At 37.0% G+C, this 115,690-nt stretch overlaps 4 protein-coding genes across 5 annotated transcripts; 2 read left to right on the top strand and 2 right to left on the bottom strand.

The window, feature by feature from the left end:
• Positions 1 to 11,092: 11,092 nt before the first annotated feature.
• MS3_00004808 (uncharacterized protein) lies at positions 11,093 to 20,623 on the bottom strand. Its single transcript, XM_051212775.1, has 6 exons — positions 20,124 to 20,623; positions 19,997 to 20,090; positions 19,730 to 19,915; positions 19,519 to 19,698; positions 19,173 to 19,486; positions 11,093 to 18,439 (listed from the first exon to the last, which is right to left on the bottom strand). Exons 1-4 carry the CDS (start codon positions 20,366 to 20,368, stop codon positions 19,645 to 19,647), a joined length of 579 nt encoding a protein of 192 aa, XP_051068688.1. The 5' UTR covers positions 20,369 to 20,623; the 3' UTR covers positions 11,093 to 18,439; positions 19,173 to 19,486; positions 19,519 to 19,644.
• Positions 20,624 to 46,687: 26,064 nt separating this feature from the next.
• Positions 46,688 to 72,027, top strand: SBNO1_1 (Protein strawberry notch 1). 2 transcript variants are annotated; one of them, XM_051212773.1, is made up of 10 exons: positions 46,688 to 46,807; positions 49,251 to 50,007; positions 51,776 to 51,848; positions 57,187 to 57,396; positions 60,062 to 60,237; positions 60,995 to 61,162; positions 62,670 to 63,083; positions 64,875 to 65,057; positions 67,342 to 67,439; positions 67,855 to 72,027. In XM_051212773.1, exons 1-10 carry the CDS (start codon positions 46,800 to 46,802, stop codon positions 71,048 to 71,050), a joined length of 5,283 nt encoding a protein of 1,760 aa, XP_051068686.1. In that variant the 5' UTR covers positions 46,688 to 46,799; the 3' UTR covers positions 71,051 to 72,027. The 2 variants fall into 2 exon arrangements, with proteins under 2 accessions (XP_051068686.1, XP_051068687.1); XM_051212774.1 differs by lacking the exons at positions 57,187 to 57,396; positions 60,062 to 60,237; positions 60,995 to 61,162; ... (2 more) ...; positions 67,342 to 67,439; positions 67,855 to 72,027 and having other exon boundaries at positions 46,688 to 49,206; positions 51,776 to 55,032.
• A 7,395-nt stretch (positions 72,028 to 79,422) lies between these two features.
• Positions 79,423 to 80,432, top strand: LRWD1_3 (Leucine-rich repeats and WD repeat domain-containing protein 1; the record flags this gene model as incomplete). The annotated part of the gene is made up of 2 exons (XM_012943129.3): positions 79,423 to 79,777; positions 80,341 to 80,432. The coding sequence occupies 2 exons, from the start codon at positions 79,423 to 79,425 to the stop codon at positions 80,430 to 80,432; spliced, it is 447 nt and encodes a 148-aa protein (XP_012798583.3).
• Positions 80,433 to 93,793: 13,361 nt separating this feature from the next.
• On the bottom strand, positions 93,794 to 107,969 carry MS3_00004805 (uncharacterized protein; the record flags this gene model as incomplete). The annotated part of the gene is made up of 4 exons (XM_012943128.1): positions 93,794 to 95,043; positions 95,128 to 95,646; positions 100,941 to 101,049; positions 107,811 to 107,969. 4 exons carry the CDS (start codon positions 107,967 to 107,969, stop codon positions 93,794 to 93,796), a joined length of 2,037 nt encoding a protein of 678 aa, XP_012798582.1.
• Positions 107,970 to 115,690: the final 7,721 nt, after the last annotated feature.

Below are 115,690 nucleotides of genomic sequence, written 5' to 3'. Positions count from 1 at the left end.
CATTTTTAATAAATTACCATTATTATTAATATTATTATTTCTTTTAATCATTGATAGAATATCGTAATTATTATTATTTATTATTTCAGTAGTATATTGTTTATTTAATTCATTCAAATTTATTTCTTTTAAATGTTTACATAATTTAACTGGATTCATTTCATCAATTTCTATTTCATTCAATGATAAATCAGTAGAATTCTGATGATACGATTGATTAGCTGATGATGATGATGATGATGATGATGATGATGATGATGATGATAATTTATTATTATTTGACTTTTGTCTATAAGAAATAAACGAGAGAAAAAGACGGAAGAAATCATAGAAGAAAAAGAAAATACAAAGTAGAAATTTTGAAATAAGTCATGGTTGAGATCATGAGTCAATTGAAGCTAGACCATCATGATTAACTTGCAAGCATTAAACAGCCATTTCGTCCTGGCAGAGGACTCTTCAGCAGTGTATATTCACGATTTCACCCCGCGAGATTCCAACCCGTGACCCATAGGTCTCACGCGCAAGTATTTAACATCTACACCACTAAGCCGGCAGCAACCGGTGTTATTATCTAACTTCAAGTAATCCACAAAATTGAGCAACACATCCACTATTGTCTTCAATGAGTTACTTTCTCATAACAGACTCGGTTGAAGTCCATTGGTTACAGCTTCTCTCTGGAACTGCAGGTAATACCTCTCGAGTCATGCAAGCGGGATCGTGGATACGCACTGCTGAGGAATTCCACAATAGGACGAAACGGCCGTCCAGTGCTTTCAGGTTATCCATAGTGTTCTAGCTTCAATTGATTCATGATCTCAACTATTTAAATTACCATAATATCCACAAAAATAACACTTGTGACATATATATATATATACATATATATATATATATATATATATATCTATATATATATATTTAAAGGTTTATCAGTAGTATATGAGATTCAAATAGTTGTTTAGAACCATTTAGTAAACTATATTCTCAAGTATGTTTGTAACGTGAAGTAAAAAGAATAGGCAACATTGATTTAATAAGTCATATATCAATTGTTAGTTCTTGAGTCAAACAAAATGCATACTCGAAATTTTAATGTTTAATGTTCTGTGGGTTGATTACTAAATGGTGTGGTCATAACATGCCTTGGTACGGACGAGAGTGGGGAGAGTCGGCGCTCTCTCTCTCGAAATGCTTTCGCATGGACACGCGTATACAGCCACTGTCCTACTCACTGACGTCTCGAGACATTACTATTCTTTACGAAATTGAGAGGATGAAAAGAGAATATCCGACGCATTATCCAGGTTGACAGATATGAAAGAGTTGGGAGTTGAAAAATCCTGATTGTAAACCAATGGTTCACATGGGCTTCATGATCCTGATAGAACAAAAGGCGTATGAACCTATTGTTGGTCACCGGCTACCATGGAACTGCATGTACTAAAGTCGCTCTATTGTCTTGTGGAGTAGATATTCAGGTTAAAGGCTCCGGACATGCTCCCCCTCAAACAGAACCACCTGCTTTGGTTCGGACATCCGGGCAGCACCACAGCTCTCACATAAACCAATGACAACTACTACTGACCACACTGTTGTTGTGTGGCACATATATTTGGTGCCCCCTTGTACCAATGTTTAGGTGTTCAAATAATAACAAAAATAGTATTTTGAAATGAAAGATAAATAAGTAGGATTTAGAAGATCAGCGTCATATATACTGACTTTAAAAAAGAAACTTTTTTCTTCCTGCAAAATGATCATAGAAAAACGAAACCAAAATAGAAGGACTAGACACACATGACATTGATCACCACCCAGTGATCAGTCAATTGTGAATACATCTCAGTACTACAGAAGGTCAGTCGCGGAACGGATAACCCAGTGGTAACGTCTCTGGACGTGAAGCTGAGTGACACGCAATCGAACCCGTCAGCGTGCACCAGTTCCCTCAACATTACAGGTACCCGATTCCAGGGTTTCCTGTTGACTACTTCTAACCACCATCTTATCTCAACGTGGTGCTCACAATGTTGAGTCACTTGGACTAGTGGCCACATCGCAACTCTTTCGATAGCATTCGATCTGCACTAAGAAGGACTTGACAAACATGACATTGATCACCACCTAGTGATCAATCAATTGTCATTACTGTATGGTTCTCGGATTTCGCTTACATGTGCTGTAAGTTTGTGTTTGAATACATTCAATTGCCCTCACTTGTGTTCTTGTTCACTGAAAAAACAATACAACCCCATCTGACGTATTTCGAAATCGAGTTGCTATTTACGTCTTGTTAGAGTTCCAGTTCAACTGGAACTGTTACTAGTTCGTATCATTTCGAAACATTAACTGGCATCGCTTTAAACACGTGTTGTAATAATCTTGATAAGTTACCTGTCGGTGCTTCACTGTAGAAAGTGGAAGATTACTCAGGATTTGTAAATGGAAAAACTAAATTCTGGAACAATCATTTTACAAATGAATCTATTTCTGATTGCCGTTATTATAAACTGTATTACTTCTACTTTGATAATATTAATAAATCTTTCTTACATTATTCAGTAAGACATGTGAAATAATAATAGTGATGGTATTTTGGAAAATGAGTTATTGCGCCGAAATACATGGGAATATAGTATACGGTCTAATGATCTTTGCATGCCTCAAAACTTTTAGGAAGCCATACATTTACCGATACGTTCAATGTTGTTGCACAAGCATCGTTACTTTACTTTACTTACTTACTTACGCATGTTACACCTCGTGGAGGAGCATAGACTGCCCACCAGCATTCACCATCCAACTCAAACAGCGTTAGTTATACTTTAATGATAAGTGTTGAAGATATTGAATCATGATTGAGGAAGTTTGATCCATAAACCTAAATCAACTAGACTTCAATATTTAATTTTACAGAGGCATTTGCAAAAAAAACATATTCACTCTTACCTTGTTATCATTAGCGGATCACGATTAAGATCTAATGCATATTGAATTCCGGATGAATTACAATTCTGCAGAGAATTTTCTCGTTCATTGCGACTCGTAAAACATCGTGCAGATGGTGTAAGCCAAGCTAAAATCTATAAAAATCAAAAGAAAATTTATGATACAATACACAAATTCAGTTATTAGAGTACAAACCAAATCTGTTTTCAAGGGCTAATCATAGTTTATGATTATTCTAATAAAGTTTAGATAAATATGATTCAAATAATTAGCATCAGTGGTGCTAATGAAATACTACTGAGCTACTCTATTTCACTGAGAATATAATAGATCTGGACAATATCAATTCATATTTCTTCACAGAAATACTTTTTTTTAACTGACTGTTTTACCAGTTACACAATCTAGTTGAAATCTATATCTAAAGGAGGTAATGACTTAGATTTATAAATAGTAGAATATTTGCTTACTCATCTCAATACAGTTACTACCGAGTTTACTTCTTTGCTAGCAATAAAAGCCTAAGATGATCTGAGTCACATCTACATATGTGTATGTGAAGCATTTTCTTCTTTATGGCCGGAGTATAACAGCGACTCCCCTGAAGCTAGTCTTTGTTGTCCCACCTGCGTTTAATGTGTTTTACTGATTCAAAGCAACTCCAAGTTGTATTTTATCATTTCTCCAACAATTTGGATGACTCTTCCGACCTCCTACATTGTACATGTACTCCATGTACCTAAATTAATGGTTGCTCTGGTTGTTAGAAGAGGTAGAAGCCTCTTGACTTCCGAAGGAACTTGACTTTCACCATGAGGCGTCATAACACTTCTAAATGAAGACCTCATAACTCCCAGGGTAGAGTTTAAACTGTTTGAATTCTTTTCTCTGGTTTGCGTTTTTTAGCGAGTTATTCTTCTACGGGTCGCTAACTCCATACCCAACCCTCCTCCTTTATTCAGTCTTGTGACCCGCAGTAGCCCCAGAGGGGCTCCAGGCGGAGTTCACATCTACATATAATGACACATAAACTGAAGGAGACAGACGTTGATTAAAAACCTCACAGAAATATGTTATTGTCAAACTATCAAGATAATGTACATTTATATGAAAACTAGCTACCTGAATAATGAAATGAACTATTTTAGCAAGATGATGCTTACACTTAACTTAATACAGAATATTGATGGCTAGTGTGGTTTGTTTAAACAACAAATTCATATAGTTTAGATGTTTCATTTTAGAAGTCTCTATCATATTCAATAGATGATTCGTTAACAACAATAAGCAATATCTATATTAAGCAGATGAATATATCAAATGATCAGTCAGTGAATATAAACATAGTTTAGAAGAAAGCTAGAGGTATTCAAAAGAAAATTCATAAAGTTACTGACTAACGAACTAATGAACTGTGTATGCTTCCCGATTTTAGTCTTCAAGATAATCGTAACCTATGGTTGGAGATTTCCAGTAAGATGTTTCATTGTTAACTCCAATCATGCAGCTGAATTTATTCATTATCACTCTGCTAATCATAACTTTTTTTATCATTTTATTCTTTACTTTCTTCGATCTCCTTCATTCCTTTAAGCAATATTCATTATGTTTGACGTTCTATTGCAAGGGAAAAAGTAAGCCCCACTATTCTGTTCTGAATGTCATTTATCTTTTGCTGAAATGTAATATATATATATATATATATATATATATATATATATATATATACTTACACCTGTTACCCTCGTCGAGGAGCATAGGCTGCCCACCAGCATTCTCCATCCAACTCTGTCGTGGACAGTCCTTTCCAGTTGCTATTCATCCTTTTCAAGTCTGCTTCCAATTCCCAAAGTAATGTGTTCGTTGGCCTTTTCCTTTTCCGTTTGCCTTTAAGATTCTAAGTTAGGGCTTATGGTTTCTATAGTGTAGGTCCTATTCTTTTCCAACGTCTTTTCCTAATTTCTTTTTCAGATGGAAGCTGGTTTGTCCTCTCCCACAGTAAGTTGTTGATGATGGTAACCAACTAACAGATATTGAGTATCTTGTGTGTTAATAAATATTTGTATTTTTTCGATTATGGTTGTAGTAGTTCTCCAAGTTTCAGATCCATACAGCAGAACTTACTTGACGTTCATATTGAAGTTCGTACAATTTCTTTCTTTATGATCAAATGATCTTTTAAACTTTTCTTCAACATATTAAAAAAGCTTATTTTTCCTATTGTCTTATTTTGTCTGGTTTCCGCGTTTTTAACTGAATACCTGATTAAATCTTCGATTTAGTTCATTTTTTGACTCATTTTAATTCAAACAATTCTTTACTACATACTCATTCTATTTACTGCTTACTGATTTAACTTTGTGTTTATCATCTATTTTTAACAAGGTATTGTTAATAACTCTTGTTAATTGAATGTAAACATGAAAAGGTTGAATAGCAACTGGAAAGGATTGTTCAAGATAGAGTTGGATGGAGAATGCTGATGAGTGGCCTATGCTCCTCCACGAAGGGAACAAGCGTATATAAGTAATAGATTGACCATTATTGCATGTTGCGTGTAATGATTAGGTGCTTATAAGTTATTCACTTGTTACAAATATGGTGCTCAGTGTATCGAAATTTTGAGTTATTACATGGCAAAGTACTTTAAACCAACTTTAATTTACGTTTTATTCCATTCAATTGTATGCAGGAGTAACTAATCATACGATTTTTAGGGACCATTTGGTCAGCCGGAGAACTTTAAAAATGAGGAACTACTAGAAATTTGTATTACTGTAGTTCTGAGACATAATAATCTGATATAAAACCTCTAGATCTTTTAATTAGGATGGGACTAGTAAACCAATGAAGTGGAAGTTGTTCGAACCTATAAGTTGCCAATTTGAGATACAATCAGATCTCTTTCCGATCTGATCAGTTAATAACTGAGTAATTTTTCTATGGGTTAACTACAGATGTCAGCATTTCCTACTATAACTTGAACATTATTGACCATGTCAGAGTTTATGGCTAGATTTAATCAGAATCGGCAACTTTAAGCGGTGTTCATCATGACTGCTTAATAATCCCACTTTCATTTAACTTTACCACAGACTTTATTTTAAAGACAAGACATTCTTTATTTCGCTTCTCCATATCTGGTCTTTTATCATGAGATTCACATATTAGCCTAGAGTTCGAAAACGATATAGTTGTACTTGGTGAAGACAGTAGAAAAATGGAGTCACCTGGTTTTCTTGATCAACAATCCCAGCATATTTGGAGCATATTTCCATTCTCCTAAACGTAAGATATTTCGTCAGGGCTGATCTCGTTCTATGTGTAGTTTGATCATAGTGACTGAAGTATTTGAGCGCGTTGACCACACGTCTTGAAAATATCATTAGCCTTGGTGGTTTGGTATCTGAAGAAATTTAATTTGACTTTTCACAACTTGCATTTCTTGTAACCTAAGCAAAATGCCCGTCTACCAACCAAGGAACGGGTATACTGTACAACAGTTTATAATTGCGAAGAGCAGTCTTATAAGTAGAGAAAATCGGTATAAAACTAGTATCTGACTGCTGAGTAAGCAATATTGATGTTAGACACAGAATAATAGGTGAAGGTGAAGTAGTGGAATATCAACCATTGAAGTGATTGGAACATATGTTTTAAATAGGCTTGACGACTGCTTACTTAAGTATACGAGTAGGTTGAATGAAAGCTAGACATGACATTAGTGTATGAAGTCGTTTGCTGTTGAACTGAGCCGTGTTGTTAGATACTCATTATCTGGTTGCAGTCTGAGCAATTGTCGTGACGACTGGCTGAGAACAGTGAGTGATATGGCTCAGAATCAGTCATAGTGTTGCATAAGTATTTAATTTTGTCCTTCCCTAAGTTGAAAATTACTGTACACTGTTTCTTTATCAAACTCATTCATTCTTCTCAAATGTATTTTGCATCCCTTATGTTGTTTGCTATCATTAATATCTAAGCATTCATCTTGTGAATTTCATCTCTCTTTGCTAATTTTATGGAGAAACTTGAACCAATAAGCACATAACAGAATCTAAATTGACTACAACTGGCTGATCATGACATCAGACAAAATAGTCAATCAGTGTACACTGAATTTGACTGCTTCTCCAATAGATATTAATCCTTGATGTAAAATATTTTCCGTATAATGATCGGTCCTGAAGAATTCAGTGAAACTGGCATTTCATGATACATTTATGAAACCTAAATACAAGTATTAAATTGCACTGAGAAACTAACTGAAAGGACGTACGCGTTGTATTCAATCTGTTTATAAACCATATTTTATGTAAACAATATCATTCTTGGAACTGTGTCTTATATTCCCCCAACAAATTATAGGTTCTTCAAAATGATCACTAGAACACTAGAGGTTTTAATGCTACTAGTAGGAATGAACAGACTAGATTATAACGAAGTTTATTTATTTATTTGAACACATAAACATAGGTACAAGGAGGCACCAAATATATATGCACCACACTTCGCCATCCGATCTGCGTGAGGGCTGGAACACTGATCGGGCACCCAAACAGAAGCAAGTGGTTTTCCTAGGGAGACACACTCGGAGCCTTTCATCTAGAGATCTAATCTACAAGGTAGCAAAGCAACACTGAAAGATGTGCTTACTAGTGACTAGCTTCGTGAGGGAATTCTCGGAGTTCTAGTGAGAAGCCGTGACCAATGGAGCTAGTCCGTGTCGGATAGAGACAGGCATCTACCTCAGTACAATGGAAGATGGTCGCTCAATTTCGTGGATTGGTTGATGTTAGACACCAACACCATTGGATGCCGACTCAGTGATCTGGTGGTTAAGCGTTCGCGCGCGAGACTGAAGGCCCTGGGTTCGAATGCCACAAGCGGGATCGTGGATGCGCACTACTGAGGAGTCACACAATAAAACGAAACGGCCGTCCAGTACTTCCAGGTTTTCAACGGTGGTCTAACATCAATCGGTTCATGATCTCAATCAAAAACTTAATAATCTCCACAACCCCTATACTGATAATTAACAATTGAGGAGGAAAGCATAGTTTAGATAACAGTAAACGTTAAAAATAAAAAAATAAAAATAAAGTGTTGAGATAAGAAACAACAATAAATACCTCATCACGAGAATTTGATACCATAGTTATATAATTTGGACCATTGAACCATTTACAAATATTTGGACATCGGAATACATTTTTTGTATTATGAATATTCTTTGGTATAATGGCATTATTCGACCATAAAGTAAATACAGTTCGTGGTGACATTCGAACATCAGCTGGAAATGTATATTCATTAATTTTCTCTTGAATATGTTTTTGACAAACTTTATGTAACCCAATATCAATTTCCTTTAGGTATAAATAAATAAACTAATTAACAAGTAAATAGGGATTTGGTTACGAATCAGAATATCAGAAGGGGTTTTAAGGAGATTTTAGTAATTTTAATGGCTAAGATCATGAGTCTATTAAAGCTAAACTACCATGGAAAACCTGGAGGCACTGGACGGCCGTTTCGTCCTAGTATGGGACTCCTAAACAGCGCTCGTGTGAGAGACTGATAGGCCCTGGGTTCGAATCTCGCGAGGCGGGATCGTGGATGCGCACTTCTGAGGAGCTCTATACCAGGACAAGACGGCCGTCCAGTGCTTCCAGGTTTTCTATAGTGGTCTAGCTTTAATTGACTCATGATTTCAACTATTGTATTCAGATTATATTGAAGTATTTAATTATGATAAACTTGTAGAATACATCGACTTGTGAACCTTTACCGACAAACCATTAGACAAATGATCAAGTATAATCAGATTGACTATAGTAAAAACGGAATACAAAATCAATAATGTGTTACTAATCAATGAACATACATTGTTCGATTATAGTTGATAAACAAATATTTAAAATAATCAATTAGCTAGTCATCTCATTAATGTACAACCTGATGTAAGTACTTATATGTTAAAGTTTACACTTCGTCATAGACAATGTTTTACAGATAACCCACTTATTGTCTGACTATTTAGGGGTTAATTCCCTAGCATAAGACTCATGTGTTGTCTTAGAATAGCTCAATTTTGGTGAAGACTCTGACAATTTGCGTAGTCTTCTAAACGACACAGGTATTTTTGGCGTGTAATTCTTTTCCTCCGAATGCAAAATATTGCTTCAGAAATTGTCTTCATCAACACTTGAGTTAATGATAAGGAATGAAACTAGATTGCGTCAACGGCTCCACTTATCTTGAGTCTCATTAGTCTTGATAGGCTGAGGTCTTACAAAGTTTCAACACAGATTCCGAAAGTTCAATTGATCTTTGCTGGTTTGGATTATTTGTAGCGTCGGTGAGATATCTGTCTAATAATCAAGGAATGAGTTTATTGTGCAGTAGTTTGTTCTGTGTGAAACATGACCATTGAAAATCGACGATATTCACAAGTTATTAGTATTTGATCATAGGTGTATTCGAAGCACGGCTCGTGTAGTTTTAGACTACGGAGTGAGTAATGTTGAAGTTCGAAACTGACACAATGTAAATATTGTAGGTCCATTGACAAGCTAGTGAATCTCTATCATCTGAGTTGGTTGCAACATGTACTATGTATTGCCCACCATCTCTTACTTCAAATGGTGATGTTGTTCAGTATATGATTAAGTTGAAACAAAGCAGAAATAGCTAAACAAGGACGTGAAAGCGGTCCATTGACCACTGAACTTATCGTTTTTTTAAAAAAAATAAATGTAGACTACATACTACCAATTGACCACACATAACTACAGAGAGGAAGGGAATTATCAAAACTAGAATCAAAGAATAAGAATTGATTTCAACCGGAGTGAAAATCTAAACATGAGGAAAACGGTCAGAATGAAATCAATGGACTTAAAAATTACAAGAACAACAATCGTGTACAAATTAACATTTAAAGGAGGCTAGAAAATGAATGAAACTATGTCACCGCAACAAATTTCCCACCATGTCACACGACATATCCGATCACTGATAATAAGTATCACTTCAGCCCCAATCAAAAGGACTGCACATACCAACACAGCTTAAACCAAGTGCTTATACCTTGATGGAATAAAATGTCTTGTTTCGAACTTTCCATGTATATATTACTACAACCTGCTACTATGTTGCACTTCGAAGTAGACAACTTCATATTATATGCAAATTAGGTCAATTTTAGAAAACCAAACGAAGGAAAAGTTATCTGTTTCCTGAAAGGAGATAAATGATCACAGTTGAGTTCACTGTTAATTTAGTATAGAGCAGACCAAACTAAGTAATCGTTTTTGTAAACAACGTACGATCAAAAAGATTTGGAGTTAAAGTTCAAATAAATATCAATTGACGAAGATGGATCATTTACATAACGACACATGAAATTGTTCTTTTGTGAAGTCAAAATACAAGATACAACAAGCGCTTAACCATCAGATGACTGACATTCCTAACTTACGTCAATCTGTAATTCATGCAACCATTATTTAATAATGTCAGTGATCAATTGCTCCCAGTGGTTACAGATTTCCACTAAACCTCCAGGAATCACTCCTCGAAATTAGTCACTAACAATTATATTGTAGTGACCTACTTTTATCAAAAGAACGCGATTAGTGTAATGGAAACAATTATTATAACCAATTGTACCAGGGATTGTTTTACTGTACTTGTTTGTTTAACTGTACCAAAATACATACATTCTTCCGTTGATTGTGACCTTGCATGAATTCGGTCACGCTCAGTAACCACACTTATAAACTGGCACGATCTCGGTATTCTTTCGATACCGCGGGAACGCTAACAAATACATCTCGACTAAAGCCATCAAATGCCTTCTGATATTTGGCCTACAAGGGATCTTATCGGTTAACTGGCACGTAGTCTTCCTGTAGTGGTTATCATAGTCAAACGCGACTCGATGCCACACTACAATATCATCATTATTTTCAATATTAAATGCTTTGTAGAGATTATTGAATTTTAAAGTTAACATCATGGATTGACTCGAACTAGACAATCACTTAAAACAAAGGAGAACTATGGAGTATTTCTAAAAAAAGGATTTGATACTGATACGCCTGTTACTGCTCGTAGAGGAGCATAGGCCACTCACCAGCACTCTCCATCCAACCTTGTGTGTTGTTCATCATTTTCATATCTGATTCTACTTCCCGACGTAATGTGTTTTTTGAACTTTCTCTTTTCCGCTTCCCTTCGGAATTCCAAGTTAGGGCTAGCCTCGTGGCGCAGTTTGATGATTTGCGTAGTGTATGTTCTATCCACTTCCATCGTTTTTTCCTAATTTCCTCTTCAGCTGGAAACGGATTTGTTCTCCCTCAGAGAAGGCTGTTGCTGATGGTGTCTGGTCAATGAATGTTGAGTATCTTGCGTAGACAATTACTTATAAATACTTGTACCTCCTTGATGATGGTTGTGGTAGTTCTCCAAGTTTCAGCTCCGTACAGTAGAACTGTCTTGACGTTCGCATTGAAGATTTTGACTTTGATATTGGTTGACAGTTGTTTTGAATTCCATATGTTCTTCAATTGTAGGAATGCTATCTTTGCTTCCCCAATCATCGCCTTTACGTCTGCATTCGATCCTCCTTGTTCATCAATGATGCTTCCTAGGTATGTGAAGGTTACCACATCTTCCGGAGTTTCGCCATTAAGTGTGATTAGGTTAGTGTTCACCGTGTTGCATTTGAGGATCTTGGTTTTTCCTTTGTGAATATTGAGGCTTACTGATGCAGAGGCAAAGTATACTAAACAACTGTTATTACATAATCTTTATTGGCTTGACCTCAATTTGTAATTTCGTTCAACCACGTACTCGATGTGTATACCAATATAAAGTAACCGAACTACTGAAGTTGTGTTTTTAATGGTAATAATCTTCTTGAGTGTTATACGAATGTGTGAATGATTGGCTAATATGTACTAGGTATATACGATCAATAAGGTTAGCGAATGTAGTAACTCAACTAAGTGACTCATCAACAGCGAAAGACTATAGCAATCCTCAGGGATGGAGACCAGGAATTTCATGTCGCGCAGTAAGTGATGTCTTTGAAACACTGATTTTTAATTCTACTGCACACATTTTGAACTTCAGATAATTCATGAGAATGACAAATAAACAACCTAATATGATTAGAAATAACAGTCTTTTTCTTCATATGGTTGAACTCTTCTGGTTATGATTTCCCAAAATAATTTTAGGAACTCATCTTGAAGTTATATTACCAGTGAGAAAATCATCACGAATTAAAGTAATCTCGATAATACTGTTCAATATAGACATATTCTTTATAAGTGATGGCTTATGTAAAAGCCCTCCAAAACTAGGGTCAAAAAGTTCTCCAGTACCTTCTGGTTTTTAATATTTCTTTGTAGTGAGACCTAGCTCTATGTTTTGATCAGATAGTATTGAGAAGAATGAATACACCAAAATCAGTGCATCTTTTAAATTTTCAAACTAAAATCATACCATTTAGTTCTAATCCTTTGTTGTGACTCATTAACTTAGCCAATACATCATATTGTTCTGTGTGATAGCGGCTGAGAGCTGGTACTTATTACCGGAAACTGTGAATTGCAAAATGTTATTTAAAACATGAAGACGATGGGTAAGGACTTATTATGCATCAAAAATAAACCAAAATAATGTCTGAATACACTAAATTTTGAGTGATTTATTTACATAGATTAATAGTCAGTTTTTAGATAACGTAATAATTATCAGAATGAAGATTTCTAGAGATTGAATTCATGAGTCAATTCAAGCTCGAGTTCCGTGTGTGGGATTGTGGATGCAAATTGTTGAGGAGTACCCTACTAGAACAAAATGGACATCCGGTGTTTACAGGTTTTCAATGGTCTAGTTTAGATCGACTCCTTCACATACCTAGGAAGCATCATTGATGAACAAGGAGGATCGAATGCAGACGTAAAGGCGATGATTGGGGAAGCAAAGATAGCATTCCTACAATTGAAGAACATATGGAATTCAAAACAACTGTCAACCAATATCAAAGTCAAAATCTTCAATGCGAACGTCAAGACAGTTCTACTGTACGGAGCTGAAACTTGGAGAACTACCACAACCATCATCAAGGAGGTACAAGTATTTATAAGTAATTGTCTACGCAAGATACTCAACATTCATTGACCAGACACCATCAGCAACAGCCTTCTCTGAGGGAGAACAAATCCGTTTCCAGCTGAAGAGGAAATTAGGAAAAAACGATGGAAGTGGATAGAACATACACTACGCAAATCATCAAACTGCGCCACGAGGCTAGCCCTAACTTGGAATTCCGAAGGGAAGCGGAAAAGAGAAAGTTCAAAAAACACATTACGTCGGGAAGTAGAATCAGATATGAAAATGATGAACAACACACAAGGTTGGATGGAGAGTGCTGGTGAGTGGCCTATGCTCCTCTACGAGCAGTAACAGGCGTACGTAAGTAAGCTTAGAGCGACTCACTGACATTAATCAAGGAGTAAATCACCATATAAACCAAATTTACAGTATCAGTACATTAAACGATTATGACCAATAGATATAATTAAGTTACTAAATTACGAAATAAATCCCCCTCCCCAAAGTCTGATTAACTGTCATGAATACTTAAAAAAAATTGATCTTTTATATAACTTATATTCCAATAAATTAAGTTCTTTCTCATTATATCATATTTGTTGAATAAATTTACCTTGTTTGTACTTGAATTCCATAGAAGTAAATACTCACCATTGGGATCAATTTCACAAATTTGTAAGTATCCAATAGCACTTCATGTAAAAAAAAAGAAATTAATTAGTTTATTTCATGGTTGATTTCTCGAGTCAATTAAAGCTAGACCAACATGAAAAACCTGGAATCACTAGACGACCGTTTCATCCTATTGTGGGACTCCTCAGCAGTGCGCATCCACGATGTTGCCCCGTTGGATATGAACCCAGGGTCTGTCGGTCTCGCACACGAACGCTTAACCTCTAGATCACTAAGCCGGCATCCAATCGTGTTAATGTTCAACTTCAACCAATCCACGAAATTGAGCCACTGTCTACCATTGTGTTCAGTGAGTTACTATCTCACAACAGACCCACTTGAACTCCAGTGGTCACTGCTTCTCACTATAACTCCAGGAAATACCTCTTGAAGCCAGTCATTAGTGAGCATATGTTGAATAATATCAGAAAGGGTTTTGTGAGGTTTTCCATGGTGGTGTAGCTTCAATTGACTCATGAATTCCACTCTAAAATTACCAAAATCTCTACAAAATCCCTTCTGATAAAGGTTTTTTCTTTTTTTGATATTTAATTAATATGAAGAACTTATCAATCGTTTTTTTACATTTCAAAGATGTTGGATAATAATTCTATGTCGTAATACAAACTATCTTTAACTTCAGACTTTAAAAGATATTTTGACTTTAAGAAATCTCTGCACGGATTCAGAAAACTCGTTTGGGCTTTTGCCAAATTATTTCACCTATGGCGAGATATCCATTTATCTATTAAGCGACGAGTATATTCTGCAGCAGTTTGTTTTGTTCTAATTTACGGCTGCGAAATGTGGCCATTAGAAGTAAAAGATACTCATGAGATACCGGTATTTGGTCACAGATGTCTTACAAATATTGCTACCTGATTCGGTCTGGGTACCCGGGCAGTATCCTGGCCCTCAAATAAATCAAACAATTTATGTGGCGCATATCTATTTGGTGCTGCGTTGTACCAATGTTTATGTGTTTTAAACAAACAAACAGAAATATTGCTCGTATCTACTTGGATCACCGAGTAAGTAATAGTGTGCTTAGACACAGGGTATTAGGGATTGATGGTAAATCAGTCGATCAGGTTGTAAATTTTCACCGACTATGATGGTTGGGCCACGTGTTACGTATGCCTCAACACCGATTACTACAACGTGCAATGTTAACCGGTGTTCGGGATGGTTGGAAGAAAGTTAGGCGCGGTCAAATCAAAACGTGGCATCAGTGCTTGAAGTCACTAACTTCTGGTCCCAGCCATTTTGGTAGATGCAGACTACTCGTTTGGAGACTGTGTGACATGGCTCAGAATCGATCACAATGCCGTAGGTGTATACACTCCCTGTCTTCTTTCAAACCGTGATATTAAAATCGCTTCATATCTTTCTACGAACTAATTCTTTCTTCCTGTATTATATTCTTATAAACAATCTTTCTTTTATATATTACTGTCGTTGAAGTAAAAACTATGAATTTGGTGTTCATCTTGTTGTGTTAATGAGGTATTTATTATTATTTATTTAAACACACAAACATTCGTACAAGGAGGCACCAAATAGATATGCGTCACATAAATCATTCGACATGTGTGAGGGCCGAGGTACTGCCAGAGTGCCCAGAGCGAAGCAGGTGGTTTTCTTAGGAGGCTACACACGGAGCTATTGAACAAAAGGTCTAATCCACATGGTGGTGGATCAACGTGAGAAGATACAGTCGCATAGTAGTCAGTGGTCAACAATCGATTTATAAGCCTTTTTCCCTCAGGATTCTGGGGCCCATGTGCACCATTGCTTTGAAATCAGGGTTTTCCAGCTCCCTCAGATGGTTTTTTTATATCCACCAACCCGGATAAAGCACTGGACATTTACTTTTCACCCTCACAATTTTGTTAACAACAACGCTACCGCCAGAAGGCTAAAACCATATACACATAACCATGTGAGATCATTTGGAGAGGTAAAGTTGAATTTCTCTACCTTCGACCGTACCAGAACATTCAGGGGGCTATGTTATTAGTTTCAATCTTAAAAAAACTTTAAATTTGGTAGAAAGATCAATATGACACTCGAAAATATGATAATGGTTAACAAATATAAAATAACTGGATTAATATTCTTTTATTCACGTGATTAGTGAACTGAAATAGCTTCATTCACAATTGCTACCATGTCAATTACAAGAGGGAAGATTTAATATACTTTGTTAGCAATAAAAAAAATTTGTCCTCATTTAACAAAAATAATTCAATCAATATTGATTACTATTCGATAAGAAACGAATATTATTTTTTGTTAAAGAACACAAAAGTGCTGATTACCCTTACTGTTTGTTTGTCTGTTTTTGAGAAAATTGTAATAACAAAAAAAGAGGACAAAGTGAAATAGGAATACAGATATATGAAGTCACTACAGGAAAAACATCGAACTTAAGCTGTTATACTGTAAACATAATAATTAGAATGATAACAGTTCTCATACAGAGGTCTTATGTATGTATCAATTTGAATTTAATAATATCTTCATTAATTTAACCAAGAATCAAGAAGTTGAAATAAATTTTCTATGAAGAACTTTAACATAATAACAAAATTCAGGTCATGAATTGGTTGAAGTAAGACGTTAACACTATTGGATATCAATTCAGGGGTTTAGAAGTGAAGCGTTTGCATGTGCATGATCGTGAATGAGTACTGATGAGGAGTCCTATACTAGGACGAAATGGACGTCCAGTGCTTAAAGGTTTTCAATGGTCTAGTTTAGATTGATTCATGAATTCAACTGTTAAAAATGTAGTTTCATGTAAAAGTTCATGTGTTACGTTAACTGATTGTTTGTTTTGTTTCACATAATGTTTCAAGTTTAGTTATCATATTAAATTTGTCTACCTTCATTGACAAAGTTATTCTTATCCCTATAGGAAATTTATTTTATTTCACAGTTTTGAACAGGTGTAATTGTGATAACAAGAAAAAGAAGCAGTAGCCAGTGGGGTTCAAACGGGTCTGTTGTAAGACAGTAACTCACTAAACACAATTGTGGACAGTGGCTCAATTCTGTGGACTACTTAAAGTTAAACATTAACACAGTTGGATGCCAGTTTGCTCAGTGGTTTAGAGGTGAAGCGTTCTCGCGTGAGACCGATAGGCCCCAAGTTCGAATCTCGCGGGGCGTGATCGTAGATCCGCACTATTGGGAAGTCGCACAATAGGATGAAACGGCCATCCAGTGCTTCCAGCTTTTCCATGGTGGTCTAGCTTCAACCGACTCATAATCTCAACTACTGAAAAATCAAAAACTTAGCTTATAATTATTCTTCATTACATCTATGATAGCTAACTAGTGTAATTAAGAAGTGTAACACAAAATACCTTGAAAATGACATTAAAGATTTTTGAACGTTCTTAATAGTCAGTATCAAATTTTTTCAATGGTCTGAATATTTAAATATATGAATTGTCTTGCAAGTTATGCTAAAACACTGTGATCTTTGACTTTTAACAATAGAGTACATTCAAAGCGGTATCGGATTTAATCTCGACTTAAAATTTACTGGCAACATTTCGAAATCATTATCGTCATTAAGCAGTTGATTTTCTCGTCCTTTTTTTAGTTACTCCTTTTCATTTGAACTTTTGCCTAACGTTGATTAATTTCCATACAAAATGACTTAAAACGTATATGAATCACTAGATTATTTGGAATTTATAGAGTAAATATATCACGTTTTTCAAATCAACTACGTTTTATCTTTATTTAATCGAAACTTTAAAAAAGACTAATTGCTTAAAACTAGCTCTTACGCTGAAAACTATATTTCAAATTCTGAAAAGATAAAACTGTAAAACAAATTGTTTAGATTCAAAATTATATTGATTACGAATAATGACAACGTTCAGTTGCGAATCATGCGGTAATGATAGTTAGAGTTTGAAAAACAAGTCGTCCATCAATCATCCAAACAGTAATTCATCTTCCCATTGATGTTCAGAACTGCAATGGATCAGTCTCTTATTGGTATATATGCACCTTGTGCATATGATTCGACATTGCCTTAAATCGCAAGCGTTATAAGCAAATACAGATGTTCACTAGCAGTGGAATCTAGGACGCGCGTTTCGTCCTATTTTGGACTCGTCAGCTGAATGCATTTACACGTCAGAGTTGGTGTTCACCGTTCGCTGTAAACACTACCGCGTTTTCTACTTAGCTAATGAGTCCAGAAAGCCACTGGCTTGTGCAGTGGGGTAAAGTTTAATTCATTTTTACATTGGTTGTTTGAATCGTCCCATTGATGTTTAGGACTGGAACTGAAACACGCTTCCTGGATTCCACTGCTAGCCATCACTCATCTTTGTATCCAAATATTAATCGTTTGTGAATGAGTATCTAAAATAAAAACTCTTACTTGGATCCTGATAAGCACATCGATGAATTTGGACTACCAGGTACTGAGGCATTGATTTTTGTATCCATGATTGCATTTTTGGAAGAACTTAGACCAAACTTCTTCGTGTCAAAGTTTACTTGATCACAGTTTTGTAACTCAACATCAATATTCTGAGGAGTGTCGCGGAGGTCACCATTTGATGCCATCACAAAAGAATGTATACCTTTTGATGGAACGGCACAATCCGTATGTGAGATAGCTCTCGGTTCATATGTTCTGTCAAATTCGATTCTGAAAAACAAAAGCTTTTAAATTTGTTTGAATTAACTGAGGTTAATAATAAATAGCAAAATCTCTAACGTAATTTTTTCAAACTCAAGTTTCTTGTATTAGAGTGCTTTCAAAGACTGAGAATACTAATGACATATTTCATCAATAAAACCAAATGATTTGGCTAAATTTGAGTTTGAAGAAAAGACCCTAAGAAGATAAACAATTCCACTCGAGACACATATGTTCCCGGCTGTCCACATAAAGTGATTGAAGATCGAACGCAGGAGAAAGATGCGCAAACAATGAGAGCACCCTTTTTTGCTGCATGTAGTATAATGTTGGTATTTTACTCCAGTTATAGTAGGGCCGACTGAGTTTCTATCCAGAGAAAACAAATGAATATACCACAAAACTTAAGGATTATCTCTAACTGCCTTTTATGACATTAATATAAAAAACATGTTTCATAACTATGATCTACTTGTTGAGAGTCAGTTAGATACAGTAATTACTTATTGGGTCTACAGCTCCATAAAACACGAAAGTTCAAATATATTACTAGTGTTTAAGATCTTGAATTAACAAATCTACCAAATCATAAAAAAGGTTTACTTATTAATAATACATCAAGTAATTTCTTTAAAACGAAACACAACACTAAACGTTTCCTTTATTTACTTGGGTAAAATAACTTGCGTATTGAGAGGTGTCAGAATATGGAAGAAGACCACGTTTAACACAAATATCTCACTTTTTGTCATTTTCCAAACGCTGAAAATTCTCCTCATCATCCAGTTCCCCAATAACTTGATTAATTTGTTCGTTATATGTCCGTGTGTGGAGACTCTCTTCGTCTAAATTCAACATGCTTTTAAATTTTGATAATTCCTTCATAACTTCATTCTCTTTACTTCGCATTAAATCAAAGTCAACGGCACTAGAAGTTATAGAAGCCTCCAGTCTCTGAATCTTATCCTCATAGGTACTTCTTAAGCGATTATGCTCCTTCCCCAAACTTTCCAAAGCATTCTTCAAAAGTTCAGTTTGATGTTCAGTGCTGTAAACCTAAGAAATTAAAGGTATTTTGAACAACAAACTTTAGAATTCAATTCAGCAATTTGCCGCTGCAAGTTAAGAATTGTTTGATCATTCTTCAGACATTTAGTCTTCAAAAATCGATTTTCTCTTCTCTCCGAAACCAACTGACTTTGCAAAGTAGCTATCTACAAAGGCAACAGGCAAGTTATTTTAAAAGTTATGTAAAAGTAAGAGTTAATCTAGGGTATAAAAATATCAACTAGAGCCTACTGGTTTCTTGTAGATGTCTGCAGCTTGCTGACGGTACTGAATAAGTTCCTCCTGGGCTTTGGCACGCAGTTGAGAGATGGCAGTAGAAATGGAAGCTTCCTTTCTGCGAGATTCTTCAACTTGGAAATCTTTTGCGGCGAACTGAGAGATATACCATTGTATTCTGTTTTGACTGCGACTAAGACGCTACAAAACAATAATATTTTGTTTTAGAAAAAAATACAAAACTGGAAAATTGGAGAATACAACAAACGGGAGATAACTCACCTCCTTCGCAAACAGTTTTTGAGAATTTAATGCCATCAATGCACTTTGAAGCTGATTAGCAGTCTCAGTGTATAGATCTTCAGACATTGAAAGTCTTTAATTCTACATAAATATTAAAGAATAGTACTTTTGCTTTAAAAAATTTATCTCCTCAGTAAGTTTCAATTTCACGTTCTCTTTCTCTTCCCCATGTGTCTCCAACTCTTGTACATGCATTTTCAGCGCTGTAATCTGATTAGTTTTTTCGGCAACGTCAGTTTTAAGATGACTTATCTCCAGAAGAAGTTTAGCATTTTTAGACGATTCCACTGAAATCCTGCAAAATACATACCAATCGTAAAAAACTGAACCTATCCAGAAAATGAGCGTCATTTTCTTTCCTTACTAGAATTTCATTCTCCAAGTCTCTTTTTTCGTCCAGTACAATATTTAGAGTAGTACTCAAGTGATTTATCTGGCATTCATAGGTCATTCGGAGTTGCTTAAGATCATTCTCTAGGCTGGATATCGCCTTTTTAAGGGAACTAACATCTTCCTCATTTTTTAGAAGCTTCACACGCTGGACATGAGTTGCGAATTGCTCACCTAACTCCCGAAGTTCATTTAACACACTTTCCATGATATTTGTATTACCACCGAGTAATTTTAATCGACTGTGTGATTTGGTTAAACAATTCGTATTCAATGTACCTACAATGCGCAAGCGTAAACCAATCAGCTATTTCTATCTTAACTCTTGGTGTTAAGACATGGTTCCAGTCATTTGGTGTCATTAATCGTAAACTGTCTGATCCAGAGTTCAGATTCGGATTTGTATATTATGGGCAGAAAGCCTATGGCCAATGTTATTCCTTTCCTAGTATGCTTCTGTGAGTATCCAGTCTTCTCTTCAATGAGTCATTTGAAGGTGCAAGTATTGATGACTCGGTGTGAAAACACGTATGACAAGGGTATTTTTTCGTTCCTGGCTTTTCTGCTCGCCTACTATGTCCTCTGAGATATCCCGATCTGATGGGAAGAAAAAGAGAGAATATGTTCGGTCCAAAATCATTTCTTTGTATTCTATACATCAAAGTTAGATCTCCCCTTAGTCTTCTATATTACGGAGTAAAGAGGTCTAGCTTTTCAAGCCGCTCTTTTTATGGTAAACTGCGGAGTCCTAGGATAGCGCTGGTAGCTGCTTTCTATACATTTTCCAGGATATCCGAGTCACCTTTTAAACAGGGGCTCGCAGCCTGAACGCGGTCCTCAATTTTAGTTCTCACTAAAGTTGTGTAAATTGTAGTGAACATGGTGGTGCCTAACTTAGTGAATGTCCGTTTTCAAGCCCAGAGGGTTCTAAACCCCTTAGCTGCGACCTCCCGGCAATGGGCTGTCATCTTAAAGTCATGAGTCGCTGTCACCCCAAGATCCTTATGAGACCGGACCACGGGTACAGGCACTTCCGCTGCGTTGTACCTATTAACGTTTGTATCTCCAAAGTGCATGTACACACACTTTGCTGTGTTGATAGTCATAAGCCACCCTTTAGACCAGTTAATCACAATATTTATGTGTGCCTGAAGTGTACATTCATCTGCGTCTCCCGTTATTACTCCTCAGATTTTTACATCGTCGGCATGTAACAACATTTGGGACTTTACTATACTTGTGAAATCATTTACATACAGTTTAAAAAGTAAAGGACCTAGGACAGAACATTAAGGTACTCCACTACTTACTGGTCTACAGGTGGGGCACTAGGAATTTATTCGTACCTTCTGTCTACAACCTACTAGGAAATCCTTGAGCCATTTTAAACGAGGTCCGGCAATACTAAGATTTTCCAAGTTCAATAGCAGACTATTGGTTGGCACCTTGTCAAATGCCTTAATTAAGACTATGTAGACAGCATCCACTGATCTTCTATTGTCTAGCGCCTTTATCCAGCATTACCTTACTATAAAAAGGTTCGCTGTACAAGATAAATCCTTTCTGAAACCATATTGTTCGTTGTTTAACAAGTTATAGGTTTCCACAAATGTCATTATGGTCTGTTTGACTATTCTTTCCAATATTTTGACTTCAACAATGGTGAGGTTGGCAGGTCTGTAGTTCGATGGAAGTTGTCTTGGTCCTGTTTCATGTATAGGAGTGACGGTTGCGTACTTCCAGCCCATAGGTAACACACCCTGAGCAAGTGACATATTGAATATCACAGTCAGTGGAGCTGCGATATATTGTGCAATATGTCTCAAGATTTTGGGGTGTAGTTCGTCAGGTCCTGTTGACTTTTCCATGCCTTAAGTACATCGTCTTGATCAAAGTCCACAGTGAACAGGTGGTTTGTTGACTCTGTATTTGGATCTGGTTCTTTGTCTAGAAGATGTTCCTGATTGAAAACCGCCCCAAAATAGCTAGCCATAGCCTCTGATATATCTTGAGTTCCCTCTATCACTCCAGATTCACTCCCTTATTTAATTAGGTTGGGAATCCGATGATGCATCCTTGTCCCGTGGTTCATGTACGGGAATATTCTCTTAGGCTGTTTGAGAGCAGATTGTGCCAAATTCATTTCATATTTTCTCGGAGCTTCCCGAATTTTCATTATACACGTGTTTCTTACAGATCTGTTGTACTAAGGCTGATGGCGAAATTCCGACATTTCTTCTTTTGATTTAGTAAACGTTGAATAACTCGGCCTATCCAGGGACGGCCGTACTTCTTCTTCTCCGGGACTGTCCAGGTTATGTATGGTTGAGTTACCCGATTGTATAACTGCCTGAAATGAGCTTATGTCTCTTGTACTGATGCCTTCGAGTCAATTCACCAGCTTTCAGCCGATGCTGCGGAGTTGATGGCCTCCATATCTCCCTTCCATATGTTAGGACGGGCCGGCACAACTGTTCAACAGGCAATCTCAACCATGAATTTTAATAATATGACCTTTATGGACTCGTTTAAGTCTAGGGCTCATGATAACGCTCTCAAATTTCTCGAAAACGGAATTCTGTTCATCTTCTGCTGCCTGTTTATCAGAGGGCAATTTTCTAGCTATGTTCAGCAGCTCAATCGTCTCTAGAATCAGCAGAGACTTTGAAGAACAACATTCTTTGCACGACCAACGTGATAGTGGCTTACAGTACCGTTTATATGCAGCCGGCGTGAGCCTGGTGCACACATTGTGATAACACTTATTGCAGTTATGTCTTTCTATCCCATCGTCGACAGGGAAAAGCATGGAGGTCTAACATAACGATGTTTCAATGTCATCATAAGTTTGTTTTGTGTTTGCATATAAATAAAAACAGTCTAGCTACAACTGTTTGGATGATAAATGTCTTGGACAAAATTTAATGCATTTTTACTGTTGAACAGGATTGCTGGAGTTGGAACATATTACGTTATAAAGTAGTTAGCCAGTTTGTTGAATACTGGAAAATTTTCGAATCACATTAGGAATTATAAGGTGGACTTCTTAGACAGTCAGTAAAGATATAGTGTCGCATAGATTTATTCAGATCTTCGGACCTATTTGTTCCTTAATTCTGTTTTAACTGACTTTGGAGTCTTCAGCTAGAAAAGCATTGTGAACAACAGGTTCGTCGAGCACTAAACCCATGATATGTTTGCGCTATTTTATTTGTATGTTCTCTTCATGAAATCAGGTCGAACTCATAGCAGAATATTTGATGACTGGGTGAACTCCATTTGTTCGGTTACTCAAAAAGTTACTTTGAAGTAATATTCACTACACAACAGTCGCCATTATTTTTTTCGTTTAATATGCATAACTTGGTTCTTAGAATTCAGTTTGTTGTTTTTATATTTGAATTCTTCTAATCACTTTTACCTTATCATTATTTTTTGCATGTTATCATGTCTTGGTTATGTTTTCTTTGATGTGCACCGCAGGGATCAACTACTAAAACTTCTGATGTTTTATATTTGCTCGTCAATCTTATAGGCAATTTCGCACCACATTCCTGTCCACAGTTATCATGCTTTTGACACTGCAAACAGTATTACAACTAAAGGCATGACAATAATTGACATACCTGTAGGATCCAAACCACGTTTGGACTGCTGGACAGCTGCTTGGATAAGTTGGATACACGCCCTTACCCGTTTGAAATCAGAACAAGGTAATTGGGTAAGATAGCGGTTCTATAATTTATCATAAATTTAAGTATACATTATTACCTAAACAAATATAACCACACAGCTACCCAACCAATAATTGTTTAATTGATCAAATCTAAACTACAATAAATAAGAAAGTTGATAAAGAATGCAAGAAAATTACCAATCACCACAAATAAATGTTATTCTATCCTGTCTGGATAGATCACGTACAGATTCGTTCAAAAGGTAATAATTGGTCGCTCTATAACACAGAGTGTTTTCAATTCTGGAAGAGTGCTTCAATTCACAACCAAAATGCACAATTCCAGTCAACACAGGTCAAACAATCAAAAGCAGGAACCAACCAAAATGGCTGCCGCTCAGACTTAGTATAAAGTAAAACAACATAAGTGCAGTTCGGGAAGAAACATGGGGAATTAGTGAAGGTGTGGTAAAAACGAAAACTATAATAAAATACAAATATTAACAATTCAAATGTAGTCCAAAAGTTAACAATGTACAACTAAGAAGATCAATAGGAACAAAGTGCAAGTATATACATGGAGGGATTTTCACAAACACACAAGGCATTCAAAATGGATCTTACAATACCTTCGATACAACTGTTGAATAAGCACAACAATATATTTTTGTTATATCTTAACGAGTGAAAAAATTATACTTTTACGCTTCGTGACATAATCTCAGCCACTTCTTTAGGGTAAATAATAGCCAAAAAAGATTGTCGAATGACACCTTTTACAAGCCAATCCATGGTCTACGAATGAAGGTAGACAATACTCACATCTTCTAAGGCTCAAAATGATATTTCATACCACAGTCCCTCGAAATCTACTGATACCAGTAGTGAAATTTTCCATTGGACAAGATATTTACATGAATATTACTGAGTGTCAAATTGGCTTATCCATCAGAATACTTTTATCACCCACAGAAACTTTATGGTTAATTATTGAACTGTGCCAATTTTCCGAACCTTAAACATCAAAGATATATTTTTTCCCGAAATCGATCTGCCGGCTAGGTGTTGTAGGCCTAGAGACACTACAATTTGTTTGCATCAGATTCTTGGCATTAGTGACGGTCATCAGTGGGACTTCATCAAATTGTCTTGATGTGTGACTACAATGCTACCCTGTCATATGTCGTCATGGTATTTGCCAATCACTGTTAGAATGAAGGGAGAGAGTTATGTCAGTTGATATGAATATAAGTGTTTTCAGTGCTTCAACCTATCATGAAAAGTGGAGTAAAAATCACCTGAAAGCCAAGTGAATTATGGTCGAATGTCTGTGGCATCATACGTTGTGAGAATATAAAATTTTCAGTGTGACTTTGCAAGTTGTAATCTACTTAAGTGTGTTGAAACCTAAATGTCACAGGCATTTACAGCAGATAACACACCAGCCTCCTAGTAAATAAAATGATCGTACAGGGTATAATTGTGAAATCAAGTCACTGGTTGTCAGAGGGACAATAGAAATTATTGTCTCCAACAGCGTTCTATTTTGTCTCAAGTTTTGCTTTAATTCGTGTAAATAGTTGACATTCATGTAGATGTTTTTCAATTACGAGACGATATCGCTAATTATCTTCATATGTTCATGGATAAAGTGAATGATATGAAGTGGACATATGTAACTCTTATACCCTATGGTATATGACTGGATGATGAGACATGTGATAGTTTGTATTGATATTTTGCATAATAAGCCTAAACACTGATTATTTATTGCGTTCCATATAAGGAAGAGGGAGGTATAGTGATAACAGACAGAGTTTTGTCGGTACAATTTCTGGACTATGGACATTTATGAAGCAATTGAATCATTAGAAGATAAGCAACGAAGCAGAACCAATGACGTTTCAATCACGCCATCATCCAACCACAGGAGTAGAGTATGGGAAAGGATTATTTGATCTATACGCTGAATGTAATTACTGATCCCTTGGGAACAGCTTTTATTTGAAAAGGCCTTGGCTGCCTATCTGGTTAAGGTTGAAAGGATCCTAAAAAATCCATCTTTAACCGCAGTGACTGTGATACTGAGTATAAACCAGCCATGTCCTCAATTTTTTCCTGTTGTAGGGGGGATGTGACGGCACAGTAGATGGTAGCATTAAAGGTAAGTATGGAAGAGATTAAAAGCGAATTGATTATCTCGCCAATGTGCTTTCGAAAAGGAGGCTATAACAATATTTACCGTCCCTACAAACACGTCATAAAATGGTGAGTCGAACGTCGCAATTTCAGTGAAGATGTATTAACTATGGTTTCAGATGTTTCGACTGATGGAAAGTGACCCTTAGAAGTGGTAAAATGCTGTGAAACATAACAACAGAAAGGCTAAGATGATGGCAATAGGTATGAAGAACAAGATGGTTAGGAGAGATATGCATAAATCGTGTCTCCTTGAATGTCCTGAGTAATTTCTTAGTATATCAGTGAAGGCAGGACCGGTTGAAGTACTGCTATAAATTCAGTCCGGATTATATATTAGGGTGAACCATGAATGAAGATATGAAGGGACCTTGTACTGCATATAATGATTTTTAGGGCAAGAGTAAGACCATTTGGAAAGTTTTGTGTATGAAAATCCCTGCACGTACACACCGATATAACTTATTCTTGATTCCTTCAGATGTAACTTTCTGTGATTTTTGAATCCGATTAAGATGGTATTAATTATATCTCGCTGTAGTTTTTGTTTTTCTTACATTTTCACTAAAGTTCTTTTTTCTGAGCTATTTCCAGATTGTTTAACCTTATGTTTGGTTATTGCGGCCACCCTATTTATTCGCTACGTTTTTGTTTGTGCTACCTGTAGTTCCCCCTGAGGTTATTGCCGGTCCTAAGCGCGGATAAACGGGGAGGTTGGGCACTTGGTCAGAGACCTCACTTTGTAGAAAATAACCTTGCTAAAAAATGCCAGTCAGCTTGAATTGACTGATAGTGTAGAAAAGCTATTTTCGCAGTTTTCTCTCATATTGACCGTCTTATCGAATGCACTACGGAGTCGATCTTTTTCAGCTTAATCTTAAAATTTTAATATTTTGTTGACTTTCGTGCATTTTGAACGGTTTTAGCTCATTCATTTGGCAAATAATCGTAGACTAATTCAAGTTATATACGTCATTTGTGTGATTGATACATCAGCTTTAACCTTGTTCCTAAATTCAGTCAAACATGCTATAAATATAACTTTATTGTTTTAAACTTTGGGCTGAATTACGTCTCTTGATCATTTAATAATAGCAGTGGTAATGGGCATTCATGTTTACTAAGCACTGCAAATCTTGAGAATTATATGTGAGTCTAGTTCCGGCTTATCATAATTGCCATTTACAAATGAGGTAAATGATTTGAACGTGCAATCTATAAATATTTTTCTAGAATCATAATGGCTCACACGAAAAATTAACTACGGTGTATAAACAAAGGCATGCATTTTTAAAGTTGTCTCCAGTGAAACATGCCGGTATTATCCCTTTAATATCCGAGGGCTAACAATCAAATAGCACCCCTAAGTCAGAGTGACCATACATCACTGGTCATGGCTTTCTCCAACGCTTTCAACAACGACATGACAGCCGAAGCCAACGAAAACATTTGAAAGACAAACATGAAAGAAATTGTAGTCTGGAGCTTCAAAATTATCTGCGGAAATTTTGCAAATGGTCCCGAACTTTTCAGCAGGTGATAAACACTTCAAAGCGGATTGTGTTGCACAAATTTAAGTCACCTCTATGTTCAGCTGAGATATTGCTACTAACCAAACGTTGACCAATAAAGATAGTCGATAATTCCTGTAAACAGGAGGATATATTGGAAAGCAATATACGAATGGAAGAGGATGATATTTAATATTTATGGTATGTCCGTATCCTTATGTTCACGTATCGATGCAACCATATGGACCATTAAAAGTCTCTTCTTCTCATAGACATCACAAGATTGTAGAATTATGGTCTACTATGATATTAGTACTGCTCTAATAAGAGACTTAATCCTAAAATTGCACATTTGTCATGATGTAACTACCTAATCTATAAAATCTTACGCGGTTATCACATCATTATTTACCCTGACTCATTCGTATTGTAAGTCATCAAAATATGATGAAGAACATATTTAGGCTGGAGATAGAACATTATATTTAATATAAATAAAAGACTGTTGCATAAGTAGGGCCATGCCTGCAAGGCCGAGCCTCGCCATTCGACCAACTCGAACTAATTTAATTAATTCTTCCCGCCTTCTCCATCATTGGGTTTTTCTTCGCGTTAAATGTTAAATATATATTGTCCCAGTTGTCTCATGTTCAGCTTTCACGGTTTTGTGGTTAGTGCCCAATGCCACTACAAAGTCAACAAAATGTTTGGACGCATGCTCCGTTATTACCGAAGTTACCATCAAATAACATTCCCCGCTTAGTGTTCTACTTTATTTGAACCTACGTGCATTCAGCAACACCGGCATATCTTTTCGTATTGCCGCAATCACCATAGTATTTAAAGCATATATTGTTTACATGAAACAGTTCAATTACACACCATAATGGGTAAATAAGAATAACAAGAACAAATAAAGAATGACTGACGAAATTACTAAGGGCAATTTCCAGTATTGTGTATGCAGTCACGTAAGTGTACATAGGATGTGGTAGTAATAATTTATTGTTCATAATTTAAGGAAATGGGTTTCTTATTTAGTTTTTTAGGACTCTAATAATAACTGGGGACTCTTTTCGAGAATCAGTGAACGAGCATCGCCAAATCTGTCGGCGCTTGCCGTTGATGTTGTCGCTTTTTTTGAAACTCTAGCACACACTCTCTGCTACGTTTAGGGAAATGTGTCGTTATTAGAGTGGTAGTGGATAGAAAACATTGATATTTCTCGCGTGCACAGCTTCTGGGGTCATGATCAAATAAAACGCATATATTTCATAATTGGGAAGTTAAGAAGTTGTTCAGCTGTAGTTGAAGAGAATACGTTACATAACAGCAACAAACCTGACGTCTACACTAAAAAAGCAAAAGAACACGATTTGCTGTTAGTAACGAATTTGGTGCTTCCAGATATCAATAGTCCCATGTAAGTATGTGAACGCCAGAGAACCATTATAGTCCATGCGCATGCAACCGAACTTGAACACTTCAAATATGGAATGCTCGCTGTCACTCTCTCTGTACATAGTCGTGGAAAAGAAAGCGTATGCAGCACTAAAAGTCGACTAATTTTCTTTCATGTCAAGTGATTGGAATTGTGCAGTTCTGGTTGTAAATTGACGCGCCCTTCCATAACTGGAGATATTGAGTATTATGACATAGTTAAATATTATCTTTAGAACGGTACGTACGTGACCTGTCGAGAAAGGACAAAATAAGTTTTCGGTATTAATAAGAACTTCTACTAGGTGCACTTTATTCGAACAATTATTGATTAGATAGCTGGACAGCTATATTTTTTTAGAAATCTCATTTACCCTATCGCTTTGGTTTGGTCATGACCTAAACTCAACTCAACAGTTATTCCTCATTCTATACTGCTTTAGTCTAAAAATTACTCTATTTTCAAGAAAATTTTAAGTTCCAGATATGGCACCGGAAACAGTAGTCCATGCGTAATTCACTTTTAAGAATTTCGCAAGTAGAGTAACGATGTGTTTCTTCCACCTTCAGTTTATCAGATAGGTGTAGGTTGAAAGGTAAGGATAAACATTGTTTGACGATAGTTCTTACAAATATCTTGCCAAGAATGATTAAAGATTCATTTTAAAAGACATCACAGAGAATAAACCCTGTCAATTTTCTCCTTCAGGAGAACCCAGGAGATCTATACTGGACGTCATAATCTCTTTTGTCGTTTTTACGATACTTCTCAAAGTACATACGGGCACTCTATTCCACGAAATCTATTCCACTCTTAGTTCCTGTTTGGTTTAATAGATGACGAATTTCATTACGCAGCACTTTACAATGTGGATAGTGTGACAGTGACTCTGAATGCCTTTAACCATTTGGTGCTCAATGGTGAAATCATAAACAGTCAGTTTTAGACTTGGTCTTCAGACCATGGTGACAGATGATTGATCCGATTGAGTGGTAAATAAACCTCAAACCTTTGCGGTCAGTTGCAATACGCAATTTCACACCAGACAAGTATTAATGGAATCTTTTTACTCCCAACACAACATCTAAAGCCTCTTGTGAGTTTTAAAGTACGCTTGTTCACACTTAATCATCACAAAACGAAAATTACAGGCTCTTGATTCTACTCTAAAACTGTACTTATTTCCATGAGAGCTGCATCTCTAGTGAGGATAGATTTTTATGTCCGAGAAATGCTTACGTTTTAAAGATTGCAAAATGTCTATTAGTTTGTTCTTATGTCGTTTTCATATAAATTCTGTACTAGGAACGAAACCAAAAATTGTGTCCGATATTTGTGCAACGTTGAAAATAAATTTGAAATAAAACTGAAGAGCATCAATCATTGAAATGTGTGCTGGCACATTCGTACGTAGACTTGGGTGATTCATCAGTGCTAGACGACAGATATAAGGTTGGCAATTTTAGCAACTACAGTATAGCCTAGGCAGTCGATAGAATGAGACTGAGACTGACACTTGGATTACGGCAAAATTTTTATTATTAAAACCTTTGAATAACTTTCAAATACGCTCACTATGCAGCCCAATGTTTGCTTCATGAACCACATTTTCACCTCTATGTAGTTTACTTACATCACCATTAGTGAAAACCTGTTTCATAACTTTCTACAGCATCATAGCCGAAAGATTCGAACAAAATGGCAGGAATTTGTATCTGAACAGCGAGATCGGTAAGGCAACAGTAGTAGGTTTTTCGTGCCTTAAGGTAACCCTCGTGCTATTGATAGAAGAAACCAGAGAAGTAGTGAATATGTCTTTATTTCGATCTTCGCGCAGTCACAGTGGAGCGTGGGATTATCTGTTCAGACAAACAAAGGCTCTCAACATTCAAGATAATAGGGAATATAACGCTTATAAAAAATAAGGAAGTAAATGAATACTTGAACAATACTGTTTTGGCATAAGCTTGGTTGTTTGGGGTCAACTCTTAACCAACCAACCTGAGCTGTTACATTAGCTTCCCCCTAGAATCGACTTCCGTAGGAACGTCGGTTCGATTAACCTATCTATCGAAAACACCTTAGTTCTCTTTCTCATCCCAAGGGAAAATTATCAACTCGCTCACTATTTGACTTATAATCAGTGACGACTAACGCTGTCAACGATAGTCCATGGATGTCTCCTCATTTACTAGCTTGTCATCTTATTTTGTAGCATGTGATCTATTCTACAACTATCGCTGACGGTTTACTGCGTGCTTTCAAGAGAAAGAGTGTGAGAATGTGGAATAAGAATATCTGAGGAAGTGCCGCGAGCGGGCTACCCAACACCATGTTGGTGAGGTACGATTTTTCCATGCTCAGACCGGCTATCAGGTGTTTACTCACCTGCCTCTTTAGTCGCCCTCAAGTAAAAAGTAAAGAAGAATCTACTTCAAAGGTAATGGTGAAAACCAATCACACCTGAAGAACTGCTCCACTGCCTGCATAAAAATAATAAGATACAAAATGGAAATACAAAAATATAATTTATAATTGTTCGGTTCCATGTAAGTGATTGGCCTCCAGAAAGGATTGGTATTCTGGAAGAAAATAGACATAGTGTAGCCATCTTATGTACGAAAAGGTATGAACACAAAAAAAAAATACTTTTTTATAATGCATATATGTAAAAGTGTAAACTTGCTAGAAGTTGGACTCATTGTCAAACCCGATCAAATGTATGACCTTGGGCCTATGACGACCGCCTTTTATAACCAGGTACGTAACCAAGGGTGCATAGTTGTACTCCACAAAACGGAAAAGAATATACGGTTAAGGAGGAGAAAAAATTGTGTAGATTATGAGGATTAAGTACAATTGTGTCAAATACTCTTTTCTGGTTTGATCTAAGTATGTATGATATATTGAAGCAATATTTCGTCAATTCATCCAAGTAACGAATTTGTCTGCACCTTAGAAATGTGTAAGTCCTATTACTCATTAGTATTATATATGATTAATCGGTAAAAGGAAAGATTGCAGTCATTCGCCCGTGGTCTGATGTGGTCTAATGGCTAGGCACACGGTCTAGCATCCAGGAGGGCAGAGGTTCGAGTGCGTGTGGGGCTAGCGTTTTCGTTCACCAAAACCCCCTTCAATACGATGTTTGTTGGCCATATGTTGCTCAGATATGAGAGAAAGATAACAGGAGGACGGATTGATATGTCAAAGTGCCATATTAGAATAGTACAAGTTCTTTGTTTTTATTAATAATAATGCTATAGAAAAAAAAACTACAAGTGTGGTAGATTTCCAGTTTACGTTATAATTAAACCAACGAGAAAAAAAAGGTATATATATATATATATATAAGTTATTGACATAACATGTTTTTTTTATAATGCTAGTGTTAAGTTCCAGGATTTTGTATGGACCACTAATAATAATTGGTTTAACGTTAGCATAGCTGTGATATTCATATTAGTTCAATGTTGTGATTACTTAACAGTTCCCTTATAAGTTGTGTTTAAAATTAGGTATGTGGAATCAATGCGGCTAACATAGTAACCTTACAGTAACGCACTGTACTACATCTTCACGGTTATTGATTCTTAAATGTCGGAAATTTAAAAAAAAAAATTTGAATATTGCCAATAATGATGGGTTATATGATCACACTAAAAAGCATGCTGTAGGAAAACTGGTTAAGTCATTATGTAAGTTTCCTAAACATGGAAAAAAATGATGAGAACTTTAATAAGTATTTGACCATGGTTTAATCCAAAATGTTTTGTCTAGAAAACCACTTATTAATAGTAGTATTAAGCGTATCAAGCTACTGAACACATCTTCGACCGAAAACTTTTAGAATTAGTTCATATGGTATATATGTATAGCCAGTCTACATGAAAAATGTATATAGATATATAAGAAGTACAGCCAACATAGTTAATTAACCAGAAAAAGAAATTATAAAACTCGCCTGGGTTGCTTTTTGAATTCGTTGTATTTGCCAGTGTTAGTTGTATGAGTTTGATTAAAATCCGCAGCCATCGTTTCGGAATACCTAGCTTATGTGTCCAGTATTTAAAAAAAAATTAACATAACACTTATATATCAAAGGCAAAAGGTCTGGGGAGTTGTAGGTGAGGCGGAATGAGGAGAAAAGTTATTTTTAAGTAGATGCAGGGTCTGATTAGCTACGTGGTTAGATTTTATCCTGTAGCTGAAACTGTCAACATCCTTGATTGGCTAATCGGATGTGCCCAGCGAACCGTTTTAGTCATTTGTAAAGATTTATCGTTTTTGCATTTCGATTCCGTAATGGATTTGTCAGTTAAACGATCTAACAACACGTATGGTGGTTCATGATCTAGATAAGCCGGCTTTAGCCTATCAATACTTACTGTGTCGATGTTTCCATGTTTTTCTATCACGAAATATTTAGATTTTCTTGAGACGACTTTGAAAGGACCTTCAAATGGAGGGCTAAGTGGTGCTTTTATTTTGTCACATCTTATCCAGACGTGCGTGCAATTGCTTAGGTCTTTAGGTACATATACGGCACGCGATTGTTCGCGAGTATTAATTGGCTTAAGTTTGGACATATGGTCCCGTAGTTGATCTACGTAGTTTCCTAAATTAAGTTTTTGACTGTTAGTATTGGGGTTAATAAATTCACCTGGTAGTCTCAGAGTTGTTCCGAAAACCAGTTCCGCAGCTGAACACTGTGCGTCAGTTTTGACAGATGTTCGTATTCCCAACATAACTAATGGTAGGAATTCTGTCCACTGATTGGGGTTTGAGTGAGATATAAGGGCGGTTTTTAGCTGACGGTGAAAACGTTCTACCATCCCATTAGCCTGAGGATGATATGCAGTGCAGCGTATCCTATTGGATCCTAGAAGTTTAGCCAAGTTATTAAATAGTTCGGATTCGAATTGCGCTCCTCTATCCGTCGTTATTGTTATGGGTGTACCAAAAATGGTTACCCAGTTCTGCATGAAAACTTTGGCTACTGTTTCCGCTGTGATGTCCGCTATCGGGATGGCTATAGGGAATCTGGTAAATCGATCTATGCATGTAAAAACATAATTAAAACCGTTTGAACGAGGTAAAGGACCTACCAAGTCGATATGCACATGGGCAAAACGTGCATCTGGTTGCGAGAAAACACCTATGGGTGAATTTGTGTGACGATTAATCTTTGATTGTTGACATGCTGAACACTCTCTAACCCATTTGTGTACATCCTTCTGTAAATTCGGCCATATATATCTGGCATTGATTAGTTTTGTTGAAGCTTTCGCGCCAGGATGAGACAAAGAATGAAAGTTATTATATATCAACTTTCGCATATTTTTGGGAACGAAAGGTCGCGGCATTGCCTTGGTCGTGTCACAATAAATTAGAATACCATCGATAGGTGATGGGAATTGTTTTAAATTAAGACTTGAATTGTTTGTTTTAAGTAGGTTTTGCAATTCTAGGTCCTGCTCTTGTTCGTGTCTTAACGTCTCGAAGTTTACTGTAGACTGCTGTAGCACGTTCATTTCTAGTCTGGATAAAGCATCTGCCGCCTGATTGTCCTGACCTTTGACATGTCGGATATCGCTTGTGAACTGTGATATATAGTCAAGGTGTCGGACTTCTCGAGGTGAGTATTTATCGGCTCTCGCTTTTAATGCATTCGTCAGTGGTTTATGATCCGTAAAGACTATAAATTCCCTACCTTCTAACATGTGTCGGAAGTGTTTAATGGTCAGGTAGATTGCAAGAAGTTCTCGCCCGAAGGTAGAATACCTTGTTTCGGCTGGAGCGAGTCTTTTCGAGAAGAAAGCAATTGGTTTCCAGGCGTTTTTAACCAGTTGGTTAAGGGTACCGCCTACTGCTTTATCTGAAGCATCCACCATCAAAGCAAGTGGGGAAAGAGAATTCGGATATATCAACGTAGTTGCTTGAGCCAGTTTATCTTTAAGCTGTTTAATAGCTTCGATGGCGTCAGAAGACAGTTTGAATTCTTTTGGTTTTCCTTTAAGTGAATCTGTCAAAGGTTGCATTAATTGTGCACAACCTGGTATGAATCTGCGATAAAAGTTAATTAAGCCTAGAAAACTTCTCAGTTGTGTTAGAGAACTAGGTACGGGGTATTGTTTGATACTATCCACTTCTTTTTTGATAGGTTTAATCCCTTCTGGGCTTATTGTGTGACCGAGAAATTCTAAAGTTTGAACACCGAAAACACACTTACTTTGATGTATGTTTATTCCATGTTCATCCAGTCTTTTCAACACTGCTTGTACATGCTGTTCGTGTGATTGCAAATCGGGGCTGGCAATTAACAAGTCGTCTATATACCCCTGCGCAAATGGCATATCTCGAAGTAGGTTATCTATGAATCTTTGAAATGTCTGTGCCTCATTTCTCAGGCCGAATGGCATGCGTACAAACTCGAATAAGCCAAAGGGTGTAGTAATAGCTGTCTTGGGAATATCTTCATCAGCCACCGGGATATTGTGATATGCCCTGACTAAGTCAATTTTAGTGAATATGTTCATACCCTGTAAACCGTTGGTGAAATCTTGGATATGAGGTATTGGGTACCTATCTGGTACGGTTTGACGGTCTAGGGCTCTGTAATCCCCGCACGGTCGCCAGTCACCTTCATTCTTCTTTGGGACCATATGCAAAGGGGATGCCCATTGACTATCAGAGGGACGGATAATACCCAATTGTAGCATATAATCAAACTCGGCCCTAGCGATTTTGAGCTTATCTGGTGCTAGTCTCCTGGGTTTTGCAAACACCGGTGCACCTTCGGTTTTGATAGTGTGACTCACTTTTAGTTTGTCTTTAGAAGGCTGTGGGTTTGGTTTAGTTAAGTTTGGAAATTCCGCGAGTATATCTTGGAATTTCGCTGTTGTTACTGGGGGAGTTTGAATCAAGTTAAGAGAGCTGATGTGACTTCCTTTGCCTTTTGTGTAATACGAAGTTTCTTTTAGTGTTAGTCGCCGTTTCTTGGTGTCAACTAGAAATTCGTATCTCTCTAGAAAGTCCATCCCCAGTATTGCCAGATCTAAGTCGGCTACCGTGAAAACCCAAGGGAATTGCCTCCTGAACCCCAAATCTAGGGTTAATGTTTTCTGCCCAAATGTCGCGATTTTAGTTTTATTTGCAGCTTGAAGTGTAATTGATGATGTTTCTCGACTAATCTCAGTTTTATGTTGAGGGATGATGCTAAGAGCAGCGCCAGTATCCACCAAGAAATTCAAGCCCGAGTTTCTGTCTCTAACATAAAACAAGCGACTGTTTAGGCTCCCCTCCTCAGTCGTCGCGACCTGGGGAGGGGTTACTCGTTTCCCGCTGTCTTAGAATTATGCTTAGGCCAGGCGCATGGTTGCATGCACTTGGTTGAGTTGACACCAAACTTCCAGTGGTACCAACAAAACTGCCCAGATTGTCTGGACATTTGTGACCTGTTTTGTGACTTGGATCGTGGTCGTTGTGGTGACCTGCTCCTGTTTCTATGACCCATTTGCATTCTGGTGACAGCCTCAGTGAGACTCTTAACACTCGCAATGAGTCCTTCTATGACGGGGTCTTTTGCTGATTCTACTTTTTGTGTGTGATTTATTGTGCCTGATCCAGTTGGAGGACCTCTTTCCATTATTCTGTCGGCTATACGCGCTAAATGAGATAATGAGGTTTCAGGATCCTGTGCATCCAAACAGTGTTGGACGTAGCATGGGAGAGCTTGTATCCATCCTTGTTTTAGGACTGCTTCACCCACTGTGTTATCACCCACTAAGACTTGGAGGTGACGTAAAAACTGTGACGGCGACCGATCACCTAGTGTTTCACCTTGAAAAAGTCTTTGGATTCTTTGACTATCTGATAATGATAAACGGTTCATTATCTCTCGTCTTAAGATGGTGTATGGTTGTGGTGATGGTGGATCTAAGATCAAGTCACGGACTTCTTTGGCAACTGAAGGAGGAAGGATAGAACACAAGTCTCTATAGCGATTCCCTTCAGATTTGATATTGTGTCTCGTGAAATAATGCTCTAGTTGAGCAAGCCACAACTCAGGATCACTACGATCAAATTCTGGAAGTCGGGATTTCGTAGTCATAACAGTGTCTATCTCCACTGGTGACAAATCCTCCAGATTATGGGTTTCTATTGAGTCTGACATGAGGTATGTGACAAATATAGCAATAAAATTAGCACAAAAAGTGGTTACTATAACACGAATAACTTAAGATAATACGGAATAAACTAGTTATATACTCAAATTAGTTTACGGATAATCAGGTCTACTTTTACGATTAAGTAAAAAAAATGTTAATAACAGAAATGAGGTTAAATTTGTGTTCAAAAAGGGCTCACCAATTTCGTGCCTTAAGGTAACCCTCGTGCTATTGATAGAAGAAACCAGAGAAGTAGTGAATATGTCTTTATTTCGATCTTCGCGCAGTCACAGTGGAGCGTGGGATTATCTGTTCAGACAAACAAAGGCTCTCAACATTCAAGATAATAGGGAATATAACGCTTATAAAAAATAAGGAAGTAAATGAATACTTGAACAATACTGTTTTGGCATAAGCTTGGTTGTTTGGGGTCAACTCTTAACCAACCAACCTGAGCTGTTACAGGTTCACTTGAAATTTCATTCGTTACAGTTTGTATCATTGAGTTTACTTTAGCAAAAATCATTTCGCTCTTATGATTTATTTAGTACGTCTCCAGCCTCTCAAGCGATGAAGCCTTGTTGCGATAGTTGTAGTGTTAGTCATTAGTTTTAGCCCATAATATATCTTATTCTACTTTCCGGACATTCCATTCAATTTATTCTACTTGAGTCGTGTTTTGACCTTATTAATTATTCGCTTATTAGCCTTGACTGTTTTCATGTGAGCGTATATGTGTGTACACTTCATGTCCCATGACTCATCACATGTCTGTAATTTATTTCGTCTGCCTATAAATATTGGGTAATGCCCGTCTTGAAAGGGGAGTTGGCTTCCTAGCCATTTTCCATACGTGTCATCTTGCTCTACCCTTTCATTCGCTTCATATGCAAAATATATGTATTCTCAAGTCAATTCTCGTTATTCGACTTATTTAATTCCGTTATTGGATAACGCGATCTAAGTCGACGACGATATACGAGAATAGGCGATAACAAACATCCACACATCTAAAATGGATTCAGATCAACGGGCCACCTCATAGTCAAGTACTAAGAGCATGGTGACAATCACTATTGATTCTTGTTGTTTTTCTATCCACCTTTGATGAAGTTGAAATGGTAGTAGCCCAGCTGGATGAATTAGCTGACATACCAACCAGTTTGTCTAATTCATTCCTTCTAAACTCTTTTAAATCGCATGGAACAGCCCACGCTTCGATAAGGTGTAATTGTTGTGTGCTTCTAATGGCACAATTCAGATTCTCCTACCACCCATGACTTTTAAGCATTGTGAAATCTTATGTTTGATTAAAGTATTATCAGATGAATTATTTGATCAAAACTGACATAGTCCAGCACTCTGGGGCTGTTTAATTGAAACACGGATGGGCCGTACCCACTTACAAGAGAAGAAACATTGGCACACCTATCTTCTTCCCTTACTGGGATAGCAATCGTACCACTAATCGGTAGCTAGAGGCCAATAGTACTGGTGTTCTCACGACTTCAAGTCTATGGTGAACATCACAGCCAGGAAACAGAAAGTTTTACCTAAAGTTTTTTAATCCTGTGCTACCAGCATCAATAGTAGTCCAGTAAAACCTAATTGCCTTATTAGTTAACGTTTGCATCAAATTCTAGGTGTTGCTGCAGGGGAAATTAAATGACAAGGAATGCTATCGATTGTTTCTAAATCAGATTATTCTGACCCCCAATCATACACTGTTTTGATAATAGACGACCCAACGTTATTATTAACAAGCAGTGTGTTGGTACATGAGTTTTACAAAGAAACAATTGCTGGTGTCGTCAGAAATACAATTACACTCACGTTTCAGCGGTGATTAAATAATATTCGTCAGATTCTGTAGCATTATTGAGTTCACTTTAAAGAAAAACGACGGGAAAGAAAAGTAAAATATGTATGTGAAACAAAAGAGTTAACGGGAATAGATGTATTACAAAATGAATTAAAAAACAAACCATTACAACAATAAGATTATACGGCAAAACAAGAGTTCATGAAGATATAGTGTAAAATGATGTAATGAAAGTCTTAATTAATTGTAAGGAGAATGAATTCAACCTTTTTCACGTTTATAGTTACTTTCCAAAGAAACCGACATGAACTGTGAAGATGAAATTTATCACTTGAAAAATAGTTTTGACGACCCACAGACGACTCGAAAGTTGTTTCCGAAACATTCGTTTGTCTGAATGAATTGTAGTGGTTTTTGTTGGAAGACGCCTGAAGTTTATGCAGCATTATCGAATTAGTCACATAGCATTATAATATATCATAATGTGTCGTAATAGCACTGTTGCGATCATGTCCCACAGCTTCACATGTAGAGCAGAAAACCTTGATTACGCATAGATCATCAGACAACACTAACAGCTTTCAATGTCAATTGTTAAATGTTTCTTCAAAATATCACCTACGCAATAATATGGCCACCAAGTCATAGAAACACAACACATGTGATACCGAAAAAAGATATGTCAAGTAATGCCGATATCTCCAATTACCAATGGAAAAGTCTCACAAACCAAAGTTACTCATGGAGGAGAAAATGTAACAGAACAGTACCTCCAAAAACTGTTAGAATCGAAAGAGCCCCACCCCGTTGGTATCATGTGTAAAGAACCTCAGAAAAGTGCATCAAGTGTGTGTGAAAACAGAATGACTGGTACAAAACAATAACAAATGAAAAGCGTGTTCTACATATTTCTAGTTTATTGAACGGAATTAGAATAAGATTGTCAAGGTATGTAGGATTGTTTACAAAATACAGTCTTCTTCACCAAAGGCAGTTATGAAATCTTTTCTTCTTTGAAATTATTTGATAAACATCAACCTTCAAAGCATTATGAGTAATCTTCCACTTTCTACAGTGAAGCTCTGACACGTAACTTATCAAGATTATTAGAATCCGTGTTTGAAACGATGTCAGTGAAGGTTTCGAAATGATGCGAAAAAATGACATTTCTAGTGGAAATTTAACAAGACTTAAATAGTCACTTGATTTTGAAGTATGTCAAGTAAAGTTGTGTTGTATTACCATGTTAGAATAAGAGATACGATAGATATTTAGTTCTACATTGCGTATATTGATTGTTCGTTACACTAATGGTAACTCACATAATTATGTGTGACATTTTAGATGATCGATGATTTTTCGTGCCTATAGGTAACCCTCGTGTTATTGATAGAAGAAACCAGACAAGTGGTGAATAGGTCTCTGTTTCGATCTTTGCGCAGTCACAGTGGAGCGTGGGATTATCTGTTCAGTTAAATAAAGCCTCTAAACATACAATATGAGGGCGATGACTTCAATCCACTCGTGTTTGTGGGGCAGAAGATTTTGTAAGTATCAGACTCTTTATGATTGAGAATAAGTCGATCAATCTGTGATATAGATTGTCTTCCTGCGCTCACCACTCAGACTCATGTTTCCAATTTTATGCTGGTTTAGCTATTCTACTAAGACAACCTATAACATGCTAACTCGAACCTTTATACAAGGATTGTGTGGCTGGTTTCGAATAGACAAAAAAAGAAAAGAAAGAAAAAATTAGGTAGTAAAAGACATAGTCGTTAGTAGTCTTAACATTTCACCATTTATGTGCACACTCCCATCTAATAACCTGCTTTCCTTGCACCAACCTTGACTTCCCTTCTATTATGTGAGCTTACTTCAAATTGTTAATCATCACAACTCATTGTCCTTTATTACTACATTCTCTTATATGGAGCCTGTGACTTCGTTTCACTCTAATAAGAGATAATGTGAATATAATGTAATTTATTATACCTCTGTCTGTTCTACTACACAGTGTTAAGCAACACTTGGCGTTCATATCCAAGTGCCTTGCTGCTCCTCCGTTTCTCTTTTTTTCTCCAGAATCTTGCTCTGAGGACACAGCTATGGAACCTCTGACGTCTGGAACAAACTTGACGTACGCGCCTCCTCAGGGTCATGGTTTACATCTGCGAGTCTACTTTATAACAACTTTAAACTTAATAAGTTGGGATGCATGCTGTAATGTTGTAATCTATAGATCATAATTGTATAAATGGCGTGTACCTGCACATGAGGAAACAAATTATTATTATTAATACTGGAACTATATTGGTTTAACATATGCTTAGTTATTTGTGATCAACTCTTAACCAATGAATCTAAGCTGTTACAGATTCATCGGCAGACTAATGCCTAAGGCAGTTCTTGCCAACTGGTCGAGTTTTGAACCACAGTGTCGAAAATATTTTGTGAAGCCCTTCATACACTATGATTTACAGGAAGTTGGGTATGAGAAATATTAACCAAAGTTTATTTATTTATTTATTTGAACACATATATATTGGTACAGGAGTGCGCCAAATATATATGCGCCACACAAAACAATCAGAACTTAAGAAGGGGAGAAAAAAAGTAAGGAACGTAAACAAAAAAGACAATAACGAAGAGATTGGTGTAAGGTAGTGTAATAATAGTGGTAGTAATAGTGGGAGAACAGAAAGGTACAATCAGAAATCTTTCAGTTAGGGAAGATACAACAACTTTTTACGAAGAAAGTAAAAGAAGATTACAGCAGAATCGCCACTGGCTTCTATTCTGAGCCATATCCGATAACGTCTCTAGCCACTGTGTTGCACAATCTCTTGGACCCCAACCAGGGAGTCGTGAAGGACCAACAGAAGCCAGTCCTTTGCAGCTTTCTTTCATACCACGACACCATGTCATGCACTGACCACCTCTCCGATTTTTCCAACCAGTCCCAGAGTCCGCAAATAATGCACGACGTGGAATTCTCTGGGATGACATTCGTAGAACATGTCCAAGCCACCGAAGTCGGTGTTTCAAGATGGTGACACCAATTGAGTTATCATCTCTGTGCCCGAACACACGATGCCGAACCTCTGCATTACTGACATGATGTTGCCACTGAATGTCAGCAATCCTTCGGAGACAGCGATGATCGAACACAGAGAGTCGTCTAACGTCCTCAACTCGGAGAGGCCAGGTTTCACAAGTGTAGAGCAAAACTGCTCTCACCGACGCGTTGTAGATCCGACCTTTCACAGCCAGACTGATATCACGAAGGCGCCAAAGATGGCCCAGATTGGCATAAGCCGCTCTGGCTTTCACTATACGTGCATTGATCTCACTACTCACACCCCCACCAGCACTTATGCAGCTACCCAGATACACGAACTTCTCAACTACGTCTATCTGCTCACCATCCAGGGTGAGTACAGAATTGGAATTCTGCCAGTCTTGTAGAAGTACTTTGCACTTCGAAGGTGCAAAGCACATACCATACCTACGGACACTGATTGCCAACTGATTAAGTGGGGATTGCATAGCTTGGGCATTATCGCACAGTAAGACAATATCATCAGCATACTCAAGGTCGAGAAGTCTTTCTCCAGGCAACAGATCCACACCGCCATTACCTACATCCATCAGAGCTGTTTCCAGAATGTCATCGATGGCAAAGTTGAAGAGCAATGGTGAGTGTGGGCAACCCTGCCTAACCCCACTGCTCGAATGGAACAATGGAGAGAGGTGGTTGTATGCCCTCACTCTGCCTGAGGTGTTTTTATACAGGGCTTTCAGGATGTTAATAAACTTCTCAGGCACACCCTTCTTCAATAGACAATCCCAGAGAACAGTCCTGTCCAACGAATCGAAGGCAGCCCTGATGTCAAGAAACACTAAGATTGTTGGCCTTTGATAAGTATGGCGGTGTTCTAACATTTGGCGGAGGGTGAAGATATGATCAATGCATCCTCGACCAGAACGAAACCCAGCCTGCTCCTCGCGAGTCAATCTTTCTCGGGTTTTGAACAACCTACGAAGTATGACGGAAGCCAATAGCTTGGACGCAATCGGAAGTAGACTTATCCCCCGATAGTTGTTGCAGGAACGACGTGAACCCTTTTTAAAGATAGGGACAACTATCGACTCCTTCCATGACGTTGGTACACTCTCTAGTTCCCAAACCTTTGTAAACAACGTCGTCAATTCCTTAGTCAAAAAGTCACCACCATCTTTAAAAAGAGCCGGAGGTAAGTCATCTGGGCCAGGTGATTTGTAACGCTTCAAGAGTTGGAGTTCCTTGCGGACTTCCTCCTCATTTGGTGGATCAGTCGTCACCGGCCATGGAGGGCAGGACAGTCTGACCGATGTTGCCGGAGCAGCAGGCCAGTTGAACTGCCCTTCGAAAAATTCTGCCCATCGTCCAAGACGTCGATGGATGTTAGTGATTGGCATCCCGTCATCCTCGCAGATTGTTTCGCTCACACCAGACATCTTGCTGCCAGTGGCTCGGATGAGTTGGAAGAGCTTCCGGTAGTTACCAGATGCAGCTGCTGCTTCCAGCTCATTAGCACGCATCGACCACCAGGCTTCTCGGTCCTTACGCAAGCTTTGCCCAATCTCTTTACGTAACATCCTTCGTTTATGGTCAAACTCACGGTCACCCGGAGTAGACCGACGGGCTTCAATGAGTTGTAAGGAACCAGAAGAAACCCAGTGCTTATAAGCTGGACGTTTCGCGAACCCACAACTGACTTTACTCGCCATGTTGATGGCGTCATGCAGTTGCAACGAATGCTCATCTATACTTTTCGGTGGAGTGGTAGCTAGCCTACAGGCTAGCTCAGTTCGATACTTACTTGCAACAGAAGTTGCAACCAGCTTGCTAATATCAATCCGTTGATGGCGGTCACTTCGTTGTCCACTGGAAAGTAAGGCAAGATTGGCGCAGACCAAGGCATGGTCAGAGTCCAGATGGGTACTCCAAAAAGAGCGGCAGTCTTGTACACAACCACGCCAGCGGTAGCTGATCGCGATGTGATCAATCTGAGTCCAGGATTGAGATGCAGAGGGAGGACGCCAGCTGGCACATCGGCGATGACTGTGCCGAAAGTTAGTGCTAGCCAGAAACAGGTTGTGGTCTGTGCAAAGTTGCAGTAGACGGTCCCCGTTATCTGACCTGCGACCAACGAGTCCCCATCGGCCACCTAAACGACTCTCTTCCGTACCTAGACGCCCGACCTGAGCATTCAAGTCTCCGGCTAGTACTAAAATATCTGTCGAACGCACTTTCTGGAGAAGAACTGATAACTGGTGGTAAAACTCATCCTTGATTGCATCCGGGCTGCAATCTGTCGGGGCATAGGCGAATATGAAAAAAAGACATCGTTTCTCACACCGATTTCTTCTCACTTTGATGGAACTTTCTAATCTAACAGCACATAACCGACTGTTAATGGGGATCCAATCGATTAGTGCAGCCTCAGTTCTAGCGCTTAGTGCGACATCAACGCCAGCAAGACCAGACGAAGATGCCACAAAGTCCCCGGATGAGCGCACGTAAAACCATCTTTTTGAAGCGACAGATGGAGAGCGAATTTGTAGTACTTCACCAGAGTCTTGAATACGGGTCTCAGATAGACAGCAAACATCGATATTAAGACTTTCTAAAGACATAGCCAGCCCTATCTATTGTCCAACCTGCATAAATGTGCGAACGTTGAAGGCAGCCAGTTTGAATGGTGTACGTGGTTTCACAAAAACTGCTTCAGTACTCATATTCGGTGGTAAAATACAATTTTCAACTGGACAGTGACCCGAGAACGTTTAGATAGAGTCGAATTTCCACCATAGGCGATCTACTGTATAAGTCGAAAAATAAGGATACATAAAGTGGGAATAAAAAAGAGCAAATAAATGGCGTAGTAAATAACAATAATAATAATGATAACAATAGTATTAATAGTGGTAATTGAATCATTTGAATGTTAGTTGAAGCAAGAGAATTAATTTCCATAGCCATAGACAGTTAAGTTCATTATTTGTATGTTGGCTGCGATAATGCCCGTGTGCCAAAACCGAAGCAGGAGGTTTTCTTAGGAGGCCACAGCACGAGCCTTTGACCTAAAGGTCTAACCCACAAGGCAGTGGAGCATCGTAAGGAGATGCAGTCACATGGTAGCCGGTGACAAACGATTGGTTCATACGCCATTTGTTCCCGCAGGATGCTGGTCCTCATGTGCACCATTGGTTTGGAATCCGGTTAAAGCGCTGGACACTCGCTTTTCATCCTCTTATTTTCGTAAACAACAACCCACCACGCTCTTGGCCATACCAGGGCATTTCAGGGCATCAACCAAAGTACTTGGCGAGGCAACACTAACAATCACTTGTTTAGGGACAAAATATCTGTTCAAATATCAGAAAAGCTCACTTCCAAAATAGCACCAAAAATGCATAAAGAATGGATTGAAATCAATGGCTTTTATAGATGATAAAAGCATTCATGAACGATCATTGGCTTTCTAAATACTACATTCGTTTTCTATAATTAATGATAATTTGAAAAAGTCATAGCGAAAGAGCTTAATTTATATATGTGTAGTGTCAAAAATTTAACGAAAAGTTTAAAATAACAACGGATTTCTTCTTCTACTTCAGATATTTAAATAAGCCTCTTGCATTCAGTCGTGTCTATACAGCTAAAGGATGGAAACATTTGTGATACGTTCCAGAAGTGTTTTGGTAAAGGCGGATTAAGAAGTACGTAATTACTGTCCATAAACGGTATAAATGGATAAGAATTTGCAGACGTTCATAGAATAAAGCTGCAATACTCCTTGTCGACAAATCAACGTCGAAGGAACTGCCATTAGCCATAACAATCAATGTTCATGTTGGTGAATATGGACGTGTAAAAACAATGGATTTATACAAACCAAGAATAGATCGTTTGTTAGAGATGTTGGTGGGGCGGGGGAGATGTGAAGTAAAGAGATAGTCGAAAATCCAGCATCTTTACCACTTAAAAGAAACTTTTGATTCGTATTGTAGAACGTGATTCGAACAATCAGGTGCTTCATCAAAGTAAGTTCTGCCCGAGAACAATAAAAATTGAATTTGAACTTGGTTAAATGTACACTTATTTACAAACTTGATGATGCGGATTTATCCACATTACGAAATTGGTCACAAATAATTAACACAATAACAGTAAACGACATTCTCAGAGATCTTAGTCCACAGATTTTGAGAATGTTACACTTGTTTCGTTATTACTGACACTGAAGACGTGAAGGCTTGAGGCTTATACTCTTTATGAAGCATAGAAATCGTATAGTACTAGTTTTATACAAAAATCGAAGGTTTGAGTTCTTTTGCAGAATCAAGAACAAAGTATCAGAAATGATCAAGTATTTAAAAAAATTACCAATATTCTATTCGCGGTTTGCTTTTTTGCTACTATTTGTTTTAACCAATTAAAAGCTGAGTAGCCATACAATGACTTAGCCCATCGCAGGTGGCGGCAAGGCTCACGTATGGTCTTGGCAGTCAACATTTCGTGAAATGCGAGTGTGAGTGTCTCTGAAGAATGAATAATAGCATTTGCAACATAAGCTTCGTTAGGAGTGTTTGAACCGGGATGTAAATTAAACTGTGATTACTGTATTCGTACCACATGCTAAATATAGCTTAAAATCTGACATCTGTGGACAACCTAAGTTCAGACTGCCTGTCCGTCCCATCAAAGTGCACTAAGTATCCGCAGTGTGCTTCAAGGCTTTCTATTGTTAGACGTCTTAATGTTGGTCCACGCCAGTAGGTCTATGGGTTAATCCAGGCAATCAGACAAGTAACAACCTAATCACCCTACATAGCTTTCAATTTTGCCATGTGACTTGACAACACACAGTACAATACTCTGTCTTTTGTCTTTGCCACTAGTAACTTCGTAACGCTAAGTATTCCGACTATACGGACCATGGTTTGGCAAGCTGACAAAGTGATTTTCTCCGAACTTGGTGTAGTCTAAGGTTGTGTCATCACCTTTGTTCTCTGTCCCTGCAGTGGTCATGATCGCATTGTAGAAGTGTGCAATAGGATGATCAACCGCAGCGATATGCAGTTACTACATGCTTTCATCAACCTTAGTACTGACTCAGTCATAGACGTCGTAAAACCCAGTGTGTCTCGATTCGAGTTATCACACTACATCAGCATCGTGAGATAATATTATCATACAAGTCCCAGAGTAGTACAAGTGATAACTTTCAATAGCAATAGAAGAGGTACAAACCAAGAAAGTAGTAAATTTCAGTATTCAGGGTCTGAGGACATGAATAGGCTCGCCTTTACCATTTCCGACGATTCCTAGCCACGCTACTCAGTCTCAACTCGTCGGTTACGACTCGCGAAAATCCCAACATGTTTGTCTATGCCTACTTACATAACTGAGCCCAAAAGTCAGTGACAGGCAAATGCTGTCCTAGTTTGGTCGCTCCCAGCTTTCACCCTACTCATTTAACAAATATCGCTTTCCAAGGTAGGAGGTGGTAGGGCGTATGCAACGGATGTGCAGTTAACTTCGAGCGTTGACGATATGCTACTTCATCATTCCTCTCTGGCATTGCTATTATTTCGAGATACCATTTCACTTTGGTTGTACGACAGTATTTGTGCCAGATCAACATGACAGACTTGCGACTCGGTGATCCGTTTGATCGCTTACTACTTGTAGTTTCCTTTTGCTTTACTCTACGTTCAAAAATCGCAGCCATTGCACTAAGTTTACGAATTATATGTGCAACATCTGTTTGTACTCGATCTGGATTCATGTTTCATCCCTTGTGACGCATGGCCAACGGTAAGTCAACAGCGATTGACATGGGTCTAAAACTCAAATCTTACCATTGGTCTTGTCTTGGTAGTTCGTGAGTTAGCTTCTCCGCCACGACGATCTCGCATGGTATTGTTTACAATTGCCTATTCCCTTCAAAGTTAATTTTCGACTGTCTTGTTTAATTCCAAATATTCAATCCCTAAAGTTTGGTTAAATACATCCACTTTCGGGTCACCGAAGATGACTACAATTCTTTAACAGTCTGTCGTCAGCTAGTTGATAAATCGTTGACGTTTTGTGGTTTCAAATTCCTCTCACGCTAATCGAAAATGCACTGAAATGGTACGTTCTAGCAACGAGTTCCAAAAAGAGTAGAATCATAGTTTGTTATTGATTCAGAATAACTTGAATCCTGGTTGTGGTCGGCAAAAAATTGGATATAGTTATTATTTGATGTTAGGATGTTTCAGGAACAAAGTTAAGACCGACGGAATAAGAATAACATCCAGGGAGTTGTTTTTTCCTTGTACGACAGACGAATATTTCAAAACTAACAGTTTATCCTACCTGAGATAGCTTGTCAGTTACAGTAATACTTCATCAACAAGTAAAGTTAATTGTTCCATCCCGTTCGCTCTATGGCAATAGGTTACTATTTTAACATTAATTAAAAGTCCCGTTGTAAAATTCTTCCTGTAGCCATCATGAAGTTACCAATAATATTTCCTCACTCTTCTCTATTTTGCTAGTGTTGTCTAACTAGTGTCGAAACGAAAGTCCTGTTGACTGGACACCGTTCTTCGAGTATGCTTTTTCCTGATACAGGCTAAGAACGCTTATCATGAGTGCATCAACTCATGCTCAAAAATAACCGCTGTTTGGTAATGTCATGGAAATACATGTCATTTAAATTTTAATGGGTTACAAAGTTTAGTTTCAAGTTGCTCTTATCCATTCCGGTCGTCAGCCCCTGTTTAATTAACTACGTAAATTCGTATGACTTCGGACAAACTGCATACGTTCGAGTAGTGCTAAGCAGAGCTTTATCATAGATATCTTATTGACAGTTAATCATTGCATAGTATTGATACAAAGTGACATGATGATAATCATGAGTGTCTCATAAACTCGTCGGTGTGTTGGTCGTTTCTGAATTAATTATTGTTCTTGTTTTTTAGCGATATGGATCCTGCCTCCATTTTTGAGGATGCACTTAAAGGTCTTGCAACTAAGGATTTCGATAACGGAAATGCTAAACCATGTGACAGTCTACAAACGTCAGTTAATGGTTCTAGTGACTTTCTAAAACCTGAATCTTACATCACGTATCCCGACAGTCCACAATTACCTTCCATACAAAATACTCAGAAGGCTTCAGAAGAAGCTCCTGGTGCTTCTCAAAATGACATCATCCTCAGTGCTCTCATAAATGCTGGGATTGCCCCATCCTCTTTAAAACCTCAAGAAGTTTACTCTAATACTCCTTCAGTTTCAGTTACTGTGAATCCAAACGTCAAAGTTCTCAATGCTCAAGGTACTACCATACTGAGGGTTGTTCCATCAGGAAATGGCAGCAATTCACCAGTTCAGCAAGCATATCCTCCTCGAATGGCTAGTCAGTTGTTAAAGAAGCCTTCTGATAATGGTTTTACAATGTCTGGAATTACTCACATGCCAAATATCATACGGAAAAGGCCTCCTTCGCTTGTCGAAACTAGTCAGCCTTTTTCGAAAATCAGACGTGTACTTAACCATGGCCCAGTAGATAAAGACGTTAGCCATCAGATCACAGCATTTTCTGGTATGGGTACTGTCCCAACTAGCTCAAGTAAATGGTATGAGGCTCCTAATGTTTCACGACCATCCTTGCCTCCTCACTGCGTTCGGGTACCTAGTCATACTCAAATGACTCCCAGATCATACCCGTTGATAAAAGTAAGTTCCTAATTTTCGTTCAAATGTCTATTATTACATCTAGAATGTTCTTAGTTCCTGAATTTTTCAGTGTTGAATGCGATAACCTGTGTCTCACACTCCTGTCCAAGCTTTTGGGTTGCTCGTTCACATCTGTTCTGCAATAGTAAATCGATTCCATCAAGCTTCCTGTTACTACTTATCAGCTTCAAAAGCACCGAGTAATACCGAGACCAGTGTACATGTTAAAGGTTGACATGGACTTCTAGACATTCTTTTATATTCAAATTCAACTGCAACTATCCAACTTCTGTCTAATTCAATGCTAACTGAATACTAAGGGCCTTTGATCTAGACACTCGGAGATGAGAATAGATGCACTGCTTTCGCTTCTTGTAGTGTCGTTTCTCATATATAATTCATTGAACAGGACTGTGTTCTGCGTTATTCGTTAGAATGATATGTTTTCAAAGTTTATTAGCAGCTTGAAAGCTTTGTACACAAACACCTCACCCAGGGTGAGAGCACATAACCACCTATCTTTATTGTTCCACCCGAGCAGTAAGGTTACGCACAGTTGCTCAATCTCATCACTCTCCTTCAATTTTCCATCGATAATATTCTGGAAACAATTCTGATGGAAGTGGGTATTAGTGGTGTAGGTCTGTCATTTGAAAGAAGGCTTCGTTCTTTAGTATTTGCATTATATTGTCTTACTGTGCAATGATACTCAACCTATCCATATCTCAGTCACTTTGCAACCAATTTCTGTAGGTATGACATGCACTTTGCTCCTTCTAACTCCAAAGTACTTCTGCAGGACTTGAGGGGACCTGTGTTGTCACTCACTCTCTGTGGTCTGCCAGAAGTAGTCAAGGCCGTGCGTCAGGATAGTTGTGAGTGCTAATGGTGATGTGAACTATGAGACTAACCAACATGTAGTGAGAGCCAGATAGACTTGAGTCAATCTGGACAATCTTTGGGACTATCGTGATGTTGGTCTGGGTGTAAACTGTCGAGTTTGCAACGCCGCGTTAGTTCAGTCAGTCAGTCAATTAGAGCGATTTCACCCAGTGCCTGGGAAACCTGGCCTCGAGGTGAGGACATTCAACAACTCTCTGTTCTATCACCGTTGTCTCCGAATGATTGCTGACATTCAGTGGCAACACTTATCAACTACTCTGAGGTTTGGCAATATGTGTTCAGTTTCAATGAAGACAAATTAATTAACGTTACCAACTCGAAACAACAGCTTCGGTGAGCTGGACATGTGTCACATAAGTCATCCAAGTGGCTTCCACATCACGCAATAGTTAGCTGTACTGAGATGGAGTGGAAAATGTGGAGGTTATCAGTTTATAATATAGTAACGTGGTGTGATGGGAAGGTGAGCTATATAGGACTGTCATCAGTCGGTCCGACATAATCGCCTGGTCAGAGTTGTAGAGATGGGGCAACTCACTGACTTGATATTTTATCATATATAGTTCAGAATAGAAAGTGGTGCAGATCTTGCAGTAATTTCCTCTTACATTCGTCATAAAAAATGTACAACTCGTACAAACAGGAGAATTTCTGAATCGGTTTAATTTATTCAGAACTATTATGATGGTCATTAGGAACGTTGTCTACGTTAAAAATAGTAAGAGTTTAATCTGTAGATGAATTTGTTGATCACTACATAAATTCGCTTCTAATATTGATGTGTTGTTTTGTTTACAAACATGATTTTTTGAAGTCATTTTAGTATGCTATCGAGAAACTTGATGTCGTTTATTCTCTCTTTTAGCGAGATGAAGATATGGATGAAGATGAAGATTTAGCTCAAGCTGAAACGTATGCTGACTATATTCCGTCAAAACGTAAGAGAATTCATGTTTTCACAATATACATGCACTCATAATTAGTGCACTGCACATTAATTGTGTTGTGCTTCTAGGTGGGTGCAACATCAATGCTTGTGTATGCTACAGGACCAGCATTAGGAGAATTATTGCTTGGTAGTTTTGCATACTATAGTCTTCGATTAGTGTAAATATTTTTGGAATAACCCATATGATTTGATCATGTTCGTACTTCATGAGTTTGACTAAGTAATAAAGCGATCAAATTGACTAAGCGTCTATACAGTTGTTGGTAGGACATTTACTTTGTATTAGTGTATATATATTTTCATCAAATACACTGACCTGAATAAGATGATCGTTAAGATGACTACTATCAAATTGTCCTAGTCGTTATTAGCCTTATAAAATAGTTGGTTACATCTTCTTAACAAAACTTGAGAATAATTTCGACTGACTAAAAACAAAATGTTAAAAGTGACTTTATTTCCTAATGGAGTTGGAAAAAATGAGATGAAGGAGCAAAACATAATGTTCGTCTTTCAAACTTCTTCAGAGTTGCGGTCCAACATTAGTGGGTTTACTAAGGAAGGTATCAATGGGTATAGAGGTCCGAAATGGGTTCCGTCGACACACCTTATCTATTAGGCGCTCTTGTTTAAAAGAAATAACAAAATTTTTTTGATAGCCACAGACAAATCATTTTAGCTAACATTCACTTAAATACCAAAATCTAGTCATCTGATACACAAATAGAGGAAAGCAAACCTAAGGAAATAAGGTGTCTCAAAATTATATTCGACCCACTAGTTCAATATTTTACGTTAAATCTTATTAGCTGTTTTTCTGCACTGGCTATTTTCCTTAGTCTGATGACTTAATTGAAAAAGCTTATTGAAATAACTAACTTCAAAGGGGTTGCTGAGAAAAGTATTATATTGATTATGGAAAATGTATGACTCGAGTCTTGGTACATAAACCTATTTTCGGTTACTAAGTAACATTCGTAATTGTAACTAAATTTTTATTACAGCTTTCATAGGAGTTGAAGTCCTGATGTTATGTCTTGACTTGACAGTGGTATACAAATAAGGAACTTGCTACTCAAACTAAGATTTCAAGCGTTTTGTCTGGTGACACAAGTTTATTTGTTTTCAATCTTTCACTCTAAACTTGTAACCCTTTGTTACAACCTATTAACTTGTGTTCTCCGCTTTGTTGGTAAAAAATCTTTTTGTACCATCTCCACAATTAAAAAATAACAAGTCTTGCTGAACCTGAAAGTTTCGTATCGGGATTTCGATAATTCGTAGTGAAGCATTATATATATATTTACATATAAGGTGGTGGGGCAACCTTAGTAGATACAGTCCCATGATAGACGGTGACCAACAACAGGTTCATACGCCTTTTGTTCTCTCAGGATCCCGGAGCCCATATACATCAGGGTTTTCCAAATTCCCTATGTGGATCTCCTGTGTCCACCAACCCGGTTAATGCGCCGGACATTCGCCTTCCGCTCTCAATTTCGTAAACAGCACCCTCGCCACGAGAAGGCATCGAGCAGGACTTGCTTGATAGTGGCTGTATACATTTGTCCATGGGAAAGCATTTCGAGAGGGAGAGCGGACTTAATAGTTATACAATAAGATTATGTCAGTCCGTAAATAGATCCTAGCAATTACCATTCTCTTATTCTTCGTTCGGATATAACAATTACTCGACATTTACTCTTACAATTTATCAATTCTTGCGTATTATCTATTAGTCTTTACTGTTCTTCATTATTCTTTTGCGAAAAGACTGCTATATTCTGGAAAGTGCTGAAGACAGCAGTGGTGAATAATATGGTTGTGGACAGACATCTAAAGCCCTGTAAACTTCTGACAGGTGTTATCTTATTAAATGCTAACTATTCACTTCATTCATATATTTCTCCTTGTATTGTGTACGCTACCTATGTTGGCAAATATAAGTAGTATGTAACATCAGTCAGAGGTGGAATGCCTGGCTGCAGAAGATTGGGAAGATAAAATTGAAGAGTCAGTCAGTCAGTACCAACGTAGAACTTCGTACGTACGTACATCAGTTCGAGTTGCCACACCACATTAGCACAGAGATGCAGTGGTCGATTCAAACCCCGTAGTGCTAGATGTAGTAAGATTATAAGCTGTAATCACAAAAATTAAGGTTTGAAGATGTTATTCAAGGAATATAATCTAGTGAAATAAATTTGGAAAGAGAAAAAAGAAAGGGACATGAAGAAATCAGAAGATTAGAATTTGGGAGAACACAAAGAGTGGATGCACCGTTGCAAACGATTTTAAGCCATGTCATTCAAGGTCTCTAACCATCGGTTGCTTTCATCTCGCGGATCCCAACCAGGTAGTCTTCACCTACCAACATGACTCAGTCCACTTGTCAGTGACTTCATGAACTTGTGCCATGTTTTGGTCTGGCCGCCCCTAGCTTTCTTCCAACCTACTCATATACCACTGAACATAGCACGTCGAGGTAGTCGGTCGTTGGGCATACGTAACACGTGTCCCAGCCATCTCAACTGATGAAGTTTCATCACTTCATCAATTGATTTGCCATCCTTACCTAGTACCCGTTTCCTAACAACTGAGTTACTTACTCGATGGTCCCATGATATACGAGCAATGTTTCGAAGACACCTATGATCAAATACTAGTAACCTACGAATATCCTCTACTCTTACCGGCCATTTTTCACTACCATAAAGTAGGCTGGAACGAACTGCTGTGCAGTAAACACATCCTTTGTTTGATAGACGGATATCTCGCCTACGCCATAAGTGACGCAAGTTGGCAAAAGCTAGTCGAGCCTTCTGTATCCGTGCTGAGATTTCGTCACACACCAGACCACAAGGGCTGATGAGACTTCGAAGATAAGTGAAGTGGTCGACACGCTCAACTACTTCACTCCCTATCACTAGTTCGGGTGTGGATGTAACCCAATCCTGAAGCAACATTTTGCATTTCGAGGGAGAGAATCGCATCCCGAACATGCTTGCATTGTTGCTTAGAGTGGTCAGAAGACTCTGCATTTTGTCAGCGTCTTCACCAAATAAATCTATGTCATCAGCATATTCTAAGTCAACAAGTGAACCTCCCGGTAGAAGTTCAACCCCTGGAAATCTAGACGAGGAAAGTGTTATCTCTAAAAGTACGTCGACGACAAAGTTGAACAAGAATGGAGAGAATGGACAGCCCTGACGAACACCACTTGAGGTAATCAATTCTGATGACAGTTCGCCATAAGCTCTCATTCGACCAGTTGTGTTCGAGTAGAGCCTTCATAAGGTTAATGTACTTCTTTGGTACTCCTTTCAGTGACAAACACTGCCATAGAACCTCACGATCAACAGAGTCAAATGCCGCCTTAAGGTCGAGAAATACTATTATTGTGGGGCGTCTGAATGTGTGTCTGTGTTCTAGAACCTGGTGTAGTGTGAATATCTGATCTATACAACCACATCCAAGTCGAAAACCGGCCTGGTTTCCTCTAATCTGCTCTTCACGAGCTTTGATTAGGCGTCGAAGTATTATTGAAGCTAATATTTTAGACACTATATTAGTCAAACTGATTCCTCTGTGATTGTCACAAGAGGACTTTTGTCCTTTCTTATAGACTGGCACAATCAGTGATTGAGTCCAGTCAGATGGGATTACGTCCAGTTCCCAAATTCTACCTATGACCTCGGTTAATCTCATTGCTAATACTGGACCGCCATCCCTATCTTTCCGAGTCCTTATTGTTCCGTTTAGTCGGACAGCGCACATACGACTGTCTACTGGTATCCACTCTAAGAGAGCTAGTTCTGCCCTAGGACTCAATGTTATGCCTACGCCGGCGAGGCCACGGGAAGCAGAATCAGGGCTTCCAGATACCCGAAATGTGAATCGAGTCGGTTCTTTATTTTGGCATGGTGAGGTCAGATGAATGACGCTACTCGGATCCTGTATGCGCGTTTCGGAGACGCAGCACACATTGATGGCACGAGATTCTAAAGTCCTAGCTAAGGAAGCCTGCTGTCCTATTTGGCACAGTGCTTGGACGTTAAAAGCTCCTACGTGTGGTTTAGAGCGTGGTTTCAGGAGACCAGGAATAGCGTTCCATGTATTCGAATCGTTTGCCCTAGCGGTGCGAGGTGATAAAGAGATGTGAGAAGGGTTAGTCATGGAGATAAGAGAGGTATTAGGAGGTGTAGGAAGGATTTGAATGTGACCAACTTGATCTCGTGTGCTGTTACGGGTATGAGGGCTGATATCACTTCCCGGCTGCCCACACCGTGGAAGGGTATTTCTTGAGGAACCTGAAAAGGAAATTGGATTAGTGTTGGTCTTGACGACCTGGGAGCGTGACCGCAGAGCCCAAGGGACAACTGCTTGAGGCCGGTCGCGCACGGCCTTTTTGTGGAAGGTTTTTGACGTGTTAGCTCCGTTCTTCAAAGGGCCTTACCGCCGGAGACGGAAATCCGTGAGGTAAGGTGAGGTGTGACATTTTTAGGGTCGCCCTTTTCTAACCCCGCCCCTCCTTGTTGGAAGGCAGCATCGCTGTCATGCTGGTTGTCCGAGGGAAACACCTTACTGCTGTCACACCTCTGTACAGTCAGCAGTACGACTTCGCCCTCAGACCTTGAGTTGCTGCTTTTAGTCTTACCGTTCTCCAATCGACCTGCCTGGCATGGTAGAATCTACAGGAACATATGTTCCAGCCAATATAGCTCGGTTGGGTCATCATGATAGGCAAGGCCGACCACCGCGTCAAGGTAGCAGCTTCGGTCGGGAGAAAAACAGGAATATATACAGAGAGTAATTGTGACAACATCTGGAATGAAAGAACGATGAAGTTTGTAAGAAACAATCAATCGAAGATGCCCAAATGATGTATTTAATGTATGGTTTTAATATTTTACCAAGACATTAATGTTGCATTAAACAATAAATTGTTCTTTCCCATCTGAGTTCTTGTTCACTACAGTATATCTTCTGGCAGAACGGGACATCAATACATTAGAATCCCCGCGCGCAAGCAATGGTATAAAAGCTATACAACACCTTATCTAGCAAATTTACTATTTAATAAACAGGTTGTTAGAGTTGTCCTAGTCAATAACTTGTATTCTTTAGAATGTTTCTAACTGAAAAATGTTGTACAGATTAAAATCTTAAAATAGGCATTTCATTTAATTTCACGTAGCTTATCTACTTAACTATTTTATATATGTATGCAGTTATCAGTTTCTTTCACCTTGTTTCCTTTTCCATTGATAACAGTAAGAAATAACTTCATATGTTCTTAAAATATAATGACGTTCTTGTTATTTCAGTGAATTATGGACAAAAGCATCCAGATCCTGTTGTCGAGTCGAGTTCCTTGTCCAGTGTCTCTCCTCCAGATATTCATTATCGCCTGATTCTTCCGGATGAAGTTATCGAGCGGGCGTATCTTTCAGCTTTGCAACTGGAAGCAGTGGTGTACGCCTGTCAACGTCATGAGTGTATCTTACCGAATGGTCAACGTGCTGGTTTTTTAATTGGTACGTTATTTGTTGTTTGCGTAGTATTTATCATACATTTTCGTCGCTTAACAAAACTGCAAGCTGTGGTACTAGTTAACCAAACGTGAATTTATGTACTCATTTTATCCATTGAACTTGGTGCAGTGGGTCTCAAATTTTTTAAAGAATTGTTCAATTTTTTGTGAAGCTATTCATCCAGGATAACTAACCTTATGAATCGAATCTACCCGAGTCAAAGGACTAATCTAATGCTAATTAACATATGTTGTTATGTTCAACTCTTTTGGTCGTGAGGTTCTGTGTGTTTGTCATTCAAAGGCGTACCAATGAAGTGCATTGACTCTGTTAAGGCTTTCTACTCGAGCGGTTCTGATTAAGTCAGAGCTCAAGGCTAACTGGTATCAGAATTAATAACTTCACGTGTCGTTCATCAGGACTTTCATTTTCCCAGTTTTTATTTAACTTTGTCATAGAAAGGCTTTTAGCGACAGAACTTTCATCTTTTGATTTCAGGGGTCTATCTTGCATCAGGGGATCACATGATAACTTGGAATAGGCAGATTATATACTTCTGCTTGATGAAGACGCTGACAAAATACAGTCTTTTGACCACTTTAATAAGCAATTCAGGCATGCTTGGGATGCGATTCTCTCTTTAAATGCAAAGTGTTATTTCAAGAGTAGTCTGCGTCAGTGCCTGAATTAATGATAAGGAGTGGAAAAGTCGATCGTACAGACCACTTCATTTGCCTTAAGGTTGTCATCAGTGCTGATGTTCTGGTGTCTGATAAAACCTCAGCACGGATTCAGGAAATCCGATTGAAGTATGCCAACTTGAGTCACTCGTGGTTTGAGTGAGATGTCAGTCTGCCAACCAAAAGCGTGTGTACTGCAAAGAAGTCTGGTTTACCTTGTGGCTGTGGAACATTCTACGAAATTAGAAGACCTACATAGGCTACATGTTTTTAGTCATGTGTTTTCGAAGCATTGCTTGGGTCCCACGTAACTGTCGAGTGAGCAATGTTGAGGTAAGAGATAGGATACTAAGTAAAAATAGTGGGATTGTAAGTATTCATCGACTAAGGTGGTTAGGACGCACTTTTTGTATGCCTGGTAATTGCTTCAAATCGCAATGCTTGATATTACAGAAGTAGTTTGGGAGAAAGCTAGGAAACGCCAAACCGAAACTTGGCATCAATCCATGAGATCACTTACTTGATATGAGCCATGTGGATGGATACAGATTACCTAGTTGGAGTCCGTGTGATAACTGCGATCAGCAGTTGGAGACGGTAAAGTGGTTCTAAATCATTCATACTTGCGCAGATGCATTCTTTATTTCGCTTTAGATGTTAAGTCCCATTATTCCTCCATACATAATTCTTCCGTTTTTAGGAATCGTATTCTTAATATTCAGTCTTTCTCATTATCGTCGCTATCACATTATTACCATATCTTTTACTAATCACGTCAATTTTTTCTACCTCATTTTGCAATATTGTTGTGAAAACTTTGGTCAGTGCACATTTCTGCTAGGTTCTTTGTTGATCATGACTAACAGAGTAGTTTAGCAGTTAATATTTGTCTGTCAACTATAATTTTCAGAAAAGGTTTTTAGTTGTGCAGGTGTAATTAATCTTTTACTGTTAAATCTTACTAACTTTGTGTGCCTTGACTAAAAACCCTTGTCACTAATTTAGTAGCTTACTCAAGTATCTAACTATTGTAGCACGCGATTATTACATTTTAACGGTACAATCGGATAACAACTTCATTTTTATGAATACTTTTTAAATGATATTGAAGAGGTTAAGTTGTAGGTTCTTGGATAATACCTAGTTGTTTACCTCATAACAAGGGAACCAAATAATTTGGCTATAGTTTAAGTCATGGTCAGACTCATGATTTCTGAATATTCAGCTATTTGGAATGGTTATTACTCAATGACATTTTACGGGTTGTAAATATTACAAGTATTCAATGTAAAAATGAATACCGGTGAATCAAAATATTACTGTGTTCATATTTTTCAAGAATGACAACAGCTTCATAGTCATTGTAAGCTCGCTATAGGAAGCAAAACAAGTATTTCCCTAAACACTTTGTAGTCCAGTCATCTTCCAATAGTTGCAAAATTTTTAGGCATTATGAGGTTACTTCATTTTAGTCGAGAATATACACATTTCCATGCAGGTAAGAAAACATTTTTGTTACATGTGCATAACTGTGTTTTCAGAAATCCTCTCCTTTTCATATCGTTTTCATGAATAACATTATGTAACATTGTTACTATAAGTCTGAAGCTCATGATTAAACAATGGTATATCAATGAGCTACTGTATTGTTTCAATTATTAAGAAAATGTACTGTTATTAGTCGGTGTAGGGCCAGATGCGTAGTATAGCAACGTAAAGTGTTGTACTTTTGTATGACTTTTTAGATTATGTTCATTTTTCTGTTATTGACTTGTGAACAAGCGCTTCTTAGGCGCTAGACTTGCTTTTGATTATTCATCAAGTTTATGGTTGCCGTTTTTCTGCTGACAATACAAATCGACTTGTGACAATAAAAACACCATAGTATCCTTCGATATTTACTTTTGTTTATTCATATTATTTGATGATAATGCGGGTGAATTATTACAATATTTCTTAAAGTGGTGCATTTGCTTGCTCCACCACAGGCGACGGGGCAGGTGTGGGAAAAGGTCGCACCATTGCCGGAATATTATATGAAAATTATTTACGACATCGTAAGAAGGCCATTTGGCTCTCAGTTTCAAATGATTTGAAGGTCGATGCTGAACGCGATCTGCGTGACGTGGGCTTGGGAAAGATCAAGGTTCATTCCTTAAACAAGGTGAGACTGTTCGCCTTGGACTACATAAGGTCCATTCATTATTGATCCTGATGTTTATTTAACTGCTTTGTATTTCAGCCGTTGTTCTTATTCACCTATAAAGTCTAGTCGTATTAGGCGAAGTATGTTTTTTTTTTCAAAACAGATTTTCAACTATAATCTCCGTCGTTATAGCTATTCCGTAGGTAACTGGCTGTCTGATTGTTTTATGTGCAATCTACCTCACTGGAATTCGACTCATAAATAAAACTAATAAAATATATAAACATAAAGTAAGATTTCATTTAGCATTATATATTTTTATGGGCACTTGAAAAAGATGATACAGACTTCATAGATGACATCTAATTATCATTTTTGAAGGCATCCATGTACTCAACATCCTCAAGTATATTTAACAACAACAAAGAAAAAACAGATTTGTTTGTGTTCACAAACGGTGTGTACTAACTTTTGTGATGACATATTAGAATAATAATTTCTCTGATTATTTCCTCATAATCACATAAGTGGTTATAATGTTGTTTCCATGTGCTTGTAACAACAGTCTTGTATATAAATAGAAATTATCACATTCAATCCGTTTTCAATATCATTTCAATGTAGTTTCTTCATCATAAAATTCAATGATTACCTTAGAGATATAGTTTTTGTTTTTTCTGAATTCATTAGTAACATCATTAACAATATTCCACACTTCTATGTTTCTTTCTTCTTTTTTTTCTTTTTTTCTTTTTCTTCTTCTTCCACTATTCAGTTTAAATATGCTCGTATTTCTGGTAAAACTAATGGACGTGTAAAAAAAGGTGTTATTTTTTCTACTTATTCTTCATTGATTGGTGAAAGTCAAGGTAGTGCAAAAGCAAAATATAAAACTCGATTAAAACAACTTGTTCATTGGTGTGGGAAAAAATTCGATGGTGTTGTAAGTCAGTAATTAGTATTTTTTTATTTTTTTTCTCTTTTCATTTTTTCTAATGTGTATTGTTGAGCTAGTTTTTTTTTCTTCTTCACTTTGACCTTTATTATCCTCATAAATACAATTGGATTATCTTTGTTACTATGTGACTTGATTGAAACAAGATTGAAATTTAGTTGACAAATCTCATTCCATCTTTTCATATTGAATGTTACTTGTTTTTTCATATTTTACTAATTGTTACGGGGAAAATGATATAGATCTAGAAGGGGGATCTATGCTAAGCGCTTTTATATGTTACTATGGAGGGTTAATATTCTTGGCATTTAGAGTAATAGTGATTATACTGACTGTATTATTCTTCATTTGCTTACAAACGTTGACGTTTAACTGATATCAAACGATTTAAACAACTGGTTGATCTTTTAAAAATTTTCCTAACTTCAGTATTCACTTTATTTTTTAAAGATAGCTGTCTGAAATAAACTTTCATCGATATTTCTATAAATGAAACAATTTACTGAAAACTTTCTAACCAGTCGTACAATCTCATAGTCATCGCCAGTTTGTATTAACTGTACTGTAAAATGTTTTGCTAAGTTTTAATTTATCTAGTTATTTAAAATAAAGTTTTTAGCTAGATATTAATTGGTTTAAAGCATCTTTCATTTCGGATTATGTTGAAGCACGCTGCTTACCCCATTTTTAACGAACCAGCGATATTAGGTAAATAGGCAAGACTTTAGAATCTTCTTGTGTGAAAATTAAAAAATGTAATAACGTTTTATTCACTGTAATTCACATTTTTTCAACTTAGTTTATTTAGGAATATGATTATCCTACTGTCCAAGACGTATCCTGATTTGGTGAGAAGTTGAATGGGGTAATGTCCGTAAAATACTAGGCATTAGATTTATCGATTTAGATAACAAGGACTTAACAAAAGTATAGTACATACAGTTGCTAAATAACGTAAGAAATATTTCAGCAAAGATGGATAGTGGTTAGCAGTGGAATGCAGGACACGCGTTTCGTCCTATTTGGGACTCGTTAGCTGGGTGTACCTGCTTAAAAAGCTTGTGACTTAAGGCTATATCGAGGCAATTTGCACAGGATGCACATATGCCAACATGAGACTGATTGATTACAGTCCTAAATAGCAATGGGAAGATACAAGTAAAACAACACCAAGTAAATTTAACGTAGGAACTTCTTTGAAATATGAACATGTTTTCGAAAAGTTCTCATATGTAAAGATTTTCTGATCTTTAAGCCATCATTCTTTGTCTAGTCAACTAGTCATTTGATTCTGGTAGCATTCCAAATCCTTTCATAGGCAGGCGGTTACAATTTCTAGTGATCATACAAAATATTGTACCTTTATGGGATTTGCTGTGCGAAATATATATATATATATATATATATATATATATATATATATACTAACACCTTTGTCTTTTCATCGTTCTAAATTCAATGTTACTTTTCAATAATAATTTTACTTTCCACACAGATTGTGTTTGATGAATGTCATCGAGCTAAAAATTTAACTCCTAGTGGTTCTCAAAAACCTACAAAAACCGGTCTAACTGTACTTGAATTACAAAACAAACTACCAAATGCTCGGATTGTTTATGCCAGTGCAACAGGTGCCACTGAACCTCGTAACATGGCTTATATGACGCGTCTGGGACTGTGGGGTGATGGGACGCCATTTAAAACATTTAATTCATTCATCCAAACACTTGAGCGACGGGGTGTTGGTGCTATGGAATTGGTTGCTATGGACATGAAACTACGTGGAATGTATATTGCACGGCAGCTCAGTTTTCATGGTGTGAATTTCAGCATTAATGAAGTACTAATAGAGAACGTCAAATTAGGCCATGAAAGCTTTATTCATGTATATAATCAGTCAACTGACCTGGTTAGTGTTCCTTAACTCTATCATCTCATCACGATCAGTATACTCTCATGAATAATTCGTAATTTGTTTAACAAATATATATTAATATTCTGTTTGACATATGGCGTACATTAATCACTATAGATGTTATGTTCGGTCGTTTATTTTTTAGAAGCACGTGTAACTGACCAGTTTAAGTAGCAACCCCGAAAGTGGAACACATTTCTTTAGGTGGGTTTTTTAGTATTCCGGTTAAGCGAACAGATAATGGTCACCGTCTGCTGCAACTGTTCTCAGACAAGCATAAGGAAAAACATCGTCTAACATGGCAACCCCCTGCACCAAAACAACAATGTACTCAAATAGACCGCATTGCCATCATTCACCATTTGAAAGACTTAATAGAAGACTGCCACTCGTTTTGGAATACATGTCTAAACTCTGATCATGCTCTAGTACGAGCACTCATTTGCTTGTGTCTCACTGAATGCAGAAAAATTCACATAAAAAACCCACTTAAGTTGAACTCAGCGATGAGAAAACCAAAGATAAATTCCAGAAACAACTGAAGTCACAATTAGGCGATTTTGAAAACGAGGCTGATCCAGATGTTTCTTGGGATGATATACAGACAGCTATGGAAACAACAGCGACATTTGCTCGTGATTTAAACCAAAGGGTTACGAAAAACCAGTGGATTTCTACTAATTTTATTGCACTAATTGATTCTCATAAACTAATCCCATTAGGCTTTGAATACGATAAAGAGCGTAAACAAATCAGATCCAGGATAACTAAAAGTCTATGGAACGATCGTGAGCAGTGGTGGTCAACAAAAGCAAAAGAGATGGAAAAGTCGACGTCTGTGGGTAACACCAGACAGGTTTTGAGACTAATTAAAGAAATTCGAATTAAAATGTCAAATGTATCTCGGAAAAAGACCACACTTATCTGTTCCCAGCCCAGACGTTCCGAACGTTGGGCGAAACTTTACGGAGCATTTCAGCTGACCGTCAGCTACCCACCATTTCCAAATAGCCTGAATGAAATTTTGAAATAGTCCGCTTCTGACTCTAATCAAAGTTCATAAGTCTATAGCTAATCCATATGTATTAACTCCATAGGTTTTTAAGGATGGTGGCCTAGTTTTAGCGATAATGTTAACTAATATTTTACCTAAAATATGGGGGTTTGACGTAATCCCGTCTGACTGGTCTTAATGACTTATTGTCGCACTATATAAGAAGAGGTCAAGATCACCCAGTGACACCCATAGTGGGATTAATTCAACTAACATAGCATCTAAAATACTAACCTCAATAATTATCGGGCGCTTTACAAAAACCCACGAACTGGAAACACGCGAAAATCAGGCTGGCTTCAGACCTAGTCGTGGCTACATCGACCACATATTCACAATTCGTGGTGGTGGTCCTCCTTGACTTCAATGCAGCATTTGACTCTGTAGACCGGGAGGTTCTGTGGCAGTATCTATCATTGAGTGGTGTACCTCAGAAGTACACAAACCTTGTGAAGGCTCTTTACTCAAACACTACCAGTCGAGTCAGAGTTTATTGCGAACTGCCATCTAAATTTGCAACCTCAAGTGGTGTCCGGCAAGTCTGACCACCATCTCCATCTTTATTTAATTTCATCATTGACCTACTGCTGTGAATCCATTCATCACTAAACTTGCCACAGTCACGTAAACATTAGATACGTCGATCTACAAATGTTATAACCTGTTTTTTGTTTAGTTTATTGTTAATAATGTTATTAAATGCTGTTACTTTTTTCTCATAAATTATTTAGTGGGTGTATGCATATCGCTTCTTCTCAGAAGCGTCGCGTTTATTAGATCTAAGTGATCGTTATCGTAAAACTATGTGGGGACAGTTTTGGTCTGCTCACCAACGATTTTTCAAGTATCTTTGCATTGCTGCCAAAGTGGAAAAATGTGTTGAAATTGCTAAAACTGCTGTTGATGAGGGTAAAGTAAGTGGGTATTTGTTATCCTTCTTTGTTTGCCGAATTATGCTACCTAAATTAACTTAGAGTATTACTGGAATCTTACATATTGTGTTTGTTTTGAACTTGTTTGTGATCATGTGTTTATTGTTTATTTATTTTCGAAGAAAAAATAATTACCATCGTTAATGGGATGTTTTATTATTACTTAAAATTAGACGAACCTGAATGACATGTCTCCAAATCGTTTGCAATAACGCATGTGCATCCACCATTTGTGTTCTCCCAAATTCTAATCTTCTGAATTCTTCATTTCCCTTTCTTATTTTCTCTTTGCAAGTTTATTTCACTGGATTATACTCCGTGAATAATATTTTCAAACTCTAATCTTTCAGATTACTGCTTATACTTTTACTACCTCTACCACTATGGGATTTGAATCGATAATTTTATCTCTGTGCTAATGTGGTGTAGCAACTTGAACTGATGTACGTATGTACGAAGTTCTACGCTGTTACTGACTGATTGGGGGTATTATGCTAAGATTTAATTCAACAGTATTTCTCAGATTTTAAGAGATGCGATATAAAGTGTGCTAAATACACAGTTGTTAAATTTTATATGATTAGCTGCTTTCTCATTATTATTCACTGTAGATGTCAAGGGTAAAAACAATTCAATGATAACTCAAACAAATTCACTCACAGTATTGTCTACTTATCGTCTTTTTGAAATTCTATTTATTTGTTCATTTTGTATTGTTTGTTTAAATCTTCCCATTGATGTTCAGGACTGTAAATGATCAATCTATTATTAGCATATGTGCATACTGTGCGTCTTGCCTCGATATTGCCAAGTATTATAAGCAAAAAGGGATGGTGGCTAGCAGTCGAATCCAGGACGTGCTGACATTTCGTCCTATTTAAGACTTGTCAGCTGGATGTACCTGCATCTCAGAGTAAACATTATTATTACTAGTGGCTGTGCTACTTTGCTATCTCCACTTCAACCAGCGCACATATGTGCCATGTTCTAGATTACTCAAGACTGTCTAGCTCAATATTTTGGAGGCGTTGTCAACTTGTCTGTATGTGTTTATTTTTTGGTATAATTGGTCATCAAAAAAGTATTTATCATACAAATAAAGAGTTTATGTTCTTAATAAGTAAAGGAGGTAGCAGCAATCAATAAATTAAATACATGAACAATGATAAAGTATAACGCAAGCTGCACTTCAAATAATAATTCAACTTCCAAAGGAAGATGCTATTACTTTTATGACTAATTTAAGAGGAAATTACTGCAAGATCTGCACCACTTTCTATTCTGAACTATATCTGATAAAATATCAAGCCAGTGAGTTGCCCCATCTCTACAACTCTGACCAGGCGATTATGTCGGACCGACTGATGACAGTCCTATATAGCTCACTTTCTCATCACACCACGTTACTATGTTATAAACTGATCACCTCCACATTTTCCACTTCATCTCAGTACAGGTAAATATTGCGTGATGTGGAAGCCACTTAGATGACTTATGTGACACATGTCCAGCTCACCGAAGCCGCTGTTTCGAGTTGGTAACGTTAATTAATTTGTCTTCACTGAAACTGAACACACATTGTCAAAGCTCAGAGTAGTTGATAAGTGTTGCCACTGAATGTCAGCAATCATTCGGAGACAATGGTAATAGGACAGAGAGTTGTTGAATGTCCTCACCTCGAGGCCAGGTTTCGCAGGCACTGGGCGAAATCGCTCTAATTGACTGACTGACTGAACTAACGCGGCGTTGCAAACTCGACAGTCCAGATTAGCGCAAGTCTCTCTGGCTCTCACTATATGTTGGTTAGTCTCATAGTTCACATCACCATTAGCACTCACAACTATTCTGACGCACGGCCTTCACTACTTCTGGCAGATCATCACAGAGAGTGGGTGACAACACAGGTCCTCATTACTGCTTAGGAGTTCACTTATTTGAACTTAGGTTCGACGACATATTCGGTTGCTGAGTCAATTTTTTATGTGCAATTAGAGACACACCACGCATAATTTTGTCCATACATATCAGGAATAAACCCCACGTATTACTGTGGGAATGAAATAATGACTAAGCAACCAGTCATTGCCAGTGGCTATTAGTATTTCATTCCCTTTAGTATTTGATATTTTACGTTGATTGTGTAATATAATCGTTTATGTTTACCATTTTTAATGTAATCTAATCTGACTTGTGATCTGTTTTTTCTATGACCCTTTGAGATACCGTAAGTGTTGTTTATAAATCATATCTCTGTTTCTATTATCAGTGTGTTGTCATTGGTCTTCAGTCTACTGGTGAGGCCAAAACTCTAGAACAAGTTGAAGAATATGGTTTAGATTTAGGTGAATTCGTCTCAACTGCTAAGTAAGTTAATCTAAACTTTGATTTCAATATATCCATAATACCTTTTTCGGTAACTGCCACTTCGTTATATGATTTACATTTGGGCTCTATTACATTTTCAAACAATAAATATTATTTAGGTAATTATTTTTAGTTTACTTTCTAGGAACATTTTTGTATGTATTGTTGTAGGCTGAAGTATTTTACGTCGTTACAAAGGGGATTTATGGAATAATAAAGGTAAAGTTAACAATGTCTCGCTTGATACATCTAAAAATCTATGGTCTTTGTCAGAACTATGTAGCTTACTACACGCATAGAACCAATAAGCCACTTAGTGTGAAACATGAAATATGTGGGTGATATTATCTATATTTTTAAATCAATGTTCATCATTGTTAAAATCATATTTATTTGAAATTCTTTTTCTTTACAGGGGCGTGTTCCAGTGTCTGGTTGAAAAGTATTTTCCAACACCAACAAATGTTGATAATTTCTCTCTTCGAGGGGACAAACTAGCATCGGCAGGTGATCGCAGCTCTAATACAACTCTCAATAGAGCAGGACGCGCAATAGCTGCTGGTCAAGGAAGTGGTCTTGGGTTGAAAGATATTTTGGGTGAAAAAATGCTTGCAAAGCTAGTTGCTGGTGGTAGTTTATCTGGATCGAAATTAAGTGATGATTATGAAAATTCCAGTAAAGTTGACGGTGTAGGATCTGATTCTGATGACGATGATGGTAATGAACATTCTGATGAGTCAGATGATGATGATTCTGATTTGAATAATCCTCAAAAAGCTAATGGCTGTAATCTATCAGATGGAAATTCATCATCTGATTATTACGATTCAGACCTGGAAGTGAATTCACCAAACAACAATTCCAGTCGACATAGATCAAAAAAGTCGGATTCTTCTAAAAAGCAGTCTCATTCTGGCAAACGTAAACAAAAGTATAACCGAGCTGGTGGTTCACCGAATTGCTTGTCAGATGATTCGGACGAAGATTGGGATCCGGACGCGTTATTTGACAGCTTTCTAGCTCGCAACATGACTCTGTCCAATTCGACCACTAACAGTGACATAACCAAGCGATTCGATGACAGCAAGCACTTTGGAGATGATATTTGGGGTGATGAGTTGACTCGTAAATTATCACAACAGTATCTTATGGGTCGCGGTTCAGGTGCAGCTAATCAGTCGCTGATTGCTAACAATGAACTGAAGGTCTCTCCCGAAGAAGCTAAACGGCAATGTACTGAAATGCAAAGCTTACTTTTGCGTTTCATTGAAAAGCTTGGTCCAAAGTTACCTCCCAGCTCCCTTGATGAGTTGATTGACAAATTGGGTGGACCCTCACGGGTTGCTGAGATGACAGGTAGAAAGGGTCGTATGGTGATGGGGGATGATGGCCGCGTTTCTTATGAATCTCGTCGTGAAAGTGATGTCAATTTAGAACTACTTAATCTTACAGAAAAACAACGCTTCATGAATGGCGAGAAACTCATTGCTATTATCTCTGAGGCAGCCAGTAGTGGTATCTCTCTTCAGGCGGACCGAAGGGCATCTAATCAACGCCGACGTGTTCACATTACATTGGAACTTCCGTGGAGTGCAGATCGCGCAGTTCAACAGTTTGGTCGTACACACCGATCCAACCAGGTTAGCGCTCCAAAATATATCTTTCTGATTTCCAATTTGGCTGGTGAACAGCGTTTCGCCTCTACAGTTGCTAAACGTTTAGAGTCTCTTGGTGCTCTGACACATGGTGATAGACGAGCTACAGAAACTCGTGATTTGTCGCAGTTCAATCTGGATACTAAACTCGGACGAGAAGCTTTAGAGTTAGTATTACGTGCTTGTATTTGGGGCGATGAGGGCATAGTTGATCCTCCAAACGACTATATAACTGACACGCCTTTTGACGTTACTGTCGATCGGGACAATTTAAATGCTCAGTCTTTCTTTAACGATGTTAAAGCAAGTTTACAGGGTGTAGGTTTGGCTACTGGTCGATGTCGTGAAAAGGATAGTAATCAAATGTCTAAATTTTTGAACCGCATTTTAGGTATACGTGTTCATATTCAAAATGCACTCTTTCAATACTTTTCGGACACATTAGAAGAAGTTACCAGACGTGCTAAACGTGATAATCGTCTGGATCTCGGAATTTTGGATCTTGGTACTTCTGGTCAGAATTTGGAAATAACATGGACCAAAAGTTTTGATACGTGGTTTTTATCAGAATCTACTCAAGTTCATTTACACAAAGTAACTGCTGAACGCGGATTACCATGGTCGGGTGCTATGGAAATATACACTCAGCATGATGGTGTAAATGATGGTTTTTATTTGCCCTCGGTTATTAGTAACAATAAAATTGTTATACCTGTTCTAGCTGTTTATGTGAAAACTCGTAATACGCGATCGACCAGTAAATCCGATTCGAAATTATATCGTATCTATCGACCAAATACTGGTATGCAGGCACGACCAATTGAACTCGAAAAGTTACAGGAACGATATACTCGCGTTTCTAATCCTTCAGATTGTCAAGAGCCTTGGAGCCGGATATTTAAAGAAAGTGCTAGACGTTGCATTCATATGTTACTTCATGGGTTTTGTTCATCAACTATCCAAAGTCGAACATTATGTGAAGTCGGTTTACGAACGCGTAATTACTATGTTCTTAGCGGGTCAGTGTTAAATGTATGGGCTAGAATTGAACCTTTTCTTCAGCTGCGTTCAAATTCTACTCGTTGTATGCAAGTTGTACGTCTCAAGTCAAAGGATGGGAAACGTATTATTGGATCCCTTATCCCTCAAGAATGCGTCCAGGATGTTTTGGCTTGCTTGTCACTACCTCCTGAAACAGAGCACACATCTTCTAGTGATAACTTGGATAAAAAGTGTGGTTTGCCTCACATGGAAGAATCTTCAGGAATTTCAAATAATTTTAATTTATCACCTCATATTCCGAACGTTCCTTGGCCTAGAGGTCAAACATTTAGTGTAAACCCAACTCAGCAATCTAGATTATACAGTGGTCGTCCACCTTCATTTATAAATCAACGACCCAGTAATATTATACGAAAAAAGATCCCACCTCATAATCCTGGAAATACGTACCGTGGTTCACTGTTTACTCAGAGTTCATCTGAACAACGTCGTTTCGGCACACTACGAGAAACTTTAACCACTGATTTAAATTATATACCAAGTCATTCCAATGGTTATCTATCTACTACATTATCACAATCTCATGTATCCAATTCTTCTAAAGGTGTGAGTCCAATGTACTCAAACACTTCTATACACAATTTTGGATCTACTCGTTTAAATTCTAATACAAAAATGGGTAGTCGATTAAATGCTGCTCTATCATTACCATTACTCTCTGATAATCCTAATATTCAATATCAAACATCATGTAGTAGTACTACTACTAGTAGTAGTACTACGAATTATTCTTCCACATTAACTAATCGTATCAATGATATACCATTATCTAATATTTCATCTGTTAATAATAATACAATTATTCCTTCTAATTTCTCAACGAATACAATGAATAATGTTAAAAACCCTTCAAATAAAGTGACACGTTTCAAAATAAAATGGAAAGATGGTTAAAGAGTATATTCCATGATTATGATAGTCTTTCTATTGTTACTTTGTAAAGTCAATCTCTATTTGCACTTTCTTACTTACCCTTTTAAGAGACAGAGAGAGAGTATATGATTATGATAATGAATTTATCATATAAAACTAAAGATTTTCTTTCTTTTTTTTTCATCATTTAGTTTATTGAATTATTTTTCTACTAAACATTTCACTGGTGTCAATAATTAATTTTTAGATAATAATTTCGTGTAAAAAAAAGAGAAAAAAAAGAAGAGAAAAAGGATTATTCCTTCTTTCATCACATGAATTCAATTGTCATGTGTGTTCTGTATAATGAATCAATCTATGATGTAATCATATCTCCCTTCTTCTTCTTCTTCTTCGTCGTTGTTGTCGTTATTTTCTTCTTATTTACTTATATACGTACGCCTGTTACTTTCAATAGAGTATAGTCAGTCAGTCCATTGACTAATATTCTTCAACCCTATTCATATTGTCCTGGATCATTTTTCTTGCTTCCTTTCTTATTCTATCCCAATAGTTGTTTATTTCTTTTTGTTCATAACAGTTTTATTTGTATATAGTCCATTTTTTTTTCCTTATAAAAACAAGAAAAAGAAAAAAGGTTTGTCAAATGTGAAGATATTTCATGTTCTATTTTTTTTGTTGTTGCTGACTACCTCTTTGAAAAGACATGATAGTTACTGTATGTTTGAATTGTGAACAATCATTTCTTGCTTTCTTTCTTTCTTGTCTTTTCAATCTTTGATTTCTCTTAGTGTATTATTGCATCTATCTGAATGAACTTTTGTTGTTCTTCTCTTTTCTATTCCTAACCAATTGAACTTAGTCGATATTCTGTTTATGGTACTTGTAGAAGATATAATCAATTTGTATTTGTTTCTTATTTCAGATGAATAAAAACAATAAATATCTTTCTATAATAGTTACAAATGAGTAATATTAGTTCTTGACGAATGTTCTTGACATTCTTTGTTATTTATTTATCAGTTGAAGTTAGACATTAACATCGTTGGATGCTGACTCAATGGTCTAGTGGTTAAGCGCTCGCGCGCGCGCGAGAGACTGATAAATTCTGGGTGCGAATCTCGCAGGATCATGGATGCGCACTGCTGAGGGGTCCCGAAATAGGACGAAAGGGCCGTCCATGTTTTATATGGTCGTCTAGCTTTACTTGACTCATGATCTCAACCATTGAAATTACTATAATATCCGCAAAACCCCTTCTGATATTTATTTAAACATAAATATTGGTACACGGAGACACTAAATAGATATGCGCCACATGAATCATTCGATTTATGTGAGGGCTAGGATACTACCTGGGTGCCCAAACAGAAGCAGGTGGTTTACTTAAGGGGCCACATCCGGACCCTTCGATCTAAAGGTCTAATCCACAAGATAGTGGAGCGACGTTAGGTGATGTAGTCCCATGGTAGCCGGTGACCAATAATTGGTTCATACGCCATTTGTTCCTTCACGATCCTGGAGCCCATGTACACCATTGGTTTGGAATGAAGGTCTTCCAACTCCCCTAGGTGGATCCTCCGTGTTCACCAACCTAGTTATTCGCTATTCGTCTTCTCAGTTTCGTAAACAATACCCCCGTCAAGAGAAGGCAGTGAGTAGGATTTCTATGGCAGTGGTTGTATGCATGTGGCCATGTGAGATTATTTCGAGAGGGAGAGTTGACTTTCCCCACTCAGTCGTACCAGGGCATTTGAGGGCCATGTAGAACTGGTTTAAGTTTCTAAATGCGACGACTAAGCAAAACAAAATCTTAGTCATTTTTAGTAAAAATCTAAGTTCAATAATTCTCACTTCTCATGTTAATTCTGTGTTTATCGCACTCGTTAAATATTTACTAGCTTTATCTTGTATCCTGGATTTGACTTTAACATTGCTTACTGAGTTGTCTCAACGTACACGAGCAACGCCTCGCAGACACCTGTGGTCGAATACTAGCAGCTAACAAATCTATTTGTGAAGGTCACTTTTTACTAAGCGGGTTGCTGAGTGGTAGATTCATTCTACAACTGGGGTGTATCTCGTTTATGCCATAATTGGGCAAAGGTCAAATAATCTCTGAATCCACCAGGCCTGATGGGACTATAGGCCCTCGATCTGGCTCTATAACTAGTAACAATGTACCATAATATTGGGATTTTACACTTAACTCCGCATATTACTTAGGCTAACCCACTTTAGGCGACATTATTAATAAGAAACCGAATACAAATTATATTGAGAAGATTTATTACAAGCAAGGTGAGAAGTGAAACGGAAAAGGTAAATGTATCAGGTCTATCTAGCTATGACGTGGCTTATAGCCATGAATGATACAAGTGGGTATTTGGACATATATGATTGTGCGCACACATCAGTGACAAAATGACTTGGAAGATTAAAATAGTTATCTGTTGAAGAATGAGGATGGGTTGTGTTAAGCGTGTAACAATCCTAGTTGCTACGTGATACATGAATTAACCGCTATCTGTCATTAGATCGGGCGTTGATCATGACTAGTTCTGCGGCCGAATTCCACATCTAGAGTGAAGTTAAAGTTTGTTTTTCCTTGCTTGTGATCTGCTCTACTCTGGAAACATATCAAGTTAGCTTGCTTTTTTTGCAGTTAGTCATACTCAACTTGGAACCTGGTTCAAGTGAGCTCATGGGAGGCATACAATATCCAAACGTAGTCAACATGATGAAGGCTAGAGATTTTGTGAAATAAATAAATTTATTGGTCTCTGTAACGTTTTTATATATAGTATTGGTCGGTGTTAGATCACATTGTTACCGTCAAGTAACTGTAATTGTAGTTCGTTTATGATAAAGGGACGTCCAAAACAGATGAATTAGTCACCATGCTTAACTACCTCACTCTCTACCATTAGTCTATATGTTGATACCGAGTAGTTTTGAAGCACATTTCGTTTTAAAAGGAGAAAAACGTCACAAACTTGTAGAAATTGTTAACCAAGATAGTCAAAAGACTACATTTTGTTGACACCGATTGGTCTGAAAGTTATATCTTTAAAAGAATATCCGTCACCATACTAAATAAATATAGTGACAAACAACTCTGACTAATGCAACATAAGGTTGATTGTCCACTATAAGCTTTCACCAGATCGATAGTCTTTGGAGGTGTAATTGTCGGTCTAAGCTACTTTCGTTCTTCATCGTGTTCTGATCCTGATAGCATATGTTTCTGAGCATTTATCAATTCAGTAAACGTTTTGAAGTCACAGGTAAATATTACTGCTTATTATTCAGATATTTGGATATCATACCAAACTATTTCGGAGTGAATACTTTCATGACATAATTATTCTTTTCCTGAAGTACCTACTTGATCATTCTAGCAAATCTAAGGGTTTTATTTAATTATATACCTAAGTAAACGAGAGATAGCAGTCAAATTTTAGGTATTCTTTGCGTTAATCACCCTGATCTGTAGTATTGTCGAGGTAAAGTCAACTGAGTGTTCGTACTTGGTTGCTGTATACGTGCTTGGGAAATGCAACACAGATTGGTGCTGTGAGACGTTTCGCTGATCATGATCGTCGCTCTATTTGATCTGGTATTTAGATGTTGAATATTCCGGTATCAGAGATTCAAGCGCGATCTCAAGGGACATCGGATGGCATTTCGGGAACTTAGATCGTTAACACTAATAAGACATGGAAGTAGGCAGAGACTCTTGGTGAAAATAGAAAAGATGCTCGGAAGTTATGATGAGATCAGGTAGTAACTTTGTTTGATTGCTATTAAAGGTGCACGAACGACTGTCCAGACTGGGGGGGGCACTTCTTGATAAACATGAAGACTAAATTGGATTGTGACTTCACAGCTAAACAATAACTGCTTAAGGCCGGCTATACACTGCCCTTTTTTGAGTAGTTTTAACTCTGTTAGCAACGAGAAAGATGGTTATAAAAAATGAGACGTTCGGTTTTCAGGGTTGACCTTTTGTATCCTCATTCTGTTGTGGGAAAGTAGTACCGGAGGCTGGCTGTATGGAGGATCACAGTATATTTATGTCATGGATTCGATGATCGCTGAGCATAAATTCTCACTTACCTACTTTCATTTGAAGATTATATGTCACTAGAATCGATATGGTTTATAAAGCCAAATAAACAACTATTATTACAATTATATTGATATTCTGGTTAATATAACATCCATGGATGATAATGATGAATTTAAAGTTATTTTTCTTAATATCAGAAAGGGGCTTTTGTGGACATAATAGTAATTTAATGGTTGAGACCATCAGTCAACTGATACTAGATCACAATAGAAAACCTGAAGGTACTGGATAGCCGTTTCGTCCTCTTGTGGGATTCCTTAACAATGCGTATCCATGATCCCGCTCCGCGGGATTCGAACCAAGGACCTTTTTCTTAATTAATTTTATTTTTTCATATTTGTACAGTATCTGATATTTTTATGTAAGATAATTAGACTATAAATGTCAATTCCCTAATATAGAAACTATGGAGACTGATTATTTTGTCTAGTACGATAGTTGATAGTTAACTGGCAAGGCTATTCAGAACATAAAGTCCAACGTCTATAACAAAATCTTTGAACTTGTAATAATACTAATACAATTTTACAAATTGAATAAACCGTTAACAGATAATAACTACAGGATTCACGAGAGTGTAATTAATTTTGTTGATTACAATACATTTTACTTTGTAGACTCACAGTTCGAAATCATTTGATTTGTGTGACGGCTGGGATTCTAACCGGGTGCCCAAACCGAAGAAGGTGACTTTCATAAGGTGTTATACCCCCAGCCTTTAACCTAGAGATTTAATCCACAAGACAGTGAAGCAACATTAGAAGATACAGTCCCATGATAGCCGGTGACCAACACTTGGTTCATACGCCTTTTATTATCTCAGGATCCTGGAGCCTATGTTCACTATTAGTTTGGAATCAGGGTTTTGAAACCCTCATATGTGGATCGTCCGTGTCGACCAACCAGATTAAACTGACATATATTCGCTTTTCATCCTCTCAATTTTGTATACAACACCCCCGTCACGAGAAGGCAGTGATTAGGACTTCCCTAACAGTGGTTATATACACGTGTTCATGTGAAAGTATTTCGAGAGGGAGAGCAGAATCTCTCCATTTTTGATCGTACCAGGTCATTTGGATGTGGTTTTAAAACATATAATATTTAATCTATTACTGAGATGTCATTTCAGTAATAATAATAATGAACTAATAAATTACTATTCTTTTAAAACTGGTTATAAGTAATATAAAGTTCCACAGGTTGAAATCATGAGTCAGTTGAAGCTAGACCAACATTGAAAACCTGGAAGCACTGGACGGCCGTTTCGTCCTGGTATGGGACTCCTCAGCAGTGCGCATCCACGATCCCGCACCACGCGGGGCTCGAACCCAGGATTGCTGTGGAGTCCCATACCAGGACGAAACGGCCGTCCAGTGCTTCCAGGTTTTCAATGATGGTCTAGCTTCAACTGACTCATGATTTCAACCTGTGAAATTTCTAAAACTCTCCGCAAAACCCATTCTGATAATATAAAGTTTATATAATCAATATCACTTAGCTAATGTCTATCTATATTTTTATCTACTCAACATTATTATTGCCATCAAGAGAGTTATTTTGAATTCAATTATATCACATTCTTAGTATAGGGGTTGCGGAGATTATTATGTTTTTGATTGAGATCATGAATCGATTGATGTTAGATCACCGTTGGAAACCTGGAAGCACTGGAAGGCCATTTCGTCCTGTTATGGGGATCCTCAACAATGCGCATCTACATTCTATATTTGAGTTCATGAGTCCACCAAAGCTAGACCATCATGGAAAAATTGGAAGCATTGAACGACGGTTTCATCCTAGTGTAGAATATTCATTTACTGCTTACATTGATTAAGATCATTAGATATACACAGGGACTTGTGGAATATTCTTGATATATCTACGTATATAAAAGATACGTTGTCTTTCTGTTGTAACGCGTGTGTGAGACTGCAGGTTTTTGATAAGCAGCGCATTTATCGATCGCCTCTGTGACAGTGGACACGTAAACACGGACGGACGACCTAGTGCCCTGATTGGCCCCGCTTCGCTGTCTGTCCCAGCCAGTTGAGTCAAGAACACAAGTCACAGCCTCTGAGTTATGAATCATTATATTTCAAACATACTTTGTTTATATACCAATCAAGCATACCACATCGTACCATAAAATAGGAAACAACATTTACAAAATATTTAACAAGTGAAATAAACATCGACCAATAGGAAATGTACATTTAAGGTCCAAGGACACCATAGACTTAGCACGATAATTATTGGTATATTTTTCCGACTATCCTAACACTTTCTTTTGAGGTTTTCATCCTTTCTCCATAGTTCCAAGAATATCAGTTCGCATTCTTATTGGATAGGTCATTAAAACTTATAACTCCTCAGTGTTGAAACAGTTATTTGACCACACTTCTGAATGCTTGTGATGTTAAACATAATGAATATGAATAGAGGATAAATGATGAATATTTTAAAGGCAATAAATGTTTTATAACTAATAGCCATGCCAAATATCAGGTGACAAAATCAACAGTTAGAATGCTGATTTGTATAACCTTATCTCTGAACTAACCAATAATATGTCAACCAACACTAGTGGCCTTAAATCAACTCTAAATCCTTATTGATCCTCAATATAGTGGCTTCTCTCTTTACCCTGTTCGTCGTATCCAAAATAAATTCATCAGCCGGCACTGTATAGAAAGCATATCTTAAACATATACGTTGTTTATATACAAGCAGACTAGACCGCATCAAGCCGAAATTGTCTGTGATTAGGGGAGACTGTACCTAATAGATTGGGAATAAATTAAGAACAAGAGTTCATGAGTCAAACGAAAGCTAATGATAAAGGGAAATATGGACTATACATATAATCTAGCTACTTAATAATTTTTGATTGAGATCATGAATCCATTGATCTTAGACCATCATGGAGAACCCGTAAGCACTGGATAGTTGTTTCCTCCTAGTGTGAGACTCCTCAGCAGCGTTCATCCACTATCACGTCCCTCAAGATTCGAACCCATGACCTTTGGTCTCACGCGCGAACACTTCACATTTAGACCACTGAGTTGGCCGGCGTCCAACAGTTTTAATGTCTAACTTCAACCAATCCATGAAATTGTGCGACCATCTTCCAGTAGGTTAATCGTTCGCTCGCGAGACTGAAGGCCCTAGGTTTGAATCCCGCGAGCGGGATCATGAATGCGCACTGTTGAGGAGTCCCATAATAGGACAAAACGGTCGTCCAGTGCTTCCAGGTTTTCAATGGTGGTCTAACATCAATCGGTTCGTGATCTCAATCAAGAACTTAACAATCTTCACAACCCGTAAACTGATGACAAAAATGTATGTAAAATTATTTTTCATGACCTCAGTTTATCTACCCCATAGTATAAATAAGAAGTTTGTTCCTTTTAATTATCAATCTAAAGTATTTAAAAATTTTTAGCTGTAAATTGTTTCAGGTTAAATAATCAGATGGTTATTATTTCGATTTACTAAAGGCGAGGCTAATAATTTATGAACGAACCAATCAGGTTAAAGATAACAGGTCTTGGATTTTGGCGCGAAATTCACTCACATCCATTTGGCTAAATAGCGTCGTGCCATTTTAGATGATGTCAGTTCGTGATGAAAACTATAAATCTAATTCCTAACCTTATTCATAAACTGTAAATCATAAGTCGAATTCCTTACAATGGTTTATAATCTTCATTTGGTCCTAGTTATTAGGTGTACACTCTAAAGGTCAGCCTAGCGTCGTTCAAATGTCATCCATAAATTATAATCTCATCAAATATATTTGTGATGGAAAAGGAGAAAGCTGATCCGTACAATTTGTTCAACACTATATGATACAAGCTAAAAGCATTACTTGTTAACTCTTCAGTATTAGAAGAGCCTATTTTTAGTACCTGAAATACCGTATGGTTAACTAGTAATGAATTTTGAGTCGTTGGGTTCATCATGATTTGTCTGAGTACAATAAATGAATCTTTAAAGAAGTTAATCACTGGATGAGTATTGTTATAACTTGTGACTTTGTGTCCTATTAATATATTATGTAATGATACCACCAATTAGAGAGCAGTGATTTATCGACATGACCAATGACGCATAAAACCCATACGAGCAGCTTAGAGTCTTTATAGGTCATTCTTCCGGCCTACCCCTGTCTGCCAGCGACAGTGAATTAGATACAGAAGAGGAAGATGATTCTTACTGTAAAGAAAATAATCATATTGAAAAAAATTCTCAAAATCGAATGAATGAACCTTTAGAAAAGTCACATTTACAAATGAACTCCTGTTCAGTTTCCACAGGTACGATACGTAAAAAACCAAAGAAAGTAATTTCAACAGAAGCTTTTCAAGCATCTGTTGCTGAGCGTGAGGCTTTAGCTGCTGCAGCAAACTTAACTTTATTACCGGATGAACCTCCTAATCGACTTATTAATGTGGTAGGTCAGGCTTTACGTCATGGAAAAACAGTTGTGCACGAAGTAATGAGAACTGCTGCTAGACAACCTGATGGCGAATTAATACCTGTTGGTGGGTTACGGACAACCGCTAGTTCTACTAATTTGACTACTCTTCAAACCAATTCACAAATTGATGGAGGTAAGCGTTGTTAAATCTTTTTGTCAGTCATATCTCATCCTTCAGTACAAAGCTCACTTAATTATACTTTTGAATTGTATGAACGTTATAAGTCAATGAGACTAATGGATTGTTTGGGGAAAAGCAAGTCGAATGACGAAGTATGGTACATAATATATTTAGTTCCTCCTTATACCAATGTCAATGTGTTTAAATAAATCGAATAAGGAAGGAGTATCCACTGTCATCCGTAATGTGTACGTGTGCAACAATAAAATGTCGGTTGTATTTTTATCTGAACAAGGAGATCTGAAATTATACGAATAGGTTTCTGTTGAACTGTTTCCTCTCCTGACCGTAGTTGTTGTCTTCCATACGATTGATTACTTGAGTTACCTACTGTTATCAACCATTGAAGCCGTATTGGTTTGAGCTCGTACTTATGATTCTAAGGCTAGACAGATCTATCAATGTTGTGTCCTTAACTTTTATACGAATGCCAAATTTAGATACGCGGACTTATACGACCAACAAATGACACACAGACTTGTACTGGTCCTTTTTTACTTACCTGTTAAGCTCAGAACACAAGTCGCAGCCTCTGCGATATGAATCGTATATTTCAAACATACTAGGCTTATATACAAGCCAAACAGACCACATCACATCATCATAAAGTAGAAAATAACATTTGCACAAGATCTAGTCAAAAGTGGCTGTGATTGTGGGAGACTGTAATTAATAGACTGGGCATAACATAAATCATATAACACTAATCTATATGTCAAAATAAAGCTTATGATAAGAGAAACATGAATGTGTATAGTTTAGCTGCTTAATAATTATACAATAAGAATATATGTATCCTATTGGCTCAGTAATAGATCCCAACAGTTACCATCCATTATTCTCATCAAGATATAACAAGTATACTATACATACTATCATTAATTCTAGGATAATCAATTCATTGAATATTTAAAAAGAAATAAATTAATTAAATATAATAATTTTACATGTTACTTATTTATTCTAATTATTATAGTACTTATAAATCTGGGACTATAGTGTGGTGTATACCTCTTATATCGATATAAGTAGTATATAACTGTTATATCTCGATAAGCATAATGAATGGTAATTTTTGGGATCCATTTATAGACCAATACTATGAGCATATTTTTATCATATAATTGTTATGTAACTAAACTGTTCATATTCAAGCTTTATTTTGACCTATGAACTATTATCATACGATCTATCATTGTTGGGTTATGCCCTGTCTATTAAGTCACTGACTCCCATATTCACAGCCACATTTGGCTAATTCTTGTACAAATGTTATTTTCTATTTTATTGGTACGATATGGTCTGTCTGGTTGGTATATAAACCCAGAATATTTGAAATATAATTATTCATATTGCAGAATCTAAGATTAGTGTTCTGAACTTAACTGGCTGGGTTAGGCGGGAAGCACGACCACTCAGAACTATAGACTGCTCGCACGGGTTTTACGTGTCGTTGGTCCGATCGATAATTCACTGATCTCTAATTGACGGTATCGTTACGTTATACATGAACAGGGCACACAGGCCGCAAGTTATAACAATAACGCGTATCAGGAATATATAATGTCTAGCAGCAAAAGATTGAAAAGATCAAAAAGAAAAAAAAACGAGGACAGAAAGCAATTGATATGGAAATACAGGAACATTCAAGTTTGAGACGATTGTATGGTTCTTAGATTTCACTTAGGATATACTATAAGTTTGCATTAGAATACATTCGACTCTCATCATTTATATTCTCGTTCTCTACTATAGTATTATATTTATTTTATTCATATATACCATGATATGAATAATTCTCTCCAGTTACTGTATCTATCTATACTGTTACCCTGACTACACACTAACATACATGTATACATTGATAGATTTAAAATGTACAATGTTAAGTGTTGTGTCATTCATGAATCCCCCCTCCTCAAAAAAAGGAAAAATAATAAGATAATAAATCTGATTTATCACAACAAGATTTACGATATCACTACCCTCCCCCACCCCCACACAAAAAGAAAGAAAGTAGTAACTGTGATAAATCATTGTAACTTTCTTCACCAAATATGAATCAATAGTTATAAGTAGAAATTCACATTATCAAAACTAATTCCTTTATACTTAGAAACTTCGATCTGTTAAACAGAGAGAAAGAAAGTCAACTATCAAGATGCCTTAATTGTATTGTTGGTTTATGTTTTGTCGAATAAATGAATTCCACAACAATGAGATGTATAGTATTCGATGGGAGTAGGAAAAATGTAATCTATTCCTCATCAAACTTAGAGGTGGCCTAAGATTACTGTGGAAATAAATGAAAAAATCATAAAACTATCCAGCTTGTCTATATAAGTTAATGTGTAATAAACCTATTTAGAATGTTCAAATAAGATGATGAAATAGACAGATATCATCCTTCATTGAGAAACATTTAATTGAGACGAATCATAAGGTTGATATCAAGTCAACAATTGTAGTATTGTACAAAAATCTTCAAAGACGACGTATACTTAGGTTTATTGAAGCCTTGGTTATACGAAAATTGAAACCCCTGTTATGTGTTAAAAAACAATTTGTCCGTACACTTAACCTACCCTGATAATGCTGATTTATTATCCAGAGTGGTAATCACATTTGTTTCGATAATGATATTAGAAGACGAAGATTATCAGAATGTTAAACAAAACGTTAATAGAAAATGCCTATCCTCTGAAATTCATAAATAGATGAAAAGTTCATGGTACAATAAGACCTACTATAGCTTTGGCAGAGAAAAAGCCTGTCTATATCACCTTACCGTTCAAAGGTGATTCAAATAGCCTTTGATTGAAACAAAGACTTAAATCAGTCATCAATATAACGTATTGCGCAGCAAAGGCCATCATCAAAGAAAGAACAAGGTGCATGCTTCATTCAAAACCTAAAGTACATGGAAACGATTGCGTCACATCCTACTGTGTTTACCAATTTAAATGTGTGTGTGGTCACACATACATAGGGAGGAGTAATCGTGATCTCAACATTAGGGTAAGTGAACATGTACCCAAATGGCTTCAGAAACAAATACAATCAAGTGACCCAATAAGAGCAGAGGATAAACATCCATCATCCTCTATTGCTAAAGATATAATTGAAACAGGTCACAAGATTGATCTAAATTCAGCTTTTGTAGTGCTGTATAAAAGTGTAAAAGGGCGTATACTAAGGTTCATTGAAGTCTTAGCCATACGAAAATTCAAACCCCCTTTATGTGTTCAAAAACAGTTTGTTCTTACCTTAAACCTACCCTGGTAATATTGACTTATTATCCAGAATGATTAGGTTTCGAATTGTGTTCAAATTATTATTATTATTATTATTATTATTATTATCCTTATCTCCTCTTACCCCATTTCCAGTCTAGTTGACCTTTTAAATGATCTTAACAAGTATATGTGTGATCACATTGTTCGAAAAGTATTGCGCTAATATATCACATAGTTCTGATAATCTTCGTCTTCTAATAGCATTATCGAAATTTATCAAAGGGACTAATTGTTTTAAACTTCATCTTCTCATTGCATTATCGCTATTTGGAATCATTTGCCTTCATATTATAATACGCGGCAATGTTTTCATTCAGATTATTGTGATACGTTTTTAAATTCGTATTATTATTAACACCATTGGATGCCGGCCAAGTCAGTGGTCTAGTTGGTGGCGAGAGACTGATAGATCCTGGGTTCAAAACCCGCGAGGCGGGGTCATGGATGGGCACTGTTCAAGATTCCCACAATAGGACGAAACGGCTGTCCAGTGATTTCAGGTTTTCCCTGGTGGTCTAGCTTCAATGGACTCACGATCTCAACTGTTGAAATCACTACAATCTCCACAAAACCCCTTCTAATAATCCCTTATGTGTCAATTATTTTCCTAAGAAATTGTAGCAGATAACATCGTCATCAAAATTTTCTTTAAAGAGTTAGAGGTCCTTCACTATGCTGTAGCATGAAGAACGGTAAATATGTTTGGTTTCTTTGTTTTTTCTCGAAATAATTTGTTCGTTTACACTTTTATTAATAGCTGGATTATTATGAAAAGTGATCCTAGAGTGCTTATGCACTATTGATTTGGAATCAGAGTGAATCCTCCATATCCACCAACCCACTTTAAGCTCCAGACATTTGCTTTTCGTTCACTCAATTTCGTAAAAAACACCCTTGCTGAGAGAAGGCAGGGAGTAGTACTTCTTTGACAGTGGCTATATACACGTATCCATTTGGGAGCATTTGGAGAGAGGAACAGCTGACTCTCACCCCTTCGGTCGTACGAGGATATTTAACGGGCACAGAAAAAACTAAGCCTTACTGACTCATGATGTGCTAGTAGGTACGTATAGACTAGTATTGGATACCATCTAGTTTGACACACGAATCCAATCAGCACGTATTATACGACCGTTATATAGACTGATCAAACCTGTAATTTCAACAATGATAAAACTACTGAGTTATGAGAAATATCAATTCAAGCAAGCAGTTCTGAGTACATCCATTCATTTTCAACGATTCCAGTACTTTTATATTAGTTGAATGAAATTGATAATCTTCAACTGTACATCTGTTTCAACCCTGTTCCAATGATATCATCATTCATTATTCGAATCATCCAGATTCGACATGTAAAATATTCGAATAGTAGTTAAGGCTTTTCAATCATTTTCAATATCATTCAATTATTTATTTATTTAAACATATAAATATAGTATACAAGGAGGCACCAAATAGATATGTGCCACATAAATCATTCAATTTGTGTGAGAGCTAGGATACTGCCCGGCTGCTCAGACCGAAACAGGTGATTTCTTTAGGGGGCCACATACAGAGTCTTTGACTTAATGTTCTAATCCATAAGGCAATGGAGCAACGTGAGGAGATACAGTCCCATGGTAGCCGGTCACCAACGATTGGTTCATACGCCATTTGTTTCGTCACGGAATCCTTAAGCCCATGTGCACCATCGGTGTGGAATCATGATTTTCCAACTCCTTTAGATGGATCTTTCATATCCACCAACCTGGTTAAATCGCCATACATTTGTTTTTCGTCGTCTCAATTTCGTAAACAACACCCCCGCTGCGAGACTTCCCTGATAGAGGTTATATACACGCGGCTATGTAACATCATTTCAAAAAGAGAGAGTTGACTCTGCTCACTCTCAGCCGTACCAGAGCATTTGGTGGCATTCAACAGACATGCTTGATATCCCATTCATTTGTACTGTATATATACATATATTTTTCTCTTACTTAACAATTTCCTACCGAATTTATCATCCATAACATAAATTTCTTTCCATATCAATGAGGTAATAATTTCAATCGTAGGTCAAGCCATAATATTTTTTTCTTTATTATTGTCACCTATGTATCGTTGTTTCTAAATATACTTTAGTGTTAGTAAACTTTTTTATTACAGGTAAATACAATTTCAAAACGACATAGTGACAATAACAACAGCCACAACAACAACAACAACTAAAAATCAATAAACCATGTACTGTCACTCATCCTTACCCAACTGCCGTTATTGATTTAATGTTTGTGTAAAAAGTAATTCACTGGTAAATTTAAATGACACTTTCAAAGAAACACTTTTTTTTAAAAAAATTTACACACTAAACAACTTTATCTTCACACTTTGTTTTTGTTTTTGTATCTTTCGTCAAGGTTTTCTTTATTATAAGAAAACGTCAGTTACAGAAATGAATTTGGTTATGTAATCATATGAATGAAATAAAATTTCAGTTTAATCAATAAGAACTTGCGTCTAAATTTGATTGAATAGTTTCATAGTATTTGGGCGCCGAGTTAATGTGAAACATTAAAGACGAAGAATATGTTTTATTGGATGCTGGCTCAATGGTCTAGTTAGTTAGGAGCTTGGCATGAGACTGATAGGTCCTAGCTTCGAATGTTGCTGTGGGCGGTGTCGTGGATACGCACTATTGAGGAGTTCCACAATCGGATAAAATGGCCATCCAGTACTTCCAGGTTTCTCATGATGATCTAGCTTCAATTGACTCATGATCTCAACTGTTGGAATATGTATTTGTAAAATCTCAGTGAATTAATTTTGAAGTAAATCCTTGAAAAAACTTGGACCAGATTGCCAGGTGAAACGTTGGATTTACTACGAAATTCATTCGCTGAGATTTTACAAATACATTCCTCTTATTTAAAATTTCAGTTTGTTGTTTTCTTATAACTAATATTCAAACGACCGTCTGGTGCTTCCAGGTATTCCATGGTGGTCTATCTTCAATTGACTCATGATTACAACTATTGAAATTACTTTATACTTCACAAAACCCCTTTTGATAATAATTATCTGCTCACCAGTGACTGACATTGAGAGGCATTTCCTAGAGTTCCACTGAGAAGCCGTGACCAGTGGAATTCAACCAGGTCTGTTGTGACACAGTAACTCACTGAAGACAATGGTGGACGGTGGCGCAATTTCGTGGATTGGTTAAAGTTAAACATTAACATTATTGGATGCCGGTGAACTCAGTAGTTTAAAGGTTAAGCACTCACACGCGAGACTGATAGGTCCTGAGTTTGATTCTCGCGGGGAACGGGATAGTGGGTGCGCATTGCTGAAGTTCCATACTAGGACGAAACGGCCGTCCAGTGCTTTCAGTTGTTTCATGTTGGTCTAGCTTCATGATTTTAACTATTCAATTTTTATTGTTGAACTAGATTCCTAACCTTATTAAAATGGCTAGCAGTGGGATCTAGGATTCACGACACTTCGTCTTATTTGCGACTCGCCAGCTTGATGTACCTGGATCATAGAGTTGATGTTCACTGCTAGCCACTATCCATCATTGCTTAGAATGCTTGTGAATTAAGGCTATATCGAGGTAATTCGTACATTATGCATAAATGCCAATAAGAGACTGGTCAATTACAGTTCTAGACATCAATAAGAAGACCCAAATGAACAATACCAAGTGCGACTGACTTCAAGATGTATTTCCTGGAGTTGTAATGACAAGAAGTGACCAGTGGAGTTTAACAAAGTCTGTTGTGAGATAGTAACTCACTGAATACAATCGTGAATGTGTCACTGAATTTCGTGGATTATTTGAAGTTAGACATTAACATTGTTGGATGTCGGCCAACCCAGTGATCTTGAGGTTAAGCACTCGCACGCACGACTGATAGGTCCTGTGTTGTAACCTCGCGAGGTGCGACTGTGGATGTCCACTGTTAAGGAGTCCCACAATAAGACGAAACGGCTGTCCAGTGCTTCGCATGTTCGTCTAGCTTCAATTGACTCATGAATTTAACTATTAAACATATTCACTTGGTGTTATTTACTTGAATCTTCCCATTGGAGTTGATCATGAAGTGAATTTAAACTTCACCCCATTGCACAAGCAAGTGGCTATCAGGACTCAATAGCTAAGTAGATAACATGATGACGTTTGAAGTGAATGGTACTGAGTTCGAATTCCAGACTAAACATTAACTGTGAGATGCAAGTACATCCAATTGACGAGTCACAAATAGGACGAAGTGTAGCTCATCCTAGATTCTACTGTTATCTACTATCCATCCTTACTTATTAAAGATATTATTATTTATAATGTAAATCCATGTAATTAGTCCCTTTGATAAATTTCGATCATGTAATAAAAAGACGAAGATTATCAGAACTATGTGATGATATATTAGTGCAATACATTCCGAACAATCTGATCACACATTATATACTTGTTAAGAACATTTATGTATGAAAAAATAAAAGGTTAACAAAACTAGAAATGGGGTTAAGTGGTCACAAGGATAATAATAATAATAAGAGTAATAATAATAATAATATGAATTAACAAGTCTTACCGGATTGAACGCTATATTCGTTTCCTAAGCTATTCTGTAACCCCCAAGCTAGAACTATACAGCGACCTGAACACGAGAGAGAAGATGCAAAGTATGCGAGAAGTACTTTACACCAAGGTTCATTTTAACACAGAAAATATTGGGTTTTTATAATACTTTAAGTGTCCTTGGGTTGCTTGAAGATTCTGGAATGCTACTAAACATAGCAGTATAACAATCAGCCAATCAGAACCTCCACATGTGAGGTTTCCATTCCTTGATGTTTCTCGCTAAAACTTCAAGTGAACGCTGATTGGATGAAACGCTTCCTAGTGTTTCCTGACCCAGTGATCAATCAATTGTGATTACATATCAGTCCTAAAGGAGATCGGTTGAGGCCCGGATAGCCCAGTAGTAACGTCTATGACTGTGAAGCTGGGTGATACGAGATCGAATCCGCCAGGGAGCACAATTTGAAAGCTAATCACACCACAGATAATAAGCTAATATTACCAGGGTAGATTTAAGGCGAGAACAAACTATTTTTGAATAGATAAAGGGGGGAGGGGATTGGAATTTCCGTATGATTAAGGCTACAATAAATCTTAATATCTTAGTTGTTGTACACCACCACAAAATCTAAGTTAAGATCAATCTTATGGCTTGTTTTGATTATAATTTTGAACTATCTATATAGTAACAGTTGTAAATGTTCATTATCTTTTTTGTTGATATAATATCTTGTCAAATACACGCCTTATTTTGGCCTTTATAAACTATCCCAATATATAAATATATAGACTTTAAGCTGTAGAGTCTGATGACCAAATCATTGTTCATTCAAATATTCTTCTTTTCTAAGTGTGTGTGCGTGTGTGGGGGGGGGTATTATTAAACTATTCTATATCTTAGTTGCTAAGACAAATCAATGATTATATGACCTTGTTGAATTTATATTGAATTATTTGATGATAGAGTTGTTCACAATGAACGGGTTCAATGAATTCAATTCAATTTGAATAATGATCATAATTATTCTACTTTCTATATAAAGTTCAATTGATTAACTTCATCTGTTATAATTTACTTTACCTCGTAACAAATAGACTAATAATCTTGAATAAATGAAACAATTATCTTCTTCTTCTTCTTCTTAATAATTGAAATAGAAAAAAAATAAACCAAGTAACATGAATATTAAGAATAATGATGGAAGATTGTGGCACAATTTCATGGATGAGTTGACATTAACATTATTTGATACCGGCCAACTAAGTGGTCAAAAGATGAAGTGTTCGTCCGAAAGACCAAAGGTCCTTGGTTCGAATCTTACGAGGTAGGATCGTGGATGTGTATTGCCTAGGAGGAGTCCTATACTAGGACGAAACAGATGTTCAATACTTCCAGGTTTTCCACGTTGGTCTAGATTTAATTGATTCATTAATTGAATCATTAAATTACTATCATATTCACAAAAAACCCTTAGTTTGATTTCAATAAATTTCATCAAAGATATCAATTAGATCATAATAAAATTTATATTTCCCCTCTCTCTCTCACTCTATCAATCGATAGTCACTTAGGATCAAAGGCAATAAGATAGAAATGTAACGATGTTTTTATTTTTATTTTTTCGTTCGAAAATCTTCGTCATATTAAAAGAGTGATCTATGGATGATGAATATTCTTTTCGATCAATTCTCTTCAGGTTCCACAAATCATATATCCAAATGAATAATCCCCCAAAAATGATCAGGTTAAGGATAAAGTATAGTAGATCGTGGTTGAAGGTAGTTAACAGGAAACCCTGGATCTGGGTTTCGTACTACTTGGCAGTCGTCAGCAAGGTGTACCTGTAATCTTGAGGGAACTGGTGCTCCCTGGCGGATTCGATCTCGTATCACCCAGCTTCACAGTCATAGACGTTACTACTGGGCTATCCGGGCCTCGACCGATCTCCTTTAGGACTGATATGTAATCACAATTGATTGATCACTGGGTGGTGATCAATGCCATGTGTGTCAATTCCTTCTTAGTGCAGATCGAATGCTATCGACCAAGTTGCAGTGTGGCCACCAGTCTAAGCGACTCGATATTACAGGTAGACCTTGCTGACAAGTGCCAAATAGCACGAAATTCGAGTCCAAGGTTTCCTGTTGACTACCCCCAACCACCATCTAATCTCAACATAGTGTACGCAGTATCGAGTCACCTAGACTAGTGGCCACATTGCAACTTGATCGATAGCATTCGATGTACACTAAGAAAGACCTGACACATATGACATTGATCACCACCCAGTGATCAATCAATTGTGGTAAAGTATATATTGTTTAAAGCAATACGAATTGTAAGATTGTCAAACAAAACGTTGGATTTACCTTAAACTTATTCGTTGAGAGGTCGTAAGTACAACAGTCAAATTAGGTCATTCAATAACTAAGATTACTATTGATTCATTGGCCTTGAGGTTGGCCAGGGGAGGAGGAGAATTGGTTGAAGATATTTATTCTGTATGCATAGCTTCTGTTTCTTCATATCCGAATGGCTGTTACCTACTTCAGCTGTTTGAAGGTCTTTTGTTCTGACAAGTTTTGGCAAAGAAAATTACTAACTCTATAAATAATTAAAAAAGATTAGTTTATACTGGCACTATGACCAGTTTATACTAAATGAGCCAATATCAAGTTGTTCACTTTCTTCATCAAACCTTTGTTTAGCCACGTTAAGAAGCTTGTTCAAGAGTATGAAAATGTAAATTCTGTTGTACATTTTCAAAGGGAAACGTGAAGACGAATGCAACGTTATATCTCACAGAGAACCCAGAACTAGATTTGCTGGGTCTAGACCTAATAGGAACACTACAATTAGCAAATCACTCCATTAACCACATATGCAGTGCCGTGAGAACCAATAAACCAGTGGAAAAGGATCTGAAGGATGTTGTGTTGGAAAGACATTGTCGAGTGTTTACGGAAGAATTAGGGTAGTACAAAAAGGTCAAAGCACTACCTATTCTTAAACCGGGAGTCACCTCCGTCTTCAGACCAAAACGTCCGGCACTCTATGCAGCACTGCTTATTGCTGAACAAGAATTAGAGTGTCTGGAAAGAAGCGGAATAATAGAGCCAGTAAACTTTTCTGATTGGGCAGCACCAACAGTGATTGTCGAAAATCCAGATTATTCGACTGGATTAAACGAAGCACCTGAAGCCTATCAATACCCTTTCCCGATACCAGAAGATTTATTTGCGAAACTGAATGAGGGTAAGTATTTTGCAAAATTAGACCTGTCAGAAGCTTATCTACAGATTCCAGTAGCAGAAGAATGTAAGCATTACTTGACAATAAACACTCATAAAGGGTTGTTTCGATATGACAGACTTCCTTTTGGAGCAAAGACCGCCCCTTCAATCTTTCAACAAGTTATGGATACTATGTTACCAGGTATTCCTGGTACCGTGGCTTTTTTCAATGACATACTGATCATGGGTACTGACTATGCTGACTTGGAAAATAAGGTGGACACGGTTCTCAGACGCATAGCAGATTATAGGTTCAGATTGCGTGCTGAGAAATGTGATTTTTACATGGAGCAAGTCCGCTATTGGGGACTCATAATCGATAAAAACGGAAGAAAACCTGATCCTGAAAAGTCGAAGCTATCAAGTCCATGTCTCCACCGACGGATGTATCAACTTTACGTTCTTTCTTGGAAATGGTTAGTCATTATGGAATTTTTCTTCCAGATCTGCATCGCCATCGTGCTCCTCTTAATTGCTTATTGAAAAAGGATACTAAATGGTTCTGGTCAACCGAATGCCAGGAAGCATTCCTAAAATTAAAGCAGCTCCTACCATCAAACCTTCTACTTATACACTATGGTCCAGATCTTCCAATTATAGTCGCAGCAGATGTGTCAAACTACGGAATCGGAGCAGTAATTTTACATACCTACCCTGACGGGTCTGAAAAGGAAATCGCTCACGCTACAAGATCGCGGACTATGACTGAAAAGAACTACAGTCAGATAGTGAAAGAAGCCCTCTCCATTACATTCACTGTAAAAAAGTTCCACAAGATGCTGTTTGGCAGACATTTCACCTTACTAACAGATCATAAACCTCTACTGACAGTTTTTGGATCCAAAAAGGTATCCCTGTATATATCCTGTATATAACCATCTACAGAGATGGACATCTACACTGTTGGGCTATGATTTCAAGATAAAGTATCAACCGACAACGAATTTGGACAGGCAGATGCCCTCTCAAGGTGAATTGGTTCGCATGCAAAACAAGAAGAGGAGGTGCTTGTAGCTGCCATAGATGTTGAGGCTGAGGTTCACAAAGTATTGGCAGACGCAGTTTCCGGACTCCCGGTCACATTCTAAGCCATTAAGGAGGCTAGCAAGAACGATAGTGCATTAAAGATTGTTCGCCATTGCATACTCAATAAGTCACCTTCATCTAGACTACACGGAGAACTCTTACAATATTTTCGTCGACGAGAGTCATTAACAGTTGTCGATTCATGTATCATGTTTGGCCATCGTATCGTTATCCTTAGAAATTTTCGACACCAAGTCATTAGGCAGTTCCACAGCGGGCACCCGGGGATAAGTAAAATGAAATTACTAGCTCGTAGCTATGCATGCTGGCCGTCAATGGACCATGGTATAGAACAAAAATGTCTCAGTTGTTGGTCCTGTCTAGAGGCTGCGAAGAATCCAACGAAAGCTGAACCACAACCATAGATAAAACCGGACGGGCCTTGGCAAAGAATACACGCTGATTTCGCCGGACCAATGCAAGGCAGAAATTACTTCGTTGTTGTCGATGCTTTCACTAAATGGCCAGAAGTATATGACATGCCGAAAACGAAATCAGAGAGTACAATAATAAGATTGTCAGGACTGTTTGCTTGTTTGGGGGTTCCAAAGATCTTAGTGACCGACGACGGCACTCAGTTTATGTCATTCGCTCTCAAACGCTTCTGTGGCGAAAATGGCATATTGCATCTACAATCTTCTCTGTACCATCCTCAGTCAAATAAACAAGCAGAAAGATTCGTGGATACGATAAAAAGAGCTGTGGTCAGAGGGGGAGGTGAGGGTATCCCAGAACAGGTGATCAGCAAGTACCTAATGTCTCACAGAGTTACCCCTAATCCGGCAGTACCAGAAGGAAAGTCACCAGCTGAGTTTATGTTCGGAAGGGAATTCCGGACAGTCTTTAACAGTATGTTGCCACCCAGAAAGAGAAGTAAACGCACGAATGAGTATCGTACGGTCACTCGTAGCTTCCAGGTGGGTGAAAAGGTACTTGTCAATTTGTATCAAGGTAATAGGAAGTGGGAACCAGGTGTCATAGAATGTCGAATAGGAAATGTACTGTACCTAGTCCAAAAAGGTGTGGGAAAATGTATAAGACACATAAATCAAATGCAAAGAGACGGCAGTACAGTGGTCCCAGAAAGCCGACTCCCATTTCAATCGCTCGTGGATTCATCTCAGAAGAGCCTTCAGGAGCACAAACATAGAAGAGATAAACGACGCAAGGGCAAAGCAGTACAACCCTCGAGAGTGATGGACCGCAAGAGGAATGCGACAACCAAGTTTCAGGTGGATCCGAGAAAAAAGTGTTACACAGCAGACTTTAAAAAGGGAGGTGCGACGACGGACCACGGGTGAACTCGAGGAAGCTGTAAGAGGCTCAGAAGGAGCCGAAGATATTCCATCCAATCACCTCTCTCTCTCTCTTTCACTGTGGTTAACGAGGGCTGGGACGCATCAGAATAACTAACTTATTGATTACTACACTGGTTGAAATTATGAGTCAATTGAAGCTAGACCACCATGGAAAACCTGAAAGCACTGGACGGCCGTTTCGTCTTATTGTGAGACTCCTCAACAGTGCTCATCCACGATCCTGACTTGCGATATTCGAACCCAGGACCTATCCGTCTCGCGCCAGGCGCTTAATTGATTATTGGTCACAAAGCATTTGTTCCATTCATAGACTAGATGAACTTGTAATCATTTCAAATATAACAGAATGATAAGATCTGAAAAAGAGAATCTATCAAAAACAAGCGGATTAATCATTTATATTTCATTGTTTTACATTCAATGTATTCAATATAGTATAAAGAATTTTTTTAAAAGCATTTCTAAAATCCGGTGCAAATATTGTATATATAATTGGATTTAATAATGAATTTAAATAACCTAACCATAAAAATATACTACTTATAAAATGATTTAAATTACATTGTGGTAAACAAAATGGTATAATAAGTGTATGTAAAAAAAATGGTAACCAACATAATAGAAAACAACCAGTTATAATAGATAATGTTCTAATGGCTTTATTTTCACGATGACATTCTATACGTTCACGATATAATTCAATATTATTCATATTGATCAATTTAGATGAATATAATATACTATTATTAGTAGTATTACTAGTACTATGACTATTATTAGTAGTATTAGTAGTAGTACTAGTCGTTGTCGTCGTCGTCGTAGTAGTAGTAGTAGTAGTAATATGAATAGGAGTAGAAGTTTGTATAGGATCAATTTGATTATGATCCATTATTGTAACATGATCATTTATAGTTTCATAATGATCATAACAAAATGGTGGTTTTATTTGATCTAATGATTGTTTATAAGGTATAATATTATATGAATAGATACTCATTAAACTATCAGTGGATGATAAATACGGTGATATTGGATATAATTTTGTTTCTATGCTACCACGATTAGAATGATCATTTACATGATGTAATTTGATTGGATCAATAAAATTACATAATGGTTGATGTGAATATATCAAATGATCTGTGATTTCATTATCGAAATCAAATAGTAGAATAGGACTTGTAATAGATTGTAATGGTGATTGTATTCTCTTTGAATTTTGATTGGATTGTATGTATTTAATTTGATTATTGATTTTATTGAAATGATAATTCATTTCAACAATTGATTCGTTTACCATTTCATTATCACCTATCTGTTTGATTTCAATAACTTCGTCATCATCAGTGTTGATTATATCAGATGTGGATAGATTATGAGTAAGACAATAATCATTATTATTATTATTATCATTCATTGAATAAGATATACTACTATTAGATACTACTATTTGTTTTAAGTAATCATTATGATCTATAATATGATCTGGATCAAAATATGGATAATCTACTTGATTCAATTCTTCATTATTTAGACATTCAATTGAAGATCTAATTATATTCTGTTGATTGTCATATTTCTCACAATATTCAATTGGATCTGAACTCAAATATGGTGATGATGTTTCTTTCTCTAAACTAGTTGATATCATATCTAAATATTTATTACTTATAGATAATGGATTCATTTCTATCATCATCATTTTAAATGGACAATTAAACAAATGATTATTTATACATATTGAAGATCTTTTAAAGAAATGCTTATGTTTAGTTCTATGATCTTGATCTTGATCATGATCTTGTTCATGATCATTATGTTCAATATTTTTTTTGTTATGTAAATCAATCGATGATTCTCTTGTGATTGAAGATAAACCACGTAATGATTTTTTCCTGATACGTTTCTTAGCAACTTGATAAATTTTCACATAGATACCAATTAAAAAGATCATTGGTAAATAGAATGCAATCACTGTAGAGAATATTGTAAATAGATAATCTTTATTAATATTACATTCATTAAATAGAAAATGATCATTTCTTGTTAGATGAAATCGTGTTGGTAATGAAATCATTAATGATAATAACCATATTATTATAAGCATTATATAAATTGGTTTCTTTTTTTGTTCTCTTATATAATTAATACGGGTTATTGCTAAATAACGATCAATTGCTATAGCAACCAAATGTAAAATAGATGCAGTACAACATAATACATCCATTATTATCCATATATCACATAATGGTATACCTATTTTTAATGAGAGAAAAAACATATTAGAATGATTATGTTAAAAATGGATACAATTCATCATTTGATTAGATCTCTCTCCCCCACCCCCCCACCCCCGATTAAAAACGAATAGTGAGGATTATTCATTGTATTTAGTTATAATTACTAGAATATACTGTAAGCAACTATGAGTTGATAGGTCCTGGGTTCGAATCTCGCTGCGGGGGGCGGGATCGTGGATGCGCAATGCTGAGGAGTCCCATACTAGGACGAAACGGCCGTCCAATGCTTTCAGGTTTTCCATGATGGTCTGGCTTCAATTGATACATGATCTCAACCATTGAAACAAATAAAATTGTTTAAAATCAATTATCAGAAAGGGATTTTGTGGAGAATGTAGTAATCTAATGATTGAATTCATGAGTCAATTATAACTAGATCATTATGGAAAATATTGAAGCACTGGATGGCTGTTTCGTCCTAGAATGAGACTATTTAACAATGTTCATCTACGATCCCAATTGTGAGATCCGAAACCAGAATTTACAGTCTCGCACGCGAACGATAAACTTCTAGATGACTGAGCCGGCATTCTACGGCAGTGGTACAATTACGTGGGTTGGTTGAAGTTAGACATTAACATCATTGGATGCCAGTCAGCTCAGTGGTCTAGCCGTTAAGCTTTCGCGTGCAAGACTGATAATTCCTGGGTTCGAATTCCACGAGGTGGGGTCATGGATGCGCACTGCCAAGGAAGAGTCCTATACTAGGACGAAAAAATCGTCCAGTGGCTTCCGAGTTTTCCATGTGGGTCTAACTTTAATTGACTCGTGAATTCAACTATGAAATAAATTAGGTTGAAAAATAAAAAATAGAAAATGGAAATTTATTAGAATTAATTGATTTATTAACGTGAATACGCTTCGAACACTCCGATCCCATATTTACTTATCAAGAATTTAAAAGTAATGTCTAAATCAAACCGGGATGGATGGAACAGTCGTCCAGTGCTTCTAGGTTTTCAATGGTTGTCTAACATCAATCGGTTCATGATCTCAATAAAAAATCAGACTTATTAGAAAATAAAAATGAAAACAAAATGAATCACATCGCTCTAGAAAACAAATCAATTTTAGCAAGGCAGGTTCATTGTAAGTACACACAAGGTGTTTGAGTTGAATTTCCGTGTATCAATGGCTTTGACAAACTTCACTGATCAAGTCTCACTGATCAACTTTTATTCAAAGCCATAAAAAGTGAGTTAAGATGAATCAAAATGACCTATTTTAACTGTGTTTGTCATTTGAAGAAAAAAAATCAATGGTTAAATCCTTTTAAATCATTTGACTTATTTTGTAGCCATTATAATACATGCTCAACTACTATAACTTAAAAATTGCGATTACTCCTCCCTGAACAAGTGTGACCATACACATATATAAACCAGTAGATAGTGCGATGTGACATAGTCGATCATATCCAGTTTATGCTTACGGTTAAGTATGGATATTAGTTTTCTTTCCCAATAACAATGAGTTTCGATAGTCACAATTGATTGATCACTGGGTGGCGACCAGTATCATGTGTGTCAAGTCCTTATTTAGTGCAGATCGAATGCTATCGATCAAGTTGCAATGTAGCCACTAGTCTAGGTGACTCGACAATACGGGCACTATATATTGAGATTAGATGGTGGTTGGAGGTAGTCGACAGGAAACCCTGAACCCGGGTTTCGTGCTATTTGGCACTCGTCAGCAAGGTTTACCTCTAATCTCGATCTGCACTAAATAAACACTTGACAAACATGGCATTGATCACCACCCAGTGATCAATCAATTGTGATTACATATCAGTCCTAAAGGAGATCGGTCGCGGCCCAGATAACCTAGTGGTAACGTCTCTGACTGTGAAGCTGGGTGACACGAGATCAAATCCGCCAGGGAGTACCAGTTCCTTCAAGATTACAGATACACCATCCTGACGACTGCCAAGTAGTACGAGACCCAGATCCAGGGTTTCCTGTTAACTACCTCCAACCACCATCTAATCGAGTTTCGATAGTGTCTAGCAGTGGAATCCAAGACGCGGATTTCGTCCTATTCCGGATTCATCAGCCGGATGTGCATACATCCTAGAGTTAATGTTTACATATGTCAACAAGAGATTAATTAATTTCAGTCCTAGACAATAATGGGAAGATACAAGTAAAAAATACCGAGTGAATTTAACAATAAGTTTGGTTGTAGTGAATCATTGTGTTTTACTCAGAAAATAGTTGAAAAATACTTCAATATTTAAATGTTTAGATAGTCAACATAACCTTTGAAAGTGTATAGGTTGAAAACTACTCCCCCTACTGAAAATGGGAAATTTCATCTAAGAAACTATATTGTGTTTGATCATCTCTGAGTGATACATCTGAATCTCTTATTACTTATATTTGTAAAACAACGAACCATTACAATTGTCATAATGCAAAGTAAGAACATCGAAACTGGTACACTATGAACATTGATTAACTCCTAAAACATAATGACCACCCTAATTGAAAAATACACTCATTTACATATATTGATTATATATCCATTTTGATTATGAATAAGGATGAAATTATATATATATGAGAAATACCCAGAGTTATAACAAATCACATGGTGTCTGATCATCTTATGCACACTTCTTGTTAATTTAATACATGAATATCATATCATCGATAAACATCATTCATACTCAGATAAATCATTTTATTGATTGATTGATTTATTTTAACACATAGATACTGGTACAAGGGGCCGTCACATAATTCACATTTGATTTGTGTGAGGGCCGTGATACTGCCCCGGGTGTCCAAACTGAAGCAGGTGGTTTTCTTAAGAGGCCACACTCGGAGTTTTCAACCTGAAGGTCTTATCTACAAGGCAGTGGAGCATCGCAAGGAGATGCAGTTCTATGGTAGCCGTTCACCAACAATAGATTCATACACCATTTATTCCCTCAGGATCATTGAGCTCATGTGCACCACTGGTTTGGAATCAGGGTATTTTCAACGCCTCTAGGGGAATCTTCCATATCCACCAACCGGATTAAAGCTCCGAACATTCACTTTTCGTCCTCTCTATTTCGTGAACAACACCCCCGTCACGAGAAGGCAATGAGCAGAACTTCCCTGGCATAGGCTGTATTCGCGTGGCCATATGAGAGCATTTCGAGAGGCAGAGCGGACTCTCCCCACTCTTGGCCGTACCAATTCATTTGGAGGCTTTACTTGTATCTTCCCATTGTTATTTAGGACTGCAATAGATCAGTCTGTTATTGACATAATAATGCATACTGTGAATATTGCATCGATATTGCCTTAATTCACAAGCACTATAAGCAAAGATGGATAATGGCTAACAGTAAAATCCAGGATGCGCAACACTTCGTCCTATTTGGGACTCGTCAGTTGGATGTATCTGCATCTCAGAGTTAATGTTCACTCAGGAATTCGAACTCACTACCATTCACTTCAAACGTCATCGTATCATCCATTTAGCTACTGAGTCCTGTGCAATGGGGTGAAGTTTAAATTCACTTGGTATTGTTTACTTGAATCTTCCCATTGATATCGAGAACTGTAACTGATCATTCACTTATTGGCATATGTGCATACTGTATGAATTACATTAATATTACCTTAATTCACAAGCATTATAATCAAAAATGAATACTGGCTAGTAGTGGAATTCAGAACACACGTTTCGTCCAACTGATGAGTTTCAAATAGGACGAAACGCGAATCCTAAATTCCACTGCTACCCACTATCCATCATTGCTTATAATGTTGTAAATACATTCCAAATATTAAAGATATATATTGAAATTAATCGATTTGACTTTGTAAATTTGCCAATCTTTTTTTAAATTTTTCAATGTATGATTAAGATAGAAAAGGAAACAGTTGTCTAAATAACTTACTGACCCTATTATATATTGTAAACACTTTAGTTTATCGTATTTAAAAGTATATGTAGTTAAATTTGTTATACTAAGTACAAATTATATAAACTGTTTATTAGTTAGAAGCTGTACCCAGTGGAGTAAAACCAGGTCTGTTGTGAGATAGTAATTCACTGATGACAATGGTGGAGGTGTCGCGCAATTTCGTGGATTATTTGAAGTTAGACATTAACATTGCTGGATGGTGGCCAACTCAGTGGAATAGAGACTAAACATTCTCATGCAAGATTGATAGGTCTTGGGTTGTAATCTCGCCTGGCGGGATTGCGGACGCGCACTGTTGAGGAGTCCCACAATAGAACGGAACGTCTGTTTAGTGCTTCAAGGTTTTCCATGATAGTCTTGCTTCAATTGATTCATGATATGAACTATTGAAATTATAATATCTACAGAAACCCCTTCTGGTATTAATCAACATATGCTCACTAGTGACTGGCTTTAATTAGTATTTCCTGGAGTTCTAGTGAGAAGCAGTGGCTAGTGTAGTTGAACCAGGTCGGTTGTGAGAAAGTAACTCACTGAAGACATTGGTGGACGATGACGTAGATTCGTGGATTAATTGTAGTTAGACATTAACACAGTTCAATGCCCGCCAGTTCAGTGGGTTCGAGGTGCAGTGTTCACGCGTGAGATCGAAGGTTCTGGGTTCGAATCTCTTGAGACGGGGTCATGGACACGCACTAATGAGGAGTCCCATACTGGGACGAAACGGTTGCCCACTGCTTTCAGGTTTTCCATGTTAGTCTAGCTTTAGTTGACTCATGAATCCAACTATTGAAAAAACACCTTTTTTCAAATGAAATCTTTCCTGAAATCCACGTTTTGAATCAGTCATCCATACATAAGAAAGTTTTTTTCTAAAAATGAACATTAGTTCACAACAAACATTGATTTCAAAGAGACTAAATCATACCGTTCAAATGTTATTTCTTTTGTATCATATTCTATTTAATGAATGTTTCGTTGATTAGCTTAAAACATTATATTTGCATATTAAAAGTTCGGAATCTTCTAATCTTTCTGTTTGGATAAATATTTTAGTTCTTCTTAGTATTTACTAAATAATCTTTGAGTTACTTGAGGTAGTCCTCAAGGATTGATGATTATTAGAAATTATTAGGATCTTGCGAGGGGCTGGATCGTAAATGGGCAATGCTGAGAAATCCCATACTAGAACGAAACGGCCATCCAGTGGTTCCAGGTTTTCTATGGTGATCTATCTTCAATTGACTCATGTTTTCAACTACTGAAATTATTAGGAATAGTTAATTGAGAAAGTTATCTATATATCTATATGTGAATAGAATACTTACCAAGCCACCATTTCTTTGAAACTTCATTTAAGGCACTAATTGGCATAACTAATATTGCAACCATTAAATCAGCCACAGCTAAACTCAATATTAGATAGTTAGAAACCCGCTGTAAAATAAACGAGGGGAGGAAGTGAATACAATGGATAAAATTAATTATGACATAGAAATAATTTAATATAGTGCAAGGAGGCGATTTTTTTGTTGAGAACTTTCATACATATAGTTCCCTTTATCATTTTCGAAAAGAGCAAGAACAAAAACATTCTAACCGAATAGCTAGAATTCATTTTATTTCGTCTGGGTCTCGTCAACTGCTTACAACCTGTGATATTTAAACCTTATAATTACATAATCGGCTTAAATTACTGACATGAGAGGGATTGGTTAGAAGTTATATTGAAAATATAGTAGTATAGTATAGCAAAGATGTAAATAAATTGAATAGACTGAATATTGTAAATGTATACTGATAGGTCTTGGGTTCGAATCTTACGGGGCGGGATCATGGATGCACACTACTGAGGAGTTTCATACTAGGACGAAACGGCCGCCCAGGGCTTTCAGGTATTCCATTGGTGGTCTAGTTTCAATTGACTCATGATTTCAACTATTGAAGTTTCTACAATCTCCACAAAACCCATTCTGATAATATACCTTATGTGATGAAGGAACATTCTACAATATTGATTGTGACGATAGTTCAAACGGACAGAACACAAGTGATTACATAATGAGTGTAAATATAGTGAGTAAAGTTCAGTTGATAAAATAAGATTATTAATTTGGAAGATAGTTGAAATAAAACTCAATGAAGTAATAAATGCAAGAAATAGTTTAAAGAAAAATAATAAAAAAACTTCAAGATGCAACGAACGAATATTTGTCACCAAGGCAAGGAAAGATTATTAATCATCTCCTTTTGAACATATAATTCATGTGTTTGACGCCTGATGGCAACGGCTTCAGCAAACATCGCGCGCGAGGCTGTATGCCCTGGGTTCGAATCCAGCTAGCAGGATCATGGATAAGCACTGCTAAGGAGTTCCATATTACGACGAAACGGCTTTCCAGTGCTTCCAGGTTTCCAATAGTGGTTCAACATCAATCGGTTTATAATCTCAATCAAAAACATCAGAAGACTGGAGTTTGGTTGCTTAATAATCATCTTGAAGGATTGCAAGGTATCGACCTGATGTCTTATATCAAGATGTTTGGTAATTGCACTGTTTGTTTCTGGTTATTTGAACTGTTGTCACAATCAATGTTGTAGAATGTTCTTTCATCATATATGGTATATATTTATGACGTGAGCAGAGAAACAAGAACCCTTGAAAAACTATAATAGCTATTTTTTCGGGACGTTATTTCATTTAATCCAAAGCTTTTAAAATATTAACATTTATTTTTGTCCCTAGTCTATTCTACAAACATAAGCTTTCATTTGATGTATGATTCACTGCCATAGCTCTTTTTCTTCCAAGGCTATGGTATTATTTTGTACTCTATTTTCTATGCTAATGATTGTACTTTGTGGTTGGGTTAGCCATCTATTTATTCATGTATCTCTCTTTACACTGATCTGAAATTCGGGAACCAGATCAGAATTGAGAATAAATCGATTAGTGTTCCAGTTGACTTGTCTTTGCTCACTCGCATGCCTGTCAGCCAATCAATCAGGTGACAGAATAATTTTCTTCTCTCTACTTCATTTCGGACTCACGAGTACTAGCCTCAAGGTTAAGTCGGTCAGCCTATCTCATCAAGGTCTTAATCTAGATTAGACAAGTTATCCTCAGCACCAAAAGTGGGTAGACAGATCAAGGACGTAACAATTTACAATATTCAGTCTACTAAATTTATTTACGCCCCTGCTATTCTATACTGTAGGGCCAGTGAAATATCACTGAGACCTAGCTAAATCATCCGGCAGTTGAGTCACTGAGTATCGAACAAATCATCGATCCTCGTAAAGGTTAAGGATAACCAACGCGCATACGTTGATCGTATGCCATGGACTGGTATATGCGGTGGTGGTCTCGCTATCTTCTCTGTACTCATTCTTGCTAATAAGATTTTCATAATAACGTCTTTTGTGTTATGCAGTCGTCATAGCAGCCATAGTACTTTGATACGTCAAAGGGGTAATCCACGTTAGATGGTGACCGCAAGGTGTGACTTCGAAATTAGCTGGTTCGTCACACCTTTCCCATCTAACTCGAGTAGGTCTCCTATCATTCAACGTAGATCATCGACATTGGTGATATACAATACCAATGTCTTTAATATACTTTCCAAGCATACCCTCTCATGTAAGTAATTTAAACCCATTATGTAATTATAAGGTTTAAATATCACAGGTTGTAAGCAGCTGATGAGAACCAGACGAAACAAAATGAATTCTAGCTATTCTGTTAGAATCTTTTCGTTCTTGCTCTTTCTGTTTTAGCTTTCATTGAGTTTTATCACACTTTTCTGCCAAAATATTACATAAGCAAAATAAATTTAGTCAGTAAGCTAGAAACTCCCACGAGAGGGTGGGAGGCCGCTGGTGGGCTCCTCAACGAGGAGTAACAGGCGTAAGTAAGTAAGTGAGCTAGAAACTGAATGATAAGAGAAAAACAGAAGACTTTGCATATCTGTAAGGTAAAAGTTAAAAGGTATCATAGACTAAGTCGTGTGTAAATAATCATTAAATAAATACGTAGCATTAGTAAAGTTTTTCATTAGAAATCTCTTATTGTCTTAAGGAACTAGGTCTATTGAGACTGGTAGATATGCATACATTGAAATACTTATCACTCTCGTTTCATATACTCACTTGTTGTACAGAGATTGGTAAGTTATTAGTCAGATTCATCGAGAGTTTATGAGTGAGAACTTCTGAGAAGTCTCATATTAAAGCTAAACATTTGTTCATTAATTAATGGCTTTAAATGATGGTTGTGCTAGTGTATCTCCCCAAACCACTTCGAAAATAATCCTCAGTTTGTTTGCATGTGAGCAACATAAATAAATGGTTGTTTAAATGAAACTCAGTGTGATAGTTTATTCGGTATAACACTGATTTATCTGAGTGTGATGTTTGTCCAATATACGATATTCTTGTATTAAATTAACAAGATCGTGAATCATGTGGTTTATTTTAAACATATGGATATCTTTCAGATATGTGGTCTCACCCTCAAATTCTCTGGTACGGCCGAGGGTGAGGAGAGTCAGCTCTGCCTCTCGAAATGCTCTCATATGGCCAGGGGTATATAGCCACTGGCAGGAAAGACCTACTCACTGCTTTCTCGTGGAGGGGGTGTTGTTTAAGAAATAGAGAGAACGAAAAGTGAGTGTTCGGAGCTTTAATCCGGTTGGTGGATATGAAGGATCCACCTGGAGGAGTTGAAAATACCCTGATTCCAAACTAGTGGTGCATATGAACTCAATAATCCTGAGGGAACAATTTACATATGAATCTATTGTTGGTGACCGGCTACCATGGAACTGCACCTCTTGACGTTGCTCCACTACTTTGTCGATCAGATCTTTAGGTTGAAAGCTCCGGGTTTGGTCCACTAAGAAAACCACCTGCTTTGGTCTGAGCATCCGGGTAGTATCATAGCGCACAAACAAATCAAGCGACGTGTGTGGCGCATATGTATTCGGTGACCCTTTGCACCAATATTTATGTGTTCAAATAAAATAAAATAAAAGATGAAACCAACTGAAGTGGACATTTCATACCTCGCGAATCTGAAGAAACAACCGCTCTGATTCAATACGTTTATCCAGTTCACATACAAACGTTCGGTCAATTATATGAGTTCTAGTAAAAAGACCAATTATCTTACCATCCACAATTACAAAAACGTTAAGCTTAATCACACACATAGATCACATCAGTTTTCATTAGAACAAATGATGAATTCCATTTCACAACGTTCTCATTCCCTTAATCTCAATCTTCTGTCTCGACCCAAATTCGGAACACACATTAAAACGATTTGCGGTATCACTTTTCCAAATGGAAAATGAAAACCAATGTTTCTTGTATGTGGGTGAGTACTCAAAGCACACCATAACACACAATACAACCAACCACAATCCTACAAGTATTTCATCTAAATAATACTCTCATCAATCAAATACTTCCATATGAATAGTGATTCATCACTGCAGCAGTGAGACTGAGACTAAGCTTTGCAGTCCCGAAATCAACTTCCATTAAGGTACTAAATAACATTTCGACAGATTGAATCTACTTTGTAAAACTTCTCAAATCTATATGTAGACTAATTTCCATTTATGAAACAAACCAATTGAACTACTCCTGACATGTATATTGTAGAAATAACCTGAAATGTGCAAACTAGAAATAGGTGATGTATTTGTCAATCGAATATTCTCTTAATTCATGTATGTTAGACAACTGTGATCGTAGATGTAGAGGAGGGGGGAGGGCCGTAAACATCATCGAAGTATTCATCTATGCTTCTACATCTGATCAATAATATACACATATAATGAAACGAGTAAAGGGAAGTAATGGTATGATGTCCATTCAAGTGAACCATATCTCAGTATAAACTGAATGAATTTCTTATTAGAAACTGACTTGAATTTCTCTACATCAGAAAATGTAAAGAGTGAATCGGTAATATTAGTTACATCTTTTTACTTCTATAAGTGCCTATCCACATGATCTCAACCATTAGACAGTTAATAAGCCGTGTTTTCTTCCTTAACCGATCAAGGGTTTTATGAAATTTCTGATTTTTCTTCAATCAGGGATAAAAACGTTTATTATATTTCCATGTTCTCTACTGTTGTGCATTGTGTTTAAAATTCACAGGACTTTAGCATTCATCCGTTCCATCTTTTAGACTTATGGATGGATCTTATACTATACACACTAGAACATGCATACGGACTTCAGAATCAGATAGTGGCTGTAGTTTATAAGCGAAAATTTCACAGTTGCATTGATCTCGGCTTAAGTTTGCCAGAATAAGGCACTCATATGATCGATCCACCTTAGTACTTTACGTAGGAATACCATAAGACTACTCATTTAAAGTTTTTTTCAAGGATAATAACTGATTCATCGAAAGTGATCCCTAGAAATATTTCGCAAAGTGAAGCTAGTATACCTAGGGTGCTCATTTGTTCAATTAATGTTTATAATTATGAGGTAAACATTATTCCATCGCAGTTAGTAAACTTCAAAGGCATGAAAACCTTTATTAATGAAACCTATTATTTTGCCGAAGCTTTAACAGAGTACACAAACTCAGTGTAATTACGTATTTAATAGTTGAATTCATGAGTCAATAGAGGTTAGAACAATATAGAAAACTTGGAAGCCACTAGAAGGTGGTTTTACTCTAGTATGGGACTTTTCCTTGGCAGTACGCATTCACGATCCCGACACACGCGAGATCCGACACTAGGACCTATTGGTTTCGCGCGCGAATGCTTAACCTCTAGACCACTGAGCCTGCCGGCATCAAACGGTGTTAGTCTCTAACTTCAACCAATCCACGAATTTGAGCGACAACTCCACCATTGTCATCAGTGAACTACTATCTCACAAAAGACCTGGTTGAATTCCACTGGTCACTGCTTCTCATTAGAACTCTAGGAAATACTGCTTGAAGCCATTCACTAGTGAGCGTTTGATGATTATAATCATGGTCTAGCTTCTATCAACTCAGGAATTCAACTGCTGAATTACTATAATATCCACAAAACCCCTCTCTGATTATAATTATATATTTGTTAACAAGAATAGATGGTAATTTTCAAACCGAGTTAGATAGCAGCAAGTAATACGATCCAGTTTGAGCGTTTCATCTTATTTGAAGCTCATCAGTTAGATATATCTACATTCCAGAGTTGATATTCATATGCCAAAAGAGACTGATCAATTACTCTCCTAATTATCAATGAGACTAATCAATTAATCTATAATGTTTAAAATAATATTTATCTTTAAAGTTGGCAACAATAGTCCGAATTCAATGAAACATTCCAATCCCCTAAATTATTAATCCCAGTTCATTAGACAATTTAATGTATTCATGAATCAATTGAAGCTAGATCACCATGAAAAATCTGGAAGTACTGGATAGTCGTTTCGTCCTAATATAGGACTCCTCCTCAACAGTGAGTATTCACGATCTGGCCTCGTGAGATTCGAACCCAGGACCTTCCAGGTTGTCCATGGTAATCTAGCTCCAATTGACTCATGAGTCCAACGATTACAAATTACTATAATATCTACAAAAAACCTTTCTCTGAATAATGTATACCAAAGAATTGACAAAAACTGAGATATAAACAGAGAGCGAGAGATTATGTTATATCCCGATAAGCATAATGAATAGTAACTGTTGAAATCTATTTCTGGACTATTAGTTTACGCATATTTTTATCGTATCATTGTTATGTAACTAAACTGTTCATATTCATGTTCCTATTATCATAAGCTTTATTTTGACCTATGATCTATTGTTATATGATTTACCTTTCTTGAGTTATACCCAGTCTCTCAATTACTACCTCCCACATTCACAGCCACTTTTGGCTAGATCCATGTTATGATACAATATGGTCTGTTTGGTTGGTATATCAACCCAATATGGCTGAAATACATAATTCATATCACGAAGGCTGTAATTGGTGTTCTGGATTCAACAGGCTAGGCTAATCAAGAATAAGGACCGATAAGGATTTTAGACTGCTTGTACTTGTTTTATACCTCATTGATCTGATCGATAATTCACGGTTCTCTAATTAGCGGTATGATTACGTCACATATATATGTATATTGATAGGGGTACAGAGTAAGTATCATCAAAACACATTTTACACACTTACTTGTAATTGTCTATCAATTATTATTGCAATGACAACAAACATATTTCCAATAATTGTACAAATTATTATAATACTTAATATTATACTTGTTATATATAAATGTGATATACTATATAATGGTACAAATGTTATATAACTGAAATTTTCTTCTATTTTCATCATTCACCATTGAATCAAATTAGTGATCTTTATATTTATACATAGACTGTACAACAATGTAATCAATGATAGAAGTATAGATCTTTCATAAAAGAAGAAAGAAAACAACAGAATCTTTGATGAACATTGATCATGGATCAGAATAATCATTCATTGTTTGAATGAAATCAGTTTTTTCTTTTTGATGTTTTTCTCTTTTCTCTTGTTCTTCTCTTCTTTTTTTCTTCGTTGTTGTTGTTGTTGTTGATACGTTTCACTTTTTGTTCAATATTGTTTTATGAATGTAAAAAAAAGTTAAATGAATGAAAATATGTTGCATAGGGAATGCCTTAGTGATTAAAAAAATTTTTTTAAAAAAAGTAGATAAACAAGTCATGAACCATATTCTCTATTTGTTTTTCTCTTTTTTTCCCCAATGAAATCAACATTCTGATTGGTTGAAAATGTTTTTTCTTTATTTTAACCAATAGGAATGAAGTAAAAGATTGTAATTTGTAAATTTTAACAAATTTTTTAGTTTGTTCTTTTCTCTTTTTTCTTTTAAGAAAAAAATAACTTTTTATAAGTTTCAACAGTTGAGACCATGAGTTAATTGAAGTTAGACCACCACGAAAAACCTGAAAGCACTGGATGGCCTGGAGTTCTAGTGAGAAGCAGTGACCAGTGGAGTTCAACTGGGTCAGTTGTGAGGTGGTAACTCACTGATAACAATGATGGATGTGTCGCTCAATTTCGTGGATTAGTTGAAGTTGGACATTAACACCGTTGAATGCCGGCCGGCCAGCCGGCTCAGTGGTCTAGTCCTGGGTTCGAATCCCGCGAGGTGGGGACGTGAATGCGCGCTGCTGAGGAGTCCCATAATAAGACGAAACGGCCGTCCAGTGTTTCCAGGTTTTCCATAGTGGTCTAGCTTCAATTGACTCATGATCTCAACTATTAAAATTACTACAGTCTCCACAAATTCCCTACTGATACTAATCTTTTTATAAATGTTTAACCAAACTTTTTAAGTAAACAAAGTGATAGTGGTTAACAATGGAATCTAGGATGAGTGTTTCATCTTGTTTAACATTCGTCAGTTAGATGCATCTGTATCTAAAAGTTGATATTCATTCAGGAATTCGAAGCCAGTACCGTCCACTTCAAATGTTATTGCGTTATCCATTTAGTTACTGAGTCTTGATAGCCACTTGCTTGTGCAATGGGGTGAAGTTTAAATTTACTTGGTGTTAATTTACTTGTTATTTAAGATTGCAGTTGATCAGTCTGTTATTGGCATATGTGCATACTGTGCGTATTGCCTCGATATTAGCCTTAATTCACAAGCATTATATGCATAGATGAATTTCAACTTCACCTTATTGGCTATCATGACTCAGTAGCTAAGTGGATAATGCGATGATGTTTGAAGCGAAAGGTGCTGAGTTTGAGTTCCAGAGTGAACATCAACTCTGAGATGGAGGTATGTCCAACTGACGAGTCACAAGTAGGACGAATTGTCGCGCATCCTGGATTCCACTTCTAGCCACTATCCATCTTTGCAAGTTATTATTATTATTACAGTCAATAATAACATTAATGGCCATAATATTTGCCTAAAATTAAATACATAAAACGGAACATTGTATGCCATAATCGTTCACAACTTAACCACGTCTTTGAAATCCGTTTGATCTATAAGAAGAAACATATAGATGAAGTTGATCTGTCTAATAATTTTGTATTCTATAGTAACCATTAACATAGTGACAAGTAACTGATTAGGAAGATAATGATTATTTCATTGTGTTTTAAAATAGATATTATCACGTAGGTTAAATAGGTCTAAACACAAATATACAAGAGTATATGATGATTGAGCTGAATGTATTGTTTAATTTTCACTCACGATTATATCACAACATTGTAGAGATTCTTAATGTCTTGCAGAAACTGTCATATTTACGTAATATAAGATAACTGCATATTTTCTAGTCCTATTTTATCATTACCAGAAATTTTCCCCAAGTGCCATGGTCAGGTTGAGAGTGGGGAGAGTCATCTTTTCCCCATTAAATGTTCTCATATAACCACGCTTATACAGCCACTGTCACAGAAGTTCTACTCATTGCCTTCTCTCAGCGGTGTTATTTATGAATGTCCGGCGCTCTAACCGGGTTGGTGGATACAGCGTGTCCACTGATCGAGGTTGAAAATCCCTAATTGTAAACCAAACATCATATGGGCTCCAGGATTCTAAAGTAACGAAAGGCGTATGAACTTATTGTTGGTGACCGGCTACCATGAGACTGAATCTCTTAACGTTGCTTTACTGTTTTGTGGATTATACCTTCAGGTTAAAAGCTCGGAGTGTAGCCCCCTATACAAATCACCCATTTCAATTTGAGCACCTGGTCAGTATCCCGTTCTTCAGATAAATCAAATGATTTGTATAGTGCATATCTATTTGTTGCCTTCTTTTGACCAATGTTATCTATTTAAACTTATAATAAATTATAATTAATCAATTATAAGTAAAGTTCTAACAGTTTCTCATATTGAAAGAATATTAGTTTGGATTATTTCCTATAAACAAACAATCCATCAATGATCAATTTAGTGATTCAATAAACTGATTATATCAGTCACTTAGTTCACAACAAAGTTCTATCTAATTTCACAACATAAAACTCTTCATCATTCTCTTATTCTATATTAATAATGTAATGATCACTATCTAACCTTTCATATATGATAGAATATGAATGGAATAATATTTGTCATAGTAATATTATGAACTAGTTTGAGTAAAATATAAATGAATACAATATTAATGAAATAGTTTCTAGGGAATTTTATTTTGTTTCAATAGTTGAGATCATGAGTCAATTGAAGCTAGACTACCATGGAACACCTGGATATACTGGACGGTCGTTTCGTTTTGATATGGGACTCTTTAGCACTGTGCATCCACAATCCCGCCTCGCGAGATTACAACCCAGGATCTGTCAATCTTACGTGCGAATGCTTAACTTCTAGACCACTGAGTTGGCCGTCATCTAACAATGTTAATGTCTAACTTCAAATAAACCACGAAATTCAGTGACACGTCCACCATTGAATTACTATCTCGTAACAGACCTGATTGAACTCCACTGGTAACGGCTTCTCACTAGAACTCCAGATAATACCTCTCGAATCATGCAAGCGGGATCCTGAATGCACAATGTTGAGGAGTTCCACAATAGGACGAAAGGAAAGTCCAGTACTTTCAGGTTTTCCATGGTGGTTTAGCTTTAATTGACTCATGATCCCAACTCCTGATATTCACTATTTCTTTAATGTGTATACAGTCACACTATCAAAAATTAATATTAGTGGTACCGAAAAAACTACAGTCAGTTTAATGTGACCCATCTTCCTTATCTCTCTCTCGTTTGCCAACCAATCAGTTGAGAGAATAATTTTAGTCGCTCTGCTTCGAGGGCATTAGTTACAATTTTTCTCAATCTTCAACTAGATAGCCTATCAAGTCAAGGCATCAATCTAGATCGAGGCAAGTTTTGGCGGACGAATAATAGACGTAACAATATTATAACCGTCGTAATAACCTAGTGGTTATCTGGACTCATCAGTTTAGTGTATAACCTTGTAGGTTCTTGCAAAGAAACGTACTGATTTTGAGTCATGATGTGAACTCTAACACTGAGATGAAGAATATTAAGTGGTTAAAGAACAAATACCCACCGACTTCATCGGTTTGTTCTAATGAAATCTGATGTGATCTATGTATGTGATTAAGCTTAGTGTTTTCCTAATTGTGGATAGGAAGATAATTAGTTTTTTTAACCAAAACTCATATAATTGACGGAACGTTTGTATGTGAACTGGATAAACGTATTCAATCAGATTCTGTCGGTATGAAATATACTCTACAGTTTGTTGTATCGAAACGACGTAGATTCTTTCGGTTAATAACCGTAGCTCCCAACACAGGATCGACTTACTCCTGACGTATTTATTCAAACATGACATCTTTCCACTATGAGGGGTAATTTTGCTTCTGAGTGGTAATTATTGCTTTCAAAACTGTCATTTCACTGTTAGATTATTTCTTTGTAGATTTAACTGTCTTGTGTTAAAATAGCGTTTCCTGACTTTTTTGGTTTATTCCAGAAATCGTGCAAATGAACCGGATTTTTGTGGAAACTCTCGCCGTACGGTGTTTCAATTTTGGAAAAAAAGAAGAAAGTGAACATGACTTCGCCTTAATTTTAGATAAATTTAACTTGAGGCAGCTGGAATTCTTGAAACTACTCCGGAAATTTCACAATCGTTTTTTCAAGTTTAGATGAAAGCTTGTCAATACATTTAAAAATTTCCGGTGAAACTTGGGATCTCTTTTTTTTATTCCAAGTTAATCACGGATTTTTCCCAAAGTCAATCAATGTTTTCTTAAGTGTTGGAGTTTGAGATATAACCCAAATCTCTTTCTGCGATCTTATATTCTTATTTTAACCAACGCAACGCAGCTTTCTACGATTAAGTTTCACTTGAAAATAAATGTTGGAAGCTGAGATAGGGGTAGATTCGCAGCTCCGATGGATATATTTGGCAGAGTTGCGTTTTATACGTTGTATGGTTTATCTTCTGAAGCTCTCATTGTTCTTTTGAAAACCCTTACCACAAACTTTATATGAACGGGAAATATTCGAATTCCTTCACATAATACTGATAGTGTGTCCTGCTGACCAACTTTTTGACTGTATATGTGTCCACTGATTTGTTACTGTTTCCATCCTCAAATAGCTTTTCGGCTTTCTTGATATACTCTATCTTGTCCGCAATCACTGTAGCATATTTTCTGTCTACTGGAACTGTGACCATATCTTTCCTAGGTCCAGGTTTCCTTAAGATACTTTGCTCTTAGGTGAGCACCCGAATGCTGTCTTCCTCCCGCGAAGTTAGTTCTATTGTTTATCTTGTTTCCTGTTAAGTTTCTTCATTTATTGAGGCTGTTTACGGTGATGAATCCATCACAATTAAAAATTGTAGTTTCAAAATGTCACTTGTTCTGTTGGCCAATAATTTTAGGAAGAGGTATTCTTCTTTCCTCATTAAGGGTTGTTTTAACTAGTTGACTTTACAACCGCTTGGTTCTCTTCTGCTGATGGTCTTGAGATGTGGATGCCTTTTTCATGAAATTGTTTCAAGGGATTCGCGTCTTCTCGATGTCTTGGCCGCTGTCGTCATGATTATCAGGTGTTTCGATATAAGCGCTCCCTTATGGGGCTAATGAAATTGCACTAAGACCCAGTGAAATCATTTAGCAGACTGTTCACTTGGCGTAGAACAGTTAGACATCACCTGTAATATGTGACTTCCACGTAAGCTAGAAGGTAATCATTCCCACTCCATTCGCGAAGTCCCAATCATCTACAAAGATCAAGTGAGTTGGCGATTTACAAGTGTATGCATAGCACTACATTTATGAGCTAAGATAAACGTGCCATACAAGAAGAAACAAGTAAGAAACGTAAAAGCTAAGATCAAATCTAGACATTGACGTTGTAGTTCACAAAGTTGATTGTACAAACTAGGAGAAATTATGCAGAATGTGATTAACGACAGAATTCATTTACGAAGCAAGTTTATGCTAAGCATCCTCACATACCTCTCTCCAAAGTATCCGGAGATATCATATGAGAGGATACACAAAACAAAAATACGCAGAAGAATGCGCGCAAAAATGTGTGATGGAGTTTTCGAGAAAATGCTGTGCAAGTAAGTGCATAATGATGAAAATTTCAATATTGCATCAAAACTAAGAGCTTTGGAACCAAATTTTGTTCGATTGGACAAAACAACGCTCTTCTGTATTAAGTATCAAGCTAAGGGGATGATTATTCGATAGTTGTTTGGCACCTAAGAGTCAATAGAAGTATTCCAAACGTAACGAGGTCAAATAGCTGTCTGAAAGATTCCGAGTAACAATTTCAGGAATTATCATCGATCAAACTATGCCATAACCTTGGGCTTAGTCAAACAAGACCCTACTGAAATGATCCTGGGACAAGCAACAGCAAAATTGGGTAACCAAAGTAATAGGAGCACAGACAAAAGGGTGAGGAACATGAAGCACAGCTACAAGTGTCCTGAGTAAGATTTGAAATACAAGACAGATCAGAAGATAGATGTGATAACAAAGTAGTTCAATAAAAAACATTGGGGGAATTTTTAGAGTATTTCTCTTGTTTTCCCAGCCAGCAAAGTCCTCCCACCTATGTACGGACATGCCTCTGAATACGTTGAGACACGACTAAACTCAATTTAATGGAATGTTGAGTTTGCTTGTCTGCCATGAAATGTTTTTGCTCATACTGGTTGTTCAAGGAAGCGATTTACAAGGTGACTTCTAAAATAGTCTTCTTTTCAATTTAGTGATGAAACTCTGGTTATCCATAAACGGTGGTTGTTATGTATGTGTTGTGAAGAGAGCGTTTTTGGTTTCTTCAGAAAAGCAATTATACACAAGTTTCGATAATATATGCACATTATCTACCATATTTAAAGGGTTCCTATAGAATTTAGAAAAATATTGAGTTGACTTTAAAGAAAAAGAAAGGAAGGCGACATATTTAAATAAATTCAGAACGAGAGTGGAGTTTATTCTCACCCTCATAACCCAAGTGCTCAAATCATTTCGCCCTCCAAATCAACGTCATTTTCGCTAAAATTATTGGCTCGACAATCTTCAGTAGACGATATCGAAGAGTTCAAACATTATATTCACTCTATGAAGCAAACTTAACTAAATAGAGTGTTTAATAACGCTTAATAAATGTATGTAATTGTATAATCACTTTGGAATACGATATTTGACAGCAGATGATTATAAAATGCGTGAGATTTCAATCCTGTTAGTGAACTTCTGCTTAGTTGTGTGACTGATTCCATTACTTTATACTCTAATATCCTTAATATTCATTTGTCTGGTTGTATGCTATCAATGCATAAATACTTGGGACACTGAGAAATCTTTAGTGGAGACCCGTTATTTAATCGTCATTTAGATCGAACGATGTTGTCGAAAGGGCTCTCCACTTTAGTGGCCCGAAATCTGACTCCAAGGAGATCGTTATGATGATTGTTGTTGAAATATATATGTTGCCTATCCTCGTATATAATCATCGACTTTAATCGCTTTAGTCAGTGACGGATTTAGATAAGTCAAATAACGAGAATGGACTTTTCAATACATATATTTTGTATATGAAGCGAATAGAATAGAGAGAAGGGAAATGACAGGCAGTGGAGATGGTGGGTAAGTCAACTCTCCTTCAACCAAACGTTAATCAATATTTATAGTTACACAAAAATAAGTTACAGACATGTGATGAGTAATGGGGTAAGAAACGTACACACACCTACGCGCTCATATAAAAACAGTCAAGATTGATAAGCGAATAACCAACAAGGTCAGACTGTGACTCAAGTAAAATGAGTAGGATGGGCTGTCCGAAAGCTAGAATAAGGGCTTAACATAATAACCGACACCACAAATCAACACTCTGGACAGTTTGAGTTCATTCCAAGACACTACAGATTAGATCAGTCATCTGATACAGTCCTGGACTTATTTCACTGCAATATAGTCACCAGGTATTATGTTGTCTGTGTTTCTATTTTAATACAATCTCTAGATCACAAACGTAGATGATCTATGTCCAACGAGTGGGGAC

The sequence above is a fragment of the Schistosoma haematobium genome, chromosome 3 (genome assembly GCF_000699445.3).
Source record: "Schistosoma haematobium chromosome 3, whole genome shotgun sequence".
NCBI classification, from domain to species: Eukaryota; Metazoa; Platyhelminthes; class Trematoda; order Strigeidida; family Schistosomatidae; genus Schistosoma; species Schistosoma haematobium.
The sequence above is the reverse complement of the archived record's forward strand: the minus strand, read 5'-3'. Positions and strand labels throughout refer to the sequence as shown.

Coding starts and splice junctions, on each gene's coding strand:
- MS3_00004808 (XM_051212775.1), bottom strand. CDS start 20,368: ATGACGCTCATTTTCTGGATAGGTTCAGTTTTTTACGATTGGTATGTA. Junction 20,091..20,123: donor ATAAATTTTTTAAAGCAAAA/GTACTATTCTTT, acceptor GTAGAATTAAAG/ACTTTCAATGTCTGAAGATC. Junction 19,916..19,996: donor AAAAACTGTTTGCGAAGGAG/GTGAGTTATCTC, acceptor ATTGTTTTGTAG/CGTCTTAGTCGCAGTCAAAA.
- SBNO1_1 (XM_051212773.1), top strand. Junction 50,008..51,775: donor GATCATACCCGTTGATAAAA/GTAAGTTCCTAA, acceptor TCTCTCTTTTAG/CGAGATGAAGATATGGATGA. Junction 67,440..67,854: donor GAATTCGTCTCAACTGCTAA/GTAAGTTAATCT, acceptor TTTTCTTTACAG/GGGCGTGTTCCAGTGTCTGG.